The sequence below is a fragment of the Barbatula barbatula genome (assembly GCF_947034865.1).
Source record: "Barbatula barbatula genome assembly, chromosome: 5".
Classification (NCBI taxonomy): Eukaryota; Metazoa; Chordata; class Actinopteri; order Cypriniformes; family Nemacheilidae; genus Barbatula; species Barbatula barbatula.
Genome location: NC_136769.1, coordinates 22,626,341 through 22,770,519, shown reverse-complemented (window position 1 = coordinate 22,770,519; position 144,179 = coordinate 22,626,341). Strand labels below are relative to the sequence as shown.

At 40.0% G+C, this 144,179-nt stretch overlaps 10 protein-coding genes across 10 annotated transcripts in view; 7 read left to right on the top strand and 3 right to left on the bottom strand.

Annotated features, from left to right (window-relative positions):
• Positions 1-3,948, bottom strand: part of LOC306894030 (interferon-induced very large GTPase 1-like) — an 8,630-nt gene extending 4,682 nt beyond the window's left edge. Inside the window, exons 1-2 of the mRNA XM_079456249.1 lie at positions 3,840-3,948; positions 1-1,982 (exon numbers count right to left, since the gene is read on the bottom strand). The exon at positions 1-1,982 is cut by the window's left edge and continues 4,682 nt beyond it. Coding sequence (XP_079312375.1) covers positions 1-1,973 — 1,973 coding nt within the window. The 5' untranslated portion in view covers positions 1,974-1,982; positions 3,840-3,948. The remainder of the gene's footprint in view (positions 1,983-3,839) is intronic.
• A 32,975-nt stretch (positions 3,949-36,923) lies between these two features.
• On the top strand, positions 36,924-69,426 carry baiap2l1b (BAR/IMD domain containing adaptor protein 2 like 1b). Its single transcript, XM_079456711.1, has 14 exons — positions 36,924-37,178; positions 39,364-39,439; positions 39,919-40,005; positions 50,281-50,342; positions 51,554-51,625; positions 54,162-54,296; positions 57,762-57,914; positions 58,025-58,180; positions 58,269-58,365; positions 59,478-59,691; positions 61,729-61,788; positions 63,638-63,806; positions 67,718-67,758; positions 68,188-69,426. The coding sequence occupies exons 1-14, from the start codon at positions 37,128-37,130 to the stop codon at positions 68,258-68,260; spliced, it is 1,446 nt and encodes a 481-aa protein (XP_079312837.1). The 5' UTR covers positions 36,924-37,127; the 3' UTR covers positions 68,261-69,426.
• Positions 69,427-72,033: 2,607 nt separating this feature from the next.
• On the bottom strand, positions 72,034-76,004 carry bri3 (brain protein I3). Its single transcript, XM_079456225.1, has 3 exons — positions 75,345-76,004; positions 74,302-74,437; positions 72,034-73,145 (listed from the first exon to the last, which is right to left on the bottom strand). Exons 1-3 carry the CDS (start codon positions 75,481-75,483, stop codon positions 73,013-73,015), a joined length of 408 nt encoding a protein of 135 aa, XP_079312351.1. The 5' UTR covers positions 75,484-76,004; the 3' UTR covers positions 72,034-73,012.
• Positions 76,005-77,828: 1,824 nt separating this feature from the next.
• tecpr1b (tectonin beta-propeller repeat containing 1b) lies at positions 77,829-93,844 on the top strand. The gene is made up of 25 exons (XM_079456229.1): positions 77,829-77,943; positions 78,291-78,512; positions 79,024-79,209; positions 79,726-79,848; positions 80,318-80,440; positions 80,824-80,998; positions 81,470-81,567; positions 82,456-82,557; positions 84,445-84,575; positions 84,680-85,110; positions 85,998-86,095; positions 86,756-86,911; positions 87,091-87,240; positions 87,361-87,518; positions 88,050-88,183; positions 88,290-88,377; positions 88,451-88,547; positions 88,616-88,695; positions 88,779-88,835; positions 89,158-89,332; positions 89,486-89,621; positions 89,946-90,038; positions 90,318-90,424; positions 91,397-91,516; positions 93,264-93,844. Exons 2-25 carry the CDS (start codon positions 78,300-78,302, stop codon positions 93,366-93,368), a joined length of 3,336 nt encoding a protein of 1,111 aa, XP_079312355.1. The 5' UTR covers positions 77,829-77,943; positions 78,291-78,299; the 3' UTR covers positions 93,369-93,844.
• Positions 93,845-94,031: 187 nt separating this feature from the next.
• lmtk2 (lemur tyrosine kinase 2) lies at positions 94,032-118,653 on the bottom strand. Its single transcript, XM_079457385.1, has 14 exons — positions 118,128-118,653; positions 110,244-110,374; positions 110,011-110,161; positions 108,177-108,253; positions 107,555-107,673; positions 107,029-107,116; positions 102,912-103,042; positions 100,273-100,357; positions 99,926-100,047; positions 99,670-99,819; positions 96,850-99,583; positions 96,604-96,736; positions 96,108-96,362; positions 94,032-96,017 (listed from the first exon to the last, which is right to left on the bottom strand). Exons 1-14 carry the CDS (start codon positions 118,213-118,215, stop codon positions 95,989-95,991), a joined length of 4,293 nt encoding a protein of 1,430 aa, XP_079313511.1. The 5' UTR covers positions 118,216-118,653; the 3' UTR covers positions 94,032-95,988.
• Positions 118,654-120,740: 2,087 nt separating this feature from the next.
• pvalb5 (parvalbumin 5) lies at positions 120,741-122,089 on the top strand (the record flags this gene model as incomplete). The annotated part of the gene is made up of 4 exons (XM_079455708.1): positions 120,741-120,801; positions 121,415-121,547; positions 121,692-121,801; positions 122,067-122,089. The coding sequence occupies 4 exons, from the start codon at positions 120,741-120,743 to the stop codon at positions 122,087-122,089; spliced, it is 327 nt and encodes a 108-aa protein (XP_079311834.1).
• Positions 122,090-123,252: 1,163 nt separating this feature from the next.
• Positions 123,253-125,738, top strand: LOC306893723 (parvalbumin beta 2-like; the record flags this gene model as incomplete). Its single annotated transcript, XM_079455706.1, is given in 7 exon segments — positions 123,253-123,319; positions 123,322-123,349; positions 123,806-123,821; positions 123,823-123,886; positions 124,614-124,746; positions 124,835-124,944; positions 125,713-125,738. Coding segments are annotated over 7 exon segments (444 nt in total).
• Positions 125,739-126,997: 1,259 nt separating this feature from the next.
• On the top strand, positions 126,998-129,388 carry LOC306893722 (parvalbumin beta-like; the record flags this gene model as incomplete). Its single annotated transcript, XM_079455705.1, is given in 6 exon segments — positions 126,998-127,123; positions 127,125-127,154; positions 127,634-127,700; positions 127,795-127,927; positions 128,894-129,003; positions 129,123-129,388. Coding segments are annotated over 6 exon segments (492 nt in total). The 3' UTR covers positions 129,149-129,388.
• Positions 129,389-132,118: 2,730 nt separating this feature from the next.
• On the top strand, positions 132,119-134,156 carry pvalb8 (parvalbumin 8). Its single transcript, XM_079455707.1, has 5 exons — positions 132,119-132,428; positions 132,892-132,956; positions 133,142-133,274; positions 133,473-133,582; positions 133,884-134,156. Exons 2-5 carry the CDS (start codon positions 132,896-132,898, stop codon positions 133,907-133,909), a joined length of 330 nt encoding a protein of 109 aa, XP_079311833.1. The 5' UTR covers positions 132,119-132,428; positions 132,892-132,895; the 3' UTR covers positions 133,910-134,156.
• A 6,599-nt stretch (positions 134,157-140,755) lies between these two features.
• aimp2 (aminoacyl tRNA synthetase complex interacting multifunctional protein 2) lies at positions 140,756-143,866 on the top strand. Its single transcript, XM_079457338.1, has 4 exons — positions 140,756-141,298; positions 141,760-141,966; positions 142,231-142,465; positions 142,552-143,866. Exons 1-4 carry the CDS (start codon positions 141,176-141,178, stop codon positions 142,938-142,940), a joined length of 954 nt encoding a protein of 317 aa, XP_079313464.1. The 5' UTR covers positions 140,756-141,175; the 3' UTR covers positions 142,941-143,866.
• The last annotated feature ends 313 nt before the right edge of the window (positions 143,867-144,179 follow it).

The window sequence follows — 144,179 nt, the reverse complement described above, 5'->3', positions numbered from 1 at the left end:
CCAGCACTGACTGCAAACTCAAGTCCAAACATGGCATTAAGCATGGTTGATTTCCCAGAGCTCTGAATCCCTAAAACTGACAGCACAAAGACTCTTTGGTCTCCCAGTTTGTGGATGAGTCTATTTAGAACAGCGGAAACCCACATCAGAGGAACATGAGCAGCATCCCCATCCATCAGCTCCAGTGGAAATCCAGAGATCATCATGTCTGCTGCAAGACTCGGCAGAGAAGAGAAGTGAAGCTGCAGGCCTTGCTTGTTCTTATTTACACATGAACATGATTCATAGATCTGACCAATCTCTCTCATGATGTGCTCCAAACCAAAGGTTGCTGCTTGAAGTTCTGAAGATATTCCCTCAAGTTCTGTTTGTGCATCTTTGAGTTGTTCAGAGGTGTCATTCTTCTCTCTCAGATTTAAGACTTTTGACCACTTTTGATCATACTTGTAATGTAAAGTAGAAAGATCAGCAGAGGTAAATTCATCCAGAAGGATTCTGAGCCATTTGAGGAAAAACATTCTATCAGAACCATTTGAGTTCATTTGTGTTATAAGGGTCCGTATAAACTCACTCGTGTGGGATTTGTGTTGCCGTTCACGAATGTTCTTCATTTCTGTTTGTTTACTACTTATTATTTGTTCTAACTCGTCTCCTTGAGGTCGATGAAGTTCTTTGTTCTTCTGACACCACTGTTGCCACAGTTTCCCCTGACAGGGAAGAAAAGATTCTTTGATTTCTGTCAAATGTTTATTCTTCAGTAAACTCATCATCTGCTGTGCTGCTTCTCTTCCTCTTCTGCAGTCTTCATCATCTTCCTCATCTACTCTGATATCTGAATATTTGCGTACATCTTCGACTTTGAACATGGAAGCCGATTCTGAAGATGAGAGACATTCATTTATAGCTCTTCTGAGTTCTTCAGAAACATCAGAAATATTTCTGTCTTTCAGACCAATTTTGTACATTCTTTTATTTAGCTTTCCAGCAGATTCTTCCTCAGTAAGAAGACAAATGAGTGGCTTTTTGTCTCTGTACAGGCTTTGAATCTTCGTTGCATGTTTGTCATTCTTGTCAAGCTGTGGTAGAAGAACAACATTGACTGAAGACAATTCAGTCAAAATCTGCAGCTGTTTCTCACTGACTCCTGCATCCCCATGAAGATTACAGAATGCAACACAGTCAGTAAATTTATCTGTGCTTTTTCCAGAGGGACAGTACCAGGCGATCTCCACCACTCCATCCATCAGTAGTCTGGTTCTGCTGCTGCCTGGACAGTTCCTGTGGAAGAATGTGTTGTGTCTCTCATTGATCAGACTGTTCATCAGCTGAGACTTGGATGAAGACACAGAGCCAAACCTGAAGAAAAACACCATTGGAGTTTTTGCTTTGTACCCTAGTTGGTCTCTACTGTAGATGTCATTGTCAGTATTTGTAATCTTCCAGCTCTTGTTGATTTGTCGGAAAGTCCAGAGAGGAAACAGAATCTCTTGTGTGAAAGGATGAGGAACCAGGAGAGGAAGAGCAAACTGACACTGTGAGAGTTTAGTGACCATCAGCTGCTTTAGGAAACTATCAGCACAATGAAACACTGCCATCTGAACATCCATTGGGTGAATGGTGTCGAAAGAAGTAAAAGACAAACCAGACCAACATCTATTGTTAAAGATATCCCCCTCATCTTCAGATGAGTCATTGTCTCTTTGTTGTGTGTAATGCTGCTCATTGGTCTCTTTGGTTTGAATGTTTCTTGCTCTGTAGTTCATGATCAGGAGTTTTTGTAGGAAAGTCTGAACCAGTTCCTCCTCAGCACAAGACTCGTGAGACTGTAATGAATGTGCTGTTATCTGAAGAACATCTGCAGCTCTCATTTTGTGATTCCTGCCTTTAAGTTGAAGTTTTTGAAATAGCTGATTTATTTTTTCAGTCTGTTCCTGATGTTGATCTGATCTTATTCTTGTTCCTCTAAACTCCATATTTTCTCCCTGTTAAATAGACAAAGCAATTTTGAGAAGATGCCTCATAGTTTTTAAATTGACAAAACAAATAAGCTAAAATCATGCAAAGAAACAAAACTTGAAAAAATTGTTTAAGTAAGCTTTATGTTGATGTATGATATCAGGGACGTGCACAGGAATTTTGAGGGGCAGTTGCTCTGACCTGAAAAAAAGGGCAACCCCCCACCCCCCAAAAAACCTCACAGGCTAAAGGACTGAGAATAACAGGGTCTTTATTAAAATATATATATAAAGAAGTAAAACACTGAAATACAGCACTCAATCACCTTAACTAGTACTAATAATAGCACAGAAAAACATAACTCCCTGAAATATCTCTCCTGAATCCGCCTCTTTTCAGTGGGCATCTTGGCTTCAAACATTATCCAAAATAGTGATAGGATTTAGGCATTTAACCATTTAGAATAAAATAATTAATGTGATGCAATGCTTCCATCATTCATTCTTCTTGCTAAAACGAAATGTGAGAAACTAACTATCAGCAGACATGTAGCTTAGTTTTACCTAATGCCTACCTACCAAAAAATAGTGGCAGGCTGCTTGTCTGCAAGCTATCTGTCTTATTATTTAGGCTAAACGTGGCAAACTCAGCCTGGATTTATGAAGATTTGAATTAATTTCACAAAACTTGATGATGATGATCGTTCGTTTGTTATACATCACAAACTCACCTTTTCTGACAACGTAATAGTGGCCATAACACCAAAAAGGAGGACACTTTGCAGCATTAAGTGAGGCAAGAATAACTGCATAGGACTCTGGTGTACTCGCAACTACAATACAATTTTGTGCATCATATCGCCTACTCTGTTTTTTCAAAAATTGTCTGGCAATGAATATTTGACCTAAGCTTAAGGGAAGATGTACCTGCAGCTCGTCGGTTACTTTTGTTTTTCTGTGCTGGCATGTCGCATGTCCCTTGACTGCAAACTTCCACTTCACAGCGACATCCATGAAAAGTGTCTCTACAGCCTTTTTATATAAAGTTGTGCTCTTTTGTCCATTCCAGATTAAATGAGGTTTCAGCAAGTTACCGTTATGATGTGACGAAGCCAGCACGTGGACTCCACTTCCACGTCGTGGAGGCTTGTTTACGTTTTTAACCAATGATATATCAGATATTTATTTGACACCTCTTTCAGCCAATCATTTGTTTGACTGGAGATCTTACTTTTCTTCCATCAGGGAACATATGTTACACTCGAAACTCGGAATAATAATAATAGCAAACTTTATTTTGGACTGAAAAGTTTGAAAACCCTTGATGTAGGGCCCAATATAATACAAGATCTGTGGTGTATTTTGAGCTGAAACTTCAGATACACATTCTGTGGACCCCTAAGATGTATATTACATGTTGAAAAATGGCTACATGTTGTTTTGTCAATGGCAATTTCAAAATATCTCATGTGTTCTGTAGCAGAAAGTCATACAGGTTTTAAATGACTTCAGGGTAAAAAAATGGTTGAAGAATTTCTATTCTTGGGTGAACTATATATTTCAGTCCTTTCCCTCGTGTGTTACAAAGCCCTGCACCCCAAAACCAGACAGATCAACTTTATCACTCTCATAAACGCGTATGCTGCATTAGTCCAAATAATTAAAACCTCTTCGTCTAAGTAAAATATAAACATATATATTTTACATTTACATGCTCACTTTTTTAAATTGTCACTGTATGTTTCACTATACAGATAACACATTTAAATTTGTATTATTGTTTCTGTGTATTTCTTTTCTGTAAATAAAGATTAACATCTTTGATTTGAAATGTATAATCTGTATTGATTGACAGCCCTAAAATATATCAATAAATAGACAAACCTGGAAGTGAGTCTGGATTCCAAACAGCAAATCAAAGTTTTCTGTTCGTGTGTTTTTGAATCATCAGTCAACAAAAGTGAAGTTTCATCTCTCTAACTATGACGACTTTGGTCGGGTGCACTCTGTGGTGATTCTTAAATACTTGTCAGACTACTCAAGTCAACCAATCACAATAATTTTTCCTGTTATTCACGTGACAGTTAGGTAAGAATTGGAATCTTTTTTCTGCTTATTATTTACAGTATATATTTGACAGAAGTGACATGTTAATGTTAAAGTCATCAGTCAAGAGTATTGTTAAAGGCTCAAATTAGTTTTTAACAGATCATGCGTTTCCTGTTGCAATGCAAACAAAAACAGCGAACATTTGCTTGATTCATTGATTATTTTATTTGCATTTATATTATTTCCATTACAAATCCAATATAACACAAAACAACACTCTTAAATGGATGTGTTTATTTTAATGCATTGTTTGTGTTTCCTATTTAACACATTATGTGTTGTTTTTAACGTTGTAATGTGATGTTTTGTGTTGATTTTATTGTGTTAAAAGTAACACAAAACGTATCCTTAACTGAACACATGTCTGTGATATTTTTGGGACAACATATTTTGTGTTACTTTTACCCATATTTTATGAATAATACAATTATTTTTATTTAGTTTTGTTTAATCTTATGCCCACATTTATTAACAAGTTATGCTGGACTATTCTCTTCCAAACTTGAAAATGCACTGACATGAACATCAAAATGTCGTTTAACTGCTCTGTAACTAAGCGTCCCCTACATGCCTGCTTGTCAGTGTACCGCATAACTTTGTTAAATTTTAAGAACCAAAGTCCCAGTTATCTATGTCCAGAATGTGGGTGGTGGTTTCACATTTGCTAAAACACATTTCGCAAAACCAAACCAACTACTTTTACAAAGCCTCAATCTCCTTAAAACCATTTTGTCTGTACTCATAATAAAACAATGCTGTCATACCAACTGATAAAACAAACATGAACAAAAGCGATCTGCCCGGCGGCATTAAACTGAATACATATGTTTCTGAACACCATAGTTGTTTTCCTTTCATTAACCTTCAAATTGCGCGAATTGAAATTGCGAATTAAAAAAAATTCCAGATATCTGGCAGTGGAAAAATGGCCGCCGGCACGCATTCATGCAGTCAGGCAGGTCCTGCGCGGCTGCATCAAACATTTCGAAAACCACCAATAAGATCTCCGTCTCATTCAAAAGTTGTACTATATTTAACCGCTGTAACAAGCGTGTATTTATTGTCATGTGTATTTAGTCTTTGTAGTATTAAAAACGGAAATTACGATCAAGTCTACTACTCAGCTAAATATAGTCAACACCTACTCTTCTCAAGATTCTTGGACAACGGCCGCGCAAGGCCCCCCTCAACAAAACACCAGAAGACCAACACACCCAACCCGTCTATGGGATTTGTATACCTCACAGCTATTTTGCTACTGGCCGGGGATGTTGAAACAAATCCTGGTCCACCGACTACGGTTGGAAACAGCTCGGTTATTACTCAATCAACTCAACCCAGGCAGCCTCCCCAGCAACTCTGGCCACCATCGGCGCAGCCTATTGGATTAACGTCACAGCTAACTTGGATATTACTGCCGCAGCTAGTCTGGATAAAACCGCCGCAGCTTTCCGGCCTACCAGCGCCGCAGCTCTCGGACCCGACATCGCTACCAACCTGTAGACCACCGCTGCAGCTCATCTGGCTACCACCACAGCCAACCTGGATACCATCGCATTCGCCACTAACCTGGATACCATCGCCACTACTCTCCTGGCTACCGGCACAGCTCACCCGGCCATCACGACAGCTATTTCATTTTCCACCGCAGCTAATATGGATAACACCGTCGCAGCTAACCTGGTCACTATCGCCGCAGCTCTCCGTCCTACCATCACCATCAACTTGTAGATTACCGCTGCAGCCTGTCTGGCTAACGGTACCAACACAGCTAACCTGGATACCATCGTCACTAACCTGGACACCATCACCGCAACTCATCTGGATACCAACGCTCACCCGGTTGCTGGCGCGGAGCGATTGGTCTTCGCCGCGGCGCGCCGGGTCCGCAGTTCCTGCTCATGCCGAGCGGAGGCGCCAGGGTAGCGTCGTAACGCTCGCACGGCCGGATCTGGGCCTGGCTCGCGTGAACCGGATACGCCGGGACGACGATGCGGCAGCGGCGTCGCCTGTGTGTCTGCGCCTTCGGCGTGGTGCCCAGCGGTCGGACATATACACCGATCTAAAAATCACGGACACCAACGTAGAACTGGCGAGACCAGCCCAAGGTACCAGCAAAGCAGTACAAACTTGTGACGGTGAACAACAAACAATACCAACTTCATTAGATATAAACTGCAGCAATGATCACAACCAAGTTTTGACTTCCTCAGTCAAACACAAAAACTCAGGTTTTATGAAACATAGAGCATTAAGAATGTTCCAGACTCTAAATCAAGCAAAGATGATTTGGGATCCATGCTGTAAACCCAAAGGGCTACTTGGTGGTCACCTAAATATTAGAAGCATGATTCCCAAACGTGAACAGCTAGAGCATCTATTAATACAATCAAATATTTCCTTTTTAGGATTAACAGAAACGTGGTTAACTTCTTCATCACCCGAGGCAGCAATAACAATACCTGGGTACAATGTTTTTAGAAAGGATAGGGGTCAGGGGAAGGGAGGGGGGGTTATATTATATGTTAAAGACACCCTTAAATGTAATGAAATTGTATGGTCTGCCGACATTAACCTTGAGTGGGTAGGAGTAGAGATTATACTTTCTAAAGAAATGACTTTCACAGTCATATGCATGTACCGTAAACCATCAGCAAAAATTGATTTTTATAGTGATCTTAAAACCCTTATCAATCTTGCTAATCAGAAAAAAGAGTTAATTTTAATAGGTGATTTTAATATTAACTGGGACAATAAGAAAGAAAGGAAAAACCTTAAGCACATAACAGACTATTTCACTTTGGAACAATTAATCAAAACGCCAACCCGAATAACTAATCGTTCTAAAACAACAATAGACCTAATTTTTACAAACAAACCCGAAAGAATAATTAAAACCTACAATCTTTTAACTGGTTTGTCTGATCATAATGGAATCTTCTTCTCTCGAAAATTAACTAAAACACGACCCTGCCACTTCATCGTCTCAAATAAATCCTTGCTTCATAATATAATCCCTAAAAGTCAACATCAAAACCTGGAAGTAGCCCTGAATGGGCAGGATTGGTCTTCTTTAATAGCAAGCGAAGATATTAGAGACAGTAGTCTTATGTTCCATGGCAATGTTAAAACGGTTATGGCATCATTCACAAAAAAGGTAAGGCATAGAAGAACAAATATCAATGCCCTACCATGGCTCCATAATGATTGTAAGTTGCAGATGAAGAGAAGAGATCAATTATTAAAAAGAGCGATTAAAACCGGCCTTACCTCAGACAGACAACTATTCACTTCAGCGAGAAATAACGTTATACAAATATTGCGGAAAGCTAAATCTAACTTCTTTATGAATATTATCGATAGTGCAAAAGGGAATGGGAAAAAAATATGGCAAAGCATTAACAAACTAACTGGCAAACAGATTAAATCAGATAAATTAAGTGAACTTAAAATCAACAACGTAGTGATACAAGATCCACTCACTCTTGCGTCTGAGTTAAACTCATTCTTTAAAGACTCGGTTCAAGAAATATCTAAATTATTTATCACACCTGAATGTGTCTCTTCTTTGGTAAACCGTTCTCAGCCTATATTTATGATAGAAGAAATTACGGAACCAGAGGCGGCATCTATCATTGATGAGTTAAATAATTCCAAAGCCAAGGACCAGTTTGGATTAGACACAAATTTTCTTAAACTGCATAAAGAATCTTTAGTACGCCCTATCACACATATGATTAATTTATCAATCAAACAATCTGCTGTTCCTCCAGACTGGAAGATGGCCACAATAACACCAATTTTTAAATCAGGGAGTAGATTAGATATAAACAATTATAGACCAATTAGCATTTTGCCAGTTATATCAAAAGTTATTGAAAAATGGATAGCAAAACAATTAATAAAACATCTAAACATATGCGGCTCCCCTCTGCATCCAATGCAATTTGGTTTCCGTGCTCATCATTCAACCGAAACAGCTGTTAATGTCTTTATGGAAAAGGTCAAACTTTCATTAGACACTCATGCTGTTGTCGGTGCTGTTTTTTTAGATATGAAAAGGGCATTTGATTCCGTCAATCATCAGATGCTCCTATCTAGATTAACACATTTCAACTTTTCCGATCAAGCCATCAGCTGGATGAACTCGTACTTAGCCACCAGACTCCACTGTGTCTCCATTGACAAAATTAAATCTCCTTATTTAGAATGTCCAGTAGGAGTACCACAAGGCTCCATACTTGCCCCGATTCTTTTTTCTCTGTACATTAACGACCTGCCTACTGTATGCCAAAATACCAATATTTTAATGTATGCAGATGACGCAGTAATTTTTACACATGCAAAAACTACTCAAGAAGCCTCTCAGTCACTTACATCGGCATTGAGCCGTGTACAGGAATGGCTCACTGAATCATGTCTACTACTGAACCCTAAAAAAACCGTCTGTATGATGTTCTCGAAGCGGCACATTGAAGTGACTCGCTCAAATATATTTTTAAACCGAGAAGAACTACAGTTAGTATACGAATTCAAATACCTTGGCATTATACTAGATCCAACACTGTCTTTTAAAAATCATATAAAAAATCTATCAAAAACTGTTAAATTTAATCTTGCTAATTTTAAATTCATTAGACCATCTCTGTCATATAAAGCAGCCAAAATGTTTCTTCACTCTATGATCCTCTCTCATCTGGAATATGGTTTCACAAACTGGTCACTCACAAGCGCCACAATACTCAAAAAAACGGAGTCTCTTTTCAAACAAGCGCTAAAAATTTTTGACCGGAAACCACCCTCTTATCACCATTGTCATATATTACAAAAATATAACCTATTAAGCTTTGCAAATTTCTTAAAATTTAAATATGCCGGTGCTGTATACAAGTCATTGCATGGTCTTGCCCCACCCCCACTAAGTGCCTACATTAAAGCGAAAACAACAGACGGAGGCAGAAGTGTAACTAGGGCTTGTACGAGAGGGGACTGTGCGGCGCCTCGCAGACATACAGCATATGGCCAATGTGTACTATCGATTAAGGGGACAGAGATCTGGAACCAACTACCGGTTGCTGTGAGAGAAAGCCCGACCTTCCCCAGTTTTAAGAACCAACTTAAACATTGGCTTATAACAAACCAAACATGTGCTCATTAATAATACTTGGTGTAATTTAGATAAATGGATACGATGCACTGTACTACTGAGGGTAATTTTATGTATTGTACAACAAACTAAATTCAGCATTTTTCAGCCACTAATTTGCACTTCTAGAAATGGATAACACACTCACTGCACTTTAAGTAGCACTCTACTATGTATGTGTATATGTGTGTATCAGTCATGTATGAGTATGCCATATTGGATGTCCTGTTTACTAATTGTGTCATTTCCTATACGTTGCTGTTAAGTGTGTGTGTTTAAATTTAGTCAATTCATGTTTAAATTATATGTTATAGCTGTGTTTCCTAGATATTGTTTGATGACTTCGCATAGGGACTACAAATGTAAAATAGCCTGGGGGCTAATTTTGGCATATGTACATTGCTGTAAAGCTATGTTCATTCATATGCATTGTCCCTTTTAAATAAATAAATAAATAAATAAATATCGCAAAAATGTTTTACATGCAATTCTTTAAAGGAACATTTCGCAAAACTGCAATGGAAACACGTTTGGCCAAAATTAAAATGATACTTCAGTTGCAAAGTACTGTTTAATGTAAAGTTTTTTAAACAGTTTTGCACTGTTTGCCTGGCCGGGGGGCTGCTAGAATTTTAAAGATTTATTGAATTAACACTGCATATCTGAATTTTTTTTGTATTTGACCGGAGTTTCGCTCTCCTTATCTTGGGTGTGTGGTTCTAGGTGATGTCCCCTGTGTGGTTGTGTGTCTGTCTGTCTGTGTGTTTGTGTGTGTTGTGTGTGGGTGTTTCTGAATCTGTGTGCTTCTGTCTGTCTTCTGTGTTTTCACCTTTTTTGTTTTCACTTCCATAACCTTATATGTTTTGCTTATAGTAAAACATTTCCTTGTACAGCTGCTTTGTAACAATGAAAATTGTAAAAGCGCTATATAAATAAAGTCTGTGATGTGGATGTGGATGTGTTAGGTTGAGTTGTTATGTGACCTTCCCATCCATTCTTGACAGTGTCTGCCCTCTTACCTCTAGGTTCGCATGTGCTTGACCCTCTTGTCCCTGGCTTTCTGGGGCTCTTCGCGGCCATCAGACCAAGCTAAGGGCGGCGGAGGGGAAGTGGTGCTAGTGAGATTCTGCTGATCTCTTCAAGTATCAATGTAACGGGAGGAGAACACTGATTGTTTGATAACTTGTGTGGGTGTGTTAATGTCTATCAGGTGTGCATGTGTACCTACAAGTCTTTGTTGCAGGTGTGCCCAATGTTGCTGACGAGCCAGTGGTACAACGCGATTGGTAGCTCCATTGGATAAAAGAACCAGCATGCAGTCCTTTCGGGGGTTCATCGACTGTGAGAGATACCGTAACGAGATAAGCTTGACCGCCTTCGTGCCGATTTATTGGGTGTACGACAACGATAACGATCGCGATTGACTTCGGGCAGTGAGGGGTCCACGAGAACAATAAAGGCGTGCTACTCATTCACATTGAGGGAAGTGGGACTAGACTTTTACGAAAGCACTGACGTGTATTTATTTAGGACTGATTGCGCTTCCTTCGTCTCACAGCTCGGCTCTAAACTTCCGGTTTTCCCTGCTGGCCACGGTGTCCTGGAAATCGTCGGAGCCGGGACTCCGGTTCCCGCCTCCTTCCTGCCTTGGAACTTCATTACATTGGTGCCGAAACCCGGCAGGAAGGAAGGGAATGCTGTCGAAGAGCCCTCGCTGCCGAGGGGCATCGCGGTGCCGAAGAGTTCGAGTTGTAGCAAGAGGAATCAGCTGGGAGATTTGAGCTGTGAAACTTCTAGCGGCCGCTTCAATAGCAAAATTAGCGGAATATAATATTATAATATAATATGACAAGAAATAATATGGATTGTGCACTAATGTAACGAGCCTGGTTTGAAAATGTTAGAAGTAGAGAGTACAGGTATTTGCGTAAAAATGTAAGAAGTGGAAGTAATAAATAGTGGAGTAAAGTAATGATACCAGAAAAATCGACTTAAGTACAGAAAGAAAGTATGTGTACTTCTTTACTTCCCATTTCCGCCGGTGAAGAGCGGACCGCGGAGGGGGGTGTAACAAGCTCTCTGCTGCAGCCAGCCACGCCGCCCGCATCAGCGACTTCCCCAATTTCTTCTTCTTCTTCTTTTGTTTACTGGCCGTTCACTCCTTAGGAGTATTACCGCCACCTACTGTATATTTAGCCACATGGGTGATGAATCTGTGCAATAAGTGAAATAAAATATTTGGTGTAATGCCCCACCCATCTCAAAGGATCAGAGCCCCGGTTTCAGCTGGCGCTGAGTGTTCAGCTCCTCCAACATCTGCACTAAGCTCTTCTCTCTTCAAGTTGGGCATAAGCATCCTGCTCTTTATCCTCCTTTTCTAAATACTATGGTGCAGCCCTGTAGTCTCTACAAATGTTATCACATCCCTACACCGCTGATTTTCCCTCAAACCCTTTCCCAATATGTCAACAATGTTTACCGGCCCACTTCCTATACTGCTATTATGTAAATCACGATGCTCTCCCCCAATTTCACCCTTTCACAGGATTTTTAAACTAATGGACTGCACTCCATATAAACCTTTGCACCGGTTCAAACCATGATTGCACCCGCACCTGATCTTCATTCCCTGGACACTGTATATCCCTTGTGTTTTGTTGTATTCTTTGTCAGGTCTAGTTGTATAGTTGTTACAGTCTCTGTCACTAGTTCAGACCGTATACTTACCCTGTTGGTTTGAAGTCGCTAGTGGATGTTACCTGTTTGTTTAAAGTCACCTGTGGATGTTACCTGTTGGATTATAAAATGTCGTCTGTTCATAAACAATGGTTTGAGGAAATTTGTTTCCCCTAATGTAAAACCATCACTGACTTTCTGGATATACTGTAGGCCATTAGACATTTGATTCAGAAAACTTGAGTTCAGTGTTTCAGAATTCAGAAAAAAAACAGTATTTCACATTAAGCACAAAAATGCATGCAGTTCACTGACAAGCAGGCATGTAGGAGACACATTACAGACCAGTTAAACTAGTTATACAACATTTAGGTGTTCATGTCAGTGCATTTTCTCTAGTTTGGAGGATGATAGCCTAGCATAACATTTGAATAAAAATGACGTAAGATTAAACAAAATGAAATGTAAATAAAAGATGAGACCTGAAGGTAAATTTATTATTATTATTGTTTTATAGTATTTAAAAATATTTTATGGCAAAGTTGTTTTTTTATGAATGACTCAATCATTGGTGCACTTTGGCTTTTAGGCAGACCTACCTGTATAGTTGTTACGGTCTCAGTCACTAGTTCAGACCGTATACTTACCCGTAGATGTTACCTGTTGTTATTATACCTACCTGTGGATGTTACCTGTTGGTTTGAAGTCGCCTGATAAATTGTTTGGACCCAGAACCAGTGGTATGTGATGTCAGACTTAACAAGCGGATATTCTATTTTGCATTATTGTTAATGCTATTATGCGTACTAACAGCTAAACATACACTCTAAAAATTAGTTATTTCAATCTCTTGGTGGATTCAACTATGGACACAATTATCGATTGGGTTGATTACGTTCTTTTATAAAAATGTATACATTGGTGAATACTTCATTCAACCTATTTTATGTGAAGTACCTCTTCAGGTGCTATTGTTGTATGTTTCAGCCCATCTCTGTAATGTGATCGAGCTCTTTCATGGCTGGGCGCATATGTAAAAAACTTCTCAAAACTCCTCTTAAGTGTAGTCTTAAATTTTCACAAGTGTCAAGAAATTCTTAGTAAGTACTAGGACTTGCTTAAGAGTACGAGACTTTTATAAAGAAGCTAAACGCAACTTTCAGTAAAGTTTAAGACTGCTTAAAGTGTTGTAAGTTAAGGGCTACAATGATTTAAACACAAATGGCCGCCCTTGATCTCTGAATCAGCCAATAGGGAGCCTGCAAGGGTCATACCAGAATGGCACCATTTATGCATGACTGAATTACATTATTGTTGTATTCTTTTTTTATTAATTGATATAAACAGCTGCAATTCTTAACTTATTTGGGTCAAATAAACCAAACCTTAGTTATTGGGCAAGTACATAAAAATCAGTGTTCAAAACATTCTGCATTCTTTCCCCTGATTTACAATGATAAGCTTATAGTAGTGATTGATATATTGAGCTGTGGGATTTTGTGGGAAATTTTAAATCTGTTGACTTCAACCCATTTGAAGATAAATACACAAAGTAACCTGCAATTTCATTTTTCAAACAAAGATGGCAACAGAAATGCAAAAGTTAAAAATTGCAGTTACATTTTTTTATTTTGCATTATGCACAAAGATATTAGAAATATGTATCCATTTTTGGCTTGGTTTCATAACCTTTTAATGGAGTTTTAACAGTTACATTTAAAGAATTAAGCTTCTGAATCACAGCTGTATATAAAGAAAAGACCAAAGCTGCAAATCCTTAAAACATTTATTTAACTTTTTTTAAATAGATATTCATATATTATTTCATCAACTCCCTGTCATCATATCATTCCAACACATTGTTTATTTGTTGTAAAGTCTATGGTATATGCCTCTGTACTGCCATCTTGCTGCTCCTAACTAGGTTAGGAGACCTCTTCAGATCTCTTAAATAATTTAGTAGCTGAGACCTAGTCTACACACTTAGGGACAGTGGCATAAAGTGTGGCAAAATGGCTATATATCGGCACCTACAAAGTTTCAATAAAGCAGCCCTCGTGCTACATTTTGTGTAAATGTATGACATTTGGTAGGCTCATAAAGCATTCCAAAAGCTACAAAAAGTCTCTGACAACGGTGCTATTTTAAACTGTATCGAAAATGTTTGTAGTTGACAATTTTTTAAGAACTTGTTGTGAGGTTAGGGATGTTCAAACTTCACACCAGAATCCCCAATGTGCACCAAGATGTGAGGGCCTGATACATGCTGCTTGCAGCTTTAATTTAAGGGGCTTCTGACGCTTCAATGAGTCTAAATATGCATTATCATAGCTAAGTTTCATGCCTGTTAGGGCTGTGTAGTAGCTCTCTGCCTGTGTAACTATTAGAACTTTCCCTGCTTTAAATGTGAATGCTAGCAACAATAATGTCATGGGTTTGAGTCCAGGGATTGCACATACTGACAAATGTATAATATAATAAAATGGATGTCACTAAGACTGAAACATATAGGTCTCCTATGTAAACTCCTACGTAACACACACTCACACGACAACAGGGCTGTTTTTTCTAACATGCTTACATTGTACAAATTGTATTATACAAAGCTTTATTGCAGACACAGGTCCATAGAACACATTATACAGTACAAAAGGAGATACATAAATAAATATACATAAAAAAAATCCATATTAGCCTAAAGAATATATAGGCTATTGCACCAATGTCGTCTTAACCTAGAAATGTATCTATAACAACTTTGCTGAGGGCTGACTATGGCTTCAATTATATGGTTCACTGACTTGTCCAGGTGACACATAAAACCAAACATCAGTTGTCTTTAGAGTGCCTCACAGGTTGGCACTCTAGTAGACACAAACAATTGACTGGCTCTATGCCACCTAGGGACACGAAGCAGCAGCCTCATTGCATCATTGTATGCTACCTTGAGCCTCTGCATACTCTTTTTCATATAGTTAGACCACAATTGAGCAGTATAAAGCGGTGTGATGTACCCAACAAACAGGTGACGTCTGCTAGACATGCAGATCATGTCTATATTAAGTCGGTCTGTCCAGGACTATTTCTGTACGTCTACACGACGTGCAAATCTGGTCAGTATCTGGACACCGGACAACGACCCGTCTTGGAGTTAGATATTAAGTTCAATATTTACGTAAAGCTAGTCTGTGGACGTGCAAAACTGACACAGAAAATTATGTGACAGAACATCCAATGGCAAATATAACATTAGAAAAACTCACTATTTGTAAATAATAATTAAGTATGTGTTAGATTAATGCTTAGGTTGAAAGAAAGTGTATATATAAGTGTACTTTTTAAAATATATAAATGTACTTTGACAAATGCCCGCGAAACCAGGCAGCTCGTGCATGGACATCCCCAGTACTGCAAGTGTTGTTGTGGTAAAGTTCTTTTAAACTTGACCATTAACCATTTTATTTAGATTTTTTTAAACTCAAGTCCACTAAAATGACATCTAAACATGTACCAAGAGTGTAAATGATAAAGTGAATTGATTTCAGGATATAGGGTCATTGTTCGTTTTTCTCTCTTAGTCTTTGATCGTCACCGATGACACGCACCGAAACTTAACTAGTAAACGGCTATACAATTGATGAACTGTCTTTTCCGGTAAATGCCAAGTTTAGTTAGATTTCTATCAAACTGATTGTCCGTCTAACATTACCGTTTGTCGTTAAAGTCGTTGTTACAGTGTGTTACACCTTTTGTTTAATGATTTTTTTTTATGATTTACGGTTTAATGGCGCCATATTCGAAAGTCAGAGGGTGCTGTCGCGCAAGCACTCCAAATAAGCGCCACGGGCACATAGAAGAAAGATGATTTACACACGTGTCTGAACCCGCTGACTCCTTCACTATTCCCTATACAGCGATTGACATTTGAGTCCACTATGTATGAAATATGTCCAAATATGTATTTGAAATACAAAATATTTTGTATTTTAAAGCCTTTGGAAAAAATCAAATGTAATCTGTATTTAAATACATTTTAGATGGGTATTTTTGTATTTTCAAAATACTGAAAATACTTTGAGCCAGTCAACCTTTTTATCAGGGTGTTTTCGTGCATCAACTAGCCTAGTTCAGGCCAGACACGCCCTTCCCTCAACCACAACATTCATGCATGTCATCTTCAGCTGTAGCTACAACCCAGCATTGGATCTGCGACTTTTCTGGAATAAGGGAAGGATTTCAAGGTCAATTTTATTTGTGTTAAAAATATTAACGTTACAGCATGTTAGGTATGAGTGATGATGTCATGACAACATCAACATGCCGTAGATTCGTAGCGATTATATAAATTGTGAATTGATTTAACTTTTTCTAAATAGTTTATAGAGCTATTGGGGTAAGTAAATATACACTCACTGGCCACTTTATTAGGTACACCTTACTAGTACCGGGTTGGACCCCTTTTGCCTTCAGAACTGCCTTAATCCTTCGTGGCATAGATTCAACAAGGTACTGGAAACATTCCTGTTTCTTTGGTCCATATTGACATGATAGCATCATGTAGTTGCTGCAGATTTGTCGGCTGCACCACAGCCCAAAGTTGCTCTATTGGATTGAGATCTGGTGACTGTGGAGGCCATAAGAGCACGGTGAACTAATTGTCATGTTCAAGAAACCAGTCTGAGATGATTAACGCTTTATAACATGAAGCGTTATCCTGCTGGAAGTAGCCATCAGAAGATGCGTACACTGTGGTCATAAAGGGATGGACATGGTCAGCAACAATACTCAGGTAGGCTGTGGTGTTGACACAATGCTCAATTGGTACTAATGGGCCCAAAGTGTGCCAAGAAAATATCCCCCGTTGACACAAGGCAGGATGGATCCATGTTGTTGACGCCAAATTCTGACCCTGCCCTGAATGTCGCAGCAGAAATCGAGACTCATCAGCCCAGGCAACGTTTTTCCAATCTTTTAGTGTCCAATTTTGGTGAGTCTGTGCGAATTGTAGCTTCCTGTTCTTAGCTGTCTGGAGTGGCATCCGGTGTGGTCTTCTGCTGCTGTAGCCCATCCGTCTCAAGGTGCGACATGTTGTGCGTTCAGAGATGCTCTTCTGCATATCTCGGTTTTAACGAGTTGTTATTTCATTTAATGTTGCCTTTCTTCAGCTCAAACCAGTCTGGCCATTCTACTCTGACCTCTGGCATCAACAAGGCATTTGTGCCCACAGGACTGCCGCTCACTGGATATTTTCTCATTTTCGGACCATTCTCTGTAAACCCTAGAGAGGGTTGTGCTTGAAAATCCCATTAGATCAACAGTTTCTGAAATACTCAGACCAGCCCGTCTGGCACCAACAACCATGCCATCTTCAAAGTCATTTAAATCACCTTTCTTCCCCATTCTGACGCTCGGTTTGAACTACAGCAGATCGTCTTGACCATGTCTACATGCCCAAAAGCATTGAGTTGCTGCCATGTGATTGATTAGAAATTTGTGTTAACGACCAGTTGGACAGGTGTACCTAATAAAGTGGCCAGTGAGTGTATATGTGCATCTTTTAGTGGGCAGGAATAATTGGAACATTAGAGTGGAAAAAGAAACAAGTGTGAATGAGTAATTGTGATTTGTGTTATAACTGCCGCGAAAGTTCAAATTCTCACTTTGCACGTTGGCAGGCAGTTTTTTTTGTGCACGCTCTCCGAGACGTAGTGTCACACATAGTGACGTAGTGTCACAGGGGCAAGCGTTGGAATAAGCGCACAGTTGCAGCTTTCTTTCTCTTGTAGCTTTGTGCAGTTGAAGCCTTGTTTATACTTTCGCAATTTGCATGGATACGCCATGAACCTGTTTACTGCGCGCACTCATTAAACCGACGAGGCTTTTATGCTTGACATTTTCTCCGTTGTATAAATCTGTACACCACCTGGAGAAGTACACCATCAGTTATTTAAAATATAATTGACTGTTTTATTAAGTTTTTGTTACGGAGTTCGAAGTAATGATGGTGATAAAACATAATAAATTAGTTTTTTTGTAGTTGTGTAGGAAGGGGTAAATAAAATGAAAACGAAAGTTTCTAAGCAGTTAAACACATCATGCTTTTTGGCATTCAGAATAGGCCCAGATAGATTTCAGCCTAATAGGGGTACCTGCACTGAATCACCAATTTCACATGTATTTTGTGTATTTTCAAAATACTGTATTTGTATTTAAATTAATTTTTCCACACGGTATTTTGTATTTTTATTTTAAATACATTTACATGCATTTATGCCTAACTCTGTCCGCATTGACCACATTTGAACTAAATTTGAACTTTGTATACCCTATCAACGTCAATATTGGACGTCCAGAAGACATCTGATAACGACGTCAGAAAAACTTTCATTCTGGCTCCTCAAGGGACTTATTTTCAACATCCGACAAAGACTTTGAAATGACGTTGTTTCGACGTACTTTTGCTCAGTGGGTAGATTCTAAACAGAGAGCGCTTCACAGAGTCAGAGCACATAGAAAACCTCCTTATAAACATATTAGCTTGAGAATACAATTTACAGCTCTGCCGGTACAGGTCTTTGTCATCCGTCCAGTCATTGGATATGACATGACCTAAATATATAATTTCCTCACACACAGAAAGAGCACTTTCTGACAAATAAAAGGTCTGAAAAGTTGATTTCCTGTCCTCATTGCTTCTAACATCATTATGTGACTTTTTCTTAGCGTTATACTTTATGTCATAATCAAGGTCATACTGGGAGCAAACTTTCAACATCTGCTGCAGCCCAGCACTATATGGGCAGAGCAGGAACAGGTCGTCTGCATACATAAGATGACTAACAATAGTGTTGCCCACAAGACAGACAGTTTTTAACCTATTTAGCTTGTTTGACAATTCATCCACATAAACATTAAATAAAAAAGGGACATAATTCCTCCTTGTCGCACTCCATTACTAGCATGGAATGGAGCAGATACAACATTGTCCCATTTAACCTGAAACGTTTGATTGGCATACCAAAACACAAAAATTCTCACCAAAAATGTAGGGACACCTCTATCTAGCAATCGTTCATGATTAATTCTGTCAAATGCGTGCATCAATAAAACATAAGAATATTGTATACCTGAACACAATCTCTTTGAGAGCATAGATCCACAGGTCAGTTCCATGCTTTCTTTTATACCCAAACTGGCTGTCAGTAGTAAGGACATACATCTCTAGCTTTGTTAACAGTATTCTCTCCAGTACTTTAGACAAGATACTGGCTAATGCAATAGGTCGATAATTATCAATAGTGTTAAGCTTACCAGCCTTGCCTTTAAGCACAGGCAGTAATATTACGGACATGATATCATTTGGCAGGACACCATGAACCAGACAACCAATAAAGCACATGGAAAGCAGCGGGCAAAGCTCGTGGCTGGCATATTTTAGATGTTCTGCAGTAATGCAGTCCATACCGCAGGCTTTGTTGTTCTCCAACATATTAATGGCACCATGAATATCTGCTGCCCTAACAATCCTATCTGCTGAAAAATCAATATGTTCTTGAATGAATCTAACTGGGTTACTTTTAAACACAATTAAAAAGGTCACAGTAGTGCTCACGCCAAAGCTCAGCTGTTTTTTCAGGGCTATTAATACCTTCCATATCAGCCGGTAAGGATGTTTTATTGTTATTCATAACTTTGACCTCTTGCCAAAAGTCAGTAAGGTTATTGTTCTGTAGCTTTCTGGCTAGCGAGTCTGCTCTCATTGCATTTTCATTTTTCTTAATAAAGCGGAGTGCCTACTTAACTCTAGCGTTTGTACGTTTTTTCATGCCTAGACTTACCTGCCTCTGGCCAGAGTCTAAAGGCCTCTCTTGCCTTCAGCCACAAACTCATTCCACCCAGGTCTGATGTTAAGTACCTTACATTTACTTTTACAAAAGGGATCACTGGAAGCATTAAGACATTTCACAATACCATCATACATGGCACAGAGTTTTTCAACGTGTTGCCCATCCTTACAATTCATATCTGGGCATATTAAGGCCTTATGAGGCAGAGCAATTTTATTTTAAAAACTCTCTGCTCGCAATAAGTATTCAGCCACCACCTCTTTACTCAGTTTTGACCAGTCCAGTTTACTTGAAGAAGCAGCATTATTATTTCTGGACAGTAGAGGGACACTCTCGACATCTAACAGAGCAGCAATAGCTATGTGATCAGAGGTGGCAAGTTCATAGCAAATCTCCACATTAAGCAGTGAGGCATGAGCATCAGGTCTAACCAAGATGTTGTGTTCCACGCTTCGCAAACATAGATAACACTTCTGTCAGGCAACAGAGCTATACTCGATAGAATTAATTTAGACTCATTACAAAACTGCTGCAGGTGTGTTGCAAATAAAGATTTGCTATCTGACATGACCCATAACATAGACACAAGATGAGCTATTATCTTCTATGAATGACTGAATAAAACCTAACCTGTTCAAAAATGCAACCTCATGCTCATATGATTCATACAGTGTATAAACATTTAAAACAGTAACTTTCTTTTCATTAAAATTACACTCTAACCCTATGGCCCAGTCAACATTTAGCCGCAGCACATTCACCATTGAGTCATATTTGATGTTCCACAGTATAGCTACACCACCAGCTATCCTGCCTCGAACCAGCCTTGTACTCAGGTCAGTAGTGGATTCTCCAGCCCCATGGAAATTCCTCTTTATTGTGTTCAACTTGTCCAGATCTTGTTTTGCCAGCCAGGTTTCTTGCAGGCATAGAATGTCACACTCGTCCAGCACATTGTGTCCACAACATGACATTTTGATCTCTCAGTAGCAGTATGTCCTACTCGCAACCTGCGGGCATTGTATGAGACAACACACATTTAATATGTTTTGTCTCTCCCAGCAGAGCAGCTGGCCTTCATCTCATCCTTGCCCACAACTGCAACAGGTACCCCAGCATCATTATCATGCAACAGCCCCTCAACACGATGGGGGCATCCTCTGGACCAGACGAACCACTGTCTGCTCCTCTAGGTCGACGAGGCTCATAGTAGCATTGGACAAAGGTCCCAGCGGGCCAAAGCTGCGGATCGTATAACTCCGCCACATCATTACATTCAGCGGAGATACAGAAGTTAAATCTACTCTGTGTCGCCTCGATTTTTGTACACGTCACTTCCCGGCCCAACTTCGTTTTTAAGTACTCCCTAAGAGTATCGGCATCTACACTGAGATCAAACTTTGTAGCAAATATCTTTACTATCTTTTTTTTGACAGCTAATATATTACTATATACTATATAGATATACCTGTATATACATATATTACACAGCACCTGCACTTTACATGGACACTTCCCAACTCCCCTACACTATTTATATTTATATATTGTTTTTATATAGTTTAACTTCCTTCCTTTCTTATCTCCTCTCTACTCATTTGGACAGTCGAAAAAGCCTTTCACTGCATGTCGTACTATGTATGGTTTTGTATGTGACAAATAAACTTTGAACTTGAACTTAAACTTGAGGTCTTTAAAAATGTAGTTCCCAATAGAAAGGTTGGTCAAGTACAATAATCTAAAAGGACATTAAGTTATCTCTAACGGTTCTGGAGTTAAGACTTTCAAGGAGGAAGACGATCAGGCTCAAGACTTTCAAGGAGGAAGACGATCAGGCTGATCTTCATCCGGGAGTGGGCGTTTCTGTCTGAGCTGGGTATCAGTGGCAGTCTGCTCAGGCTGTGATAAGAGCCGTGTCCTGCCATTGCTTGGTCACCCCCCTTTCGTTTTGGTCACGCTGTCAGAGTTGACCAATGTTAAGGCAGTGTCTGGCAAGTCCAGCTTTCAGATGGAGTGTGGCCCTGGATGCAGCTAGCTTGGGATGATATGTCACGTGGTTCTGTGAGTGGGGCCACATAGTTGACATTAGCTCTGCATCATCGTCGAAGAACAGCTCTAGCACTTGCAGTTGATGGCAGGTGCAAGGCATTGCCCATCTCCTTGGAGTGGTAATCCGCTGCCATGCTCTTTATAAAGACATTGTTCTAAATCTTTGGTAAATGTACTCAAAGAATCCACGCTGCAAAAGATGTTAAAAAGGGGATGTGGCTTCCAGAGTGGGCCATGCTCCACATATTCCATTGAATGTGTATGGTTGAAAGCTTGGTCCCACTGTGTGTTGAGCTTAACAGTTACCCCTTTTGGTGCATGCAGGTGCTACAGTGTCATTTATTTGCCCGGGGTACGATGGGCTGGTCTAGCGTAGTAAAAACTATTCGCGAGAACCAGTAAGTAGTAGGTTCAGCATTGGTAATTCCATTTTCAAGTTCAAAGCATGGGTGTCCTGGCCCGTTGCCGTGGTTGACATGCATGAGTCCAATCGGCTGGTTCGACCTTGAGACGGAGTTCTTGCGACCAGTTGAGATGTTGGCTGGCTGGAAAGTGGAAGTTCCCGAACTTGAATTCCATTAATGCTTAAAGTCTCTTAGAGGCTCAAAACAATTCGGCAGGTATTTGCTGGTGAAGAGAGGGCATGGGTCCATCTGTGATATGTACATGGGATGTACATGCTCATGGAACCGCTGGTCAGGTGTGTGGGAACTTCTTGTTTCTGCCGTGTGTATGTGTCTCGGCCTGTTCTGGGTAGTCAGCCATCTGCTGAGATGCAGTTTGGGTGCCAGGCTCATCTGGTGTCAGGATAACCAGAGATCTGGACCTTTTTCTCGGTAGGAGGGCATTCTGAAGGGTTTGTTCGTTTCTCATATCACTCGTGGACATAAAGACTTTTGATATTTGTTTTACATCCTCCTGGTGAGGATTTTTGGCATCAGCTCCTTTGATGTCCTCAGGTTCTCTGCTGGTTCAGATGTAGTTGCACTGTCTCAGGGCATCCTGTCTGGTGCTTGGCTGTTCCCGGCAGGTGGTAAAATCTGCTAAGTCTCTGCTGAAGATCTGCTGTGGTGCGCCTTTCAGAGTCACTTCTTTGTGATGTGCAGCGATAGGCAGGAGTTAAACAGTCTTTATGGAGGCAGCGCTATGAACTCTGAAGGCCTTATAGGCTGAGCAGATATCAGCTGATCGTAGTGGAAGAAGGCTGTAGCGCTTGACTCACAGTGTGTTGCAGATTTCTGAGGGAGGAAAGTTAAGCTTTCCCTTCGGCCTGTTCTATTGTCTGACGTAGGCTCGGATGCTGGCTGTAGCAGGGGTGTTGTAGCTTCTGTAATCCACTTTGACAGTTTCTGACTGCTGGCACAGGATGCTGTGGTCCTGTGTGGATGGCAGAACGTCTGCTTCGCAAGGGGCAGCACCCTGGGGAGGAGACAGTTCTGCAGGATTTAATCTGCCTGAGTCGAGAGTGCAGAAGGCGCTATGTTACACCAGGTGAGAAGGATGCTCTCTTGAGACAAAAACGGGCCCAGTATGTGATGGGGCAGGAGCCGTCCGGGGCATCTCGACAGCGGTGTTGACTGGAGTTGCGCCTAATTTCCTGGCCCCCCTGGGTTGTCCCCAGTCAATGCCCTCCTCAACGCTCCTAACACAGGGGGCCGCCTAAAGAGGGGGCACCCGGACCGCAGTAGGAACGGAGGGGTGGGTCTGCTGGGAAGCACACATTTCTTCACCGTCAAAAAAAAAATCAAACAGTCCACCCTGCGCGACGGGGTGCATATAGAAAGCGTACTTTCTTAGTGTCACGCGTCTGAGCAAGGCTGAGCCATAGGTGTCTCTCTTGGACCACCAGAGTGGACACCACCCTGGGTTGGGTGGTGTCCACTCGGGTGGTCCAAGAGCCGCACGCAGCTGAATCGTGTCTTTCCTCGAGCAGAGGCCGCTTAAACCTCAGCAGTACAAGCATTTCGGCACGAATGTCAAAAAACTTACACGCTTTGGAAGGGTTGGTCCCTCTAGGGGCGGCTGTTTACTGGGCCTGTTTTGCAGCAGGTTGGCCAGTAACTTACTGTAGATTTAATTACTACTTTCCTATAAGGACTGTTTTCAAATAATTTATTCAAAATTAAAACTCTTTTGACTTTGAGATTTCAAATGAGCAAGAAGAGACATTGCATTAGCATACAACATTCAAAAAATAGAAATGAATGGGGGCCACTGCTGTTCCTGTACCAACTTTCCTCAAAATATTTTATTTTGTGTTCTGCAAAAGAAAGAAAGTTAGAAAGATTTGAACTGACAGGGGTGAGTAAGTGATGACATTTCATTTTTGGATGAACTATTGCTTTAAATCTAAAAACTCCATTGTGTGCGCATGTATGTGGCGCCACCGTGTGGAGTCACCGTTCAAAAGCACTAAGGCTATGTTCGCATTTTACGTCCTGAACGCTTTTTAAACGCCAGCGTCTTTTTCTGCAGTCCAGAGCATCTTTTGAAGTTTAAAAAAGTGAAAGTTTACTGGTAAAAACGGTCTACAAAACACATTTTTCACAGCTAATCATTGGCAGAGACCTGTCTCTGTTTCCATAACAACATGCGAGGAAGGCGAAAAAACACAATGTATCCGAAACACCGGTTAGAGCATAGTTTTGTGTAAATGTGCGTTTCATTTGTAACTTTCAATAACCTTTGATTGCATTTCTAGTGAGAAACTAGTATTTTCGTTTTTAAATATGTGATTATTGCGAAGACGCTCTCTGTTTAGAATTCAAATAGAATGGAATGTTCCCTGCTGTGACCAAAGGAAAATGTTTTGATTAATATTCTTGTTACTTATTAATATTAAAAGAATATTAATTCTTAAGAAACAAATTTCTTTTTAGTGGGACTTGGAGTCTTTGGTAGATACTGGAAACACTTAGAATCGTGAATGACACATGAATGGAATATGAAAAGAAGACATAAGTTATTTATATTTGTAAATTATTCGAAATGTAAAAAATACTATTAGCTGAATCAAGCATGAATGCAAAAGTTCTAAGCACTCAAACTAAAACTGACATATCAGAAAGGCAATGTCTGCTTCTAAATGCAGTTTGAAACTTTAATCAAGCGCTTCAGTAAACCCAAACTTTAAAACACGCCTTTCTCTGCATTTCCGCAGCACGCGCGTAACAATGGCGGCGAAGCGAGCAAGTTTCTCGACAGCCACCCCCTGATAGCACACGTACATCTGGCAGACATTGCATTTTCATCTGCAAGACACCTGCAGATGCTGTTTGCTCATCTGCACTACATCTCTGCGTCCATTTGGAAGCGACATTTACTTTTACTGACTATTTTGACCTAGATGATCGAAGATCATCATTTCACACAAGGTCGTGCGTGTTTAAGAACTCACTCTTTTTCGTCTACAACTATAGTGTGACTGTAATTGCGTTGGTAAAATAGTACAATTAAACTGACTAACTAAAAAACTTAAACGTACGCCTGCCTGGACTAAAATGTGTGACAGCTAGTCACGCTAGGACCCCATCGCAAGATGTCTAAGGATGTTTACAGGTAAGCTAATTAATTTCTGCATACATTTGTTTATGTATTGAAAATATAGGCTATCTTTATACATGGCGTGTGGCTTAACGTTAGTAGGCCTACTATTGTTTTATTGGCAGTTCTTGTTTAAGATGATCTATCAAAATGTTATAATATTCTTGTGTGCAAACATTCATTTATTTAGTTGTTTTGTTGTTGCAGGTTCAATGTGTTTGGAAAAGTATGTGTTAAGATTGTTTAATAGATGACTGTAGGTGTTTTTGTTTGGGGGCACACAGTTTTTAATGCAGTCTTAACCTGTACTGTATATGTTCATTGTTAACAGATACGGTATGTGTCTGTGAGTGAGGAAAACATTTTAACAGAATTAGCCAAACTCCGGTCTAATGGACAGTCTTTCAGTGATACTCCTTACCAAGACACAGGTGTCTGGGGACAGCTATGTTGTTCTCAAGATATTCCTAACAATTTCAAGAACAGAAAGAGACTTCACAAGATCTCTTCAATAAAAGTAAAGGTAAATTAATCTCTCTCCCTTTCCTTTTTTTTTACTTAGGTTTTCAACACACAATCGGGATACATCTATCTGGATGCATTACCTCACATATTTAAAATTTGTTGTAATTTAAATTTTAAGTATGGACATAACCGAGTTGTAGAATACCGATATTCCTTAAAAAGGCTTGAGAGTAATTAATGTAATGTGCAATATAAAGTATTATACATTTTATTTTTTTACCTAATAAGGCTGAACATTCCAGTTCAGTGGAATCTGTTTCTTCTGAACCTCTATATTGTGTCTGCAAGCTACCAAACACCTTAGACAAACCATATGCTCAGTGCAGCAGCGGCTCGCCCATAGAGGGCGCTGGGGCGCCGACCTCCCTGCCAGTTTTTTATTTGTATTTTTTTAATAATCTCTCATTTTGAAAAATAATCTGTGTTAATTACATGATATTAATGGTTTTACTTTAGAATGTGTTCAGAACTCTCCAGAATGATATTTGCATGTTAGTGTAGTAGTAGTAACCAATAGGCTGTCTTCCCTGGGCTCCAGTTCGCTCAGCCCTACAGTGCTGGAATTTAAGCCAATGGTTCCCCGGTTGCTACGCAAAAAAGTTTATATTTCGCCAATCATCGTCGTCTAATTTTAAGGTTTAGGGGCTCTGAAAATATCGCCCGTAGTACCAAGATTAGAGCAGTGCACCACGGGACATTTACCTAAGAGCGGAGTGCGAGTACAGTATGGCGGCGCCGGCGACGTTGAATAGCATTAATGTAGTCGTGGGAGTTAATCTTGCCCCAAATTCAGTTAAATCTCTACACCTGTATCCATTCGAAAGAACATTAGCGGAAAAACTAATTGTAAAAGAACTCGGATCAGACAACCCAGAAGTGAATATAACCCAACAGGCGCGAGAAAAGGAGAAAACCTACAAGAGAACCTTTTCCCGAGGTTGGTTCGATCGAAAGGTTTGGCTTACTAGCTGTGGTTACGCCAATGCAATCTTTTGCTTCCCTTGCTTACTGTTTAAAACAAGTGCTTGTGATAACTCCTGGACACAGACCTGAAACATGTCAGAACGCATTAAGAAACATGAAGGGGCAAGAGTGCATATGGACAAATCTGTGAAGCTAGCCATGCTAGGCCGAATTAGCATAGCCACACAGCTAGATGAGGGACAACGCATTGCCATAAGAAGGCACAACGAGGAGGTGGACAGGAATCTGCATATTTTGTCAAAGATCATGGATGCCGTGAAATTTTGTGGTGCCTTTGAACTTACTTTGCGTGGTCAAGATGAGAGTGGCGCATCAGAAACCCCTGGCATTTTCCTGGGTCTAATTGATCTTATGGCCTCAATCGACCGTGAGTTGGAGGTGCACCTGGAGAACGCCACTGTTTTTAAAGGCACTTCACTCACCCCTTGTAGGATACAAGAGCATTGAAGACATAAAAGTGATTTCACCATGGCTGTATCCTGACTGCTCCACAAAAAAGACAAGTTTACCATTACGGGGGACAAAACTTAACTTAAGGAATCCTGATTCACCACAGTCTGGTGACATTGAAAAGGAAGGGGGAGAGGAGGATGAACAAAATCATACATCTTGTACAGAAGGAGATTTACAGGCTCAGCAGTTTTGGAACTTTTGGAAATTTGCTAACTCCTTTTTAATATTAATAAGTCACTTTCTCCATTTAGGTCAGACACTGTACCAGTTTTGAGCTACACTGAAGTCTTCTCTGTACCCAAACATTTACATAATGGATCTTGTAACCTGCAGTTTAGAAGATTAAATTAGAATATTACCGTTTAGTTGAAAAATTATGAACAGCAAAAAATACGAAGACCGCATCAACACGAAGCATTTTCCATTTCTCCAACTTTTACCTCGGGATGCTCATCCTGAGATGACTAGTGATCACGCCAGCGTCCCACAAAGACTTCAGGTGATCTAACACATGGGGACAGATAATGTCAACCCATGCAACAAAGAAAATTTAAAAGGCATATTACAAAATAAACTTTATTTATCAATGTAATTTATGTCCTGTATTATTTATAAAGCACTTGTTAATAATTCTTATTTATAAGAAACACTTTACAATGAGGTGCAATTTGTTAACAATGCATTAACAGACAAACTAACAATGAAGAATACATCTACAACTTTTATTAACACAAGTGGTTCTCTTGCTACTGGTTTAGTTGAAGACTCCAATTCTCCATTTCTACCGTGAACACTAAATAGTATAAACAACAAGATACTGAAATATAACATTAGCTTGACACAAAGCAAAAGCAAAGCGCGTTTTACTGACACAAAATACAAACAAATAAAACACTATACCTCGTTGGCTGCATGCTGCGAGAAAGGGAAATAGTCTTTGAATCTTCCTTACGAATGTTCACGTCCTTTGTGAGGAAGATTTAAGCCTTTTGCTGAGCATAATGTCCGTGCTTACCACTGGCTTGTGTCACAACAGCACGAAGTATAAGAGAGGTAGAGATCAGCACACCTCTCCTCCCGTATCAGCTGTAACCACTAATTGAATTAACCATGTCCATTCCTCCAAATTAAGGGACGTGTCCATCAATCATACCTCCGGTGACCTATTCATCACACTTGCATGAACTATAAAACTATGAATCTGACGCGAAGTTCGTATTTGCGGCTTAAACCAATCCTTCAAAATATAGGTACTGCAACTTATAATTAAATAAATATATAAATAACAGACAGCTTAAATTCTAAATTATTGTAGTGATTAGTGATTAAAGAAAAATAAACAAATTATATACACATTATATCAACAATATAATGGCAGCATTTACAATATGAATTCATGTAAATTTCAGCATTTACTAATAAATTATTATGATAAAAAATTGTTTGTTAACATTAATAATGCACCACAAGCTAATACGAATAAGGGTTCTGGCATGAGTAACAGAAACATTATAATTAATAAAACAATGATGCAAATTTTTTGTTAATGTTAGCTAATTAATTTAGGTGATGTTAACTAACAGCACCATATTGTAAAGTATTCTTTTTTTTAATAATATTATGTTAAAAATTAAATTATTAAAATTAACTTTCCTGTAGCTCAGCGGTATAAATGCACTATAGGTCACTTTAAAATAGATAAAAGTGTCTGCCAAATGCATAAATGTATATGTAAATATTAGCCAAAGCCCAATAATTATATTCACATTATTGACATGTTGTAGAATTTAAAAAGCATGTTTTTATGTACAGTAGGATAATATAAAATAAAAAATAATGATAACATCATCCAGGGGCGATTTTAGGGTCAGAGCTTTAGGGGTGCTCCCAATGAGCCCCACTGCAAAGCCCCCCCCCCCCTCTTTTCACACAAAAACAAAAAATGTGTCAATTGAAAAATAACTTAATCATTTTAACATTGATTCAACTAACTCCAAAATCCAGATTTTTTTAACACCTTTTTTTGCAGAACAGAACTCCTTGCATGGCAATCCCTTTAAAGTAAGAACGATAGAACAGAGCTGTTTTAACTAACTAAACCTAAAATACTGAATGAGTGGTCGCTAACACATACAAACAAGGTTTGAGACCTTTTCAGGACACCAGCTTAATTGTGAGAGTTCACACAGACAGCCCCCTGTAACAAACACAAAACCTTCTTCACACAGCTTTTCCTGACCCTTAACTCCATATTCCTCCTTCTGTATCAACAGTCATCAGATTGGTTAGATGTATTGTCATTGAACAATGTAACAGGTACTTGGACAACAAAATGTAATTCACCTTCTGTAAATTATTCACAAATGGCCATCTATATCTGGTCGCACGCCAGTCTGAACTCTCATAAACCAATATAAGTCATCAATAAATAAAGAAATTAAGAAAAGAAGGTAAAGTCCAAAATATCCAGATAATTTACAGAGGTCTTGAAAATACTAAGAAAGTAAAGATATAAAAAAAGAAATAGAGGGAAATCTTTAAAGTACTTCCCCTGAATCCCCATTTGGCTCTACTTTGGGAGAGTTAATGTCGCGGCACTTTGAGGCTGGCAAACCTGTCAATGACCCTTTGGGGTTCAATTGTTTCAAGCATCTCCTTCTCAATAGACATCACAGCTATAGGTGCTGGAGTCTACTTTGGCCTGTGATCCTCCTGAGCCATGTATAGAGCCGACGCAACCGCTACCGTCGGGGAACCGGACTAGAATTTTTTCTTTTTTCCTCTCTCCCATCTTCATTAAGAATCGAAGATATAAAACATTTAACGACTTGTAATTTCCTTCTTTTAAATTCTAATAAAACTAATTCTAATATTAATTATCGGACCAAAGACACATAAACAGAATATTTCGGATTATAACCTGCAAATTGAAGGATGTACTGTTACTCCAACAAATACAGTAAAAGATCTAGGCGTTATACAGTATTAGACAGCAACCTGTCATTTTGAAATCACATCTCAATTGTCACAAAAACAGCTTTCTTCCACCTAATATTCTATGTGTTGCTGAAGCGGAGAAGCTTATTCATGCGTTTATGACCTCAAGACTTGACTACTGTAATGCGCTACTAGTGTTTGTCCTGCATCATCAATAAACAAACTACAGTTAGTTCAGAATGCAGCTGCCAGAGTTCTTACCAGGTCCCACCTACATAACAGAACTTCTATCACACTACAAGCCATCAAGCTCTATAAGTTCTCAAAACTCAGGACTTTAGATGACACCTAGAATAACTAAATCCACCAAAGGGGGTCGAGCTTTCTCATACGTAGCACCTAAACTCTGGAATAGCCTTCCTGATACTATTCCAGGGTCAAACACACTCACACAATTTTAATCTAGATTAAAAACGCATCTTTTCAGGCAAGCATTCACTTAATGCAAAATATGCTAAATAAACCACCTGGAGAATGCATTTATTATATATTATTTACTAGAATATTCTTGCTTGTTCTATAAACACCAGGTTCTGTGTTTTACCTTTTTTTGGGTTTTCAGTTTTTCAGATTTTCCCCTGTAAAGCTGCTTTGGAACAATGCACATTGTGAATAGCGCTATCTAAATTGAAATGAAATGAAAAAATAAATGCAAATTAAATGTGCTGTCTGTCATGATTCTGCTGCATCATGTCATGTTTCTCTTAGTGTAGTGGCAGGATCATGACAGAACCTCATGTTTAATGTGGAGAGAGGCAATTATTATGGTCTTACAGACACTCTCTCTGGTCTCGTCTTTGTTCCCATCCTCTCGTTACCCTCGTTATTGATTAATACCCTACACCTGTTTCCCTCTTGATTTGCTTCCTTACTTAATGCCCTTGTGTCTTCTGTCTTGTGCTGGTTCATTGTGATTTGGTTGGTGAGTTCATGTCTTGTCCGTTTAGTTATTTGTAGTTCATGTCAAAAGTTTATTTAAGTCTTGTTTAAGTGTAGTTAGTTTTAGTCCTGTCCTGTTATTGTATCCCTGTTTTGTTCTGTTACCCCCACGTGGGTCTATGTTTTATTATTTATTTTTAAAATATGTTAACCCCTTACCCGCTGTCTGCACCTTGGTCCTCTCTCCGTGTCTCACCACGAGAATCATGACAGAATGAACCAGCCATAATCGGACCCAGCAGACAGAGGGATCAATGCGGCAGCGGTCGAAGCCGCTGGGTTCTCTTCCAGGGTTAGAGGCTGCCGGACTCCCTTCCAGGGTCGAGAACGCCGGACTCCCTACCAGGGTTGAGACTGCCAGATTCCCGCTTGAGACCGCCGGACTGCCTTCCAGGCTTGAGACCACCAGTCTTCCCTCCAGGGTCGAAGCCGCCGGAATCCTGTTGCCGCCAAAGATCCCCAGCCAGGCGTTCCAGGTCTGTGCAGCTGGGCATTCCCGGTCGGTGCAGGTGCATGCGTCCATTCCAGCCCGGTGCACGCGGCCATTCCCGCCCCGGCTATCCCAGTCCGTGTGTCTGCCGGCTATCCCAGTCCGTGTGTCTGCCGGCTATCCCAGTCCGTGTGTCTGCCGGCTATCCCAGTCCGTGTGTCTGCCGGCTATCCCAGTCCGGGTCTGCCGGCTGTTCAGCTGGCAATCCAGTCCGTGTAATGCCGGTTATCGTGTCTTCCTGTCTTTGGACTTTTGTTTGGACTTCCCCCTTGTTTGGACTTGTGTGCCCCTTCCCTTGGACTCTTGTGCGTCCCTGTTTTGTTTTATTTTATTATAATGTTGCTCTGTTTTGTTAGTGTCAAAGTCTGTCTTGTCTTGTTTGTGCCTTGAGGAGCATCAGGTTGCTGCTCCTTGAGGAGAGGCTTCTGTCATGATTCTGCTGCATCATGTCAGGTTTCTCTTAGTGTAGTGGCAGGATCATGACAGAACCTCATGTTTAATGTGGAGAGGCAATTATTATGGTCTTACAGACACTCTCTCTGGTCTCGTCTTTGTTCCCATCCTCTCGTTACCCTCGTTATTGATTAATACCCTACACCTGTTTCCCTCTTGATTTGCTCCCTTACTTAATGCCCTTGTGTCTTCTGTCTTGTGCTGGTTCATTGTGATTTGGTTGGTGAGTTCATGTCTTGTCAGTTTAGTTATTTGTAGTTCATGTCAAAAGTTTATTTAAGTGTAGTTAGTTTTAGTAATTTTATTGTATCCCTGTTTTGTTCTGTTACCCCCACGTGGGTCTATGTTTTATTATTTATTATTAAAATATGTTAAAAACCCCTTACCCGCTGTCTGCACCTGTCCTCTCTCCGTGTCTCACCACGAGAATCATGACACTGTCATTTAATTAATGCTTAAATTGTTTTCTAAGTTATATTTAATTAAATAAGTTCAAGTTACATAAAAACACTTGTTGCCATGATTTGTTGATCATTTAAATTTTTACAGGATATTCATAGAGGTCTTGTCTAGGCTATGGGAGCCATATATTAGATAAACATTTGTTTTCATTGTTGTTGGGTTTTCTTTAACAAATGGCGCAACCTTGAAGCCCAGAGCCCCCTTCGGGCTCGTGGTTGTCAAGGGTCCCCGGTCAGTAATCCATTCCTGGAAAGAATGGAAAAATTGTGGGAGGGGGCCCTTGTCGCTGTGTGGCCCTGGGGCCCTTTAAAGTCATAATCTATCCCTGCCCCTCATAAGAATATCAAAATATGTTAAAGTGTCTTTCATATTCATCTATCAGTAAGATTAACAATCTTAAAGTGTTTCTGTAATTTTTCATGTACAGTATATGATTTAATGTGACTCATCGACTTTGGGTGCGGCCATCACTTTCATAAATTCTAAAATGACATCATTAAAACTCACTTTAAATCCAGTAGTCATGCAGTCTTATGAATCACATTATATCTTGTTTATTAGTACTTCAGCCCGGAATATTTTGAAACGAATACCACGCAAACCCCACAACGGTGTACACACTGGTTATGTGTTGTTCACCTTGGCGTATGCAGGAGATTCCCAGAATCTAAAGACAAGGAGCAGATCAATGACAAGATCTGGTCTAAAGACGGCTTGTCTAAAGGTGACATCTTTATCAGGCCGACTGTATTTCTAAATGATATCAACCGAACGCACGTGTGAGTCATTTATGCGACAGGAAGTGCGATCAGGAAGTTTGGCGGAAGCTGTAGAATACAGCTCATAATTTTATAAATGATGTTCAGTTTATTGCAAATAACGATCCATTTGCTTCACGAAACGTCAATATGTTTACATTGATATACAGTATGTCAATATTTCACTAGAAGTTAAATTGATTGACTGCTGAAAACATCGTTAACTTACAAGACGTATATGGGTATGTTATCACTTCAGACATGACCTCTAAATATTATAATGATCATTTTCAGATAATGCCTCGCCTTAGTTTTAAAGCATCAATTTGTTTGCACACCAGTCTGTTTCTCCCACACACAAAGAGCCTATGCACGCCCTGATAAAAATTATTTTGACAGCTTTTTGCCATGCGTCTTTTTTGTCTCTATACAATGCTTGCCTAGATCAAGCGATTTAGACAAATGGCCTAGGATGTAGATTTTTTTGAAATTCTAATTGCCGAAAAATAGGACCTGAGTTAAAGACTCTTCGTCCTTTTAGTCAATATTTTGTCAATGTTGTTTATTTTTTGTCAATACTTTTTCATTCCAGTTACATATCTGAATACATTTAAATATTGATCTTCGCCTAAAATGTTTCGAACATTAGCTACACTAACTATTCTCCATCTGTTTTTCTGTTTCTGTCTTGTCTTGGCTCTGGATTGTTATCACAAGCTCACTAGAAATGACAGCAGCTATAGTTTGGATCCAAAACTTCACATGACCTCTGTGAGATGATGTCAGCTGGGGATCTTCTAGGATTGCATTAAAGTGCACATTAATTTTGCTACTTGTAAATACTCTAATTTAGACATTGTTACAGAAGGGATGATGTACATCCAACCGGTTGTTATCACAGAATATGCCCGACAGTGTGATGGGGTTTATTTTGAAATATCAACAGTACATGATCCCACTTATTACACAACAACCTACATGAGTAAATTATTTCATTACATATTAAATATTGATTTGAAATCAGAATCAAGAATCAGCACAATCATTATTCCAGAGCATCATGTACTAGTTTCTAATAACACCTCTTATAGGTAGTTTTGTCTAGGCTAAAAGGGCTAAAGGCTAAAACACATTACAAGACTTTTGCTCAGATTTGCCCTGATTTTCTGGACTTGTTGCTTTGACAGTCTGCGGATTTTATCAGTTTCTATCTGAAACTTTCAATACGTCTGCAAGTGTATGATGTCTAGTTTAAAAAAGATCTATTCAGATTATAAAAGTCTTGTAGTGTGTTCCAGCCATAATATGCAGCTGCAGAAAAAAATGAACAGATCACTGCAGTTTTGCCTTTTATCTGCATTTATTTTGTGAATTTTCCAGTTTGTGTTCAGTTTCCATAAAAAGATCATTAATTGAAACTGTTCCTAAAATACATGTATAAACACTAGTATTTAAGATTGTGAATCTCTGGGCACACATAGATCCTTTCAACTCCATTCAAAAAGTTTTCGAATAGAATTTCTACAACCTTAGAATGATTAAACTGGGTTTATTTAACAGTGAAATTCTGTTAGATTTGATTCTTTTGTAAAACTGTATAGGAGAGACATAGCACCACGGCAAGGTCATGGTTTTAACCCCAGGGGATTGCACATACTCTGATGCAAATGTATGATGCAATGTAAGTCACATTGGATAAAAGCGTCTGCCAAATGCGTAAATGTACATAAAACAGAAAATTTGGAATGCTCCCTTTTTTTGTCTGTAGAAACATGAATTTTTGAATAATTGATTCATTATTTACTGAATAGACCTAATGTTATAACTTTTTGTGTACAGTTATAAATGCACAATTATATTTCGTTTAATTAACTGTACAAATGTATTTCTTTATTGTCTTTTACTGAATATGCAACAATTGCTACGCTCATTCATAAAGGCACAGGTGGGATGAAATGTTTGGTGGTGAGGCCTGGCGTAAATATTAGCAGCGCCCACCCGAGTGATCTGCCTTTTTTACATTAAAGGGATAGTTCATCCAGAAATGAAAAACCTGTCATCGGCCTCTTTTTTCAAACCTGTAAAAATGTATTTGTTCCAATGAATACAGAGAAAGCAATTTTCAGTTCTGGAACATCATCCACAACCCTAGTAGAAAAAATATTGTATTTCTTTGTTCTGTTGAACACATAATGAGATATTTAGAAGAATGCCAAGTCCTGCTGGGAAATGAAATCTGCCTCTCCGTAAAGCTGCTCTAAAACTTCCTGGTATATGGCTGCGTTGACTGTGGACCGCAGAAAACACAGTGGACCAACACCAGCAGATGACATGGCAGCCCAAACCATTACTGACTGTGGAAACTTCACACTGGACCTTGATTTCCAATGCAAAATTTACTTTCATCTGAAAAGAGGATTTTGGTCCACTGTTGAAGTCCACATCTACCAGGACATTTTAGAGCACTTCATGCTTCCTTCTGCTGACAAGCTTTATGGAGATGCTGATTTCATTTTTCAGCAGGACTTGACACTTGCCCACAGTGCCAAAGGTGCCAAAAGCTGGTTCAGTGACCGTGGTGTTACTGCGCTTGATTGGCCAGCAAACTCGCTTGACCTGAACCCCAAAGAGAAGAGAGTAAGATGAGAGACACCTGACCCAACAATGCAGATGACCTGAAGGCCGCTATCAAAGCAACCTGCGCTTTCATTAGACCTTATCAGTGCCACGGACGGTTTGCTCCATGCCACGCCGCATTGATGCAGTAATTCATGCAAAAGGAGCCCAACCGAGTATTGACTGCATAGAAATGAACATACTTTTCAGAAGCCTGACATTTCTGTTTAAAATATAATTTTTTATTGATGTAATATTTAAATTTTCTGGGTTTCCATTATCTGTAAGCGATAATCATCAACATTTCAAGAAATAAAGGCTTGAAATATATGTGTAACGAATATATAATAAATTGGTTTCACTTTCTGAAATGAGTGACAAAAAATATCAATGTTTCTCATGATATTAAATTTTTTAGATGTACCTGTACAATGAGAAAATGTTGGTTCAGAGTCAGACACTTCATTATCCTCCAGAGGAAACAATACAAAATACCATGTTATTAATAAAAAAAAAATTTAATAGCTCACCAACTAATATACTATTTATTCCCTTGATAATTTTTTTTTCATTTTTGTACACAATCCAAAATACCATGTTATTAATAAATAAGCACCATTGCTTAATAGCTCACCATATACTATTTATTCCATTGATAAAAATCATTTTCATTCTGTACACAATGTCTAAATACACATTTGCTTAAATCGTTGGAAAACAAGGTCGAAAAACAGTCCTTACTATTTAAATATTGAATTTGTAAATGCATGGCGAGTAAACAGACTTGCATCGAAAGGGATTTTGGCGGATGATTGTATTAACGACATTGAACAGTAGATGGCGTCGTTTATGCTCTTTCTGCCTGAATCCACCTGTCAGCGCTGAGTGTGTGACGTCGCTCACCTCACCTATCTCACGCACGCACGCACGCACGCACACGAGCTGAGCTCAGTTCACCCTCCGGACGGACGGAGACTCTTCCTGACACCGCCAGTCCTGCCATGCGGATTTAATCGAGGCGATAAGCGCGATCGTCCTGCGCGACTGATCCATCGATCGGAGAATTGAGACGAATCTGATTATCGGCTTTTGAGAGCGCGCTCTCGTCACGAAAGGGTCTGAAGAATGTCGCGCGACCCAGAGGAGGTGAATAAACTCACAGAGAGCACTTACAAGGTGAGAGAACCGACACTTCAAGACATCAAAACTAATGTGGGATACCACCTGTTGAGATATGTGGCGGAATCCCAAACACGGGACCGCTGGTTGACAGACGGGAGGTCGACGTGTTGGTCGACGATCTTCCGACCTGGTCGCGAAACTTTTTCTGACGTAAAACGGTTTTGGGTTCGTTTGATGTTTCAGGTCGTTGGAAAGACATGGAGTTCTCTTACTTCACTTTATAGGGATGTTATTGAGTGCTTCACCGCAGTATTTGATTTATTGACACACCCAGGAGATTCAGATCCTTAAATCCTAGACTTTTATTTTGCCTATTGACAATGTGTTTTTAACATCACACAGTCCTAGTGTAACATCACGGTTTATATCTTTAAACCTTGCCTTGTCTTAAAGGGATACTTCACCTAAATGTGTATAAATGTCATTTTTCTGATGGATACAGAGAAAGATGTTTGTAAGAATGCTTATAACCAGACAGATCTTGACCCCCATTGACTCCCATAGCAGGAATACAATGGTAGTCAATGGTAGTTCACTTTTGTGTTCAACAGAACAAACTGATAAAGTAAGTTTTCCTATTATGGGAGTCAACGGGTGTCAAGATCTGTCTGGTTATGACAGAATACAATTTTTGTGTGAATTAACCCCTTTAATATTTCCACAACCAGGTCTGAAAAACTGGTACATTACTTTTTGCCCCAAGATCCTAAATTCATTACTGTAACACGTCTAAAGGTTATTACACAGTCAGTGTTCAATCAATAATAATAAAAGTAGGCCTACTAATGAGGCAAGTTCCTCGTTTTGGTGATCTCAAATGAAATCCTACACTCCTGGTTGTACTGCTAAAGATGTTTTCAATGGGAGAGGGTGTACGGTATTATGAGAGGGACCTGCTCCCACGCCCTTTCTCCCCGTGAGGACGTCTGTGCTTTCATTCCAGTGTAATGTCGGTCGCTTCCGTCTCAGATGGCTCATTACGTGTTGGGGAGTGGAGAGGATGAGTGGGCTATCTGCATGAGTTGAGGATTAGTAAGCATCAAGCAGACAAAGTAAATATAACCAAGCCCAAGTGTTTTCTAGTGACTCATTCAAATCTCTGCTTCTTACGTCAAAGTTCAAAGTGCTGAGAAAAGAAACCAGAAACTAGTGGAGTGCCAACTATTAAACACACGCATCATATGTTTGGTAGACTTTCTGAGTTTTCTTGTTTAAACTTTCGAGTTTTTATAAATACTGACACAGGAGATACGCTTATGAATTTTGACATGAGATATTATTATTCCACACACTTCTTGACGGTGGAGAAACCTCTGAAATGTGTGACCTGTGTGAAACACTACAGGAGGCATAAGCTTGATGCTGGAGACTGACAGATGTCACGTCTGTGTGTTGGAGTACTGTAGATAAATGAAGGTATCTCCGTTTCACCCTATAGAAGAATGTGTCTGTAATATGAATCTTATGATAAAAGTAATTGTATATTTAACACCCTGATTAATAGCTCAGTAGGAGTGTTGTGTTAAAGGGACACCCCTGTTATCATTTACTCACCCTTAGATTCTTTCAAACCTGTAAAAATGTCTTTGTTCTGCTAAATGCAAAGGAAGGTGTTTGGAAGAATGTCGGTAACAAACAGATCTCATCTCCCACTGACTCCCATTGTGTTTATTTTCCCTACTATGGCAGTGAATCGTGGATGAGATCTGTTTGGTTCCTGACATTCTTCCAAATACCTTCTTTTGTGTTTAGCAGAACGAAGAAACGTATATAACAACCTGAGGCATTAAGATGAAGCCAAAACCTTGACCGCAGATTCCTGACCCAAGCGATACTGTTGAATTTTAAGAACAAACCTGAGATGGCTTGCCAACAGCTTTCTGAGGACAGACTCAACGATGTCTCGTCACGATACGATCTAATATTGATTCTCCGATACAAAACACTCACAGCATCTCCGTAGATGCTCAGACTGCCGTCCGCTTGTAGTATGCGTTGAGTGTTGTCCACTGATAGGTCATTTTTGAGTCTTTGTACTCATCAGATGGATGTATTTGGCCATTGTTGCTTCGAGATTATGTGCACATTTGCAGGAAGAAACTGAAAAGTTTTTTTCAAGGATGGAAGTATGTCTTCTTCACAAACCTCCACTAATACTCACATTTGCTCTCTTTTACAGAATGTTATGGAACAGTTTAACCCGGGGTTGCGTAACCTCGTAAACCTGGGGAAGAGCTATGAGAAAGCTGTTTCAGGTGAGCATCACATTTCCATGTTCTGACGTTTGCGCATACGGATTTAATTCATATTTACATGTTTCAAATTTGCATTTCGTTTTATATTGTTGCATCTCTTTCTCTTTGCATTTGTAAGATGTACGTTGCTTAACAGGGATCATTACGGTTACAATAATAATCATTAATAAAGTACATTTACACACATTTCTTACTTTGACATTCAATTTAGGCATCTTATGGCCTTTGATTTGAAGATTTATGCCGCAATCTAGGTAGTAGTGAATGGCCTATAATAGTGTTTTTTGAATGAATATCTTCACAGAATATTTATAATGTGTAAAACGTTCTATGGAAATGCCCAGATAGTGTTTAGTAATCAGTTTGGTTAATATATTTGCACTCCTGTTTATTGTACATCACATTCTTATTTAGATAAGTCCCATTTACAGAATACTGCACCTTGTTAAATCTCCCATGCTCTTATCCCTGTCTTGCAGCCATGGCCCTGGCTGGGAAGCAGTACTTTGATGCTGTATCTAAGATCGGAGAGAACGCAGCCGTATCTCCAGTGTCCAGAGAACTGGGTGAGTCACAGATAATGTACCCGCTGTCCTTTTCATTGAAAACTGCACGCACAATTTTACATTTACTCTTCCCGCAGCATCGAGATATTAAAGTGAGTACTTTATGCTCTCTGCAATCGCAAAGACACAGAGCTTTGAAGAGTTCACTAAGGACATCAGCATTTTGTTTTACTTATCAGGTGAACACTGCAGTTTAGTTGCCATTAGCACTGTATGCTGATAAACAAATACACGTTTATTCTTTCATTATCATAATTTTCTCTATCGTGTTTAAGATATCCTGAGCTATAATCTCTGATGATATGATAAATGTGTCATATAAACACGGTACTGTTTAAGGTTGTTCACAAAGAGCGGGTTCAAAAACGTGTGACGCATTTATGGGATGTGCTTAAAAGGCATGACTGAAATAAGCAAACAGCAATCTTGAGTCATCTGTTTAAAAAAGAAAAGAGAAATATAAATGCTTCAGCTATTCGACCAGTTGCTTTTGTAAACACCCGCCCCTGGCGTCTGATTGGTTCACTGTTGAGATGGACAAAGATGAGCTGCGCTCATGCGTTATAAGTTAACAAGAAACGAGACACAGGATGTGACGTCCAAAACATCCATTTAGTGCTTATGTACATAGAAAACTATTGAAAAGCAGCACTGTGGACACTGTGCAACAGGTGTTATGGCCCTTGTGCAGTCATAGTTGTCCCAAAAAGGGATCTCAGACAGAAGCAAAAAAAAGTTGATTCATTAATTGAGCAAAACAAATTATATAAAAACAGGAGGTCGTGTCAAATGGTGTACGATCGATCAAACTGAATAAATGAAATTTACATTTTAACATGTTTCAAATTTCAGTCAGTTCAAGGTTTTTATGTGTAGGCCTACTCCTATACGTGTATTATACTTTGTCATTTTTGTCCTGTGGAGCTTTGGATGCTTTCACCGTTTCACATCTATTGGAGAAATGCTGCTTTTCTTCTCTTCTTAAAGCCAGATGATTTATTTGTTCAGAATTGATTTAGAGTAAATCAATGACTTGTTCCTTTCCTCTGAATTGTTTTAGTAAAGCCGTATTTTCCCTGAAAGGGTGTGTGCTTGAAGATTAAGTAGCATTCATACTTCAAAGTGATGGATTTGCTTTTCTTCACGTTTTAGTATTGTAGCGTGGATGACCTTTCCTTGACCTTTTCTTTGGAGGGCTGTAACATTTGGACGACATCGCCTCAGAGGTGAACACAATGCCTTTCCTATCCATAGGCGATAAGAGCAGAAACCTGCCTCTGTTCGGGCAGATAACGTCCGAGCACAACCCTTGCGTTCCACATCACTGGCCGTTCCTCCGCGAGTGGAGCCTCTTGAGTTCTGGGTGCTCAGCCGGGCTGAAACCAGAGCCGATCTCAGGCGGATGAGCCGACATCGGATAGTCTTGAGAGTCACGGACAGATTGACACACCTGAACCCCCCTCCCCCTTTATGAGGTCAGGTATCAGTGTGACGGAGATCCTTTCATTTTTAACCTGACCCACCGGAGACAACGCGTTTAGTTAAGCCCACACCACACGGTTGTCCCCTGTGTTTAAATTCCAGCGAGGGTTTCTTGTCTCACGCTGATGTGACGTCGCACATTTCAAGAATGTTGAATGCATTCTTGATTACAGTCAAATAATTCACTGGAATGTCTTTCAAATAGGTGCGACTGCCACAGAGGCGTTCTGGTACCGTGGAAGAGTAGAGAAATGTGCAACAGGAAAATTCCTCCTCTTAAAGGAACTGTGCACTTATTGAATACACACACATCCTCATCTCACAAAGTCAGATAAGACAAGGTCATTTGGTTGTGATTGTGATTGTTATCCCGTCACCATGCCAATTCAGGTGCGAACAAAAAATGTGGGCAAAGGTGGATTATAGACGTGACTTCGACATTGGTTTCAGTGCAACCGATACCTAACAAGTAATTGCATGGGAATAAATACGTCACCTCAAATCGCCAGCTCCTCATTGAAATGTGACTTCAGTGGCTTTGTTGTTAACATGTGTGTTTAGCCCTCGGGTCGCAGTCAGTCCCAGCCAAATACCATTTAAACACAATAATAGCCAGATGTAAATGCACCTAGGTAGTATTGTAAACCAACACTTGAAAACCATGTGCTGTCAAATTGCAAGATAAATCATCACAGATTTTAGGATAGATAAAGAACGCTATCCTAATTAAGGGATAATGTACAGCCGGCTGGCAGAAATAAGCCCAGACCGTGTGATCAGGACACGACTAGAAGCGGAGGGTATTGTATCACACCGAAGGGGCTTATTTCGCGATAACAGCCAGCTGCTTGTACATTATCCCGCTTATTACACGGCTACTTGCATGAATGAATTAAAAGACATATTTATTTCGATTTTGTTTAGTAATATTAAACTGTACCTGTTAAAATGATTTGCAGGCTCCGGGTTACCGTGTGTTATTAGCTTTGAGAAGTTGTTATCTGGGAATAACAAACATGCAAATGTCGCAACTGGCCAATCAGAATCAAGCATTTTAACAAGCTGTGTAATTACTAGAGATAAAGCATATATGAGTGCCAGATGTGAAGAGCGCTATAGTGGAACATCCGTCCAAATTGAGTTCCCTCTGTGCTCCCCATTTGGCTTTGACGTCGGGACCAGGGCTGCAACTAACGATTATTTGATAATCGATTATTAGTACGATCTTTTTTTCGATTAATCAGCCAAAGGGTTTAATTCGATCTTTTGCTTATAATAACTAAATCAGAAATGGGAAAAGTATACACAACTGAACTCATTTGCCTTTTCCCAAAATGTTATGGATTTCTCCCTGATGAACACACCAAGGCTGAGTTGATTCAGGTGTGTCATATTAGAAGGAGCCGACAACCGTGGGAGGGAGGGGACTGTTGACCGAGGAAATTAATGTTTTTGTTGCATGAAAAGTGAGATATTTGTCATTCAAATGTAGTGAAGTACAGTAAAAAGTATTCGGAAAAAATTATTTAAAGTGTACTTAAGTAAATGAACTTCATTACTTCTCATCCCCAATTTTAGCCTGTTATGTACTTTGCAAAGTTCAAACACCACAAATTGGGTTTAACAGATATAATTTTTTATTTTGTCATTTAAAACACCTCTCCCCTTTAAACTTTCAAACAGCGCAGCTTGAAGAGATGCATGCAAAACATGTCTGACTTAAAACTACGCAACTTATGCTGCACGGAGAGACGCATGCAAGGAGAGACAGGTCTGACTTTATAACTGTGCACCTTATGTGAACGGAGAGACGCAATTGCATGGAGAGACACGTTTGACTTTTAAACTGCGCAACTTGTGCAGCACGAAGAGACGCATGCACGGAGAGACACGTCTGCGCAGCTCATGCTGCACGGAGGGACACGTCTTAAACGATTATTTTAAAAGAGAAGAAGATGCGCTTGATTTATATCTGAGAAGCTCGCAAGTGACATCACAAACTAACTAATCGATAAGAAATTTGTTAACTATTTTCAATATCGATTAGTCGTTGCAGCCCTAGTCTGGACGCGTCATCCAAGCATGTTTGTTGGAATCTGATCCCACCCGTCTCTTGTTTAGTGACTTAAAGAGTCTCTCTGAGCGTGAGAGACAGAGATGTGAATTTGTATACTTGTCATTTTTTTCTGAATTGCCTCTGGCAGCTCCCCGAAAACTTCCTCGAGACGTAGTGTGACAAAACCCAGCGCGCTTCTGTTGCACTCTTTAATTATAGATTACTGCATGAAAAAACTCTTTGCATTATATTTCTCATTTTCGTTATTTTACAGGGTATATCTCCCCTCATTCACCTGTGCCAGTGGTGGTATTGTCTGTTTTGAGTGAGAGTCAGACATTCTTCACTTTGTAAGGAGCGTTCGGTTTATCTTATCTCACCTGTTGCCAGGTATCATGTTGTTCTGTGGGAAGAACACATAAACAAAGCAGGAGTGAACCTCAGCCAGAGAAGATGCAAATCAGCCGCTGTGTTTCTGGTGTGACGTGTCCGCCTGCTCTTCCTGGGGCTTCAGGGCACCAAACTTCAAGTCAGATCAGTTTATCATTGCTGATATCAATAACTGTGGTTGGGGGAAAAAGAAGATTTGTGATTCATATGAAGAAGTTTGATTTTATTACGTTTTTTACTCATTCATTGGCATAATAGAGCTTCCCAGGCGTAACAAAATATGTGCATTTCCAGGTTATTGTTTATTGAACAGTAAACAACCCCCAGAAGAAGAAGAGACTCCCGCTGGCTCACAATCAGACAGTCGAAACAAAATCAATACAATCTGAAATCCTCTATATCCTACTAAAGTATAAACAATGCAAGGTATGATAAGTAAGGGATAATGTACATGCAACCGGTTGTTATCGCAGAATAAGCCCTGACAGTGTGATCAGGTCGGGTGATCTTGTATAACACTGAAGGGGTTTATTTCGCGATTACTACTTGCCATATTTTATATTAATAATATTTTATTAGGTCATTTCAGCGAATGCAGATGAGGAAAAGCCTTTTCATTTTGGTTTTAAGCTGCGTTCAAATGTCACGAACAGGCGATTTGGTTTAAGCATTTGTAAATATAATGTCATATATGTTATTAAAAGACATATTTGATGAATAATTTGTATTAAAACAGATGTTTCCCTTTTCTCTAGTGACAGTATCAGATAAAGTCAACAATCAATAAGGCTTATATAAACAGACTTCAGATAATGGCCAAACTCCACATGCAAGCATGCACTGCTGTTAGTATTAGTCAATAAACAGTGAACAAAAGTTATTATAGTTATAGTAGATGTTCACCGATGTTTGGGACACATATGGGCATGTTTTTATATGCTAGAAATATCTCATCAAAGCATCACAAGCAAAATAAGATTATACTGTCAATAACAACAGACTTCAACCCAGCAAGTTTTTACGAAAAGCTTTTATTTTTGTGTTCATACTCCAGAACCCTCTAGCACCACCCACAGGAAGAAGAAATGCATTATTTTAGACAAAACGAAATCTCTAACCTCCCGTCTAAAGGCTTGCATGATTACATTGAATACACACATTTAAGAGAGCTATAAACACAATATGTTCTTATTTAACACGTGCTGTTGTGTCACCTGCTTCCGTGTCTACCCCCTGTTGCTTGATTTGTGTATCTGTGGCTGTTCAACACACACACACATTCCCTCGCCGGTGCCTCAAATGAAGCTTTTTACCAGGGCGTTCTGGTGACCTTTATTCTCATGTGTTGTTTGAACTGTGCTTACCAAGGCTGTCCACAGAACAGCAGTCAAAACACACACACATTGACAGCCAGATCAGCCTTGGGTTAGAGAGTGGATTGTGGAGGAGGTCAGTTGCTGTCAGTGATCTCTAATACGCATATCCATACGTTCATCCTTCACGGACGTCTTTTGTTTATAAAATGGTTCAGACTTAAATTCCGATGAATCGTAATGGCACTGATTGTATAATAGATATGAAGAGGATGCACAACTACCATTACTATGAACCGATAAAGACTTCAGGTTCCAGGTTCGATGTCACGTTTATTTGTTGGTCGAAGATTATTGTGATTTTAGAAATACTTGTCAGGGCTGTACGTTAACTTTTTGTTTCACATGGGTTAAAAGTATAAAACGGCTGATAGAAATAGAAGAAATATACAGATACAAATATGCAGGTAGGTTTCAGTTGGGTAAATTAGGGGCAAATAATTTGTTGTTTTGTGTTTTCCATTCTTTTACTATACAATAATTATATATTTGTCCACATCCTGTAGTATGCGATTATATTATTTACTATTATATTATTATTATTATAACACGTCACTAGGGCTGGGTATCGATTCTGATGTTCCGATTCACAAGCACTTGATTCGATTCGAGTCAATGAATATAGACTTAATACAGATCCTATAGCTATTTCAAAAAAAGATCACATTACAATGGTGAATTAAAAAATGAAATGGAGAGCCACAGACCTGTATATTAAACTTTAAACACACTTGGGTATATTGGAACAGAACAGGTTATTTTACATTTGAGATTCACTATAACAAACAAAATTCCACAAAATTAGCTGCAATCATATGAACCGCTGCCTTTTATGTGAAGGTGATGTTAAATTCGACAACACACCCGCATCCGCCATGTTACTGAAGCAATGAATCAACGATACGCTCCCCATGGCAGAGGACACCGAGGTTAACCGACAACTCCCCGTCATTGACAGTGACGAAAAAATCTGAAGGCCGTCCGTCATTTTGACGGATTGTAATGAGGGCATTACACCACACACAAATAAGCACGGTGAAAAAACACGCATGCTATACTGGCACTGACAGATCTTTCCCAATTCAATGAGACGTGACTGTGGTCTTGCTATGACAAATAAATGCCCAGAGGCCTTGCAAGCACGGCCCAACATCCATAAAACTGACTTTGGTATACCTTGCTTGTATAAACTATGGTATACTGTGCTTGTTTTTTGTCTGAACTTTACTGCATATTGTCCTGGTACTCTGCTGATTCTGTGCTACTAAAATCAATGTAGAAATGGTTTCTGTTTCATGCTCATTGTATAGTTGGAATGTTTGCCGTTGTTGTCTTTGATAATGGCGAAGCGTTGGGTGATCTATTGTATCAACTACTGTAAAGCTTTGCTCATGTCGCTGTAATATCTCTGTAGTCATTGTCCACCGCACCCTGCCTGCAGCTTTTGTTCTTAGCAGTGGAAGTTTCTGTGACTGACTGGGTGGGACCTACAGTATCTCTGTGATCAAACACTGTCCTCCCGTCACATCCCATCACAGCTTCAATTACTGCCACAGATGAATGCAAATACAGCTCAACAAAGTTTAGATGGATCTAGTGTGTATTAGGGATGCCGAGCTCAACGCTAAGGGCAAGTGATCAGAAATATGGACAGTCTTCACCATATAAATGAAACCTTACTAAAGTTATGTGGATAGTGGAGGATAAAGAAAAGAGGATGCTTATATCACGCTTCCAAGTCATCATTTGTCATTTAAAATATTGCACTAAATACTGTACCGTGGACTTTATACCGTGATTTTATCATACAGTGAGATTTTAATATTGTTACATCCCTTATCTATATTATACTTAATAGGGGGTTTGTGGAGTAATTATTTGCTGTTGTGAACATCAGCTGATGTTTGATCAAATAAAAAACATTGGCACATTATATATACAGTTGCATGAAAAAGGCAGATACAATTTTTTACAGTGTATTTATTAAATAAGTGAGGCACCGAATCATATAGTAATGTGTCTTTTTAACTTAAATTAATAAAATACTAATCAAAACATAACCAAATCTGTATCCTATTTTTCCTTTTGACTTGATTGTTTAATGGCTCCAATTCCTGTTCATTGAATATGATTTGATGATGCAGGAATAATCTAATATTATACCTTAAAGCGACAACAAAATTGGAGCTTCAAAAAATAGCCCTCCATTCACTCCCATTCTACCGCTTAGAAGTAAAAGGATACGTCGTATAAGACCTCCGACTTCGTTATTCTTGAAGAAGAAAACCTTCTGCATTATTCAGTTAGGATGCCTTGAGGGTGAGTAAAACATGGGAACATTTTGATTAAAGTATAGGGGTAAAGTATCCCTTAAATACATGTGTTATTGAACTTTAATCAATCCTTTAAAACTTAGCGAAATATTTCAAGTTTATTGGCAAAAATTGCTTTTTATTAAAGAGTTACTATTACAATATCCTTAAAATGAAATTTCATGCAGTGTGTAATGTTTCTGTGTGTGAGTGTGAGCAGTCAGCCAAATTGTAAAGCCGACAGTGAAGGAAAAACAAAGTTATTGGCTTGGAAAAAATGGAGTCGACTCTGTCGTTTCAGTTCCGGGTCGGATTTGCGTCACTCGTGTAATACCTACACGCGGTTAGACAGATGAATCTCCGAACGAATCATTTGAAAGTCAGTCAAGAAGTAAGGTAATAATAACTACTTTATTATTATTAGAAAATGACCGTGCATGTACGTAAACTTGTTAGTGCACACTCCATAAACCAAAGTAGGACCTTAAAATTCACAAAATATTTACTCTTTAAGGCGAACTCTGAAAATCCTTATCCTGTAAGATTGGTTTGCAAAAATAGAATAGAATTAGGATGATGCAAGCAGGTTTATTGAACCTTCCACATCCGCGTTCACTATCAAGCAATAACCCGGCCTAAAATAGCTTGTTTATTAGCAGGATGGACGGGTTGTTGGATGGACAGGGCTCCGTGCTTCATCCTTCACATGCCCTAATCTTTCCTTTATGGCATTGCTATAAACACACATAAACAAAGTCCTTTAGACATGCCTGAACTGAAGCTGTTGATAAGAGTGAATCCGTGTCAGAGAGCAGATCAAGCTCAAGTACTGTAGGTTGAGAACTCACATCTGCTGTTCTCAACTAACCTTGTGACCTGGGATCAGACGTTTACTTTTATTTATTAAAATGCTATATTTGCCCTTTGGAAGGGCATTTATCTTCTTAATAAACATGTTTACATTAAAACTCTTGTAAGCGTGTCAGTAATAGCTTTGCATTTTTTACATTTGCTTTTATTCATTATTCATGTATTTATCAAATGATAGCTAGGGGCTCCCTACCTCTTTCTCCATGCCTCAGAACCAGTTGTAAATTCATGTTTCTGTGAGATTTTGTTTATTTAATACACATACAGTATTTTGTTTGAATATGCAACTTCGCAGCTTTTGCGTGCTATTGGCAGGTCATGGTTCAGTGCCTAAAAATAACCTTCTTCTAAAATCGCACACCTAAATAAATACCATTTACAGCTTCGCTACAGCACAAATAGCACTTTTATAACAAATCCACTGCCATTAACACACTTTGACTTTTACCGTCAGAATTGTTGAGCAATTTTGATAATCTATGAGCCTATCTGATATTCATGTGATAAAAGGTTTTGTTAAAGAGATCCTCCTCTCAAAAATGAAATTTCTGTCATCATTTACTCACCCTCAAGTTGTTCCAAATATATATATATATATATATAACAAATTATTCTACTAAACACAAAGAAAGTTATTTGGAAGAATGCTTGTACCCCATCAGTTCTGGGGCACTATTGACGTCCACGGTATGAAAATACTATGGTAGTCAATGGTGCCCCAGAAAGGTTTGGTTACAAACGGTCTTCCAAATATCTTTCAAACAGATCAAAGAAATGAATGCAGATTTGGAAAAACTAGGAAGGAAATATGAAACATCTGGAACAAAAGTAAATCTGAAACAAGGGTGAGATTTTCACGTTTTGGTGAACAATCCCTACATAAATCAAATAAGTTACGTATCATTTCTTTATATGCGCCCACTTACCCTGCTAACCAATTGGACGGGGCGCTCTGATTAAATTAATAGTTAATCCTCATCATTTGCTTAACCTCATGTCTATAATTTCCCACATACCAGATGCATATGACACATGTGCCCTGTATATGTGAAAAAAAATCAATCTGTGATGGCATTACTTTTCATTTGAACCTACTCGTTTAAGTTACAGATTAATAACCAAAGCTTTCAAAAACATAAAATGTTAAGGGAGCGGTACTGTCTGGACCGATTATAGAGATAAAGGATCATGAGAGAGGGAGAGACTGTACTATTGTTTTTATGGAAAATGTTCTTATTTTCTTCCATATCCACACACAGTTTTTCCCCAGGGAGAGCTTAGACCTTTCCGCAGATGTCAGAGTAATTGGTCTCTTGAACAGGAACTCGCTGTCTGTCTCTAGCTATTTACATCCATGCATTTGACAAACGTATTTATCCAAAGCAACTTACGATGCATTCAAGGTATACCGTACATTTCATGACTTGTATGTTTCTTGGGTAATCGAATCCACAACCTCTGCTCTGCTAACAGTGCATTTCATATTCATTTCATAAAGCATGTCTGAGAATCAGTTCTCCGAAAATCAGTTCTCCGAAAATGGGCAGATTCTTTATATAAGGCCCTGCTGTAATCCCTGTTCGATTGTGATGGGTAGGTGCACGCTGGGAGAAATATCACCGAGCGTGTTTTAATTACCGTAGCTCCGCTTAGGGACGATTGTTCTTGGAAAACAAGTCTGTGGGGGTTTAGTAGTCCGGGGAATTCTGCGCACCAATTTAATAAAAACAACAAAAGTGTTAATGCCCTTCGTGTTGATGAGAGAAGTTGATAAGTGTTTCTCTCTCCTCAGGGGTTGTTCTGATGGAGATCTCAGACGTCCACCGAAAAGTCAATCTGGACCTGGAGGAAAATGTGAGTCCCTGTTAAGAACGAACAGTGTGTGTGTGTGTGTGTTTGTTTGTTTACTCTGTAAACATACCCTCCGGCTGCCTAAAAACACAGACTCACTCACACACACACACCCACCCACACAAGTAATCCCCATCCACATAATCTCATAATCGTATATCAAACGCATCTCATGTGGCGTAGACTCGACGGATGTAGATCTCAATCCTGGCAGTTCTGTTAGAGTACACAGAGAAATGAGCTGGACACACCTACTGTGCGATGGACTGTCTCTTTGACGGGCGCAGGTTTGAACATGCCCGCTCCGGCACCTGATGATGACATGGCCGTTCCTAATGCAACACTCGCATACGCATCCAACGCTGCCGAAAGGGCTTGTACATAATGCCACTTATTACACAGCTACTTGCCACATGAGAAAAAAACTGGACATGTGAATTTGAAATATTTTATTAGCTCATTTTTAACCTTCGGTTTTAAGGTGAGAAACGACGTTCCAATGTCACAGACAGGCAATTTGGTCCAATCATTTGTAAATAGAATGTCATATATGCTATCAAAATACATATTTATATTTCATTTGTCAAAAATGATTTGCTGCATCCTGGTGACCGTGTGTTATTAGTTTCGAGTGGTTGTTATCTGGATATAACAAGGATGTGACAATATAATAAACAACACTTAAAACGCTTTCGGTAGCAGAACTTCAGAGTACCATGTTACACAAAAATATTCTTGAAGGTCAATGCAGCCATTTATCAAAAACCTGTAATGTCTGCGAGTCGCATCTGAACCAGCATCTCCAATACTGCAGATTCATCCAGCTGAATGAGTTTTCTCTTTAGGAGTTTCTGAATGAATAAACACATAACTGAAGATGTCAGGACGTGTAGGTAAACACTGCGAGTGTGGGATCTCAGTCTGAAAACAGATGACTGGCCACATAGAAAGGGGTGTGCACTTGTGTTTTCATGTAGGCACTCTGGTTCATTAGGTGGATGGGTTAGCGTGTGGGGGGCATTCCTGTGTTTCTCTCTGACTCATCTCACTCTACTTTCACGACAACAAGCTGTCGACTCATTGAAGGGCTTTAATTTCTGCCTTGCTTTATGTACAGTATGTGTGTTGTTATGTGGGCCAACAGCTTCACTTATTATTTATTTATATGTTGAGGAGTTACAGATTTCATTTTTGCTCTCTTTCTGTCTGTACAGTTTAAACGCTTTCATCGGGAGGTTATCGGGGAGTTGGAGAAGAAAACGGACATGGATGTGAAATACATGACGGTGAGCTTCATCACTGGTGGAGAATACAGTAGGAATGGAACAATATTATCGACATCGTGAGCGATGTCTTCTGGCACGGTTCTACTGTAACTTATTTCTTTAGCACAGTTTTTTAAAGAAACCTTTATTTGGCACCGTATAGACCCCTTTTGCGCCGATGTTACACTTACGTCACAGCATTAGCTGGAGGCAAAACAAAGGGAAAACTGGAGGCGGCCAATACAAACCAGCACAGATTCGGCCACATAAGGAGTTTAAAATATCATCTTGTTGTGTTGTTTAGTGCCACAATCGACAGAATACAGTCCCCAATTTGATATTTTAAGACATACCGGCTGCCATTGCCAAACAGAACACGGACGACTGCTGTAGTTAAACACAATAAAATGAGCAGAGTTTAAAATACTACTGTCGTGTGGATTTTGATTTGGGTCTAAAAATATCTCACGTACGTTATGCCCAAATCAAAGTTTATTTTAACCTAGCATTAACTTTTGAACGCATTAGGTATGCTAGCTAAATTTGTTAGTGATACAACTAGCATTTAACTACATTATCGGCCAGAAACTAGACATAAAGGAAACCGTTTGTCATCTCTGTGCATTAGTATAAAGTGAGGGGGGAACAGTGCAAGTAAATGCATTTCCTAACGTTTGCCACTGTTAGTACACGCAGGCATCTATAGATGTATACACTCTGTTGATTTTTCTACTCATTGTCAAAAGGCAAGCAAACAAAAGCGTGCTACCTAGCATTAGTGATGCGGTCAGGGGGATCTATCTGCCTCCACCTAAGCTCCGCCCACAAAAACGCATCTCAATGTTTGCTAACAGTCTATAGCATGCACAAAAATGATAAACTAAACTTATTGGTTATTATTGATAATACAAATGGGGCTGTTGAATGTCTCATTGTTTTTGGCTGGTGAACATTCTAAGGGTGTGCGATGAAGCGCACACATATAAAGTAGTTCCAGATCTGTCAACCACATTACAGTTTCATATCACTGCGCCAAGTTACTGAATATCATTATTATGCTGTAGCCTACTGTTCACCACAGAATACAGTGAGATCATACAGTGAGATTTTAATATTGTTACATCTCTAGAGGAGAAGCTACTTTAAAAATGAGATCTGTCTTGAAATCATCATGACATTGAACCTTAAAGCTTTCTTGATGCATGCATGTTGTTGTTGTTGTGGGTGATTTATCAATGCATGTTATTTTAAAGACAACAACTTTAGTTTGTTTTGGTAATGTCTGATTGATTATGAGGGATGAGAAGATGTCTCACAACCTGCCCGTGTTGGCATTTGCTTACTGTAATTCCGCTAGGTTTAACCGAGTGACAGATTAAATTGCCAAAATATCATGGACACTTTCACGTCAACATTAAAAGAAGCTAGGAGCGTTTTCTCCTCTCTTTATATAAAAGCTTACTTGTTTGCAATGCTGTATAGTTTACAAGCAAGCTGTTTTTATTCAGGTTTACTGTGTGTTTAAAAATGCTCGTCTGGGAGAATTACTTTTGTGATTCATTGTTTATTTTAAACAGTTTATTGCGCACCTTTCTGTTCAAATGAGTCAAACTTTGCAGGGAACATTTGCTTATTGTTTGGTTATACGGCGATAGTTCGCGATAGAACATAAAACAAACCTATAAAGAGTTGAATCGCGGTGCTTTGCTGTTTGTTTGCAAACATGTTGCAAATGTAGACAATGCATTTTCATCACAGATGAATTAGAGGTGACCCCGAATAGTTGAAGATGCGATGCATCGATAGGAGGAGCATGATTCCACTACCAATCTCACAGAGGAATCTTCCCAGAGGTGTTATGCGACAGGGATCACGCCATTTTTGTTATGGGCAGTGGCGTAGCGGACGGGCACGCACGCACCGCCAAAAATGTTATTTAAGATAAGTGGGACGTTATTTGGATTGGTTACCGAAACCCCCGGCACATATGAGCTCGACGTCTGGCTATGACCCAGCGCAGGATCCCGTCTATCTGCGTCTTCTGTGCTGTGAGACCGGTAAAGAGACGTTCCGCACTATCCGCTGTTGACTCGCAAATTAATGTTTCCAAGCATTTGTCACTTACTGAATGTTTGGGCATATAAATATGAATTTACACTTTGTCTGTAAATGCACGTGTTTAAAAGTTCACAAACAACAAAAACGCAATCCCTGCGCCTCCAATACTATGTATTATATTAACATCTAATGAAGCGAATCACAAGATTAAGAATGTCTGCATTTAGTAAAAATGAGCTAATCAAATATGTTAAATTCACATTTCATGTCCAGTTTTTTTCTCATGTGGCTAGTAACCGTGTAATTCAACTATCAGTCGGCTATAGGCAAGACGTGACAACTTTGATTCGACTATGTAAATCATAAGTCGAGGACACCCTTAAAATGAATGTCAGACAGGCTCATGTCACACTGTATTGTTTCCTGTCTGCACCGGCACAATAAATCAAACTGGCATAGACATGTCCTGAGATGCTGATCTAGTGTTGTCTGTCCACAGGCCACGTTCAAGAGATACCAGACTGAGCACAGAATGAAGCAGGACTCGCTGGAGAGATCCCAGTCAGACCTGAAGAAACTCAGAAGGAAAAGCCAAGGGAAGAACGCCTCCAAGTACGAGAGCAAAGAGAACGAGGTGTGTGTTTGTACATTTTCAATTCATTACATAGGTCACAGGTGAGTAACAGGGCCGCACCCTGCCCCAATAGTAAAATATTTCCCATAATATAATCAGATAGAATGTTGTTTTCACATGCAACACTTTTGTAAGAAGGAACTGTTGCGTAACAGTGAAGTCACACAGGCATACCTGACAAACATACACACGCGCGGCCGCATTATGTGCACCATACGGTTCAGTGTTGTCTTGCTGTATGATGTCATTACATCCACAACAACTGAAATCCAATCTGGCTTTTATAGTCTGAAAGCAACAAGTCACCTTAAATATCAAGAGTCACCAGTTCATCAGGGTAAAGGCTGAAGTATACACGGTTTCATCTTAAAAACATAAACAAACGTAACTGCGCATGCGCACTTTTGTGACCCCAACTGAACTTCCTGTACACATTCACAACCAATAGAGCGCCTGTAGATTATTTCTGATAACAAGCAAAAGAAAGCCAGATGAAGCGTAACATGGCTAAAATTGTCTCTTCAATATTTTGAATTTAGCCTCCGATACCACTAGATGTCAATGTACCGTACAGTTTCTTTAAATGCGACCAAACTGCAGGACCCTTCAACAAACTGTTTATTTAATGAAATTAACATCTAACAAAATTCTTAAAATAATTTATTTAATATAATTCTTTCACAGTTAAGTAAAAATTAACATTTATTTTTACATAAATTTAATTAAATATAAATAGTTATATTATTAGACACTTGCCAAACAGGAACCGGAAGTTAACTGAGGGTCAGGCACCTGCGCGTCCGGTCTATAAGCACAGCGCACCCGCCAGAAAAGTTTCTTGCAGTAATATGTTTAACCACCAGGTGGATCCCGTGAACTGGGAGCATCGATTCAAGGTAGTAATAGAAAACCTGACCCCTGCAGGCCCGGAGAGGTATTTCAATATGTCGCAATGCGCATGCGTCAATACCCATGTACACGGATGTTCGCGTACACATACAAAAATAAGTATGTCCCGAGCTTTACCTGCAGAGATACATTTCTCCTCTCTGCACGTGTCGATGCTGATGGCTAGGTGTGGAGTTTAGTGAAAGAAGGCTCCCGCTCTGATTCGCCGTTGATGGATGGATGTGTCGGCAACAGTGATGTCTGTGATAAGAAACATAGCTCTTTTCTTTCATCCAGACAGCACACCATTGACAGCTTGACATTTAACTGCTCTCGCACTTTTCCTGATCTCACCCCGTTCATCTCCACGAGCCACCGCTGTGGTCGCACGCTTAAAACTGCCTGTAAAGTGGCAGGTTTATTGGGATCATTTAGGTCAAGTTATAGATGATTGACCGTCTTTCAATGCAAAACTGTGAAACAGACAAGGTCCACAGGATAGAGAAACAAGTACTGGACGTACTAGATAGCAACTCAGTAACTAATCTGCAGTGTTCTTGTCTCATGACCCACAAATCGATATATTGAGGTGTCACGATGATGAAGATGTGGTCTCGAAATGCAGCTGCATGTATAGACGACAGCACGTCCGGGGGCGTCTCGCTGAGTTTTTGACCAGACCTGTGGTGCGCGTCTGTCTTTCTGAGGTTGATCCATTTAGGTGAGAATTGTGTGTTTCTCGTGTCTTCTCCCCTGTTGCGTGACATGACCTCTTTTCTTTTGCTTTTCTCCACGGGGGAGAGTGAAGGTGTCCATAGCAACAGGTTTCAGCACTAGCAGGGGTCTGTCATGAGAAACAGGAGAAACGACTCTCACACCACTGTCCATCTCTCACGCTTCCCTCACAGGACACACAGATGTGGACACTGCATACATGGAAAACGGATCAGACAGTGAGGTGATGACAACACACCCCTGTGTAATTAGAATGGATTAAGGTCAATGTTGGAGTTTATTTCAGCATGAGCGTGTGTTTCACGCTGCGTTGGCACACAAAGGATGAAGTGGATTAAACTGATTCCTCTGGTCTTTTTCTGACTCTTGGTGTACCCCCCAGACCAGCCGTCACCCGGCCCTTCCTGCACCGCCAGCCTTTGTTTTCATTTGCCATTTATAGCCGGTACCTGTTCTTAAAAACAACAGAATAACAGGCTGGACCTTCCTCTGAATTAACAATCCAGATGGAGACGGGAAACATGGTGCCAGGTGTGATGTGTAGATTAAAGTCGGCAGCTGTGGGTGAGGACTGTGTTTTCGGTTAAATGGGGATCACGCATAACACTCAGAGACTTAAGGGAGGAGCTAGAGCTATAAGATTTGTTCGGATTGGACAGTTTGAAAGGGACAGTTCACCCAAAAATTCTGTCATCGTTTACACACCCTCAGATTCTTCCAAAAGATTGTCAGTAATCGATCAGATCTCATCCCCCAATGACTCCCATAGTATTTCGTTGAATGAATGAATGAGGCATTTTTCCCCTATTATGGTAGTAAATGGGGGACGGGATCTGCTTGGTTCTTCCAAATATCTTCCTTTGTGTTTAGCAGAACAAAAAAATGTCAATGATTTTTCTTTTTTGGGTGTACTGTCCCTTTGACTTTCCCCTATATTGGCAAACTAGTTGTAAAAGAAAAAAGTGGAAAATGTGAAGTTATCCTAAACTAGTACATTTTCTTTTAAAAACCCTTGCACATAATACAGCCTGAAGAGGGTCACGACTCCTAAAAGACTATTATATAGTACAGTATCAATTGAAGTATTGTGACTTCACCTATGTAAACATTTAAAATATGCATAGTTCTATTTTGACTTCAGGAAATGCGTCGCTCATTTGCCTGTAATTCATATGTACTGGAACTTCCCCTCAAATCGTCTTTAAACTCCTGGGAGAGGCTTCACGCAAGTTGTCCAAACATGCTAAACAAAATGTTTAGTAGGGACTTGAAGTCGACTGAGTCATACTGGTCTCACCAGTCTTTGGGTGGGAGGAGTTAAATCAGAGAGACACACAGACGGATCGAGACGCAGGAAGCCAAAGCGCTTTAAAGTACCGAACCAGCAAATCTCCTTTTCTCATGACAACCAGTGAGAGGAGGAGGAGGGTAAACAGTGATCAGAGAGATCACAGTCAAGACTATAGACGTGATGAAACCGGCTCGCTTACATCACCTGCATTATGCTGCCGGGCGGGTGTGTCGTGTGAACACACCTGCATGAAACAGCTTCCACGGACCACTGATGTGCACCCCAGTCAAAACTTCCCAAACGTATTGAAGGGATTGTCATTCCAAAACATCCTCTTCTGTCTACGTTTACAGCTATAGATTCTCCCTTTAACACAATATGTGACATTTAATGCCGGACTGTCTTTACTTGGCCACTTTGTTCCCTCACAATGCCCAAATCTTTACGGCAGAGAGCAAGATGATGTCAGCATTCTTCACAATCACATGTTCGTCTGTCGGACTAAGATCGTTGTGACTCTCTCTCTCTCTCTCTCTCTCTCTCTGTTGCAGTGCATAGAGACTCTCACTCACCGCCAGATGGACATGCAGAAGTTCATCGCTGACGGCTGTCACGAGGCTCTGTTGGAGGAGAAGAGACGCTTCTGTTTTCTAGTGGACAAACACTGCAACTTCTCGAATCAGATGGGCGGTTTCCACGACAAGGTTTGTTATGTTATTTCCAAAACACAAACATCTCGGTTTACAACGTTAAGATGTGCGAATGCTGGGTTAATTTTTTCTTTACATATGCTCACTTTCTTGTCTTCTCAAAGGCTCGAGAGATTCTAATGAAAAACATTAACAGCTGGCAGGACAAATGCACGGATGCTACAAATGTTCCAGAGAGCATCATCTCCATGATCGAAGGTCTGCGCACTCCAGTGTCCATCACTCCTCAGGCGTCTCCAGCTCTCCCGCGTCACAGCAGGGTGAAGACACTGCCCTCTTATACCACGCTGACCTCATGGTGCTCATCTGTAGTAGTCAGTTCTTACCTGTGTTTTTGTACCTGTACAGATCTACTCTGAAGCAATGGTCCCGCCTCCAGCGCCCCCTCAGACAAGTCCACTGGCCAACATGTTCAATCAAGACACCATACAGCAGAGAGAGTCCGGTGAATGACATTACTTGACACATTGCACAGACGTGTTCGACCTGTCCCTGTGACTCAGTTGAGCATTGCTTGTAAATCATATCCCAAATGTGTAAATGTAGCGTAGACAAAACCGTTGCAATTTAATGTCAACATCAAAGGTCCAGTGTGGATCTATTGACAGAAATGCAATATAATATCATTTATACCATGGTCTGTTTGAATACTGGATTCTCATTGGCTGGGGGTTGTGCATTAAAACCCTTTAACGCACGAGAAGCTCCAGACAGTTTAACTGAGGAAATGAACTCTCATTTTAACCGGTTTGATCTAAAGCTACACTGTAAACATCAATAACATCTTTAGTTTGGCAAATGACCGTGATATAAGCGGGATGATCCACGGCTAGGTGCGGTTCTTGCATCTACATACAACACGGGTTCCCTTACGTGGAGTTCGTCATGTTGTTTCTAAAGGAGCACTAAACAGACAAACTTCTCAACATTTCGGTGCTCCTTTTCTCACATTTTCATAATTTATTCAAATTGAATGAATTTGCTCTACATCCAAAACGACTGACTTTTCACCCGCTGTTACTGTAAGTGATAGTTCGCACGGCTAGCTTATGTCATGGTCATTTGCCAAGTTAAAGCTGTTATTGATGTTTACAATGTAGCTTTAGATCAAACCGGTGAAAATGACAGTTCATTTTGAATGGAATGAAACTGACTGGAGCTTCCCGTGCGCTAAAGGGTTTTAATGCACGCCCTCCAGCCAATCAGAACCCAGTATTCAAACAGACCATGGTATAATATGTTTTGATACTGAACTGACGCTTTAAGTGGTGTGCATAGACTTGACCTGCAGGAAGGCAAATAATATTATCCAGTAGCTATTCAACTTTTTTTAACAAAACGGAAGTTGCTAAATGAGGATCACAGCTACAGGAAGGATGTAAGTTTAGGTGCTTGACGAATCAGACAGCTTTCTTTATAAACCTTATAGACCTTATCTACAGGGTTAGTCTTCGACTACAAATTGACATCACGACTGCACATTGCGCCAATAATAGCCTTGAAATCAAGTTTTTGAGGATTTTATCGGTTGATGAATGTCCGTCTTGTCTTCTCTAGACTACAGCAATGAAGACAATGGACTGTCCAGGTCTGTGTCAATGGCCACTGGCCTCAATCACATAGACAAGAGACCCAAAGTGCGCACTATATTCCCCCACAAATCTGGAAACAACAACACGCTGCTGAGCTTCGAGGAGAGTGACATCATCACACTGCTGATCCCAGAAGAGAGAGACGGCTGGCTGTATGGAGAACTGCAAAAGAACAAACAGTGAGTTCAACTCTTTGAATGTTTGAAGCTGAACCGCTGTCGATGGCGTTTCATTCAGTTTCAAACATGAACACAAGTGCCTTGAATTTGGTTTCACACTGACACGTTTTACAATTGAAATGTGAATTCTTGGCAAGGACATGTGATCTGTGTAATAAATTGAAAAACCTTCAAACACAGATATAGTTTGGCTAGCCGACATGAAAGCATCAGTCAGTCAGTTCAGCTGTACAGAAGTTGGAGAGTCCTCATGTGTACACAGCTGTTGGTGTGGTTTCTCTATCCCAGCTGTGATCATTGCTTTGTCATCAAATCATCATGAAGGCCGGTTAGAGACTCCAGCTTATCTGCGATATAGAACACAAACTCCCCAAGGGCTCGAGGACTTTCAGCAGGTGGAGAAGCTGACATATAGAGTTATGGTGGTGAAAATGCTCCAGCGCTCCTGCCAAAAACGGTTGATGTTGATTTGAACCAATCCTACCAGATGGCAGAAGCAGACAGAGTGCGTTCTGTGGCTGCATCGCTTTGCCACAAGAGTAAAGGGAGAGCTTGAAGTTAGTTGGAACGGACTACTGATGTGATGCATCTAAGTGCGTCAGATATGAAGCACAGATTAAAGTTAAGGTCAACTAAAAATGACAAAACGTCTTCCATTTCAAAGCCGTATGACTGACTTTATTTTGTCCAACACTTTTCTGATATATAGAAAAAATAACTTTTAGGTTTTGGTTTTAAAATTGTAGGTGTCATTTTTTCGATGAACTACCCGTTTGATCTCTAGTTTCACTGTCTCTCTTCACTGTTCTGCCTTAAAAAACAACATCAGCTGTGTCGAAAACCCATAGGGAACGATTTGCGAAATCACCTAGCAACCCATTAATATGTGCCAAATAACGTGTGAGCACTTTTTGCTACACAAGGTATATCAGAGCATTACAGCGACCTGTTCAGACACACTGAGTGCTTCTAGTTAAAGCAAATCTCAGACTCATTGACTGTAATTATGAATAATACATCGCAAGATGAATTAAAGGGATTTTCCACCCAAAAATGAACGTTCTGTCATCATTCGTTCACCTTCGAGTTGTTCCAAACCTGTATCTAATATATTTGAAAGTATGCTCATCACCAGACAGATCTTGACCCTCATTGACTCCCACAGTACGAAAATGACTTTATCATTTGTTTGTTCTGTTGAACACATAAGACGACATTTTGAAGAATGTAGGACAGCAAACAGTTCTGGGGCACTTTTGACTACCGTTGTATTCCTTCTATGGAAGTCATTGGGGGGGCGAAGGAGAGTAAATTAATTTACATTTTTGGGTGAAGTATCACTTTAAAGCGTGAACGGCAGGTTTTAAATCACAGGTGAAACTTTCCAATGTGTACAGATCCTTGTCGCACGATTATCATGACTCCTTCAATGCCGCTTTACGTCAGTTGATGTAAAGTAAATAGTTAAGCACACACAAGCACAGATAGACAAATATTAACATTACTTTGGATCGCTTATTATTATTAAACATGTTCTGGAACAAAGAACAAAGACTTGAGTCGTTTCTTTAACAGAGAGAGATTGAGTGCTTTTTTGGCCACTGCTGTAGTTAACGGATACAGATGTGATAAAATGACATGTTTTCTGTCTTTCCGTATTTCTCTTGGGTTGTAATTGTATTTTCCATTAATATTCACATTCCCCTAGAGAACAAAATGGCACACCAAGGCACCAATGTCCTGAGGAAAATGCCACACCAAAACCAACACTGGCATTGTGTTTTATGTAATGACAGAGCGTGCTGTGTGGATCTGATTTAATGTCAATAACAGTCGGCTTACGCCGCTCCACATACAGGTGACGGAAACGGCAGGTGGAACAGATCTCCTTTGCAACCCGACTCTCCAAAAAGCCGTCCCACAGTTTTAGACTCAGCAGACTTCGAGTAAACATCAGGGCAGACGTTTCTACGAGGCTTTAGACCTGATAAAAGCTCTTCGTGCCTGTAATTGCCTTGTGTGTCTGTGTTTTCTCAGGCGGGGCTGGTTTCCATCATCTTACTGCCGTGCATACACAGAGCCAGCGGTAAATAACAGGTAATGAGACACCGCACACACACTAACACGGCTCTTTGTTGTCCTGATGAGCTGTGATGCCCATCGCTGCGCCTCTCAAGGAAACACAAGCTCACTCAGGCCTTATTTTACCACTGACACAATCCGTAAGCACATCGACCCCCCCCCGAAACAGCTTTTATTGCACTGTGCAAATCAGCAGATGTTGAATTAATGCTGGTTTAATGAATGATGAAGAAATGATTGAAAGATTCCAGGTGTGGTGTTAATAGTCACAGTTGAGTTCCGAGTGCAGACCGGCGTCTGGCACAGAAACGTCATTTATTTAATGTGATTCTCAGCGCTGACTCACTGTTAGCACGCTGAGCACTGGATACAAGATTTAACTAAAGTGACCCAGACAAAATCCCACTCGCTGAACTCTAAATGCACAGTCTCGTGTTATTCAAAGAATAATCTGCTTCAAATAATGTTTGCTTAAGGAACAGTCAAATGCTTTATGATGCCATTAACAGGATCGTACAGTAGGTAGTCAACCAGAATGCTCTCTACCGCCGTGTGTTGTACCGCCGTGGGGAAGGGCGGCACTTAAAAAACATTTACATGTGAAACTAGCGAAATTTCCACCAGAAGGCGCAAAGGGAGAGTTTGCACATTCAGTACTTAACCACATGAAATTCAATGTGATAGTTTAAGTATTACATGACAGGAGGCAACACATTAAAGATTAAAACAAGAGTTATTCAAGTTTATTATATAAAAAAAAAGAGAATATTGGCGGAGAATTTAGCCAAATGCAGGTATATAGTAAATTATCATTAATCTATCAGAACACAGTGTTTTTCTGCCAGTCTAAAGCAACTGCATATGCCTGATATCCATGCACTGTCTTTCCTGTCCTTATACGAGCAAACTGTTTGATTGTTTTAAAAAAAGTCCCATTAATACTTCCCTAATCGAGGGAGAGGTTTTATAATAAATGTATCTTTATTCATGGATTATATCATTTCCACCACGGTGCAAACGCAATGATGTTCACCAAGTAAAACAAAACAGTAAACATTTTGAATGCTCAACAGTCACAGAGGCAGAACATATAATGTAATATTTGTTTTCAAAGTGTACGATTGTGTTTTTATCACCATGAGCGATCATTGGACACTAAAATATGCTACATTCTGTCTTTTTGTGATTATGGCTAATGCTGGGTTCACACCAAACGCGAACAATCGCACGCACTTGATTACTCGTGGGAAAAGTTTGTTATTTTAGCGTGAGTGACGTGACAAGTATTAGAGTTTGCGTCTGTACGCATTTTGTAGACTAAATGTTGACTGCTTTGTTTTTGGAGAATAACTATTAGCTTGCTAATGCTAAATGACAACAAAATGTTTTTTTTAAATTGGTAGGTTATGTCGTATGCTGTCGTATACCTTTTGGTCAAGGTTACATAGATTGACAAGGGATCTTTCGAATCTGACACCAAATATAAAACCCAGAGATGTTCTTATAGCTCATATTTCCTATTACATCTCACAATTATTTTTACAATAAGCATTTATGTGAATGTATCCATTTTGATCATTTGTAAAAAAATATCTGATTTAAAATCTGAAACACATACTAGCTTAATAGCATTATGAATGTAACAGTCTGATAACAAACCTACAGACTATGATTTTCACAGCATCACCCACGTACATCTAATGGCAACATTTGCAATAACACCATTTTGTTTCATAAAACGCATAATTTGTCTAATTGGTAAAGTCTGCTGCCTCCACGTGTGAAGTCAATATTTTTAATCTAGGTTTGTTGTGCCGAATGGATGGTGTTGATGTTTAAGGGGTGATGTGCTTGTGTGTTGTAGTTTCGCCAGCAATCCTCCCACGCGTAGTAAGAGTGTGGTGAACCTCATGCAGCAGAACACAGATGACGACATGATGGTCCTGCCACCAGCCGACTACAGCGACTCTCACTTCAGAAGAAACTCCACCAAGAGTCTCAACCAAACATACACACAGGCATATGAGAAACCGGTCAGTCTCTATCATCAGAACTCTCCTTCTACCACACTTCAACACTCCTGACTCATGGGGTCTTGATCTTACATTCATGTAAACATCAGGTTATGTCAGCAGCCCTACAGGTTAAAATATACTAAAAGTGTTCAAACTCATTTTAAAAGATGCAGGCCCGCTTTCACAGACAGGGATTAGCTTTAGCCAGTTAAGAATTCATTAAATAAAGAAGAATACATTACTGGTGTTCATCTTGAGACAAAACAGACAGGTCACACATTGATTTAAGCCTTGTCTGTGAAACCGGGCCACAGTATTCGATTAAAAAATAATATTAGTAAATGTTGAAATGAACATGAATGAATGCGAGTATTAAAACTAGTTTGGTATCCTCCTGTATAAGTTCATGTGAGGTCCTTGCACAGGTGTGTGCGTGTGTGTCAGCGTGCTGTACAGTGACGTGTATACAGTTGCAGTCCATGTGTGTGAGTGAATCAGGGTCATTTTAAAGAGGATTGTTGGTGGAGCGATGCTAAATCCAGACAGGCATGCAAGTGTCAGCTATCACATCTGTTTATTTCAGTTTTTTGCCTAGAAGTTATGCACATGTACGTTTTTGAGGCATAGTCATTGTTTGTCAAGTAGTAACTTTCTTTGTTAGAAACCAACATAAATCAGTCCAGGACATGTCAGTTTGATGTTTTTTTACTTCAAGCCATGTTAATGTAAGTACAGTATATGAGAAACCTGTAAAACAGGGATGGTGATAAAGAGGCAAAAGCTTACAGCCTGAATATTATAGTTGTTTATAAGTGTTGTTCCAAGAGTGCTTACATTTCTTATAACGTCAGCGTATCGATCAATGCCAATTGTGGTTTAAAAGCAGATTTATGCTGTTTAATGCTGAATATCAGTGTGGGCTTGTGCCTCACAGCTATTCAGATTTCTAGACGGATCTATTGTAGATGGTATGGTGATAGCGACATCACAGCTCAAGCTGTATATTGTAAAGCATCCCAGTCTTGGCGCCCCTTTCCTCTTTATTTACATGCATGCAAAAACACAAACCAAAACCTATCAATGCATGTAAATGACGGGATTTTGTTTATTCCCAGATGGACATGCGTTCAGTTGCACATACAGAGATTTTCAACACCGAGCAGGGCGTCCCGTAAAGCCTCTCAGCAGGCAAAGCAATAACAAAACTATGTAGTGCTGTCACGGCCCACGTCTGCTGTATTGAGGCCATTCTAATGTTTGTGGTAGGGCTAGTCTGATGGGAGACGTATCTCGATCCGAGCCTTCCTTTTACCATAATGAGCTCTAATTCTGTTTGAAGGAACCAACTGGCTATCTAGCAAAAGCACACGTGTTGTTTGCAGGAGCCCTGATTTGTGATATTTGTGGGGTAGCAGAGCTGAATGGCCGGCCTGTGAAAGAGGATACTTCTCTCTAGACACGGTAAAATATTCATGGCACACCAAATACTCGGACGAGCCCCCGCCTCCCGTCACACGTACACATCCGGGCCACGGCTCAACCTTTCCGATGGAATTCCACACGGACTTCAACCTGAAACCAAACCGATCGTAGCACAAGCACGCGCCCATTTGTTTACGCTGTCGTGCACCAGCGACCATCCCTTTTGCACACAGTAGAGGCACTCGAGCCACATTTAGGTGTAAAGCCTGTTGTTTGGCACCTGTCTTTCCCACCGAGAGTTGGCTTATGGCTGTGGCGAGCGAGGGACCCGTGCCATGCAATGACTCCAGCTAAGTTTGAAAAAGCCCTGGAAAGCGGGGGTAAACATGGAGGCTCTTCATAAAACCTGCCTGTCCGTCATTCTGGAAGGGCGAGAGATGCATTTTTCCCCAAACAGTGAAGGTCAGGGGTGGGGGAGGACGGATTTTGAGCGCTCGCCGTTGAAAGCTTTGGGTGAAAAATGCTCCCTGCCAGGTTTTCTGTTTGCACGATAGCAAAAGGAAGGAAAGAGAAAGCGAGACGGGTAACAGATGAGCATTTGCATTCTTTTGAGATTATCATCTGTCAATTTGAATCGCAGTGTGTACTCTAAAAGCAAGAATGATTACTCTGTGAAGATAACTATATACGAAACATCATATATCATATATCAGTTAGTGTTATCATTAGTTACCGTTCTTGGTGTGAACGGACCTCAAGACCAGTTTATAAAACAACTCATATCTGACATGAAATTACTGTTAAGTTATGGTTATATGGACTTGGTGAAAAGTTTTTGGAGTGATGTGCACTGTCAGCTGACCACTACATGAATGAAAAGTAGTATTGAGATTGCAGTACACTACTGCTCTCTAGTGGACAGACAGAGTCAGTACTCATGATCTCAATCTGACGGTACTCAGTGGCATCACTGTTAATATTGAGTTGAGTAACTTACATTTGTCTTATATATATATATATATATATATATATATATATATATATACTTATTATTTCAGTAGTATAATATAATGCCAGTAGGAAAAGGATTGAGTTTACGACCACACATGAGTCACATGTTGATATGGGGTGTAATACTTTTTATGCGATCAGACTTTTTAAAGTGGTTGAAAAAGGTCAATGATTTGCATTAAAAGAGGGATTGTTAGGGTACATAGTCAGCTGTTGAGGCATCGAGTCAGAATATAAACTCTTTTAATGCTCCTTAATCCCAAAGTAAAATGTGTACCTTACCACGTCTGTGGAAATTGTTTTATAAAAACATACAGTACTTACAGTTCACACCATGGCCAACTACAAACTTTAGTTACGTGGTGGTCCTCCCACCATGCAGATGTGATCTGTTTGTATCTGTTTACTTCAAATCTGATCACTCAAGATACGAAAGACCCATTTAGACACACACATCCCATGTTATTTTGCTTGCTATAACCACGTGCTATGTGCTATGTGTTTGCATGTACATATACTGTACGTCTTTATCATGAATCTGAAAAAAACACATTTTGGAGTTAACTTTTTAGACAACTTTGACACATTAACAGATTAACTGCTTCCTGCTGAAGAAATCAGATGATGTGGGCTGTCATACATCTCAGTGTTCAACGTCTTGAAGACGAGTTTACACTAACAAGTATTTCCTGCAGGACTACATTCCACACCTTGACTGTCATCAGACCTGTGTCTTCTACTTCAATTTGACTTCACATCTGACTGATGTTTCATGATTCAATTCGCACTGTTTTTACTCACTGTGTAGTATGAACTGTACAGCGGGCACCCGGCGAACAATGTCTCTTTCCCAATTATAGCTCTTAAAGGGGAAGTTGACCCAAAAATCTACTTTGTGTGATTTGTTGCTCACCCACATGACGTTAAACATGTTTAGAGAACTTCCGCCGTCTTCGGAGCACAAATGAAGATATTTAGGTGACATCCGAGAGATTTACAGGCCTCCTCATAAACATCGTGGTGTCAGTTTTTGTCAAGGTCCAGAAAAGTACTAAAGACAACGTTAAATTGGTCCGTCCGCTCATAGTGGCTCAGATGGATTGTTTTGGAAACAACGAGAATGCTTTATGTGCGAGAGCACTTTGACGAATGCGTATTAGGTGTGTGCGCATGGGGCTTGACCCTATTGGACGCCGGCGCACTGACTCACAACGCGGAAAAGTGCCACCATGATGTCTATGAGGAGGCCTGGAAATCTCGCGGATGTCAACAAAATATCTTCATTTGTGCTCCAAAGACGGCGAAAGTTCTCTTAACATGTTTAACGCCATGTGTGTCAGTAAATATCCACGCAAAGTAGATTTTTGGGTGAACTTCCCCTTTAAATGTTTTACTGTGTATTCACCTGGTGAACTGTGATTCCAGACAGTCTGATGAAAGCAGCAATGTCGTCTGCTCTGTAGATTTGTAACATTTCAGTTTTTTGTTTCTTGTAGGTGTCTCAGTCAAACGGGCTGCCAAAGCATCCTGTTTTAGGGTGAGTATGAATCGATCAGTTGCTGTAATCGGCGAGTTCAAAAATCAAAGTTTGCTGAACCTGCGAGTACATCAATCTGATCAAAAAAGCTAGCCTATCCTGTGTCAGTTTGAATCTCAACTCCTCTATATTATTTGAGATATTTTCATTAAATTTAGTGTTCACACCAATACGCAAATATTCTGGAAATGTTTGGAAAAATTAATTATGGAAAAAAGTGATTTTAACAGTGAATTTAGGTAGAAAACCCCCTGCTGTAGATGATATCGTTTTCAAATGTAGAAGCGGTGCTTGTGCCAAGTCAACCATCACTAACACTGTTGGAACAAAATAAGAATTCAAAGTTGGCACATAACGTGTCCGGTACCGTTTGTGCTACAAATCATGCGGCTTGTTGAGGTGTGTGATTTACATTTCTTATGTCTTTAGGGGAGGAAATCCATTTGCTACAGTGAAACTCCGACCCACAGTGACCAATGACAGATCAGCTCCCATTGTCTGATCATCACCACAGACGGCCTTCATGCATTCACAGTGCACATTTGTCAACTGGACACCCTCATACATGCATCTCTGCAGGGCTGGGACTGGACCACGTCTCCGCTGAGGATGATGTGTTTATAATGCACACATGCACCATATACTGTTGAACCACTTTATTTATGTTTATTGCTTTTAGAGCTTGGCCTTTCTCTCTATATATGTGTGTGTGAGAAGAAGTGTGTACACAGAGAGAGAGAGCGAGAGAGATGAAATCAATTGCGAGGATCGCTAGATGTTTCACTTTCAGTTGTTGGCGGAATCATTGTGTAAATGATAGGAGAGCGAATGTGGTCTTAAATGGATAGTTCATCCAAAAAACATCTCATCATTTACTCACTCTTGTGTTCCAATATCAAATCCCGACAGTTTTTATCTCATACAGTGAAAGTGAATGGTGACTTTGGATGTCCCTGGTCCCCATCCACTTTCATTGTATCGGGGAAAAATCTGAACGCTTTTCCATCAAAGGGTTTGGAATGATGTGAGGACGAATAGAGTTTTGGGTGAGCTATTCTTTTTTTTTTTTTTATCATTGTCAAGAGCTTTGTGTTCTCAACACGTACACGACTAGATGGGAATCTACAGAAAATTCCTGATGATAGTGATGTGAACTGAAATCCCGACATGAGTTCTGATGGAAAATGATGCTTATGGTGGATGCTGTCCGAATTTGAATCCAGTCACTACTCTTTAACCTCTTCGTGAACTTGTGCTTGATCCGATGTATACGTGAGAATGTTGGAAGTATTTAGAAGTGACAAAGCGCTGTGATCTAGATATAATGTAAAGATTGGGAACAGTATGTTTTGCGTTATGCTGTTTACTAGAGTTAGCTGGCTAACTCGGTCAGCTGGCCCTCACCAATACAAGCTTTGCTTCCAAAAAGAGATTTTAGCTGAAATTGTCTTTTAAAAAGTGATCACATTCTTTTAGATAAAAAACATTGCTTTATCAGGTGTGTCTCAAAACTCTCGATTGTTGGTTAATGGACAGCGCTTTATTTATTCTTAATGCTTCGGGGAAACTCTTATTTTGGCTTTGATTGTAGCAACGCACTTTTCTGTTGATATTGACCTAATCTTCTACGTCACTGCTGTATAAAAATAAAAAATATTTTATGTCTAATTGTGTTTTGCTTAGAATCAATGATTTACATCGAGTCATTTAAAGTTGTATTGGAATAATAGCTGCAAGTATCACTGTGTGGTTCAGTGGTATCTACAAGGCTTTTTATCCTCAAGGTCAATATTTAAAAAGTTTTTTCCCTGTACTTATGCTGAAATTATAAAGCACAAACTAGGTTTTTACATAGTTAACGTGTAATGAAAACAAATACACCAAAGGCTGCAGTCTCAAGTGGGCACACGGTGGTGCAATTCCTGTTCTTAATGAACTTTGCATGTTGCACCCTACATTTTATTTGACATTGTTTATTTAACGCTACCAATATTAATATATTATATAGTAATACCTACTAGGGAACCATCAGTTCCCTAAAAATCGTGCTTTTTCAGTTTTTGAGTTTGAGAAGAGCTATGTTTATGCATAGTGTTGTGGTTGTGTGGGTACAATTTCATCCATTTGAATGATGTATACAGCAACACATGCTTTGAAAATACTTCACAAGGTGTACATTTTCAAACTCTCAGTACAAAAATCCAAACTGATCACACTTGTAACGCAGCTAGTCATTCTTTCAAAACCTGATGGAATGCTTTCAGTCAGTTGCACGTGTTTTCAGTCCACATAATCATGCTTTCAAACACAAGATTATTGTAATGGGAACATTTGGTTTAATCACAGAAACACAACAGTATGATCTTCTTTCAGTTTACTACTCTTAACAATCGGTTCATACAACAGCAAACAATGCAAGATACAGGTTTCAAATCGGCCTTAGAAGAGCTGAAATGAATATGCTACAGTACTATAAAAGACAGATTACACAGTTTCACATTAGCCAATACACTTACAATACTTGCATTTACATAATCTATAATTTCCAAAATATCCATCCTATGTGTAATCAAGTGAAGGATCAATGAACACATCCTCTACAATCATTTGGACAAATTATTTTTTATTTTTCAGATAGAGTTGTAACATAGGTATACTTTCTATTATGTAACGAAATGAGAACAAAACATAACATTTAGTGCACAATTTACATGAATTTGGATCAAGCCTGTCTTGAGCATTTGGCCATAGAGTCTCATCCACATCACAATGAATGTTATCATTGTTCAAGCACCTTGGAAAAAACTTTTGGCGTGACGAATCCATGCTTGAAATTGGTCAGCTTGATGTCATCACATGCATCATCCATGGCCTGAAGGAGGGTGGCACGCTCAAGGGGTTGGCGATCATAGACCTTCCACCTCCATGCTGAAAAAATTCCTCAATAGGGTTGAGGAAAGGAGAGTATGGAGGCAGGTAGAGAGTCAGGAATCGAGGATGGGCCTGAAACCATGCTTGAACTACTTCTGCGTGGTGAAAGCTGACATTGTCCCACACAATTACATAGGTGTTCAATTTCATTGAGAAACTCAATAAGATGTGCAGCATTATAGGAGCCAAATAATGGCCTACGTCTGACAGCCGTATGTCATTCCTGGCCCTCACCATTTCCACCACTGCCAACTCTTGCTGGTCGGTCAGCACACGGCCACCACTATGGGGTTTTCTGTCAATTCTAAGCATAGAACAGAGTATACTGTCGATAGATCATTCTGTATAAATACTGTAACATGTTTGATGAATTTACATGCATTACAATTTACTGTGAATGTAATAGTATACATCCTCCACACTTACCATTTTTTTGGCGAAAGGTTCGGATGATAGAATTGACAGTTGATCTTTTTAGATTTGGATCAACTAATGTGGCACTTCTGCCATAGTAAGGCCTCGGTTCACCACATGATCAATGATGGCGGCCCGGACTTCATTAGAGACACCAGTTCTGCCTCCCCCTCTCTCATGACCAACCCTTTGATGGGCCCCATGCCCACCTCTCTGACCTCTCTGACGGATCCCTTGTCCACGAGCTCTTCCTATTCCTTGCTGTCTATCCTGCTCCATGTTGAAAGAAATTGCCAGTGTTTACACCCCCACTTTTATATAAACAGACTTTTTGATGCTTTTTGTACTAACAGTTGTGAGGTGTTACCACATACTTGTGAAAATCGTACCAAAGCGAATAAGAAAAAACTGTAACAGTAAGCTCAGCTTTCCCAAACAAACTTCAATCGCTTACACATTAGACAACATGACCCATTACAAAGAATTTGAAAAGGTTCAGTTGAAGCAAAATGGAAATTCTTTCATCATGTGCGCATCCTCTGCAGAATGTAAAAGATGTGATAAAAACACCACCGACTTCAATCGTATACACAAAACCACTCAAACATTTGTCAAAATATCCTCTTTTGTGTTCCACTGAAGAAAGAGTTGCACAGGTTTGGAACCACGTGAGGGTGAATAAATGATGTTGACTGAACTTTAATTTTGGGGGTGTGCTATCCCTTTGAGCCTACTGGTGCATTCCAGCAACATTCAGTAGAATTGAACACAATTCATATTTGGCAATTGTTTTATTTTTGGAAATGAAAAAAAATTCTGTTTGCCAAAATGGTATTAAAAAACTAAAGCAGTGTAAACTGCTGTGGTATTGGCCCTTAAACATAATTGATGCACATGGAAATTCAACACAATGATTTAGACACAAAGGGCAACACTTGTAGGATTTATTTACAATCTCTTAATGTAAAAAAAGTTAGAAGCGATTATAACAGCATGCCTACATCATGAAGAAAATCACGCTGATCTGAACACGGCCGAGACTGATTGTCGGTCACTGGAAGAAAAACAATTCCATTGTCAAAGAGTAACTCGACGTGTCCTCATGTGACACTCTATATATTTAGGTGCCACCTTGACTTGTTTATTGCAGGTTTCATTTTTAACTTGACGGAGGACCTCGAGTAAAACTACACAACTTTCTTTCAATGGACCTCAACTGGACTGACATTGAAAATCAGTGCAGTACAAGAAAAACATGGCCCCCAAAACAACAGACCGCATGAAGAAAGAAATCCAAGATATACATATACAACAGTGTGTACTGAAAGCACAAAGAAAGAATAAAAGAGAAGTTAAACGTGACGTTTTGATCTTATGAAGACATGTGATGTGATGTGACACATGGCTGGAACAATCAACAGAAATTTCAGGAAGAAAACCGGTGATGTGGAGTTTGAACATATTCTCATGAGCCTGAAACACTCGGTGATGAAACTGAAAATCAAACAAGGAAATAAATCATCCGGCCCCGTTTCATTTATGTGGAAAGCGAGTCTGTGTCCATCCAGGAATTACTCCCAGCGAGTCCAAGCTCATTCGCTTCATGTTTACTCTGCCATCACCAAGGCACTAGTGAGTCGATGACTGGCTTTAATATGATTCAACGTTTTACATAAAGAAAAACAAAATTCAGCAAATAGTGCTTGCAAGGCATATGAAAGTTAAAAATAAGGATGAGCAGCGTGTCACATCTTCTTGACAGGTTGCTTACTCTTGTGATGGTTCGATTATCATTGTACGAAAGTGACATTTGACATTATAGACGTACTGTGATTACATATACAGTTAATGATGCTGATGCTTAAAACTGAACGCTAAAAAAAGACGAGGACTGGGGTTCTTGGTCCCTTTAGCCGAATGTGGCTCCACAGTTTGGACATCTCCTCTGACGCAGGGCCAGACAGAAGAGAATTCCCAGAGGAAAGAAGAATATGGCACACATGATTCCCAGACAGGTGAAATCATCCTCCAGCACGCCGACCCTGCACAGACCACACATCACATCAGTCATTTATCAACACCACACCGATTAACAAATCCTGCTTTGTTGCGTTTTGATTGGGAAGATGTTACGTTCATGGTTGTCTGCAGAACACTTCTAAAACTTGCTCGATGTTAGAGGCCTGACAACTCTATACGTTAAAACAGCGAGATGTATTGCCAGGCACGGTCAGACGTCATTCTCTCGATTACTCAGAAATGACTGTCAGCCTGTGGAGTCCTGTTTATCCAAGCAAAAAGGTAAATATAACTGATCTACTTGATGTACTCGCAGGTTTAGCAAACACTTTGTAAAACCCTAAATTGAGATCCTCCAATAGCACAATGTGTTATTTTTGAGCAGACGTTTGCTGTAACCGGTCATTGCATTGATCTTGTGAATGAGGCTAAGTTCAGGGTGAAATCACTGCTGTCATGAGCCTGACCGTGACTCTTGTGATGTGACCGGACTCTCTCTCTCTCTCGGTCACATGCCCAAGCAGGAACTGATTATACATTAAAACTGTGTCAACATCTTTAAACTGGTCAAAGTCCAGTTTAAGGCCAGAAACATGAACTAACAGCTTCAGTACTTTCAAATACATATTAAAAACAAGATACATATATTCACAAACAGTATATATTTTGGTTTACATATGCCATACAGTATATAAACCAAATTGTCATTATTTTTATTTAAGTCCTCTAGGCATCAATAAAGCCTGTCTTTATTTAGGTGATATGCCTACATCTTACTGAAACTAATGCAAAACAGAGCAAGTGTTATTTATGGTTTGGCAGGAAAGGTCAAAGAAGCTTGTGAAACTTCCAGGAGTGAGTTAGCAACGGTTATGTCTCAGCCAGTGATCTGTCATGTGCTTACAGAAGAACATAGATGATCAAGCGGAAACAGAAACCACTGCGGTCACTGTGAATTCTCTAGAAACCGAATCTGCTCCATTTATGGATTTCCCTTCACACAAAACCGACATGATGTAAAGTTTCACTGTCTAATACTGTTGACGTGTCTCTTATGGAATAAATACACATTTTAAGGGATGCCTTGGTGGCATATTACACGACACTGGGACAAAGTAAAACTGACTTTGTTTTCATGATGACGCATTGTTAGAAAGTGACGCGTGTACTGAAGCTCACCTGCAGGCCGGACATCCACCCACCACCACCACAGAGGGCTGGACGATGGTATAAGTGCTGGTGTAGGCCGTCTGACCTGCTACTGCCGCAGGCTGACCCTGAGCTGCTGGATAACCTGCCGCTGCAGCTGGAAAACCTGCCAGTGACAATAATAAACACGTTTAACATGCCTCTCCTCTCACTTCAGGTGTCAGTCACACACACGCCAATGTTTTTGAATAGTAAATGGATGAAAAACGATGTACGACGTGATGCTGCCATCAAATGTTGAATGTTGAAATGGATTCGATCCATGTTCATCTCAAATAATCGGATTATTCACCGTGAAAATCGATTATAATACGTGATGACTGAAATCCCTTGAGACGTTAAAAGAATCGCAGTTCACTGCAAACATGGTAAATGTTGATATGCTGATATTTCTTTAAAAAAGTAAAAGTTAGGAAATAACCAACAAAGTCTTAAGTTTGTTTATATTAAAGAGACTCTTGTATTATTCTTTTTTTTAAACTGCAAGTTAGTTAGTTAAACCGATTATGCGGCAATAAACTAACCACTATAGATGAATGTTTTCTCCTACATTTACATTTACCATAATAATCATCCGACAAGAAAAACTTTACTATAGTAAACAGTGCAAAACTATACAAAACAGTGTTTCTGAATCTTACTAAAGTATTTCAACTTTAAAGTCAATACTACAAGTACAAAATACTAAAGTATGCTTTGGTGTGATTAGTGATTAGCATAATAGTATACTACAATTTACAACAGATTACTATAGTAAATATTCGCATTATAGTAAAATCATCGTTACGTTACCAAATCTCTTCAGTGCAGTGTAACACTATGTACACACACACACACAAGTTGTGCGTTGGTTTTAAAATACAGTGTGTGCGTGCTCGGCTTCATGCAGCGCTGCGCAGGCCGATCGGCGTATGACATCGAAGTGCCGCGAGAGCGGTTCAAAATAAGCGCTTCCGAATCTCTCTCGCGATACTTTATTGGTCTTGCGCAGCGTATATGTGCGCTTCTCTTGCCTTGATAGGGCGGCGGGGCTGCCGGAGGCTGGAAGCCCGCCGCGGGCGGAGCGGCCGCGGGGATCGCGCCGTACCCGTACGCAACCGGGACCGCGTTATACGCCGGGGGTCTGTCCTGAAGAAGAGGTTTATTATCCATGTCCGCTCTCACGTCACCAAACTGACATCAAATCCTCTTCTGCGTTGTTCGGTAAAGTTCACGCACAAAGGAAAACAAATGCGAGATAGAAAAGTTCTCTCTCTCCATGCGACTTCAGCCGGAGGGTTGTTCAAGCGACCTAAAGATGCGCCATCGCTGTATCCTCCCGATCGCTCGCTGCTCTTATGAGAGAAACGTGATTTATTACGCAAGTTCAACTCCTCGAACTCAAAGCGACGACGATCCTGCTGCCACTGCACTGTCACGAGACTCGGGTCATGTGATCGAGCGGCTGCGGGGGCGGGGTGACGTCTTAAAGAGACAAGCGCTCGTTTTAAAGATCCCTGCGGACAAATATCTCACATATAGACTAAACAGGGGGACACCTGTGAAGAAAGCACACGTTTCGTCTGATAGACATCTGGCAGATGCTGTTTGCTCATCTGCCCTACATCTCTGACACGTCTGCTGTCAGGTGTCCTATAGACCTCTGGAAGATGTCTGTGAGATGAATGATGTACAACAGATGTTTTTACTCAGCAGATGTTTATCAGAGATCTGACAGATGTACCTGTGCTATCTGGGATGTGACGTGGACATAGGCATCCTAAAGTAATTGGAATGATCAGATCACCCAAGATAGCAGTCGTCACAAAGGTCACGGTGTAGATGAAAATAGAGAGATGTCTGCCTTTCCTTTAGTAAGAGATGCATAGACTCACAATGATCACAATGTTCCCTTTAACCTAATCATTCAGCTGATGCTATCATGTTCATTCAATGCTCGCATAGCCTACATTTCATCTTCCAGGTTGAATATGAATAGACAATCCAGCGAATGGCAACATTGTGTCATGTGCTTTGTCAGTCACAGTGATGCCCTGGGGGTTAAACTCACCGTGAAATCAAAACTGAAAGGTGTTTTTTGCTGTGTCGGTCAACACATTTTCCTCTACGACGAGGGAGGGATGTGAAGAACAGCAGACAGGAGATAAAGTGCTAAAACACTGGGTGAAGTGATGACTTTGACTAGAACCAGATTATTATAACTCATTTATGACCACCTATGTAAAAAAAATATTATTAAGAAATTATTTGAGCGACTGGGTTGGATTGAAATCCTCAATGAGCTGTAACGCAGCTGATGATGAGTTATATGTGTTATCAGAGATATACATCATGTAGGCCTCGTTTTCTTGATGCCCCGGATGAATGAAAACATTTACAGAAACAGAGCTATTCAACGCGTAGGACTATAGTGTGATAAAACTGCAAATCCTTGGTAAAATGGATGATGGTTTTATTCAAATAACGCTGTGTTTTAGACATTTGTTTTACCAAAGTTTTATGACAAACGCTTTAGATAATGGCACGCAATGTACCGCATAATTTACCAGATTTGACATCGTAACTAATTGTAACAGTAATGTACCTCTACAGTACATATCTGTAGCTGAAGGGGAACAATATGCTAAGTTTGGGGAATAAAGAAGCCAGGAAATGAAAGTATTTTTTGACATTAGGCTTCATTTTTATTTGATTGATTTTAGGATTGTTGGTCACAAATAATTTATTTTTATTATTAATTATGAGTTATTTTGCTGAATTTTAACGTGTAAAATGTTGATCTCTCGAGACTTATCAAGTATTTCAAGAGTGCTTTGATTTGGATGTTTATATGGCATCAGTTCCCTCATACGTATTTATTCCCCAAACTTTGCATAATATTGTTCCCCTTTAGCTACAGATATTTACTGTAGAGGTGCATTACTGTAACAACTAGTTTAATCCTGTTTAGTTATTAAGCGTTACCAAAGTAAGTGATTATCACAAAACAAAACAAAAAACTAGCTTAAACCGTGTCACTTCCATAAGAGATGCTCAATAAACATTTATATACCTTCCAACTTTTTAATAAACGAGAAGCTATTCATATAACGTCATAGAAAACACAGATAAATGCGTGAATGCAACAATCACCGAAGAAGTGTATCATATCACATATTTTCAAATTCATAACAGGGTTTATAATGAAGCGTTTAATCGTTTAAACAAGCGCGAGACTGATCGTAAACATTGTTGTATAGATACAAAATAAATGTGATCTAATATGGCATTTTAAGACATCGTCAGTCTGAAGTAACAGGTTGTTAATAAAGTTAGTACTCGAGTATCACCTTAGAGTTTTAATAATTGAAACCTCATTGAATAATTGATCGCGTAAAGTGCACGAGAGCGCCGTCCGACGGAAAAACATACGTGCGCTCGCTTTCTGTCCAATCAGACGCCTGCATTGCCACACTTCCGCGAGCATTGACCAATCAGCGCGCAAATACCCTCAACTTCCGGCTCTGGGTCTCTGAGCCCTCGGGCTGTGATAGAATAATGAAGGGAATAAAAACAAACGTCTGGCTCGTGTTTATAATGCGCGGAATATATCAAGACACGAGAACATAAACGGTAGGTTTTTATGACGCATCATTTTCTCACAAAGTGTATTCGCATTTCTATTCGTCTCACGTATTTGTCCAATTAACATGACATTAAAAAATCAAATGTTTACATTTAGTTCACATTGATAAGAGAAGAAGACATCTGCAGTCAGAAGTCTTTTTTCCAGTTGCACGCAGTACCCGTGGGAAAATGACTAGCCTTAGTCATTTAATAGGCATGTTTTAGTAAATGAGAGGTTATTGTTGTGTTACTACATTTATAGATGTATACGCGTATATAGGTTGCATTTTGTACGTGTAAATTGTCGCTAGTGTTATGTAAAGATGTGTAGTTGTGCTGTGTGTAATCTACAGGGATTGAAGATGCTGTGTGCAGTGGATGTGTACGGGCGGGTGTTCAGTCTGTCTGCCGCCAGAGGGCGCTGGACACGCGCATCTGATCTGCTGCTCGAGCTGAAGCGCGTGTCGGCCTCTCAGCGCTGCTGCTGGGGAGTTGGATGTGACCATCAGCTTTATCTTAATGTCCACCCGTCCGATGTGCCTATCCGACACCTGGAAGAGACCTATGAAAACCAGGCATGTTCGAAATATGTGAAAATATATTGCAAAGTATAATAGTCTAACGTGCACTGAAGATGAAAATGAATATTAGTAGTTTTAGGAAAATAATAGAGGTACAAAGACAGACAGGAACATTTGACATACGTTCAAATACCCTGGAGTATATATCAAAATATTGACTAGATCAAGCTGTAGTGAAATTCCCATGTAGACTAACTATAGTGAATATTCAGCACATGCTACAATAATGCAATATTCAATACTTACTTTCAATACACCAAATATAGGACAGTGTTATTGGTAACGCAATAAGGTTTATTTGTGAGCATTCTAACAATGAAAAAGACTCTTTACTGATAGTCTGAGTTCATATTCATTGCAGAATTGACTGATATTATTATAAAGGGTTATCATAGTAATGAACATAAATGCGGTGATAAACACAGGGTCATGTCAGATCATATGTTGAGCTTCTACGACACACCAGTATCCACTGTCCTGTTCAGCATCAATTCATGTTTTACAGAGATGGAACCCAGTTGAAGGTTACACCGACACACTTCTGCCGACGGATCGCTGGCAGTGGACGGATGAGTTGGGCTTGAATCAACAGCCTCTTCACAGCTTTGTGTTGCCCTCTGCTAACTGGGAGTGGGAGGGTGACTGGTACGTGGATGATGAAAGCTGTGGAAGAGAATCCACTGAGACTGGGGTGAGTGACACAATCCACAAACTCAACTCATCCCAAACTTAGAGGGATACTTCAACCAGAAATGAAAAATCTGTCATCATTTACTCGCCTTCGAGTTGTTCCAAATGTGTATAAATGTCTTTGTTCTGATGAACACAGAGAAGATATTTGGAAGAATGAAGATAACCAGACGGATCTCGACCCCCGTTGACTCCCATAGTAGGAAAACATCTATTTGTTCCGTTGAACACAAAATAAGACATTGTGAAGGATGTAGAATAGCCAGCCCTTCTGGAGGACCTTGGACAACTATTGTAATATTCCTAATATGGGAGTCAATGGCGTTCAAGATCTGTCTGGTTACAAGCATTCTTTTAAATATCTTCTCTTTGTTCATCAGAACAAATACATTTATACACATTTGGAACAACTGGAAGGCGAGCAAACGATGACAGGATTTTCATTTTTGAGGGCTGTATCATACTACTCCTGTGCTGTCAGAATAAATTTGAGTTTGCTTGATCTTATGTACTATAGGGATGGCAGTATGCAGTGGACTTTCCTGCCACCTTCACCAAAGAGAAGAAGTGGAACTCATGTGTCCGTCGCAGGCGATGGCTTCGGTATAGGAGATATAAAGCGCTGGGATCATGGGCCAAGGTATAACAGCTTAACACCAGCTAACTTGTTGAATTTCTAAACAATATGGGTAATAGTACTTTGTTAAAGTGATACCTCACCCAAAAATGATTTTACTCGCCTTCGAGTTGTTCCAAATGTGTATGAATGTCATTGTTCTGATGAACACAGAGAAAGATTGTTGGAAGAATGCTTGTAACCAGACAGATCTTGACCCCCATTGACTCCCATATTAGGAATATTACAATAGTTGTCCAAGGTGCTCCAGAAGGGTTGGCTATTCTACATTCTTCACAATGTCTTCTTTTGTGTTCAACGGAACAAATAGATGTTTTCCTACTATGGGAGTCAACGGGGGTCAAGATCTGCATTCTTGTAGGACAGAAAACAGTTCTGAGGCATCCCTTTAATCATATACTATAATGTATTTGACACCTGATGTCATTGTCACATATGTTGGGTCGTTTCGAAGGTGTGTTTTTTGGTGCAGGTGCCTTTGGACAGAGGCAGACCCCCTCCAGAACCCTTCATTGACATCACCTGTGGAGGATGGGACATGAGTGACAGTCCTGAAAAACACATTTGTCTCTGGGCCGTTTCCCAACAAGGGAAGGTGAGAGGAAGCTTTTCATCTGTTGATCCGCTTGTCCGGCCAAAGCCAAACAACAATGTTAATGTAAATTGTATATATTTTAATGAACCGTTTTAAATGAATCATTAAAATACTTAGTGTCCTTCTTTTATGTGTTTTGCTTTTGTTAGTTTAAAAGCTAATGATCACAATCAACTTTAAATTTAAAATTACAGTTGCAGTACAGATTTCTGACCACTAGAGTTCAGTGTTGTTCTCTGAAGCGCTCCAGTCCCGCTGTCTTATATTTAGGTTCGACAGCCACCACCACCTCCTGATGGATCAACCACTAGCTCACAAGAATGTGAGCGCCCATCCGAAAGGTCACTGAATGTATGTTACACAGATTGAAAGTGTTTTCGCAGGTATGGTTCTGCACGGGCATCAGGCACCAGAACCCTGAGGGTTCCAGCTGGGAGTCTGTCCAGGTGCCCAGAGAGGTTGCTCAGGTCAGCGCAGGGCCAAAAGACCTGGTGTGGGTCGTCCTCTGGGATGGACAACTGCTGGTCAGAACGGGCGTCAGCAAAGACTGCCCTAAAGGTCTGACACCCACAGATTTATTCCTGGACTTGAAATTCCTGCTTTGAATTCACACATACAGTACATGTTTGAAATGTCTTGAAGCTCGATGTTATTTGCGGTGAAACCTTCATGTCACGGTCATGTCAATATCATGACAGAGGCATGAACATACAACCTGATTTGGACACCTAAGTCGCAATTGTGAATGCCATTGATTTCACCATGAGTAACTTGAAAACTCTAAAAGTGTCCATTGATTTATATCCTTTCTAAGCACAGTAAACTCTTTTTTTGTTGGTTGAAATGTTGTACTTGAGAGTGCGCTTGTACTGGCTTTACATAGAAATGCCTCTTGGTTTGATGTTTCATTATATAAAGCAGTGGTGACATGTGCACATTCATCTGTGTGGTTTGGGTGTAATAAGGTGTGTCTTATCTTGTATCTTGTCAAGATTTTCTTTAAGCTTTAAAAGGTTTTGATGTTCTCAGGTTCATCGTGGGAGGTGGTAGAGTCCCCGAATCAGAAAATAGTTGTTCATGTCGCAGTGGGCGTCAGTGTGGTTTGGGCTGTTACCAAGGACAACAAAGTAAGATGATACATGACAGTTCTGTTTAGTAAGACTTTGCAGCAAGGTTGTTTTTAATGCATTAACTAACATGATCTAACATTAAAACAGTTTTTGAGCTTTTATTAATCTTTGTAGATTTTGTTAATGTCAATAAAATGATTCTTGTAAATTCATGATGCATTAATAAATGTTAACAGATACAAGTTTGATTTAAAAATGTATTAGTAAATGTTGAAATTTACACGAACTATATACTAAGTAGTGCTGTTCACGACTCGTTGGAATGCTTACTTCTGATTGGCCGGTCGCACATTTGCAAGTTCGTTATTCCCAGATAACAACCTCCCAAAACTAATAACACACGGTAACCCAGATGCAGCAAATAATTTTGACAGGTTTTGTTTGACAAATTAAATATAAATATGTCTTTTAATAACATATATGACATTATCTTTGCAAATGATTAAACCAAATTGCCTGTTCGTGAGACTTTAACGCCATTTTCCTCACGGAAGCTCTGCATTCGGCAAAAACTAGCTAATAAAACATTCACATTTCTTGTCCAGTTTTTTCTCATGTGGCAACTATGCGTGTAATAAGCAGGATAATGTACAAGCAGCCCCAAAATAAGCCCCTTCAGTGTGATACAAGACCCTCCGCTTCTCGTCGTGTGCCGATCACACTGACTGGGCTTATTTCTGCGATAACAACCAGCTGCCTGTACCTTATCCCTTACATAACTCATGTTAACAAATACAACCTTATTGTGTTATAAGTGTTACCAAAATGTTTTATTAAAATGGTGGTTCTGCATACTAAATTGAGCTTACTACTAGTTACAGTAACCACTACATGAGTATTCCATTCTGAAAATATCAATTTCATGTGTGTATTTGTGTGTGATAGGTGTGGTTCAGGAGGGGAGTGAATTCCCACAATCCCACTGGTTCAGGCTGGATCAGTATTGGTGGAGAGATGGTGATGCTAAGTGTGGGGCCGAATGACCAAGTGAGATTAAATACTTCCCTATGGCATATACTCTATAAATGTACCGTATTGTCCATTCAATTCAAGCAATACAACAATCGGCTTGGTTTTAGGAATCATTGATTCATTCCCAAATGGAAGTTAAACACAAAAGTTTATTTCAAATCCATCAGCCTAAATATTAGCAATAGGGTAGTGCTGCTTGCCTTATAAATCACCACTAACCAGTGATGAACAAATGTTTGTCTTCTATTCGGTCTCGCTAACAAAGTATTTCATCTGGAATAATAATTTTCTCCTGCATGGACATTTCCAGTGGCCATGGTACATGCCCTTGGGGAACACCCATCCACAATAAGGTGGGGACAGACAGTTCTGATTACAATTGCGTTCTTATATGCAATTTTGGGGATTAACCATCATTAGATCCTCAAACCCACAGACCAATACATGTATATTAATCCAGCACCACAGGCTGTGTATCCACTGTCCATGTTTATATGCACAAACACCCGCCATCCAATTGGCATCTCCAGCTCACACTGGCCCCTCCCCTCACACCATGAGGACCGGCATGTACTGTAAGGTCTGTAGGAGTCGGATTGCAGTGGGTGTTGATTTTTAGAGTCACTGAGTCTCTGTGTGGAGTTTGCAAGCGGTGCAAACTTCTCTCTCTCTCTCTCTCTCTCTGCAATTTGACCCCCTGGCTCTTCCTGTTGCCCACCTCCTGCCCAACCATATATATACACCTTCAATTCTCACTGTCCCGCGCACAGCCATTTGGGAGCACATCTAATTTGAGTTTGGCTGCATTCCATCATTCCATACTTAACATTTTAGTTCTGACCGCCTGGGCTGTGTGTTGAACTCAGCTGTCCTGCTAATATTTGATCTTCTCTAATTTGGGCTAATCAGAAAGAATATTCTCTACACGACAACTATACCACCAGTCATTCACCACATTTTATATTTATTGTCAATCCCTCAACTTTAGGATAACATACATTCATCTCAAGAATAATGCCGTTACTAAGGAAATTCCAAATCATATTTATATTTGTCTCTTTGTTTTCTAGTTTTCTAATAAAAGAAACTAATGTTTGCACAGTGATAGTTTTGTCTGCAAACAAAGTTTCTACATTGAAGCAGATGCCTTCAGATAAATAAATATTTACCCTGAACATCTGACAGGTGGTGTTACATGATCATTCACAGATGACAACGTTCATTTCCAAAAGTGTTACAGGCCATTGACATCATCTACTTAAAACATATTTCCCAAGTTACCCAAAAATAAAAATTCATATATATATATATATGTTTAGAATATTTATTGAATGACTCTTTCTTCTTTGAAACAGTAAAGCTGTTTTGAGTACTGTCTCATGATTTTGGTTTTATTATCTTCAGAACATCTTCGGAGACATGAGAGTAACATTTTGAAGATTTTCATTGATCATTCTTTTGATCATGTTTATGCAATTAGTATTCAGAAGAATTATGTTATTGGTTTAAAGAGTGTCTATTTCTAGCATTCTGACCAATGATATGTGTGTTTTGAGCAAGAATACTTGGAATAAATCCACATTTTACAACGTTTAAAACAAATCCTCCCAAACACTTCCGTGTAATAATGAAGTTGACGTACATGAGTACTTTACAGCCCTGGACAGCTGAAGGAGGCTATTTAAAAGCCTAAATCTAAATACTCATGTGACGCTAGTCTGACCTACAGTAAATGTCTGTTGTTGTTTATGCTCATAAATCAGTTCACATTAATAAATCTAAAACCAATGACCCAACTATTCTCCAACACTTTATTTTAAATTATATTTAACATTTTGTCAGTAGAAGTCTTTATGAAAAAAGAAATCTATATTAGATATGTTAAGGTTTGTTGTAACACAGGTATGGGGGGTTGGCAGCGATGACCGGATGGTGTATTTTCGCCATGGTGTGACGGCCACTGAGGTGACGGGCAGGTCATGGGTCGCTGTGTCTGCTCAGCTCGACTGCGGAGGAATCACACGCCAATCCAGGTGTGAAGTTTTCTCAAGTGTCTTGCGATATCATATGGGATTTTCATTTCCAACCAATAGATGGCGTCTTAATTCTGAAAGCCTCTATTTCACATTATGTTCAGTGCCTGCACGCTCAATGATGCTAGTGAGGTCACGACTCCTTCCCAGGGTTCAGTTCTGGACACGTACGTTCCAAATCCACAAGTCCCCAAGATCACAAGTGACAGCTTCATCTCTGCCCTGGTGTCTGAGCGCTCTGACTCTACTGTACCTGAGGGAAACCAGGAGACGAGTCAAGAGCCCGATTCCTCTATCATGACCCCGACACTTCCGTGCAGCCAGTCGGATGGCGCTGATACACCGTGGAGTAATGTTGACTTGGAGGAGATGAAGGGATCTGTACCCAGCACTGCCAGGAGCTCTGTGGCCACGTACCCCTTTGAGCTAGCGCAGAAGACGGTGGAGCAGGAGGACGTGCCGCCCTGGGCCTGGGTCACCGGAGGAGGATGTGACATTGACTCCAGCTCACCAATCAGCTGGCTGAACACCACAGGTGTTAATATTCTATAGCATCACAGATGTCACAGTAAAACACATCACATTTAGTCATTTAGCAGATGCTTTTATCCAAAGACTTACAGGGAGCTCAGGGAGCAATAAAGCGATATGTCATACAGGAGCAATAATCTACTCTGCATGCGTACAGGCTGGCAAGCGCCTCACAAGAGCCCCGCTCCAGAGAATAGTCAATCAATATTGATCACAATATAGTCAAGATTTTGACACATTTCCGAGTGAAATTAAAATTTTTACCATAAAAAGAGTCTTTCATCTTTGATTTTATTGGATGTATAAAAACAGCCTTTGCATTTTTGAATGGAACTGGCTGCAGACTGACAGTTGAAGGGGAGGAGTTGATGGATGCTCCACCCAAGCCGTCTAACAATCGTCATTTAAGATGGCAGTCACTACAGGACAGAAGTGCATTTTCAGATCTAAAGATTATGAGAAAGAGAATAACTCGCTTTGATAAACTATTACAATTAATCACTGCAATATTTCATGAAAAAATAGGAATTATAATTTTTCATTTCACTGGGACTTTAACATTAACATCTTTGGTTAGACCAGGCGCGTGTGCGTTTTAACTTTTTAGCGGAAAGCAATAAGCAAAAGAAGTGATATAAAACAGGACATTTAGAAATGCAATATGTTAAGATGGTTTACTTGCACATTTTGCGTAAAATGTAGGATTACTAAATGTAAAAATAGCCTATGGGATTGTAATATTCAGTCATTATAATTGTATTTATAAAAAAGTATTTTTATTAAATAAATAACTTTCAAACAATGTGACAAAGTAACACATGAGCGTGATCGCTTAAGTTCAAGTTTCAGATGTTTGTTTCCTCATCATTTGTATTTGTGCGTATGTTTCAGATGCAGGGCTCATTTCTCCATCCATCACACCTGCTCTCGGTGTTACACACACACCCACAGAAAAATCCCCACACGACAGACACTCGTCAGGAGACACGGTACTGTTTAACACATCTAATGCATTTACCACGCTACAGGTAAACAAAAAATAAAGACATTTATAAATGTTTAATACTCCCTTCTTCACAAGTTGTTTGAATGAGACTGTTTGCTGAGTGAAGATATGAAGACAAAATGAGATTAGTCCGCTCAACAATCATGCTTTTTGTAACGTTATCATGTTTTTATGGTGTTATTTAGCTGTATTCAATAAAAATGATTGATATTAATTGGAATGCACAATTAAAAACATTTTGAACATTTTTAAACACAGACTTTGGAAATAAACTCTTCAAATGTAGAAAAGCACTTTCTGTTACGCATAAACTCTGACACCACACTGAAAACCTGATATTTGGTTTCATGTAACCCTGAAAGCTAATGTAAAAGACTTTGTGATTCCCGAAATCACATTGCTCATGTTTCTCAAGGAAAATGGGGGATTTCCCGTCAAATTACGTTATTCTCAACATCGGTCCACACCAGCTCCATAACAACATTCAAACAAATTCCTTTAGCAAGTTCCAAAACCGTCACATTTATATTATTATATATTAAGACAGTTTGATGGAATTTACTATCAAATAAGGTCTCAGACCTTTTCTTCAATATTTGCTAGATGTTTGTTGCTTGACTCAGAAGGCGCATGTGTGTGTCAGTGTGTGCGTGTGATCCGAGGCTGTATGTGTTGGTGGAGAGACTGGTCTCCTCATCAGTGGGAGGATGTGAGTTTGATGCTGGAGCGGGTGAGAGGTGCTGGAGATCAGGCCGAGCACATCCTCTACTTCTACTACACCCACAACCACCAGAAGAAGGTAAACATGTGCTATCACACGTTAGCTTCTGGTGTATAAGCAGACCAACGCTTTGTGCGTTCCTTAAATGGGACGTTTAAAGAAAGACTGGTTTCTACGTCACACCACAAAGCCACTCGGACCATTAACTCACACCAACACGAGCGGAAACAGGCTTTTTTCTGTATCGTGTGTTTCAGTATGTGCACGCGTTGATAAAGGAGGTGACAGCGCTGGTGCCTGTGTTCAGAGACTCTCTCTACGCGATGGCTGTGTACACGGCCGAACGCACCCGACAGAGACGTCCCATTTTACTGGCAACTCACTCTCAACAAGACTTCAATACTTGGGTAAAATACATTACACAGTCTTTCAATAATCATTGGTTTTAAAGACGGAACGTGTCCGTGATGAATGTCAAGATCCACGCACTCGGCTGCTACATGTTGTTTTGTTTGTAATGTGTGCAGCTTTCTCTGTTGAATGAGTCGTGCTGTGAATCCAGAGGTCTGGGACATCATCTGTCTCAACAGGCCCTGTGGGCTGTGACCTCTAAAGGTGACATCATGGTCCATGAGCCGTCACCCAGCCTGGAGGCTTCAGCTCAGTATTTACCCTGCGATCAGATGTAGGAACATCATCATCTCACTTTTCTTGGTGGTCATATCTTGTTGGGCTCTGTTTCAAACCTAATCGAGCTGTTTTAATGTAGTCTTCACAGACATTTTGTTGAAATTCAACACACACTGGACTGGACGCATGAATAAATGAAACTTTGGAATGCTCTCTTATTTTATCGGCGGCTGTGTATTTAGCCGCTATTGCATTTGATTAGATCCACGTGCTGCGTCGCATTCTGGGATTCGAGGACACGTGCAATCGAATTTTCTCGATTTTTCTACAAAGCATAATAAAGCCATTATTCTTTCACACTGCACCGATGTTGCAATTAAAATGCACTGTAGTCAGACATCTTTCTAGTTGTTGGATCAGAGCCGATCTCTGATCTGATCTTTTGGTTCTTTTACCCATGTGTTGGCTCGCGTGTCCATGGAACCGCTGATGATTTGGTTTTCTTCAGAGCTGTGTGCACTGGGTCAGTTATTGTGATGTTGTCTCATGACTGTGTGTTTGTTATGCGTCGTGTGATGGCTGTCAGGTTCTGGCGTCAGGTTCCGGGTCACCTGCTCTGTGTGGAGTCTAACAGTCTGGGTGTGGTGTGGGGTATCGGTCACGATCACACTGCCTGGGTCTACACAGAGGGCTTCAGGGGAGACTCGCCTCAGCCTCAGGGTAAACTTGATGTTTGTGCATTACTCCGACCCATGCATTACTCTCACCTGCGTCTATTCCTGCTGTACGATCACTCGTCACGAAACAATCATTTCTCTCATTTCAGGAAATATTAACCAGACAATAACTGACGTAAGGGGCGTGTACGTCTATGAGAACCAGAGGTGGAACCCGATGACGGGATATACAGATAAGTGAGTGTCCATTAACTCACGTGTGACCTTCAGACAATGTTTTACAAACGTCCCCTCTTTCTCTCTCTCTCAGGGGTCTTCCAACAGATCGCTACATGTGGAGCGATGCGTCAGGTCTAAGAGAGTGTACCAAAGAGAACGCCAACCCTCCCTCGCCGCAGTGGATATGGGTACGCTGTTTGTTTTTGTATTTTTTTTTGTGCCGTCTCTAAATGACGGCAGAACGTGTTTTTCGCAGGTATCTGATTGGGCCGTAGACTACGGTGTCCCCGGAGGGTCAGATAAAGAAGGATGGCAGTATGCTGCAGATTTCCCTGTGTATGTTTTGTCAGTATGATCATATAAACCGATGTACTTCTGATCCAAACTGAGAGCTAGATTTCTTTCTCTTGATCGTACAGGACCTTCCACGGTTATAAGACGATGAAGGACTTTGTGCGACGCAGGCGGTGGGTGAGGTCAGTTCTGAGTTAATGCCCGACATTACAGGGAAAACAAACCAACGAGGGCCAAGAACTAAATATGAAGAGTTTACCCATTTAGCTGTATTTTTTGTAGTTATTATGACTCAAATAAAAACAAACCAACTCCAGTTTGATTGGAATGCACAATAAAAATACTCTCTTTGAAATGAAACTCTTCAAATAAAAAAATAGCAACATCCGATATATGTGAACTTTGATAATAACAAGAATGATATCGTCGTGATCACTTTGACAGTGCTTTTATGCTACAGCATCTCTACAGGAAATGATGTAGAACACATGTGGTGTCTTACAGGAAGTGTCAGATCGCTCTCACTGGACCTTGGCACAAAGTTCCTCCCATCCCTCTGAGTGACATCACCATCCTGCCGTGTCTGACTCAGTGCAGCTTGGAGCAGGTTCCTCTGTGGGCCATCAGTGAGAAGGGAGATGTGTTGTGTCGTCTGGGGGTCACAGCTGATAACCCTGCCGTGAGCATCGAGCTCACACATTCTGTGTTTTAGGAGTGCATTGTAAAATTGTTTATAAGTGACAAACTGTTTGAGGACCATCAGTTTTTCAAGAATGAGTTTTCATGGCCGTACGGCACCGTCCTCTAACCAGAAGTCTCTGTGAAACCACAGGGTAACTCCTGGCTTCATGTAGGGACAGATCAGCCGTGTAAGTCCATCTCCATAGGTGGAGGTCATCAGGTGTGGGCCATTGCCAGGGATGGTGCCGTCTTCTACAGGGGCTCTGTGTCTGCCCACAACCCAGCTGGTGAGAGCACAGAATCCTGCTCACACCTAGAGGCCTGTTCACAGCTAGAATGATAACTGTATTAGCTTTCACACCACAGGATGACCTTGTATGTTACTGCTAAGCTCACGCCATTTGAGTTTGAGTGCATTTTGATTGGCTGTCAATGTTTCGTTGTTGAAAAAATGAAAAGCTCTCTCTGAAAGTGATCTTTGTTTTGTTCCGCCTCTCTACCCTGGCTCTGCCATGGCTTCCGTCCCCCGTTCGAACCCTTTTCAAATGAGACATTTCTTGACTCTTAATGCCATACATTAGATGTCACATTACCCATCATTCTTTTCATAGGTGAATGCTGGTACCACATTCCCTCTCCACCGAGACAAACCCTCAAACAGGTGTGTGTGGGCCGGACCTCTGTTTATGCTGTGGATGAAAACAGTGAGTCCGGTTTTTACTCGAATTACATTTTAAAAGAAGAAATGTGACCGTAGTGTTTGTATTTATTCTGCACTGTATTGTTTCTATGAAACGCCCTACTACATTTAAAAAGCAGTGCTATGTTTGCATACTGCACGGAACATTGTATCCCACAATGCAATGCGTTCAACTTGACCTCCATTTCCAGTGACAAAAGAACGAGGCAATATCACCTGTGATTTTGATCACGTGTTTCACTGCCAAGACATCTCGACAGGAGCTGTGGTTGTGTTTGTGCAGGTAATCTGTGGTACAGACAGGGTTTGACACCCAGCTATCCTCAGGGCTCCGCATGGGAACTCATCTCCAGCAATGTGTGTAAGGTGTCCGTTGGACCACTGGACCAGGTCTGAAAGCTTTTACACTAATATGGCAATAAATGTGATTCGACATTAAATCAATAATCTTTGCTTTCTAGGGGTGGCATAGAGCAGATATTCAAATGCTTGTCATTAGCACCTCAAATATGTTTTTTCTTCTTCTGTATATTCAGCGGTTTGTATTGTAAACAGACCCTTTAGACTGTAAAGTGCATGTAAAAATAAACAGCTTAATAGAGCTCCGGAGGTCTGAACAATCTGAACTCACTGAGGAGAGAATGAGGCATTGCCATTGGTATTGACAAAGGCTGTTTACTTTACAAATCGTACTAGACACATGACATCATCACTCGCCTTGTCCAGCTGTGCAATGGCAGTAGGCTCCTAACACAACCCCATCGTGTCTGACCATCTGACCACCACCCATGGCTTCAATGGAAGGTTGTTTTGTTTTTTGGGAATGTTTAACCTAAGCTATGCTGGGCACCTACAAACAAAGACAGCTAGGGTGGATTACGTTAGCTTACAACACAGTTGACTTACCCTTCCAATGAGGACAAAGCAGGTTAAAGCCGGCAGACTCCAAAGCTACATATCCATTACAAAATCACGTCAGTTTTTACCACTCGGGCTTTTAAAGAGTAAGACGATGAAAAGTTGATGAGGTAGTTGTAGATATTAGGATCTGGTGAGGAGATTTATCTATTTATTTATTGATAGGCATTAGAACAGATCCCTATAATGCCCCCGGGGTGCTTTTGTTTAATCGATTAAGTTTTGCTATGAACAGATCTCTGTCTTTTGCATTAAAGTGCGCAGTGAATTCTGTTCCCTTGAAACTCGTGATGGTGCCGTTCATTTCATATTCGCTCCCGACTGTCACCGCCTGTCAGTATGGCGGTGTAAAATGAATAGGTCACGTGACTGCCGGAGCTCTATTCTGTGCCACCATAAAGATTTGCTAAATGAGTTGCTGGACATTGGGTTTTATTTGTCCAGGTGTGGATAATCGCTGACAAAATGGCAGGTTTTCCATCAGAGAGTTCAGGAACTGTGTGCCACAGGCTGGGAGTGAAACCCATGCACCCAAAAGGCCTGAGCTGGGACTTTGGCATAGGAGTAAGTCCTATCATTTCACCATAGAGATAAAGTCGATTCACATAGAAACTATTTGTGAAGACAAAAATAACTGGTGAATCTACTATGAAGGTAGATTCATGGCAAAACTTGAGAGCGTGTAGATGTTAATTTGTGAACTTGTAAAGTAAATATTTGTACCTGTACACTAAAATGTACACTCTGAGCCTCAATGTGAAATCTCGTACAAATGCATTGCACATATTTACACGTTTTCATAGATTCAGATTTGAATTGCTACCACAAATACGCATCTACAACCTCTCAAAACTGCAGTTTCAAATCTTCCCGCCTTGACTTTTGCTGCTACTGTTGATAAACCCTCAAAACTAAGTCAGAGGCGAGAGAAGGAGCGGGATGTGATGACGTCACGCGGCTGAGCCACACCGCCCCCAAATGGCAGAAAAATCACAATGAAAGGATAATAGTTAATTTTTTTTTAAATAATACTGTTTTCAACTTAAGTGAAACCATCACACTTATTACATAACGTATACTATCTTGTATAGATAACATTCCTTAATGTATTTTAATGACATCATTCGATACACTATCGATATTCCGTTGTGTACTATAGTTTGACTACAATGCCACCATGAACAGTATTGGGGTTGTGGGTTTACCTGGAAGTTCTCATGGAAGGTTTGGATTTTTTTACAGGTGAGCTTAAAAATATTTGATCAATATTTAGTGTACAATTATTTACTCATGTGGTAAAGACTAGCCGCAGGATAATGCATCCAGTTGGTTGTTATTCCAGAATAAAAATTAATAAAACACTAACTTTCTCTCCACAGGTATTGGTCTGGTAACTTGGTATTAGCACCTATTGTATTATTGCTCTATGAACTCTCTGGCGGTCACTTTGGATAAACGCGTCTGCTAAATGACTAAATGTAAATGTTCTTTTATTTAATATTGATCATTATCATCAGCAAACTTGCTTCAGCTAAATTCGATTGTTAATTTGCTAATTTATACATCACCCTCATCAGATTCAAGATCTTTATTGTCATATATACCTGAAGTTATATTTTCCCGCCTTAACAAACTAAGAACAAAGATACACTACAGTAAATGTTAATAGAAAAGTTCATATTTAATTTTAAAAAACTGACACTAAGTAGTATTTTAGTAATGGAAAATGTATTTATTGGTTTATAGATTCACCTTAAATTAAATACTGTATTAGTCTTTTTGTGATTTTCCTGCCATTAGGGGCGGTGTGGCTCAGCCGTATGACGTCATCAAATGCCGCTCCTTCAAATGTGAATCTAGGAAACGTGTAAATATGTGCAATGCATTTGTATCTGCCAATGTCGGTTTACACGCTTGTGGCTATTTTTCTGCTATTTCAAATTCAGCAGACAGATTTGTGAGTTTTGTCCACGAGTGCAAATCTCAACATTCAACTTTTTATTTGACAAGTTTTCACATGGGGCTGCGAGTGTAAATTTAGTGTACAGGTAAAAATACTTTACATCTACACGCTCTCAAGTTTTGCTACTGATTTACCTTCATAATCTACTATCTGCCCGTATGCATATCTCTGAATTGATATATATTAAAAATAAATACACAGTAGGCCTACTGCAGGATGATCACGGTTTTCAGAACCAATAATGATGTAGTTTTGACATCTACCAGCAGGGTTGAGCCAGTGAAACATGGACTAAAACTTGTTTGGCAACTCTTTTTGACTTAACTACCGTCACGTGTTATTAAACAGGGTGGATGGGAGCATCTGTCCGTGAGGGGAAACTCCACAGAAGCCCAGCGCGTGCTTCCCTGCCGGACACAGAGCCAGGTGAACGGCAACGCCATGAGCCGCTAGACTTCATCATCATCATCATCATCATCACGCATAGACCCCGTGTCCTTTAACCACGTGATCTGTTTCTTTTCTCGGTCCACTTGCCTGCACAACAAACCTTGTTTTCATGACGTTTATGAATTAAGTAGCCTTGTTCAGTTCTGGTTCCGTCATTTTGTGCTATGAGCAGGTTACATTTTTCCAGCACTTAAACAACATATTTCTGTTACTGTCATCTGTGTTTGTGATTTTGGTTTGACATTCTTATATCAGTCAACGTGAAACAATATTTGCAATTAACCTTCATACTGTGATGTCACTGTGGTAACGCTGCATTTACCTACAACCGCTGAAATGGTGTCAAGAGATGCAGAGCCACTTATTACAATGGCAATAAGACTATGAATGAAAATATTATGAATGGGTCAGGGGCTCAAGTTGAATCAAACTTAACAAACAGGATTTTGTTCTTGTTTTTCAATAAAGCTCTGTTGATGAACACCTGCTAGTTTCTGACTTAAACAAAGCGTCCGAAAAAAATCTGTAAAGCAGGGCACAGTATACCGTATTCATTTTACAGTTGTTTTACATCTTGCACTGCATGAAATAGCATTTTAGCATTAACGGAAATGTCCGTAAAATAATGGAAAATGTCATTTTTAACAGTGTAGAAATGAATGAATACAAGGAAACATAGAAGTTGATTTTCATTTAATTCCATAATAAACAGGGTAATTCATTATAAACCATTCCTTCAATGGCACAAAGCATGATCATCATCAATATGAAGTAAAAATATCACCATTTTTAAAATGTACAAATTATAAGGACATGATGACCTGCATTTCCCCATTTATTTCAATCATCTCACACCCATGATATGTCTCGTTTTAGCTTTAAATTACAAAATGAACCCTCGCACCTGTACGTCTTACGTCGTTCTTAATTTACAGACGATAATTAAACATTTATATACATCGGTACAATTCAACATTGAGTTACACTTTAAAGATGTGCAAGATTAAGCAAAATATACTGTCAAATAAAACCAACAAATTTACTTCCATAAAATGTCAGACTGAAGTGAAATTGCGTGCTGGTAATACATATCGTCAACTCCTCTAAAACATACAGCTTAATGTATCCCATCATTCCAGAAATAAACACCAGTCTCGCACGTTACACAATACAATCTGCTGTTGCACCAAAATCAGTGTTCTTCATAATCCAATCCAGAAAACATCCAGTGGTATCAAAAGTTATTCTTGCAGAATCTGCTGTTTTCTCGTGATTTGATCGTGTCTATGTACATTGGTTTTTATCTTTTCATCTTTGCTATTATCAAACCAAAAAAGCATCCGAGCAGATTGGCAAATACGAATCACATGACATAGAAAATATTACCTTTGAGGTTGACTGAAAAAAGATTTCCCATCTCATTTTGAAATCGGGAATTTAAAGAGTTTTCTTTTTCTTTTAGTGGTTTTTCGAAGTAACGCTACAAGCAGCCGTCCCCTTTGGATCCTTTACATTTCTGCTAGCTTTTCTTATTATGAAAGATTTGGGTCGTATTTAAATATACGACTAAATAAAAATATATTTCACATAAACATGATTTCTGTATTTCAGTCCCATAATGTACAAACACTTTTCTGTATCATTATTTGTTTTTATATTACAGTAATGATAAAGTCATGAAAATTAAATCACATAGCAAAAATTCTAATTCGTTGTTTTCATGCGAAGTTCAATTTCTTTTACTACACTGAAATTCGTGAGATTTACCCTTGTACTAAATCTTTCAGACACACACCTGAAGTTCAGAGAGGATTCGGAGGAGAGGTCTGAATCTTTGCTAATGGGAGGATTGGGTGTCCTAATGTGATCTTGATCAGCGGCTCTTACAGGCACTGTGATGATGATCCATTCACCACACAAGCAGACCATGCATCACATGAACGCTCCGATGTGCTGTTCTTCACATAAAACGAATCTTTATAAATAAACTGCCATGAGGAAAAAAGCTGCTCGCTTTAAGACTTCTTAGCGTGTAATCTCCCAAATCCTCAGCTGCCCACATGCTGACTTCTACATTTTATAGAAAACATTGAAACATTGAAACTATGCATGTTGTTGTTTGGGTAAATGTGATGCAAACACTGTACAAACATATCCATGGAGAGCCATACTGACATGACTGTTGCTTCTATTTGATCTCTTAACCATCACGTGATCATATAAATAAGCGTCACACCAGATCTCACTTAAAAAATTTAAAATCCAGTGTGTTAAAGTAAAAGGAAAGTATCTTGGGCTCTGTTGCATTTAAGAGAGGGTCCTCCGGTTGAACCCTGAACTTCAGCTCCATTGCTTACAACTAAAATGAACAGCGAGGAGATCAGCGCACAATTACAAACAACAAAAGTGAGGCAGGACCCTTAGGTAGCGTGTTAAGCAATGTTCCTCCCAACAGCTCAGATGAAAACCATTGCAAATTACTTCGCTGGAACTCATCTGCTGATTAAAGGAAGCGGCCGTGGACACCGGACAGCTCAGTCTGTGCCATCCCTTCGTTTTCTCAAATAAATACTCCTCAAAAGCCTTCAAACCACTTGTCTTTTTCTTCAACATGTAAATGTATCTAATCTTTTTCTCCATCTTCACCGCTTCCTAGAAAAGATAAGAGCAGACATGCAGTTCTAGAGGTCTGGTTTTATTTCGTGTGAAGCGTTTGCTTATGTCTTGCTATGTTTGACTCACCTCCTTGTTCAATGTCTGAGTCTGTGAGGTGGGTAAGGGAGAAGCTAGCCATGCTGGCTGGGGAGATGGAGAAGCGGGAGTAGTTGGACGGGCTGTTCCAGCTCTGTTCCAGGGTCCGGTTCACAGGTGGTGGAGAAAAATACTTAGAAGCAGCAGAGGACGCGCTTGTCTGACTGACGGAATGATCACTGGTTGACTTTGAGAGGAAATTGGGCTCTGGAGATGGGAAGTCATCATCCCACTCAAATGCACCACCTGTCACACAGGTTTAAAGTCAGTTTAGTTTAAACACAGTTATTTGGGGGCGATTTTGAAGACGTGTTATAGAGAGGACAGGTGTTAGAAGTTTAATAGTACCTTAAACCAAATTCCATTAACACAATAATCATGGGTTTTAGACTAAACAGCATCCCAAATTTGGTACAACCCATTGGACTAAAATGAACAAAATGAAATACCTTGACTGATTGCATAATACAATTTCAGAACGTCTCACCTTCTTCATCTGTAGAGCTCTCAGAGTTTGTAAATCTATTAAGGTAGCTGGAAGAAGCCATTGGACTGCTGAAATCAGATACTTGGCAACTGGGCTCAAGGGCATGTTCGCCAAGTTCCTTCGTTGGGGTTTCCTGTTTGAATAAATGCAAGGATTCTTAAAAAACAGACTCTCCCAATACACATCGAGGTGTTTAAAAAAATATGAAATTCTTAGTTTAGAAAATATCAGAGGAAAATTTCAGACCTGGTCGAAGAGGTAGACCGTAACATCATCGAAGAAAGAAACTTCACGTCTGTCACCGCCCTCTTCTGTTGATGCTTTATTATTCTGGGAAGATTTGGGCTTCAGCAAGCTTTTGAGGTTGAGGGAACTATTGTCGTCCGAAATAATAACAGGTACTGGGTGCACGACATCGTCCTCGCTACACTCCGAGCTGGAACTGTTCAACCGGTAGGCACGCACGTCGTCATCAGATTCATCACTGTTCTCATCTTCTTCATCTGCGTCCATCCCATCCTCTGGCCCATATTCCAGCGAGGATCCATCGAGTTTGCCTAGATACCTCCCCTCCATATCCGGCTCCTTCTTCTTCGTTCCCTCTCCAGCATAGGTTCTTGTTAGTTTTGCATGGACCCGGAGATCTGTGGAGGGCTGCGTTGAGGTAGAGGACGTCGCTGCATGTTCTGGGTCTTGAAGGAAACGAGTTTGGTCTGACAGAAGATCAGGGAACTCAGAGCCACACACTTGTTTATCCTGGCTCGAGTCCTCCTCGGTGCTGAGAACCAACTCGGGAAGAGGAGTCCTGTGTGCATCACCGTTTGCTGATTCTGGAGTAGGGCCTGCAGATTCAACTGAAGTCTCGGACACAGAATGCTCCTCGATAACAAGAGCTTCATCTGCTGGAGCACTTCCATTGACGTCATCGCTTTTCCTATCGAGTTCTTCGTTGTCTGAAAAGTAAGCAGAGTCCCTGTAGTTTCCACTCAAGGGCACGTCACCAGGCTGTTGCTGGTCATCACCATTAACCTGAACATCAGGTACACTATCCACCTCAGACACGACAATTTCTGGAGGTACCAGTGCTGTAGGTTCCACAGCAACCCCTATTGAACTCTCTTCAGACAAATCCCTCACACCAGTCTGAGAGTTCCACTCGGGTGATTCCAAATTTTCCGTTTCATACCCACTGTCGGCGGCTTTGTACGGGGGTTGAAGCTTATTAACAGGAGTTGCCAAGGATTGCTCAACGTCTCTATGAATGTCCAAACAATCCAACGAATCAGGTGTTTCGGCCGAGTTTTCAATGGTTGGAAGAGTGGATAAGGTGCTATCCTCCAGCAGGCTGTCCTGACTTAATTGGTCGAGAGACAATTCGGACACAAACACTGAGGACATGTCCTGAGTTTCACGGTTGGTCAGTAAAGTTTCATCTTGATAGATGGATTCTGATGGTGGAATATCCTTGCTCATCGTCCTGTCCAGTTCCATTATGATATCACTCATTGAGTCATTACTTTGACCAGTGAGGCTACTTTCCGTAGCAGCAAAGCTAAGCTGAGTCAACTCGCTGATTCCGAAATCCTGTCCATTCTCCTTAGAGGTTTCAAAAAATTCTTCAAGGCTGGGAGGTTTGGCATCTATGCACAAAGTAACTGTAGTGGCACTTTCAAGGGATTGATGACTGTCGGATGGACTGTCAACTATGACCTCGACACTCTCAGAGGTAGACTCGGAAGAAGTAAAAGTCCCAGCATTTGGAGTAAGCAAAGAGCCATTTGTATGTGGCAGCTGGTTGCTACAGGTTTCTCCTGTTGTGAATATGTCTAAAGGCACCGTTGATTCGTTTTCTTTCAAAGGCGACAGAAAATCCTCTAGAATTGGGTTGACTAAGTCCAAGAATTCATCTTTAAGCTGCATACAATTCTCCGCAGATTTCAAAGACTCACCTGTAAGGTTTACGCTATCTGAGACATGGGTCTCTATCATGGGCCCGGGCAGAGACGAAGCGGATTTGTCCTTTAACAAACTGTTATCTTTGAGGAACAAAAAGTTTTCTGTTAGTTTGTCAGTGTCAAGAAGCTTCATCACATCTGCACTCTCTTGATCAGACACCTCGAGATGAATGGCCTCTGGTCCAAACCCTAAAAAAGAATTGTGAAATGTATCGCTCGCCTCTGTACCGTTTGTTTCACCCTCAGGATCCGTCTTCATCTCCATAAAACCTCCCCTGAATGAATGAGAATCTTCCAATTTCGAATCACCCTCACCGAAAATGTTTGTATGGTAAGGGCTTTCATGTTCGCTTGAGGACCAAATGTGGCTATCCTGAAGGTAAGAGTCTTTTGAGTCAATGCTTTGATGGAAGAAATCTGCATCTGTGCTGGACTCATCCAGCCTGAAATCCCGTAAGACCATGTACTGTTGCTGCTCTAATGGGTTTGTACCCTCAGCACCTTGACTTTCATCCATCCCAACGTCGCTCTCGTCCACTTCCTCTAACTTTATAAAGTACTCATTTCCAGAGGACGCTTTATGTGGATCAAACACTGGCAACGTCCCTGGGACTTTAGCTTCAGTGTCAGGGAAGTGAGCCTGAATATCCTGCTGTGGCACTGGAAAGAACATGCTGTGATAATTCATAGTGGAGTCCATGGAGGACCGACTGTGACTTTCGTAATGGTCGAGCTTGGCCGCCTCCCACACGTATTCGAAACTCAGCCCTCGGCTTGTTTCGGTGACCGTGAGCACCTCATCTGGTTCTCGGCCGTCATCAAACTGCTCCAGGATGGGGAAGGAGGAGTGACTGATGGTGGCTTGTCGAGTGGTGGGATTGGGTTTGAGAGAGCTCCAGCGCTGCTCGAAGTCATCCTCCACGTCTTTTTGGCCCTGCATACGGAGGTAAGTGAGCAGACGGTGGACCTCTTCAGCAGTGGCTCTCTTATCTAGAGGCAGCCAGCAAAACCGCAGGACCTCATACCTGTAGATCAGAGTGCACAGTTAAACTGTTTGACAAGCAAAACAGATCTTGTATTAAAACATGGATGTCCCCTATGAAGGACTAACCATCTTTCTGAGTAGGGTAAATCCAGCTGTGGCTTGAGAAGTCTGACTTGTTGATCTTTGAGCACATGGTGGAGCACTTCTCTATCTGACAGGTGAGGATAAGGCTGCTTCCCACTCTCAAACAGCTCCCATAATGTTACTCCCAATGCCCTGAAAACACAAATCTAAAGGTTACGGATATGTAGATGTGCACACTTCCTAATCTTCGAGTTTGACTGATTATTTGACCCATTTTAAAAGCTCTTCAGATACCTACCAAACATTGCTGGGTTTAGTCTGTTCTGATGTAATCAGGCCTCCATGAAGCTCACCAATCAGCTCAGGGGCAAGCCATCGCAGAGCCACGCATTGGTCATCTTCTGTGGTGATGTAATCCTCCTGCGGAAAACAAAATCCATCCAAGGGTTTGTTAAATCTATCTTTAATGCAATGTGATTCAGTTTAAAAAAAATGATTTCCCAGACCAGGGGCTATAAATATTCTCTATGTGAAACAATTGCCATGTCCTGAACAGCTGAATCTTACTTATTTACCTCATTAATGCTACACATCAATACTTAAACTAAATGATGCTTTTGTCTAGTAGTATGTTGTAGAATGTACCTTAAAACTTGAAGGGCCGATCCCATAGTCTCCCACTTTGACAGTCATGTCTGTCGTGAGATAGCAGTTTCTCAAAGCCAAATCACTGAAAGAAAAATGGAACCAAAATATGAAAATATGGATGGGTTGCACCAACACGGATTAAGAGAGAAGAGCATGGTACGGGAATCACAAATTTAATATAATGGAGCAACAGGATTAAAGTTAATCTAGGTTTATTGTAAAATTAAATGATAGTTTAAATATAAACCTGATTACTTTTAAACAAGGTTTACTGTTTGGTGAAACAGAATTATTCAAATAAACATTGATTTGATCGAATTTAAGCTTAATCCTTATTGGTTGAAACCACCCATAATGTATTTAAATGTGAAGTATCAACTACACCTCTGAAACTTTCATGTTTTAATGATATTGTTCCTCTCCAGTGTTTCACAATCATTACGTGAACTTTGGTGGCCCGGACTTTTTTTTCTGGAAACCGCGCATAGCAACAATTCCACCAACTTTTAGGATGAACCTTCGGTTTCGTTCAGTGAAAAAAACGTCACCAGTACTGTCTCGCAAAGTGTGAGAAACGCTTTGTTGAGTAAGCGACAGATAGAAGCAGCACGTTAGATTCTGACTAAACCAGTGACCGCTGACTAATATGTAGTGTTAGTAGCGCTTTAGAGCGCTCTTATGTATTTAGAAATACATAAGAAGCTTAATTTACACACAGCTCATCTGAAGAGAGAGAGAGTGAGTGAGTGAGTGAGTGAGTGAGTGAGTGAGGGATTCATAAACGTCTGTCTGCTCCCGTTGTCTTTGAACTGCCCGTCACGCGCCCGAGTTACATCCACTGTAAATAAATGATCATTCATACAACTATAAGCCTATTAAATTGCACATAGGCTCTATGAGATATTTTCTGTTTTTATCTATCATGTACTAAAGATTTAAAATTGTATTTGAAAGAGAATTTCTTTTCCTGTCGTGGTCACGAACCACCGCGGGTCTCTTGAAGTACCACTAGTGGTACTTTTACCGCAGTTTAAGAACCACTCTTATAGTTCAAACATAAATGCTTGATGCGACCGATTATCTACAGACTCATAATAAAGATGTCATCACTTACATTAGCATCCAAGCAGCATAAATGCCCGCTGACACATTATTTATTGGTGATTGAGCGAGTGTGTTTTGTGTTGCGGTTACTGTGTGAACAGATGAGCAGATGTGTGCGTGTGGCTTCAGCTCACCCCAACAACAAAATCTTTGATGCCAAACGTTTCCCAGACACACTCCCACAGCATCAGGATATTGTTCCCAGAGAGGAACTAAATGCCCACTGGGGCAGGATGTGAGACGACAGGACATCTGGTGTGTCATTCAGACCGAGCTCTGGTTTCAGCTTTGCCACTCTTTTCAGAGCTTGTCTCTCTTACACCCTCTCCCGGGACATCGCTGACACCAGAGCTGTTTGCACACAAGAGGTCTACGGTCATGCTCAATAAAACCACCTCAAGATAAATGGACAGACATCTGAGACCCTGCGCCCAGCCCCTGGCAAAAGGGGGCAAATACAGTACTGTTGGTGGGTCACGGAGGAGGGGAGCTCAAGTTTTGGCCATAAATGGAAAATCTGCAAGCGAGGAGGAGAAACATGGGGACGCTGCATGTGGGAATACTCTAAGAGGAACAACCCAAGCTCTGCAAAGATAAACCACCTGGAGAAAATGTATAAGCCTGTTGACTTTTATTACAACTTAATAATATAAAGATTGACATTCTGTGGTATTTTCCATATCATTGAGCATATTTTGTTTTTAAATCAACAGACACTTGATCTATTGAAGGCACTTCTTGGTGACACCCAAGAAAATTAGGGATATATGGGTGAGGGGCAAGAGAATTTAATAAAGATGTTAAAAAAATTCTGCTACATGTTTGTAGATTATTTATACTATGTTTACGTTATTGTCACTTTCTGTCAGACCTAAAATGAACCAAATAAAAGCAAAAAACTGTCTGCACTACTAAAAGGGCATATTTCCTTTCCTCAATGACACTCATGTAAACAGATTGTTATTGTGGGAGTGGCAAACAAGGTTTCGCAATAAATCAACTTTAAAGGCAATAATCCAAGAGCCAAACGATTTTCACGACGGCACGGAATCTCCATGCATTCTTTGGAGTTGTAGCTCGGATGAACCCCCCCCCCCCCCCCCCCTCCGCGCGAGGATCGTCTTACGCTCAAACCGCAGAATCATCATATCCCAGCGGCGGAGGACAGCCAACCCCTCATAATCCAGGGTTGCTGTGCAATCGGACACCTTTCGGCATATTCGGAGTGCGCGGGAGGGTAAGGGCGAGCTCGGCATGGCAAGACACTCGACATAAACCAGCCTAGCTCCATAAGACTGGAAGGGTGAGAAGGAAAGTGCAACGTTGCCGTTCTCACACTCGTGGCCTTTTTTGGAAAAAAGAAAGAGGCAAGCGAGCCAGTGGCAGAGAGGAAAGCTGAACAAAGGTGCTCACACGTGCAGGCTGCAGTGGGCACAGGCGGGCGGCACTTCGGCTTTAACCGTGTTTATTTGCATGAAGTGTCAAAGCCACACGGTGAACAGAATGGAAAATGAAAAGTTTGGAGGGCTCACCTGTGCAGGAAGTTGTGTTTGTGCATGTGGGTGACCCCAGCGGCGATCTCGCAGGCCATTTTCTGCAGCTGCAGGAGTTCTCCGTTCCTGTACAGCCAATCATGTTGAGACACGCAACTCTTCAGATCACCCTGCACAACAGCAAAACACAGACGTGTATTCAAGCCACAGTGAATCACAGAATAAAGACTACACAATTTGGCGAAACATGTTTATCATTGAAAACACACTGCGTTTAGATTAAAACAACGATGGAGTTTTTGAGGCTGTATGCACACAGAGGTGGCCACAGGGGGGCGGTACTCTCTCTGTATACAGAACCTTTACTGTCACCCAGGGACTCGACCAAATAAGGGAAAGGCTGTTTAATAGAGACTACTATATGCTGCGTCACATCAATTTAAAAATAAAAAAGCAGAGGTCAGACACGCAGACCAGGGCTGGCTGTGTTGGGTTTCTAGACCCACAGACTGCAGCAAAGTTGCCCTGTTTGAGACCAGCTTGAACAGGAGGGCTGGGTAAATTCAACCGCTCGAAACAGAAAACCGTACAGCTCTGCCTAAAGAAAATAATGGGAAAAGGCATTCGGAGACATAATGTGGTGTATTTTCCATTATGTTAGCGGTGCATTAAACAAATTTACATTCATGCATTTGGAAGACGTATTTGTCCAAAGCGACTATATTATACTATACATTTGTTTCCGAGTATCCTTGGGATCGAACACATGACCTTGGCGTTGCTAACTTCATGTTCTAACAACTAAGCTACAGGAAAGCTTTAAAACATTTTAATAACAAAATGGAAAGAAAAATGTATGCATAAAATGTTCAAAATCAGTAGGTTGATTGTTCGACCTTTTCAAGGGTTTCAAGAGCACTCGCTCAACGGCTGAGGTTTATTACACAAGTCTCAGAGGGAGCGTTCACGCCGGGTCTCAGAGGATCTGGATATCTGTGACTCCTAGCGACACACGGCAAAGCATTCCCTCTGGACAAACCACTAGAGTTAACCACTGCCAGACACATTATTCACTTCTAGTAAAATGACATGTAAGGGGAAATGATTCTGCGTTTCATAAACACGTTAGAACTGACACGATTAACTATCCTCCATTATTACAGACCCTTGCAATGTCTCCTATACAAATGTGTACTAAACGAAAGTGTGCCTGATGCTGCAACCTATCAGAGCTTCAGTACTTAAAAATAAAGACACAATTAGTCAATTGAATCATCATTTCATTAAACAATAATCTCCCGGTGTGGATAAACTGCCACGTTTGAATAATCTTCTTGCTTTATAAAAGCTATTGGTAGCATATGAAGAAAGTCTCATGAAACACACACAGGTCATATTTTACCCACCAAATCAAAAGAAAAACTCTATTTTGTCTAAATAAAATGAAAAGAATAACCGTAAACATTTTCGTAGTCACATTATTTCAACGAAGCTTAATCACATACACATACAATACACATTAATAGTCACTTTCATCACAAAGGTTTTTGCTTAAACATTTGACATATACGTTTGTGTAGTTCGTCTTTCCAGCATTTAAATGTAACTTTATATTACAGATATGTTTTGCCTTCACACACACACACACACACACTGGTGGTCTCTCCCTGAAGACAGCCCTTACAGAAGAGACTGTCATTCACTCCAGGAGCAACTGGCATTCTGTAAACCAGCTCCAGTTGCTCCCCGCAGCTATATTTCTGTCTAATATGCACTGTGTCAGGGTTACCACTGGTTACCCGTCATACACAAGCAGCCTACTACACTCAAGCATGACACGCGATGCCTTTTTATATAAAATAAATGATACAAAAACCAAAATCTAGATGGCCATGCCATTTCTTCCTGCACAGAAGCTTTTATTAGTGCTGACCACTAGACTACTGCATACTAGCGTATGTCTTGTTATTGTCATTATTTCTTATTTTGTGTCAGCAAAATTCTGAAAAATTCTGATTAACATCCAGCACATTATCACTCCCGACTAGTCACATATTGACACTCGGTCAGCATTACTTTTTAACGGACATGAAAAAACTTTGCATGTAATATAACAGTTTATTTATCGTAATATAAAAGACAAGATACAAACAGTCACAATGTTGTTCAAAAATACAGATTTTCAAATGATACCAACGCGAAACGATCGATTTGTTGGAGGAACAGATGCACCATAAATCTCAGATCCGGCGAACAAAAGAAGTTCAAATATTGCTGCGAGAAGAAGAAATACGCCACGTCAATGCCATTGGCTGTACCGTGTCTCATCACTTCGTTGTCTTTGAACGTGAAGCAGCTCCCGCAGTCAACTGCATCTAGCTAATGTACCGGTGCATTCACTGTCCCGGCTTCTACATAGTTATCGTACTGCTTCGTTGCAAAATTGGTTGCGACAAAGTTATTTGTAATACTTTTACACTGCTTTTGGTCAGTTTGTGCAATAAATACCTGAGACTGTACTTTTATTCGCGTGTTGTGTTTTATATGGCTGAGAAATGGTTTGGTGTCTCGTTCTGGAGCATTTAGCGACAACAACGCAGTTCCCCACTCGTTGAAAAACGACAGCAAAGGGATACCCTGTGCGATCAAAAGTGACGCTGAGGGGGCGCTGACCGAGCGTCAATATGCGAGTCGTGTTGTAGCGTCAGATGTGGACGGTGTACTTTGTATTAAGGTCTGTTATATACTTTGTATTTTGTCCCCTAAACATACTTTTTTCTAGAGTGCCCTATGCATAGTACACAGAAAGAGCACTTGTCTTGCAGTATCACAGACTAAGGAAAGGCCCAGACTGCATTATGCAACAGCGGGCTACGGTGAGCTCACGCTCTCTGGAGACGGGCGGTATGGCTCGAAGCCATCCACCTGCTCGGGCCCAGAGGACTCCACAGACCACAGGCATTGTTATTAACAACTGGTCAGGTGTGCAGTGTGTTCGTACTCACTAGCGCTGTGGGATTAACATACAACAAACTCATTACTGAGCACGAGCAGGGTCTACATCAGCACAAACTCCAACCTCTGTTTACTATCATGCTTCATCATCCTTTTCTTTTATGTATATTTACAGTTTGGAAAGAAATAACACACCGGCCGTTTTTGTTTCACTTTGCACTTTGAGACTTGTTACAACACACATGTACACAAACATATGAATTATAGAGATGTCAAGAAATATTATTAGAATGACTTATAGCTCTCGATATGTGAATTTAAAGGGAAATCAAAAGAAAGCTTCAAACGTGTTCATCCTGAAAATGTTATATTTGACCCAGCAATAGTTTAAACAAAATCATCATTTTGGGTTGAAACAAACCATCACAGGTTAAATCTCAACCCAACGGCTGGCTTCGCCCTTTTTGACCCAAGGCTGGGTTGAAAATAACCCAGCATTTTTAGAGTGCCCTCTTCCTCGCAGTAACGTTTGCAGCATGCTGATAAAATGCACCAACGCAGCGAGATGTGAGAGTGACGGTGTTAGTAAAAGAATCCTGTTGCTTTATTGGGATATGAGGGAACTGGAGAGCAACCTACTGCAGACTGTTATGCCGCTCGTATCCTTGTCAGGCACAAGCAGCGCTCCAGAAATAGATCAAGAAAAACAGAAAGAAAATCAAAGGGCAGACAGCGACTCGATCCCTTATGACGAACGCCTGACTAATTGAAGCTCTGGGAACAAATGCAGCAGTGAGGTGTGGTGGGCTATCTGTGCTTTCATCAGACTTGTATCATACCGATTTGACATGCCGGACATGGCCGTGAAACAAAAACAACAAGATCCCAGGATCCGATTCAGCCGCTTAGAAGGGTGGCATTTGATGCCTTGCGAGTGTTCGTTGCAGGCGAGTGTTTAATGATAGGAAAATCTTTCAATACTATTCATTTGAGTACTTCTCTCTAAATATGCATATACATGTTAGTGATTCGATACTTTTCAAATGAAAATGTATTTTCATTTGATGGCAACACACACTAAGCTTTCAGGGAAAGACAAGGTTTTTAGCATCCACTCTGAGGGTCTATTTTCTTGTTTGTGATTAAAAGACTGCGATTTTTTTTGTGCTTTTAGAAGCCTAATGGCACAAATTGAACTTACCAGTTCACAGTTCTCAAACACGAGTAGGAAAGGGATGGCCTCTACACACTGACCAAGACACTGCAATATATTAGGATGCTGAAGAACCCTGTGAACACACAAACGATGTCAATGACCACATAATAAAGTCCACAAACTAAGCACCCGTCCAAATACCGACACTTTCAACTTGACCTTTTGTCCAATTGCACAATGTATTTCCTGTATGTTTCAATGGGTGTTGCATGGGCATTTACATTTAGCAGATGCTTTTATCCAAAGCAACTTACATTGCATTATCCTATACATTTGTTTCTAAGTATGTGCAATCCCCTGGGATTGAACCCACAACCTTGGCGTTGTTAGCACCACATTCCTACCACTGAGCTACAGGAAAGCATGCTTTCAAGTTGCCAAGATCAGAGGTGACGGTATTTGGACAGGCCCTAAATCTCTAAAATGTTACTCCAAGAACAAGTATAAGCTTATAAGTCTTAAATCTACCATGATAAAACCTTAAAACCAATCACGTTATTTAAGTATTTACCTGAATGGGTCTCCCTGCTGAAGGAACTCATTCTGCTCTTTGGAGCTGGCGCTGGCCTTCAGCTCTTTGACAATCACTCGGGCGAATCCAGGTTCAGCATAGATCTCGCTGAGCAGAACCTGTCAGACAGACAAACAGATCGGGTAAACAAAGAACACAACACTTGACCAATGCTGAAAAGCGATTCAGATGGATACAAAGTCCTGAAAAACAAGGCCTAAACACAACGCGACAGGTGGCTCCGATGAGGATGTTCCCATGGCTCAGCCGGGCAGGAAAAAGAACCAGGAAACAAGTTTTCCCTTAAGTCCTAATCTTCGTAAACACATCCACACACCGGCAGCATAAGGGCAGCTGGAGTGCCACATTACGCTCCCTTGTACACGTCAAAACCCGACCCCTGAGGACCACGGCCGTCGGCAAGGACACGAGAGCAAGTACCAACAAGAACAATAGCTACGATTTTCAGATGAATCCTCGGGAGTAACTGTATATTTGTCCCTAACAAACACTTCACAGAGAGGTCAGAGCTCTGCTTTCACATGATGCAATTGAGCGACTGCCATATTAGTCTATCAGTACGCTTTCACACTTTTGGTGTGAAACAGAAACACAGGCTTACCTTTCCGAACCAGCCGCTCCCGATCTCCTGAATGTAGCTGAGAGAGTGTCGCGCCACGGGTGGACCCGATGAGACGTCTGCAAGAGCAAACATCAGACTGGATTAATGCATACAAAAGCCAAGGCAAATAAACACCAAATACAAAATGAAACACACTGTAAAGCTTTAGTTAGTATGAATATAGTGCTTGCTATAAAAATGCAGAGGAACAACAATGCCCATAGAAAATGTATGACTCCTTAAAAGGTTATGTAAGTCAAACCTTTGTTTCAGTACAATACTTCACTACCTTTAGAAATATCCCTGCATTTTCAAAGCACTCAAAACTAATTTGTCCAGTGGCTATTCAACGCTGTGTGCTTATGGCCAGTCAATTCGAGCTGGTTTAATACGACGCAGTGTTTACTGCCTGTAAAACGTGCCAGACCACACAGTCATTGGTCGCTTCAAACAGCATAATACAGTCTTTTACTTTAAAACATTGACTTTTCTACACGACTTTTCCATTTAAGACAAATTCTGACGTCTGAAACCATATCAATTCTTTATGTGAGAAGCCACTGATCTATAATAAAGAACTGGATTGCTAATGACATCATAACAGGGACGTCCATCATGTTGCCATATAGAGTACCTCAGAGATGATACATTTTTGTATGCAAACCCCAGAAGCGAGTTAGCATTTTAGCACCAAGTCTAAGTTATTTTTTATGGGTTTTTGGTAAATTGACTAAGCTCTGTGGTTAAGAAAATCTATGACATAAAACACACCAGTTATAATCGCATTTTATTGGATGCTAAAAGCAACTACATCCTTTGGTGGGTACGTTAGACGAAATTTGGCATATAAATCGCACAAATAATGCAACGTGGGCAAAAATGTCTTAAATCACTGTTGGGGATTCATTCACGGAGGAATTACTTACCAGGGAACACATTTTAAATAAAGTCTGAAAAAGTTGTCGGCTGCTTGGTGGTGGTGAAGTTGATATCAAGCGACCTTGGTGTGGTCTGTTTATAGCCTCTGGTTTACTTTTTACTTCTGCTGATTGTATTTCAGCTTTAAAATTTGGTGTGTTAATGTTTAAAGATGATCTTGATAGAAAAAATGTTTAAAAAACAACATAAACCTTAGTTAATCACAGATCTTATTGTTGTGATCTTCCAAAGGTCTATGGGAAAGATGCACAGGCTTTCGGTGGAGGGAACCAATCCGACGCTTACTTCCGGTGTCATGAAAAATTGGGCCCCCGTGTAAATTGTGACGGATTAGGACCAAATCTAGTAGGTAGTTGTAATGCCTGATAAGTTGTTATCTCGATATGTTGTTGTATGGCTAACCGAAGCTGCGTTAGCTTCTAGCGAGCTTAATACACCGGGTAATATAAAATAATTAAAATGACATGTTTACAAATAACATATGCGCATATAAGCTTCACGTTATATAAAAGGCTCGAGAAGAGACTTGCTTTGTCATGACACCGGGTTAGACTACAAAAATACAGCATCTCTGAGGTACTCTATTGGTAGTAAGATGACGGCAATTCACCTGCTCATGTTGTGAGAAAATAAATGGATATTTAGGTTCATTTAAAGTTGAATTTAACACAACACAAGATATAGAGTAAAACCTTTGGATCATTAATAATTATATCTACTTGTGTTATCGTTATTATGCACCATTATGTGTTTTTATTGCATTTCATGACACGTATTTATCATGTTTCCCAGGTGCTTGTGACCCAGTCAGTTTTTGGCGTAGTTAGAGCAACAAGAGACGAGCAGATTTATATTTATACGGTGAGCGACAGGAAGCAGCTGTGATGTTTCTGACCTGCAACACGGGGCAGCTGGAGGTGAGGGGGTCCAGGGAGGGGAACAGGTGGAACAGCCAGAGTGTAAACCTCCGCAGGTGACTGCATAGAGGGCGTGTCCTCTGCTGGGGGCGTGAAATCAACCTCATCCTCAAAGTGGTCTTCAAACTCCTATACAACATAAACAATTGAGATTTCGGATACTACTTGCAATGAAGAAACGCTCTTAAATTATAAACCGTATAGACTTCACCTTAAAGTTGATCTCTTGCTCTTTGCAGCAGGAAACACAGTTGAGCAGCAACAGACAGAGGGCCAGCAGCACAGCCAGAGACAAGAGCAGCGGGACACTCAGAGAGAGATCCACGTCTCCAGCAGACGTTCCTGGACACACAAACACTTGATTATAACCTAATGTGTTATATACCGGTTGGATGACGATATATTAGTAATCCCTTGTGTAGCAGCAGTGTTCTCACACATCAACTTAATCATGTGTGTGTTTAGGACACTGAGCTGCTTAGTCTTACAGACAAAACAAAACAAAAGCCTTGTTCAAGGCCGTGTGCACTATGTCCAAGCATTTTTTTCCTAGAGCAAGTTGTTTTTCATTCTAAAACCACCAGCAGCGTAACCTCAGATGAGACACTGACCGTTTTTCCACGCTGAATGAAAAAAAAGAGTTTTTGCAGCGCTCATTAATGTCATAAGCATCATACCACAAGGGTGGAGCAATACCAAGCCAGTCAACCATCACATCATGCTTGCACAACAATGAAGTAACAATGCTATCTCAGAGCATATGTGTATCCTGTAGTCTCCGAAAAACCTTTTGCAATGATACAGTGTATAGTATTCTTGACTGTGTATTCTACATTAATAACTTTATTACATCCTTTTACTCTTTTGTTCTGTTCATGTAAAGCTACTCTCGAGCGACATTTCTCTATAAATAAACCTGAATTAAAACAAAAATCTTTTGTACGAAAAAGTTTTTTAGCACACACTAACAAGGATTTCAAAGTGATGCTTTTTCCCAATGTTAATCGATTTTCTAAAAACTTTAATATTTGATTGTTAACTCCTCCTGGTGTTTATGTCCCTGTTATGTTATTGTTACTGTCAATAAAAAAGTTAAAAAAAACATAATACTTGTTTTCCTTTAAAGGAAAACAGGATTCTCATCTCTCAGCAGCCTTCAGCCAAAGCGCTTGTTGAACATTCGGCTTTGGACGGTTCAGACAACAGTTTAGGTCTCAGTGTTGAAAGACGGGGATGTGTATCAGCACCTGTTCTGTCACCACACTACCATTAACACTGCTCTCCATTCCACTCATCAAAACAAAGCTCTCCGGGGTTCACAACAGCAGCCGGTATAATTGGCGGAGGGGAACAAAAACTGGAGGCGGAAGGGGTCGGTAACACAGATCTGAGAACAGATGAGATGTGATATACGTGCTGGGTGTGTGCGAGTGTTTGGGGTGTTGCGAACACAGTAGTTTGTCTTGCACAATTAGCTGTCATGGATGCATGTTATAATCTCCAGCCATAGTAAATGTTACAGCACCAACCTAACACTAGCAATGATAGGACAAGTGCTGGCATCGATTCTGATGTTCCGATTGGATTCTGATTGCGCTTATCGAAAGAGAAAACAGTTACATACCTCTAAGACATTTAAGATACGAGTCATCAAACTAAATACCACTGCCTTTTGTGAAGGTGATGTTAAATTCGACTACTTGCAAAGTATTTGTCAGTAATACAGCTATTTTGGGGATAAATGTCAATTGCATTGCAGATTGGTTTAAGGTGTGCCCCTACATTTTCTGCTTGCGCTCATAAAATTTCATTTAGGGGCTACAGTGCTGGTACAGTGCTACAATAAGGTTTGTTTATGTTGTAAAGATTAAACTGTCTATAGATGGTTTTTCATTCCGTTAACCCCACGTCTAACACAAGAAAAATGTATTTGTCAATAATGGTGGCATCTAAAGTAGGGATGCACCTATACCACTTTTTAAGGAGTACGAGTACCGATATTTTTTTCCTGGTAATTGCCGATACCGATACCAATGCCTGTTGTACAGTTTATTTTAGTTTGTGGCAATTTTCTAAGAACAACACAATGAGACTAATGAACATATCAGCATCTTTATTTTTAACAAACCTACTCATATTAAATATTGACAGATTTTTCGTCATTCGCGTAATTGCCGTCATTCGTGCAATTCGCACCGCAAGTAGGTCTATCGCGTCTTTGCATTGACTTAACATGTAAATCACTCTATCTTAACGCTTCATTCGTGCTTTGTGTGTACACACTATTGTGTCTGCTGCGGCTGGTGTCACTGTGTCAGTTACGTCACCTGAGGTATCGGTCTTTGTTATCGGGAATTTTTACGAGTACATGAGCTTGGCATCGGGCCCGATACCGATACTGGTATCGGTGCATCCCCAATCTAAAGTATTATTAAATATAACAAGAATAATCCACCTTCGTGTCAATCCGCAATCCTACCACTCCGATATAAAATGTAAATGTAAATAAAAACAAGGGAGCGTGTGTACAAGGTCTGCTTTTTAAATACGGAGGTAACAAAAACAGCAAGACAACTAACCGTGCTTTCACACCAGACTCGAATGAAGCGTTAAGCGAGTGATTTACATGTTAAGTCAATGCAAAGACGTGATAGACATTCTGTGGTGTGAATTACACAGCGCGAATCGAGCGTTTCGGGCGTTTGACGGACGAGTTGAAAGATTTGAACTGATCTGTTGGACCCAGACACGGCGCCGAAAGAGTCTACGCCATTTTTCATCCTACATAGCACATAAAGCACAAAATCCATGTCAGCCATTTCGCAACGAGACTTGAGCTGCCTGGCAGAAGCCCCTCCCATGCCACGAATTCGCATCTGTTGTGAAGTGAATTTCATGCACGAATGAAGCGAGTAAACTCAGTTGGAGCTCGAGAGAGGTCTTACAGAAAGGAAAGTTCACTTGTATGAATACACGAATTCCAAACAGCGTTTTTGTTCCTTTGGAGGGAACTTCTCGAACAGGACACAACCCATAAAGATAACGGTACATTGTATTCCATTGCTGTTTTGGGCAAGTGTATTTATATACAGTTTTCATCTGTTTGTGAGGTGCTGGAAAACAACTGTGAAAGAAGTCTTTGGTTCCACAGATTTGACACGGGGCTAACGTTAGCCACTCTTACAAGCCCTTCGCTAAAGTGACAGTGTTGCCAGATCTTCATAGAAAAAACAGACAAGCCCAAAATAAACTAGAAATAATTTATATTTTATAAGACCCCAAAATCTCTTATATCCGCAATAGTCGAGCTTTGTAACAACGAACATAAAAGTGCTTTAAAATACACTGCAACATTGCAAAAGGGCCAACAAAACACAGCACGTCTGTCAGAGGTACTTTAGTTTAATTGATGGACAAAAAGCCATATTTTACCAGGATCACCACGGGAACTGACTGTTTGTATCACTCCACCAACTAAACTAACTTGGACTATACTGTCCTTGCAACTGCGTTACTCTGAAGTTAGACAGCTATCCTTTCCAGAATGTTTTTATGTAAAACTGGCATACAATAAACAAGATATGAAATTACAAACTACGCATTCATTTGTTTGGTATACATACAGATGCGTGCACTGCCATCTGCACATTGATGTACATGTGAAGCGATAGGACTTTCTTTCATTATCATATAATATCCATCACAGTTTAACTTCCAAGAATCAATATTATGTTTACACATAATATGAATGCTTACAGATAATAAGTAATAAACTTACAGGCATATCTTTCTCCGAGGAAAAGATTGTTTGCGTGGCAAACTGAAACTAATGCTGTGCGATGTACAAACTTATCGGCCAACAAAAAGCTGCTATCGCGACAGGCCAACATCCAGGGTCTTCAACGCTCCAATTATTTATGCAGAAATAAAGCTAAAGACTGATGGAAGTTTTATAATGGCTTCATTAATGAAACCAGACAAAAAAGTTAAACTGTATAAGCGGGCCTAAGATTACTGCCATTGTCAACTATATGAGCGAGCATTACATTACGTATTACTTGACTTGGAGTAAATCAATAACATCAGGTCATGTGAGATGAAAATTAAACAAGTAAGAACCAACACACCAACGAATCACCTGAGACCAAGTGAGAACAAAAGAGGGCTTCAGCTCAGTAACTAAAAACATTACTTTTAGGCTAGAAGCCAAGAGCGTTTGATAGCAATTTTACTGAAATGCAATTGGAACTAATCCATTGTGTTGTATGTATATAAATATATGGTATAATAGTTATATTATTAATTACAGTAAATGTTAGAGTTTCTGTTCCTTGTCTCCTTTAAACAAAACCAGAAAAGGCTTCCTTCACCTCAAACTATTCAGTAGCCAAAATTGTAGTGCATCCCTAATACCGTAATAAGTCTTCAACTTCTGAATTATCAGTTTCAATCATTACTTTTGTCATTTTGCATTATTTTGAAGTGTATATTTTCTATAAATACACAAATAACTGTACAAGGGATTGTTAAATTAGTGTAGATTAAATGCATGAGGGATCTGTTGATCATCACTGATGGTCACTGTTGATGCATCAGACAGCACACCTCCCCGTTTGTTCTTCTTATCTGACTCAAACCTTTATATCAAGACTTGGCAAGCGGCAGAAATGATTCCAACTCCTTCTCGGGCCAATAAACACCAAGCTGCCAGCTCTTATTTCGGTTCTCTTGCATAATGAAGTGAACTTCACTCACACACAGATGATGGGGATGACCCAATTGGAGAGAGTGTTGTATTCTCAATTGGCACTTTTCCACTGCATGGTACCACCAGGTTTAGTACGACTCGACACAACTCATTTCACTTCGGGTCGCTTTGCTTTTCCACAGCATGTTTAGAAGGGGATTATAAATGTTACATCATGGTTGCGCCACCACTACTGCTGTAGCATCATTGAACGCGACAAACATATGCACAACACAGGAATAATGGAGCATATCGATGGCGGATGGCTGCAAAACAAAATACTGCTAAAATACCAGAGAGTTTGGGAAATCTAACAACAAAGAGCAGACAACGATCATTTGGTTTGCACGAGGGTAAGCTAATGTAGCATTTAGCATTGTGTTAAGGGTCTCAATCTCTTTTTTACTGTCACAAAGCATATATAGAAATGCCAATATTACATATTAAAATGCATATTCATGAGTTGCAAATCCAAAGCGCCGGTAATGATTCTCTTCGCCCAATCAGTGATTGTGTATAAACGCATCACATTTTGGTATCGGTACAGTGCACTTGGACCCTCAAACGAGGTGGTACTAAAAATATATTATCAGGTATCAGGTAGTACTGTACCCAGTGCCGTACTGTGCAGTACTATGCAGTGGAAAAGTGCCAAATGTGGCGTGTGTGTTCAAAGTTGACAAAACAAACAGAAGGAAAATTGACTAAAAATAGAAATATACCTGCCATCAAAGATGATAGAAAAGCGATATGTGGGTACATATTTAACAAAGTGAAAATGAACAAGATAAGAAAAACTAGGCCGTCTGTAAATATATCCTCTTTAAAGAACCAAAGCACAAATTCACCACTTACAAGTGTGTGACTTTAAATCTCCTGCTGTAACCAATGTCCCTGCAATTCGGAATAATCTGTTTTGTTGCAAGAACTATAATCGCTTTGTGCAGTTAAAGGTTACACTAATTCAGACTATTTGTTGTACATCCGTTAGTTACCATATAGGAGGGCTGTGCTGTAGTATACATATACTGCTCAGAAATACACCAGATTGACATCTGAAAGACATGACTCCACTTCCAAATCACCTTCAATTTCAAACATTTCTATGGCAGGATTTGGGCTTGTTTCCTCTAAAGCAGTGGTTCTCAAACATTTCAGATCAAGTTCCACCTTTAATAAAATATGTTGTTCCAAGTAACACTGATTAGTAATAGTAGAGCTGTGAATCTTTATCTTTACACCTCGTCCTCCAATTCTAATGTATTATTAATAATACACTATTACCAGCTGTTTTCAAACTATGTTTTTTTCATGTTTTTCAAGTTAGTTAGCAGTAATAGTGAACAACAAACACTTTTCCACACGCACTTCATTGATTTAACCTCGTGTAGATAGAAGTAGCACTTTAAATCAATAACAACAGCTTTAAACAGCGGCTCAAGTGCAGAAATACATAAAAAACTTAATTTGCACGCAGCTAGTCAGAAGAGACGCAAGCATCTCTCTGCTCCCGCTCTGTGTTTGCATTCCAGTTATATCCACCAATGATAAATAAACAATAACTCATACAACTATTTTAAAATTGCACATAGGCTCATCAATCATGTAGTAAACATTTAAAATTGTATTTAAAATACGAAATGTAAATTAGTATATAGGGTTTCCGTCGTGTCGTGAGCCACCGGTGTCTCTTCAAGTACCACTAGTGGTACGCTACCACAGTTTGAGAACCACTGCTATAAAGTGACTGTTCGTCAGGTTAAAGGCAGAGTAGATCACTAGAAAAATGCTAACGTTTGCTGCTAGCAGTGCAATCATATGATCCCTCCCACTAGCGAATCGCCAGCCAAAGCCACGCCTACTCCCAAACATTAGCACGTGCACAGACCAGAAGCGGTAGGATCGGTTCCAGTGAAGCCACATTCACCGGTGAGAAAACATTACAGTACAAAGTGAATTACATTACTACAATAACGATTGCCCAAGGACAGTAATTGGCCCAACGTGTTTGGACCCTATATCAGTTGTTAAGAGCTTGACAAAAAACTTTTCTGGACAGGATTGCCTACCCTGCCTTTAAGCACTAGTGCTAGATTGCCAGTATGACAGCAGCAGCCCAACTGAAAATAAACAATGATGATGATTATATCGACGTTTTGTGTGTATGCCCTCTTTATATACCACCTTTCAAACTAAAGGCCGTTTGAAAAGAAGGCTTGGTCACCTTGATTTCTGAGTCTGTTATTGAGGATTAATATCAAAGGAGTAAGTTAAAAACGTAGTCAAGTCAGCTATAATTCAACATTTAGGTCATCGCCGTGGAACAACGCAGCCACAAACACAGAAAATATCCAGAAATAAAAAAATGATGTACTCGCACTTTACACAACTGACCACTGAAAATGTGCTAGCAATAACAGAATGCAAGCATCAGTCTGCTGATAGATATTAAACAAATTAAAAATCATATTAACTATTGTAATCCTTAATAACAACATCAACAATATAACACTTATTAATAATAATTCAAAAATAATGCAATAAATGAAATCGGACCTGAGATGTAATGATGCGTCACATCTATTTATAAAGAATCATATTTACACCCCTATATGACTGTCCACATCAAGGCAAATCACAGCCCCCGTCTGTATTGATAGCTGCAGGTCAAGCCAAAACACATTGTTATTCTTGCTAACGGTTACTGTGAATTCTTTAGACAAGATCAGGAAACCAAAGCCAAGACGTGACTCCCTCCCTTTGGCATAAAGCTAACTATTAGTCAGGACTGCTTCCCTGAAAGCTGCCCTAAATGATCAAGACCCTCAGTAAAGCTCATCACATGACGATTATCCCTTTATCATCCACTATGAGTATAAAGAGCCTGTCACCCGGAATAGCACCCGGAAGAAAGACCTTTTTACAGAGTAAATCATTTACCACTGATGATAAGAAATGAAATGCTTGGGTTTATGATTTGCATTCCTGTAACTTTTCGCATCTCGCATGGTGAAACCAATGATTCAAGAGTCACTCATAAACACAATGGGGTGACGCATTTCACGCCATTTCTTCCCATCCAGAGCTGTAATATAAGAAGTCATTTGATGACAGTTTCACAGATGTGGACACAAGGTGGTTGCTTACATTATTAGCAAATAAAAGCACCATGATTGATTTTCTATATTCATGTATTTACAACTGTACTTGTGAATGTTTTTTGTAAATACATGTCAAGGTAGGCAGGCAGTGCACCTGTCAACACAAACACAGGTCTAGGTAGGCAGCTCACTAGCTCACTAGCGAGACGACATGAGTGAAAGCAGCAGACACACGTTGTCATCTTACCTGAGTGTTCATATGAGACTGGAGCTGTTTGTGCGAGTGTGGCAAATCCCAGTAAACACACACACACCCCTCCACGGAGAGCCGCCATCCTCAACACTGCGGCTAATCCGCTACCCTCAGCCACCTACGAAGAGCTTTTACACCTTGATAAATACCGCAAACGACGCATGAACTCGTTCGTCTATATCTTTACACATCTATATTTCTACATGGGTTTTGTCAAAGACGCATTTTGCCTCGTGGCTCTCGTATGTTGTGTCATCAGCTTTAGCTAACACGGCAGTCCTGTGGTGTTCGTGAAACTAAGCTAATGCTAACCGCTTCCGGGCGTCTTATTTGCGGCGATTTGTCATCGTTTAAACTCTCTCGTGTGTTCGCAACCTCTCTACGACGATTAAATGTAACGATGTTTCGTTCACCGGCATTGTAAAGCTCGTAGGTTGATAGAGAAATCAAAAGCGCAGTAAATACGGTGCTCCGGCATCACCTTTCCGTACGAGCGCCATATTTCCTGACGTCAAACTTCGCGTCGCGTCATGCGGGCGAAGCTGACGGAAGCCGACACATCGCCTGCTCGAGTTATCATTTTAGTTTATTTCGGTATGAGAGAAAATCTGCTTTAAACTGTTATAATGTGCAGTCATACAGAGATGAACAGTCTCGTTAACATTTACAGGCTTGTTTTTTCTCAACTCGATATTAATAATTATCTTTATAATATTGATCATTCTTATTAAATTTCCCAAATAATGTTCATGGTAGATTTGTCATTTAGGCTATTTTGGGGTGGCAGTTCTTTTGTGTTTAGTCCAATCCATTAAAATTATTTCTGAAAACAATTTTGAAATATGTATTTATTTAGAATAATTATATAATTTATAATATTTTTTAAATAAATAAAAAATGTTAGCTTTCTAATGAAAGAAGTCAATTTGTTGGCTAAAAAGCTATTTTTATCTGCAGAAATAATCTCAAACATTTAAGCATACAATTTGTGAATAAAATATTTGTAGATGATAAAAAGCATGCCTCCCAAGGTGTTTATAGGCCCGGTTTCACACACAAGGTTAAGGCTAGTCCCAGACTAAAATGAACATCTTATCTGAATATAACTTGCCCAGAAACATCTTAAAGTATATCAACGGCATTATTTTATCTCATGCTGCACACCAGTAATGTTTTCTTCCAAGGCATATTTATAAAAGCTACATAAACATCTTAATTCAACTAAGGCATAGTCCTGGCTGCTTAAACTAAGACGTGTCTGTGAAGCTGGGCCATAATAATCATCACTATGCAATTGATCGTATGTGTCCATTCTCCAGACACATCCATTCCTCTTTGTGTGTACTGTATCGGTTTTATGGCTGCTATACCACAAGCACATTTTATAAATTGTATTATTTCGTATGTTACAGTTTGTTTAATAATGGCATTCACTCATGCATGAACTCCCGGCAAATCTGACCTTTTGGACAAATGATTTTAAAAGAGATTTGTTCATTTGAATGGTTCAGCAGTAACTTCACTGAGCATTTCTCCAACTACTTTCAACTTGTGTTAATGTGATTTTTATGTATGAAGTTAGTATCTTTCACACAGGTGCCCTTGCAAAGTGCAGTGCATCACAAAAACAATGGACAAATGCCATTCTTCAAGTTCACTTGATTACACATTTGTTCTTCACATATGTGGATGAAGTAATTAAATATTTATGTCTGCTTATTTTTGTGCCATTTATATATAAGTATTTAACATTTAGACCCATTATAAGGAAAATCCTTTGAAAGCCTAGTTTTGTGGAAATGTTCTGAGAAAATATATGAATGGCTATCATTATAGCCAAATTTATCTTAAAGGCAAGATCACTTTCAGTTTGTATAAAACAAAGTTTTATTTGATGTGCTATTATCTCTCCTCCACAATGCACAACAAATGCAGTCTGTCTGCATCTTGCCAGCATCACTCTATGTCCCAGTAGTAGGCTACCTGAGAGCCAATGACCTTAGAGCTCACATGAGTCCTTCAAGGGTATATGCAAAAAACTCGTCCGTTCAGACCAATAGCTATCAGAAATGATCCCCTCGGATTAGCTAATGAGGAGGGAGGTGTTTTGTCGTAAGGGAGACCTCCGTGGGTTTAAGGGCACGAACCTTGTGATACCTGCGCACTTTCGATCACAGAAATAAAGGAGAGGGTCTCTGAGTTTACCTTGTTCCAGAGGATACAGAAGAGGAGATTGCATTCACACATCACTTCCACAACCGGTCGGGAGAAGGTCAGTACCGTTTTCTAACATGTGAACCCGCTTGCTGGTGTTGTCAGATAGACTAGTGGATTTCATGTGTGCGGATATGATGTTTCTCATTGCTTAATGTTCTCTGTGAGGTTCTCGATTGAGGAGGTTTCTATTCTAATCATTTCTTCGTGTAATATTTAACCGGTTTGACTTACAAGGTTCGTCTAAAAACGGGATTTCATTCATTTTTGTAGACTTTTGCTGATGTTATTAAAAAGTGCCTAAGAACAGTAGGCAGATCTTAAACATGTGGTCCTGATGTGGTGAGTTTTTATTTGACTTTTAGTGTGAAGATTTTCGTTTGGAGTAGAAAGATGGCACTTTCAGGAATGCTGAAGCAAGAGAATATCTCCGCAGCTATCCAGGCTTGTCAATGTGAGTTAAAGCTGCCACACACACAGCACTTTCAAGATACAAAATGTATATCCATCTACAAACTCATACGTGCTTACACATGCAATACAGTTGTGCTATGGCAGTAACAGCAGAGACACATTTGTAGCCTCAGAAGTTACAGCTGCACACACATGGAGATCCCACAGGCCCGTTCATTGGGGATGGGTGGATCCAGGTCTCCAGGCAGCCAGGGGGCTGGGGAACAGTTGCCACCAGGATACCAATGTGTTTGCGCCGAGCATCCAAGACCACACACACTCATGCAAATTTCCCATTGCAATCGTGCTTAATTGTCTTTTCCAAAACATGATGTCCAATGCTGCATGAACACACAAGCACACCGTCTAGACAAATGCAAATATCTGTGTTTTTATTCAAACACTTCATCACCTGTAAAATGTCCAAAATGAACATTTGCTTCATTTCTACATAAGGACAGAAAGACCTCACTTTTAAATATTTCACTTATATTTGGGATTGCAACTATTAAAACGAGACAAGATGGGAATATTTTTCTAGTTCATTACTCTGATAGTTTGTTTTTGTCGAAGTCTCTCTCTTTCTCTCAATCTCTGTATTTTGTTGCCTTCAGCTCCTGGAAGTTTCAACTACAAGTCATTCTTTGATCAAGTTGGACTGAAGGGTAAAGGCGGTTCAGATGGGGAGAAGGTTTTCAAGGCTCTGGACCAAGACAAGAGTGGATATATTGAAAAAGAGGAGCTGAAGTAAACTTTTACAACTTGTACATTGCAGTTTGGTGCTTTTCATTTTGGTGTTGTGTTTAAGCGTAATACTGCATCTCTATTAGAGGAGACTGAAAGCACAAAGCGAACCTCCATGTGATTATTTGTATTTGTCTGTGTCTCCAGACGCTTCCTCCAGAACTTCAGCTCTGGGGCCCGAGAGCTCAACGAGGTGGAGACCAACTCTCTCCTGGCAGCTGGAGACTGTGATGGAGATGGCAAAATTGGGATGGAAGGTAAGCCGAGTCAGCACAAGGCCTTTCACAATAGATCTGGCTCCTGTTGATCCTTTGGGATTAATCAGCACAGTACACATGAGATTCAAATCGATTCAAGACACTTAAACGCACGATTGCCTTGAAAGACTGGGAATTCTCCGATGGGAATCTCTTCCTCCCAAGTCAAATAAACACATGTGTCATTATGGCTCTTTGATATTTATGACTCCCAGATCTGCTCTGGCAGTATGAATGAAGTCTACATTTTCTCTCTCTTTCACAGAATTCTGCGCCTTGCTGAAATGAAAACGGGGCCTGAGCTTCCAGCCGGATTCATTTCACGCTTCTCTCCTATTTATTTCGCATATATCATCGTTGTGTTGCTTTTCGATGTGCGGTCTGCATAGAAAGTCATTGCTGCGACTGTTCAAATCTTGTTTGGGATTAAAAATAAATCAATCTAAATTTGCTTCTGTAACTGATGATTAGAAACGGCTCAATAAACCTTTACCAACTATTGCTTTGTGTGGTCTTTTGTATATAAAAACAACATTACACAAAAACACAAAGGGGCAAAGAAAGTTTTAATTCCTTATAATAGGAATAAGAATCAATTAAAAATGAATTTAAAGTGATTTACTCACCCTCAAACATGCTTGACTTCTTTCTTCCATTGAACACAAAAGAAGATATTTTGGAGAATGTTGGTAACTGGACCCCGTTCCCTTGCAATGGTTTTGTGTCCATACAATAGAAGTGAACGGGTGCGGGTGCTGTTCGGTTACCAACTTTCTTCAAGATATCTTCTTTTGTGGTCTGTGAAAGAAATAAAGTCACACAGGTTTGAAATGACAAGAGGGCGAGTTATTGGTGACAGAATTTTCATTTTCAAACTATCACTTATAATAAGTCTAACAATGTAAAGAGTGTTATAAAGGTTTCACTAACATCATGATATCATCAACATAACATAATCCAACGTACTATACATATGGTAAAGTTGAAATGTGTTCACAATAAATCACAAATCTTTTCATGTGGGAATTATTCTTATCTCTCCACGACATGATTTATGGCTTTGAGGCACACGTTGCACCACGGCTCTCAGTGCAATGTTTCTAACCAGGAAAAGGAACACGATCCACGCGATCAGACGTACATCAGCAATACATCTGTAATACTGCACAACCGTGGTTATCCCGAATTGAGGTTTTAAAGTAAGAGGAAACGGACGCGAACACGTGGATATCTTACAAAATGTCGAGTGGTGTGAAAAGGTGTGAATGGACGCCGGGTTCATCCGAGCTGGCTCAGGGAGGGGGGCCTTATGAGATGTCTATAGGGTCCCACACATGGTTCTGAACATGTTTGTGCCACTAAAAATAGCCCAACTTGACTACTGGACACATTTTTTCAAGCTAACCTAGTCCTACATGCGGTATCCGTTACTGAGCATCAAATTCCTGTAAATGGTGAGGCTGAGGGTATATAAGCAGGGTCCCACACAAGCGTTGGTCACACCTCGACTAACTCCTTCGATTTTCACTCGCCTTTGACAAGCACAAGGTGAGTCTGGATCAAGTCATGCTTATTCTTTATGATGGGTCTTCTCAGAGAAACAGCATCACAGCACTCTTTGGAATATGTTATATTTGTGATGGAGAGGCATGGATGCTTTGGGTCGGCACTAAAGACCGGAGACTTTGGAAACTACTTGTTGATGCCCGAGCACGGAGGATAACTAGCTGTTTGAGTAAAACATAAGGGCTGATTTGAGTTTTACTGTAAGAATGCATCAGCGGGATCTCTCACCTGTCTGATGAGACTCAATCACGGTAGATGTATCCGATGTATCAGAGCTACGGTTTAGAGGGCTATAGACAGCACCGTCCATGATGTGTGAAACAAATTGTATTTGTTTATTAAGAGGAAATGTAGATTTTGATGTGTGCTTCTCTATGTGTATGTCATTGTATGAATCGAGATAATTGAAGTTTGAAGGGTCATCTTGATATTTTCCAGCTTCCTCAGAACCAGTTAAGATGGCCGTTGCTGCTTCGCTCGCTGCCGCTGATGTGGACGCAGCTCTTGCTGCCTGCCAGGGTAAGAGACCAAGTGATCATTAAATACAACCTTATAAGAACTTTCATTAAAACTTTATTAGCAAACAAAGAATTGTTTTAAATACTCAGAACAGATCAGTAGTCAGTATATTGCAATATTTATATTTATCAAATAAAACAAAGTAACGTTTTAATATATGCAAAACGAAAGATATATAAGATTTTAAATGTTTTAAAGTTAACACAAGACCAAACGTGAATACAGAGAATAGTAAAATAATAGAGATTTTTTTAAGTGAGATGCTTAGAAACTCTATTTAAAATAGCTTTTAGGAAATCATTGAATTTTATAGATAAAATGCACAAAACTGACTTCACAATAATGAAAGTATCACAATATCTTAAACAAAATAAAAAAAACTTTACATAGAATTGACAGGTTTTATTGAGTTTTCTGCATTTACACAAACTTAAATCGACTAGGTATGTCACTGGAAAATGTAACAAAAAACTAAGAAACAAACACGAAAGCTAAGCCTCAATGTGGCAGTTCAACCGATAGGATCGAGCAGAAGTCAATTTTGTAAAAGTAATCTCTATAATACATAGTAATCTGTTGTACCACAATATTATGCCACAACATATCTTTACCAATCATTTAAAAAAATTAAAACTGAAGAATGTACATTGCAAAGTTGTAAATGTATGTAATGTAATGTGTCATCTGTAAATAACATCTATTGTGTCACATAACTCTCCCCACGCAGCTGCTGACTCCTTCAACTACAAGGCCTTCTTTGCCAAGGTCGGCCTTTCCGCCAAGTCCGCTGATGATGTCAAGAAGGCTTTCGCCATCATTGACCAGGACAACAGCGGCTTCATTGAGGAGGAGGAGCTGAAGTGAGACCCAAGTCAATCGTGTGCTTTTCAGAAATCATGTTGGTTAAACAAGGCTAATCTAAGTCACATGGCTCTGCTCTTCCTATAGGCTGTTCCTGCAGAACTTCAAGGCCAATGCCAGGGTTCTGACAGACAAAGAGACCAAGGCCTTCCTCTCTGCTGGTGACAGTGATGGTGATGGCAAAATTGGAGCTGAAGGTACGAGAAATCAGATCACGATGCACCTTTAGGTTTTCTTACTTACATGAGGTCCAGCAAGTGACTGAGATGTTGTCTTGGCTTAACTATGGACAAATCTGCCAGTATTAAAATAACAGTTCACCTAAATATCACCATTTATCCAGCCTCATGTCATTCAAATCAGAACGTGACTCTTTCTTCAGTGGAACACAAAAGAAGATATTTTGTTTTTTTGTTCATACAATGGAAGCCAATGTTGTTTGGATACCGACATTTTCCGAAATATCTTGTGTTCTGCCGAAGAAAGAAAGTCATGCAGGTTTAAAACAACATGAGAGTGAATGAAAGATTATTTTCAGCCCAGCATTGGCTCAAAGGGTAAAACCTAATCGGGTTGTTTCAATCCAAAATACTGGGTGATTTTGACCCATTGTTGGGTCAAAAGTAAATATATTTGCTTGCATTTGTCCGTTTTTGACCTAATGCGATAGGTTGAAAATAAGTTAACAAGCATGTGTGATAAAAAGTGAAATGCAAAAATGTCAGAAAGGTGATTGTAAAGAGAACCTGGCCTCACCTAACATTTCGGAACAATGCTGCGATGTCCTTACGAAACAATCTTTCAGTTTACTGTACACCTCGCTCGTGTTGTTTTTTACCTTTATCAAAATATGATGACATTGACATTTTTTGTTTTACATTTGTCATTTAACCCTGCTGAACAACTACTGCTGGACCTTAAAAAGCATTCATTAATGTTCGTCTCATCTTTATCTCACCTCACAGAGTTTGCTGCTCTTGTAAAGGCTTAAATGTTCATCTGACCAAGACCCTTCCATATGCAAGGAACCAGAACTCACGACAGCTCACACCTTTCTCAGCTTGACTTTTTTATACATATGTCTTATTTATGAATGACGTTTAGGCGGTTTACTCGATTTCGAGTAGGCTGTCTAGATAGGCTGTTGCTTGTGTTAGTTGGATGTTTTTCAAGCCCATTGACTTGTGCAAATGTACAATCTTGAATGCACCTATGGGGAAGAGTGAAAACAAGGAATAAATCTAGTTTTGGTGTAATATTTTGTTGTAGTGAACTTCTTTATCTTTCTGGCTTAAATGTTGGAGTCAACGGAGGGTTCTCCGGGGAAACTGTTATGATAATGCATGGATAGTCAGGGATGCCCTGCAGGAAGTGGCCACTCTTGGCACATGGCGGAGCGAGGGAAGGCCCGGAGATTTGCTGAGATACATTGGAAGGGATTTGCAGGGAATAGTTTTGGCATGCCCAATTAGAGTCCACGGCAGCTTCCTCAGAATAGTTCCCGAGCAGAGGAACAAAGCCCAGGCCAAGTTTAGCCCTCCAACACCTGTTAAACGTTTGCCACCGGGTGGGATTTTATTAAAGGAACTGGCAAGCTCCACTAACTATAATTATAAAACCGCTTAAATATACTTATGCTGATAGTCTGCTGCATCTCTCCTGTTTCTTAAAAAAAAGGTTAAATCCAGAGAACATTCTCGAATGCTGGAGTAGAAGAGTATTTGTTTAACCCTTTGCTTCCACCTGCTGTTTGAAACCAGCATCTCTCAGGTCAACGGCAGATTCTGTTTATTGTAATTTTTGAAAATCATTGTATCATGCAGCCCTAAAAACCAAGAGGACATTCAATCCAAAAGTGAAGAAATATAAGCTGGGACTAATTCTGATAACATTTTTAATAGCAACATCTAGATTTATAAACTTTAGCTTTCCAAAGGAGCTTACTCAAAATATCATGTGCAATCTTTTCAGCAACAAAACAGTTGCCCTCAATATTTCTAAACATGTCCAAAAGATTTAAAAACAGACAGAAGATATCAACAACAAAAGTCCCTACCGAGAACAATACAAAGCTTTTCTTTAGAGCAGACTGGAAAAAGATGTTTCTTCGTGAAGTCCTTTCAACCGAGTGACCATACCCATGCAGCGGGTATTATTAGCATTCAAGTATATGATGGACTTTTTTCAAACGCACCTTTTAGGCATCATCACTTTTGAAGATAAATATAGTACAGGGTGTCTGCTGGGCGCATGTCAACTGGCCCCTTGTCTGGCGGGTGTCCGTTACATTATGATTCATATTTAGAGTCACTGAAAGTATATAAGGAAGAGATCGGGGGCCCGGAGACCACTGCAGTTCACAGCTCGAGTCTTCTGAAACTACCTTCAGCACCAAAAGACAACAGAGGTGAGTGTACACTGGGATACAGTCTATCCACGGACACAAAGGACCACAGACACGTCCTGCATTTCATACTGGAGGGATGAGAACTATAGCAGAATTGGAACCTGTTAATCACTTTTGCATGTGCATCTGCTCCGGACTGTCTTTTGCCGGTGACGTATTTGTAAGAGGACCTCATGGTCACACGCTGGACCCTTTGGGATTTAACATCCTCATAACTCACATCCACATTCTGTCCTATTTGCAGGGTTGATATGGGTCATCCTATTGCATGACAATAAAGCGCTCAGATGATGGCTGAATCAAATGCATGCTTATGCATAGCCAAGCAAATATGTAAATTAGGCAAACATCAACACGAGACAAGTTGGATAAATGTATTGGAGAAAAGTAATGATGGAGTAAATCATGATAGCTACACAAGTTTTGATGTGTGGCGTCACGTGTGGTTTTCTGTTTTAATGCGATGTTTTATCGTTTAGCTAAAGATGGCATTCGCCGCAGTCCTGAACGCCGCTGACATCACTGCAGCACTGGAGGCATGCAAGGGTGAGTCATTTAACACCTGCACTTAGATGTTTAACAATCCGTCTTCCTTTTAAGTGGGGTGTCTATTTACCTCTTTTCTATATTTCACGCACAGCCGCTGACTCCTTCAACCACAAGGCCTTCTTCGCCAAGGTCGGCCTGAAAAGCAAGTCCTCTGATGAGGTCAAGAAGGCTTTCGAAATCATTGATCAGGACAAGAGTGGTTTCATTGAGGAGGAGGAGCTAAAGTAACAATTCACATTATTCATAAATAATAATAATAGCTTTTTTAATTATAGTCTTTATAGTTATTTATAGGAAACGTTGTATGATGCCAAATAAAAAACTATTATATCATGCAATGCAATTCCAGCAGTTGTGCGTCGCGATGCTCAGCGTTTGTTTAGCTAACAATTAGCTAACGTTAGATGTAAGTTACATTATCTCGTATAACATGGCTTATTTGCCACATGAGGCAGTTATTGGAAAGGAAATATGTGTAACAAATTCAGACCTGGCACGAGAAAAGAAACAGCAGAGTGATACATTGATATAGTACCAGAAAATATACTTAATAGCGTTATCAGTCTGAGCGGTTAGCATGGCGGAACTGACCAATGAGAATCAAGTATTCAAGAACGCTGTGTTTTTGTTTTGTTTTTGCTTATTTTTTTGTTTGATTTTTGTTTTTGTTTTAGTTTTTTTTTTGTTATTGTTTTTGTTTTGTTTGATATATAAAATATACTTAATGTAAAAATGTTACAGCAGCACTGTACCAATTCTCAGTTTAGCTTAGTTTTTATAGTTTTGATTTTAGTTTTTAGGGTTTTATTTAAAAAAAATAGTTTTTATGTTAATTTTAGTTAAAGTTTTAGCAATTTTGGTGTATTCTTTTGTCATTTTATAATTTATTTGTTTTAATTTTGTCGGTTGCAATATAACATGAATTAATTTTTTTAGGCCACATTAACATTTTTCATTAATAATATTTTTAGGTCAATATTTTACGTTTCAAAGTTTTCAACATTTTTATTTAGTAAACTAAAATAACCTTGTTGAGAACTGTAACTTGTAGTGGAAGGATGGCACTTAATAAGATTAAGTACACAAATATGACACATTTAACGAAGCTAGCAAAACTGTTTTAGACAGTGCATGGAATGATTCAAAAGTTATTCGGCAGTCTGGATATGAATAAACTGTGTGTTTGACAGACTGTTCCTGCAGAACTTCAAAGCTGGTGCCAGGGCACTGACTGACGCTGAGACCAAGATCTTCCTCAAGGCTGGAGATTCTGATGGTGATGGCAAGATCGGAATTGATGGTCAGTATTTCAACTATTGTCTCGAAGCTTTCCACATACTATAAAATAACCAAAAGAAAGTTAAGCCAAGATTTTTAGGTTCAGAAGTTTAATGTCGTCTTGTTTTTCCCTCCTTACAGAGTTTGCTGTCATGGTTAAGTCATAAATGGCTTCTGACCAACAACACCTCTTGCTCTGAAGGAACAACTTTGCTTACTATAAATAATTTTTATATTCATGATGCTTATGAGAAGTCTCCTCCCATGCAGCACACCGTCAGAAACGATGACTGTGAATGTAGTGGTTGTGTCTCCTGTCTTAAATATGAATTTTGCTTACAGTAAAATCTGATGCACTTTTACAGGAAAGAACGATCAGAAAATAATAAATATTCTTTTGCAATATCGACTTCTTTTCCTTGCTTCTTAAACCTCCACATGAAACAGATATATATTGTGGGTTCTCACATAAAATTCAGCAGATACATACTACCAACAGATACATCACATTCAACGTTTTTGTTGGTTTAGTGTTCAATGTGTTTTTGTTTAGTTCATTAAGAATTGATTCATAAAGTTTCCAAATTAAATTCATTAAATAATGTCTTTGTTCTAAAACACTAATACATGGATGAATATACAGAACGTATAGATAGATTCTACATATGAAGAGTTTGGTACCAAAATGGGACATTTTAAACATTTTCGGTTGAGAGAGAGAGAGAGAGAGAGAGAGAGAGAGAGAGAGAGAGAGAGAGAGAGAGGAGAGAGAGAGAGAGAGAGAGAGAGAGAGAGAGAGAGAGAGAGAGAGAGAGAGAGAGATGACAGATAGATAGATAGATAGATAGATAGATAGATAGATAGATAGATAGATAGATAGATAGATAGATAGATAGATAGATAGATAGATAGATAGATAGATAGATAGATAGATAGATAGATAGATAGATAGATAGATAGATAGATAGATAGATAGATAGATAGATAGATAGATAGATAGATAGATAGATAGATAGATAGATAGATAGATAGATAGATAGATAGATAGATAGATAGATAGATAGATAGATAAGACAGCGACTGTCTCTTGTCCACTAGATGGCGTTATTCTACAATATGAGAGATGGTAGTGCACTGCAAGCGTTCTTATCACAAACCTTTTTAAACATGCAGATGGTCTTTGAAATAAATGAACACACTAAACATGAACAATTAAACAACTGATTACCTCTTAAAAGTTACATTATATGATATTTTCCATACATTCAATTTTTTTGTGCTTTGTCAATTTAAACCGTCTCTTATCTCACCATACTTAGGCAATTGACCACGACTACCCTAAAGGTGCCCATCTGACCAGAAACAGAACGACACCTTAGAGATCAGTGTAGTGTGACTGTGTGCTTGCAAACAATATAAGCAAACGTGAATGAATAAATGATTGCTCAGTAACCGTATAGGATTTGATGTATCATTATAGCCAATGACATCAGTGCTGATGGGTAAGTAGCACCTCTGTATCCGGTGTCCTCAAACCCCTGGTTCTTGGGTTTCTGTGCGCATCACGTTGGGTTATCCCACACATGGAGTGTCCCAGAGCATGTCACAGCGGATGTTAAGATCCTAATCAACTTACATGACCCACATGGTGATTCCATGATGTTAAATGTCTATGTAAAATGTTGACAGTCACTAGCAGATGTGGAGACCTTGCTGCATAAAACTTATATATTATTGCAGTTTTGGAAGAAATCATACAAACGCACTTGGAGTGTCCTAATATACTTGTACCGGCAATAACCGTGATATATGTTCCTGATTATTGTGTATAATTTTATACATAATCCAGCTCCAGTTATTAATTTTATTTATTGCATTTATTTATACCCTGGTCTGTTTGAATACTGGATTCTGATTGGCTGGAGGGTGTGCATTAAAACCCTCTAACGCACGGGTAGCTTCAATCCATTGGATTAAATTTGAAATGAATTTACAAATGAACTGTCATTTTCACCGGTTTGATCTAGAATTACACTGTTAACATCAATAACAGCTTTAGCTTGGCAATGACCGTGATAATCCACAGCTAGCCGTACGTTAAAGGATTTCAATGCACTTCGCGGAGACAACCTCTTGGCCTTTTTAACGCACGGCTAGCTGTGGATTATCCCTTACTAATTTTATTTAAATGTATTGTTGTTACACCCGGACATAGGCTTTATGTATGCACAACTCAAAAGGAAAGGTTTACTTTTTAAATTCTGTTCAATTGCACCTTAAAGTTTTTTTACTCAAAGTGCACAGACATGGTGTGCATCAGCGAAATAAATGCAAATTTTGAAGATTGTAAAAATATGCAGTCTCGCCTATTCTTCCTTCTTCAGTTTATTCGTGCCTTTAAAAAGATGAAAACACAGAAATATCAATATAAATGATGCGCAGTCCTTTTGAGTTGCAGCTATATCTGTTACTCCACAGTGGATCACTTGAAAAAAAGACGTTGGTAACAAAGTGAAGCATCAGTTTTTATCCTGCATTTGACACCATAAAGAAAAGACCTATTAGACCCATAATACATGCATCTAGCAAATGCGCTTTAAACATTGATCACAGGTGCTAAATCGCCGCTATTGGTCACTGATCAAAAGTTGACCTTGCATCCATGAAACAGCACCGTTGGAAGAAAAAACGATATCCCGGTGTTCGGCCTATGGAGGGTGAAATGAGAAAGGATGAGCTATCCTGACATTCTCAACGTCCGCTTTGTGTGTGCCGGGTGTCCATGACCATACCTATGAATTTGTTTTGGATCTGGTGAGCAGTGGATTATGGTGCCCATCTGTTCAAAGACCGAAGAGAGACGATATAAAAAAGAGATTAGAGGATTTGTAAAGTCTCTGTAAATGTCAAAAGGCAGACAGCAAAGTTAACATAAAGGTGGGTCTCCAAATATGCATTACCTTTTAGTAATTACGTAATATTGTAATGAGACATTTAGAGTGACCTCATGTAAAGCAGGTGGAAAAAAGGAGTGGAGAGGCTTTTCTGAAAAGAGGGATGGGATGTGAATGAGCGTGTGGGTTGCTTTGTGATGTCTGTATTATGAACTGTAGGATGGGAGGGCCGTGATGCGGCAGGACAGGAGGTAGACAGCCAAGCATTTATTACTTAATTTGCCTTTTACAAGGGCGTCACAGATGTCTGAGGCATCACACCCCCCCCCCCCCCCCACACACACAAGTCAAACAGATATAAATAGTACAGGTTAATTAGTTAGATAAGTAATTTGAGCTCGGCCTGGCAGCTGGAATTTGATCCACAGTCGCGTAACTCAAGAATTGCCCATTGTCACTGCATTCACATCTATATAAATCGCACCTGGACGGACTCACACTCACCACTCAGCCTTACTTCTGTTGATTCACCTGCCAGAAGAACATCACCGAGGTAAGTGCACGCACTCTAAGAGCAGATCAGATGTGGACGTGGATGTTTTCCCTCTCTCTATCTTTGGTCTTTGATGCTTTATTGGTGAATACTTTGTTGAAACGGCGTGTTTAACATTGCATGCATCTTTATTAAAAACGCAATGCACATTTTTGTACGAAATAACACTTAAACAGCATGTACTGGCACATTTCTTTTTAAATACAAGTTGCATTTGCACTACATCTACAGCGTGCACTTCAAGAATGATACATTTGTGTCGTCCTGTAACTTTAGTTTGGTAGTGATCATAGCGAAGTTCACAATCTCCGGATTATCTTTTGTTTAGTCCAACTTTATTTATTTGAATGTAGCACGATCTGATTTGTGTACGCAAATGAATGTTGCATTAGTGGATAATGGAAGAGATATCATACAGCTGCTGGCTAAAATGAGTTAATTATTTAAAACCGTGTCTCCTCAGCATCATGTCTCTCACATCTATCCTTTCCGCTGATGCCATCGACAGCGCGCTCAAGGACTGCCAAGGTAAGTGACACTGCCTCTGCTGTATCAGCGCCATTCTGCCTCATCAGCAGCGAATGTCTAAATGCATTTCAGAAATAATTCCCCGGTTACGGTGTTGGTGATAGTGTGGCTCAGCCATCTGTGCAGAGGTGTTTTCAACACACAAGGCTGACGTTGAACCTTTCATTGTCTTTTTGCCCAAACAGCGCCAGACTCCTTCAGTCCCAAGAAGTTCTTCCAGCTGTGTGGCATGACAAAGAAAAGCCCTCAGGAGGTGAAGAACATCTTTAACATCCTGGACAACGACGCCAGCGGATTCATTGAGGAGGAGGAACTCAAGTAAGAGTTGTTTTCTCATTCAGCGGGAAGTCAACAGAATCAATAGCAGAACAATGCACTTCCTTTTCTGTCACATGAGTTGTTGTTATTATGTATGTATTATGAAGTATGAATTATAAAGCATTTAGAAATGGTGACGGTCCTGTGTGCAAATGCAAAAGATGTGAACAACCAGGTATCACGTTTTTTTTTCCGCAGGTTTTTCTTGCAGAGGTTCTCTGCTGGTGCTCGCGTGCTGACCGATAAAGAGACTAAGGCTTTCCTGGCAGTGGCCGATGATGATAGTGATGGCAAGATTGGTGTAGAGGGTAAGGATCGCAGGCGGATTCTGCTTGAAACTCTTTTATTGTAGTTTATAGAGTTGTATAGTGTTGTTGTAGCAAATATATATAGAAGGAAAAACATCCAACAAGTGTCTGGTCAACGTTCAAAAGCATGCAAGCATGTGTGCGGAGCTGTGGTCTTAGTGAGGATGAAGCTGAAATATAAAATAAGTGGTTTGTTTCATGGCGTTAAAAAAGTCGGTCAGTCGTGTACATTGTTTGATGGAATATTATTTCTAGTAGTTTTTCATTCATACATATGCATTTTTCTTCTGATCTCTTGCAGAATTCCAGGCAATGGTTCTGCCTTGAGCGACCAGGCCATTTGCATTTCTCCCCTCTCTTGTACTTGACATCAGTTCAGTGGCCCCGCTTCATACAACACCGGTTTATTTGTTCTCGGGGATCCCCTGCTCAATAAAAATCAACACTCATATATACACACTCTAAAGTTTTCCTGTCATTTTTAAATATATGTATAGAGGGGCGCAAAATGAGATTGACCAAATGTAAAACTTACAGATATTTATTGAAGTGAATAAAAATGGCTGAAATATTGAAACCGTTGTCTGTGGTTCATGATTACTGGAATGCAATGAAATATGGAAACAGTGAGATTTATTGTCTGCAAATAATCAGAACATCTTGAAAACTGGGTTAAAAAACCGGGGGTCATAGCACCTGCCAAAATGAATATAAATCAATATTGACAAGAAACAATATTGATCTTTATCTTGGTCTTCAGTATGCATGCAATGTAAACTATCCATGTAATTGTTCAGGTCCATTAACCACTATTACATTAGCTAAATGTGCACTTGGTGATGTCACATGAATAGACAATGCAGAAGGACATTGTGTGTCTGAACAAATATTAACACGAGAAATCTGATCACTGTCAATCATCATAGCTTTCAGATTTCCACCCCTGGCTTAAGGTTACTCTCGAGTAAAGTGTTGTCCTCTAACCATGTTGTTATATGAAAAGTTGCTATTCTTCTGGCACCACATGTACTGTAATAAACGCAACGTATAAACACATTTTCAACTCAAATGCATGTTTGCCAAACAACCACATCATCGTCGACTTTAATACCTGAGAATTACAAAACAGTGCCTAGAATTAGACAAAACAAGTTGGCCACTAGACACCCCACCCTGATATTACACGAGGACGACAATCAGGGCAAACTCAAACACCAGAAGAAGTCGAGAGAAAATAATGGTTGGTAAAAAGAATTGTGTGTAAAAATATGGTGAATAAAAGAAGTGCATGTAAATGTGTGAAGAATCTCGGCGTGAGGACACTTATGAGTTATGATGACAGGATGCTGAAGGGATATGATTTGCATTGGAAATGTAAGCAACATGCACCTCATACCACCAAAATGTGGGATCTCTGCGAGGATTTCTTCAGAATTTACATCAACGTTCAGCTGGTCTGGTGTGGTTAAACCGACACTGCAGAACTTCCCATGCATTTTATACACTGTATATATAATCGTAATAGTCTCTTTTAAGTTTAAAACTTACTACACAACAATGTAAAAATAATGTAAAAATGTCACATTAACATTATATAGTAAGATCTACAATACCCCCCAAAACACAGTACAGTTTTTACTACAGTTTACCCATTTACTATAGTAAATACTTTAAAGTACTAAAATGTATTTGTGAACTTAAACATTAAGTTACACGGCTGCCTGAAAATGTTTTTTTTAGCCGAGTTTTTTAGACATTTTAACACAGCCGAGTAACTTCATTTTTAAGTTGAAACAACAAATAATTTTTTCACTGTAAGGTATACTATGATAATTGTATGATACTTTAATACTGTATCTTTACTGTAATATACCACATTATAATAACATATTTTTTCATATGTTCATGTTTTTTGTAATACATATTTATAATAAAAATGCATTTCAAAGGTAAAATGTATTCAAAAGGTATAAATCACCCTATAACTTATATATACATATGCTGTATGTCTACTGTAAGAAATCAATAACTAATCATTTTAAAAAGGATTGTTTTAGGTGAAAAGGTCCCTTATTACAGAAAAAGAAGACCTGATATCCATGATATATTTGAGTACATTTCGATCATTTAGTTTTTTGCTATCCCCAAATCAAAAGGCATTTTTTTATTTGTATAATTTGTACTTTATTGTAGTATCATGATTACAGTTCATAAAAGGATCAATTCCGGACAATAAAGACGCGAATAGCAATCTAAAGACAGTGTAAAACTGAATGGGCTTTTGGGATATATCGAGTTGGGAAAGCCAATGACATCACTGAATGGGGACACAATACAGAGGATCCATGACCCCTAAGGGGTCAGAAACAGTCAGTTGTAAACAGGAAAGAAATCGGAGATGTCAGATCTAAGCTGACTCTTTGGACGGTAGAATGAGATCATGTGACAAGGGCAGGAGAGCAGCACACCTGACTGTGAAGGTGCAATATTATCAACTCCCCAGACCGTCCGAATGAAATATACAGCATACATGAGACTGCAAGAACAAACAAGTTTGGTGCACTCTGATATGATTATTATTATTAATAATTTACATAATAGATATTAATAATTCAACAGTGGACTTAAGAAAACAATTGATGGATTTCTGAAAAGGCGCTGACACATCGACAGAATGGTTACTCACTGACAGTATGGTGCATTTAGTTCAAAGATCCCATCATTTATTCATCCTCATTTCATTCAGACCTGACTTTTTCTTCCGTGGAACACAAAAGAAGATATTTTGAGAAATGTCTCAGCGTTTTCGTGTCCACACAATGGAAGTCAATGGGATGCAGTGTTGCTGGGTTCTTTGAAATATCTTCTTTTGTGTTCTGCAGAAGAATGAAGGGTTGGAAATGATGTGGAATGAGGGTGAATAAAGGGTGAATATGCCTTTATGATCAAATAACGTGCAGCGTAATACATAAGTAGCACCTGTGTCACCACGGGTCAGTTGGACTATACACGTTGAATGTGTTATCCCATGTAATTGACATTTTGATCAATTGATGTTGCCCGAACACTTGACATGTCAGTCAAGCATGGACACAAGAAGAAACCTTGAGATCGGATCCGAGTCGACGTACGCTGGGTGGGATCATGAGCATGTAACTCTACCAGGTCTCCCAAACATGATTTAATGAGCATCTCTAATCAAAGCATCAAAAGAATGACCTGAATAAACAATGTCTGCCAAATTTCTTTTGTCCTCCCGCGGCGATTACCGGGTCTGGTGGGATGATGGAGCTGGTGATACCCCGTCGATACACGCACCGGGTCCAGCGTCTTGTGCCGGCTGTCTCTCTGCCTGTCAATAATTGATGCACCTCGCTTCATTGTCACCAAAAACTCATAGCGAGGAAGAAGTGTCAGGGTCGTCTTACTTATTAACGGTCTCTGAATCTTTAATGTGCACCTCATCCTCCATGATAACACACCGCTACAGGCTGGTTCACAGCTTCAGGGTGTGGGTTTCAGCAGGATGGTGTATGAAGAGAGATGATGATGATTACAGGTTTGGAGAAAGGGGATTACCTGCTGCACAATAATATGAGGTCAACTGAGTTTTGAAAAATCCTGAAAGTTTTAATGGTCGTGCATGGAAGATGAGGTTGGCTGAATGGCCCAGGTTTATGTATAATGCAGGACGGGCCTCTGTCAAGCGAGTCAGCTGCTATTGTTTAATCTCTGCGTAGGGTTTCATACTGGCACTCGTGCTTTATGGGAAATCTCAGCCAAGGTTGAGAATGACATCAGCTCTGATATAGTTTACGTTTTTTTGCCAATTACAGTAGAGCTTGATCCTTGTGTCAAAGAACGGCAGACACCATCTACTCCAGAGCTAGTAAGCAAATACCCTAGAAAGCATTTGGACACTGAATCTACATTCAGAAACGATTGACTCTTACTATATTACACGAACAAAAATACTTCAAATACTTTCAAATCCATTTAACAAAAAGAGGTTTGTTGTTTTTTTAGTAAGAAGAGTAAATGTATTGTTTTGTTGTTTACTGAGTAAGATGACTGTACTCAAGATTATTTTGTTCAGTGTTTGTATAAACAATTATGCATTGGAAAGTTCCCAGCATGCACTGCAGCATATAATAATAAGTATTAATAAAAAGAGGGTTTGTTGGCATTACATATGCTGCTGTTGTGTCAGTACTATGGCTCTTTGTGGTATTTAATAGGGATATAACAATCTCACTATACGATAATACCTCTGTATAATGTACAGTATGTGTTGCAATTTTTAAAATGACAAATGATGACTTGGAAGCTTGCCATAAGCATCCTCTTTTCTTTATCCTCCATTCGTACTGTTGCTTATGGTAAGAGTTCTAGTATGAGCCGGGACAAATGACCTTACAATCCCTTTTAGAAAATCAAATAATTGCACCAGATGGACCTTGACAAAGGTAACAACTATTCTTTTTTTCTAACATTCTCTATGTCAGGCCCGGAAGACCTATCGTTTCATAAAGTCATGTGACCACGATAATATTGAGACAATTCTGCTATTGCGATAACACGATATCGAATCTGTTTGATGATTTGTGTGTTCAGTCAGTGTTGAGATCAAACGGCATGATACAGTGTCTCCTATAGTGAAAAGCCCTCAACCGTTTACTTTACCAAAGTTTTGGTCGTAAAAACAGAAAAATTAATTCAAAGCTTAAGTTTTATGTGCTTACTTAAGTTAACTTAAAAGACATGTGACATAACTTAACACAGTAAACTACTTACCTATTTACTACAGTAAATAGTTAAAGGGATAGTTCACCAAAAAATGTAAATTATGTCATCATTCATTCAGCTTAAGTTTGTTCCAAACCTATATATATATATATTGATTTTGTTCTGTTGAACACAAAGGAAGATATTTGGAAAAATGTCAGAAACCAAATAGATCTCTTCCCCCATTTACTGCCACCGTAGGGAAAATTGTACTGTAAATATAAATCCTAATTTCATTCCTGTTCTTTGTCTGGCCTTTCGAGCGAGTTCACGTTCATGTCACTTCCTCTGTACCTCATTCATTTTCTTGAGGCATTCAAATATTGGGCAATGCTTCATTTGACAATAAAAGATCATTCAAATGTTCGGGAAGGCGTCATTTGAAAATGCAAGGCATTCAAACTCACGCAGAGTGACGTCGGCTCGCCCAGAGACTTTGCAAACCCTGAATGCTCTACCCAAGCAACCATGACTAAAGTGGCCATTCAGTACCGGTCAATATTAAACAGTATATGAACAGCCGGACACGCGTTAACCTGATACGCGCGATCGCTCGCTACCCGTGAGGCTGCTCATCCGAGGTTCCCGGCGAGCGAGCAAAGTTCAGGCCCTGTCAAATCCAGACACGACACGCAAGCCTGCGGTTCTCCCGGCCCTGCCGATCATCATTTCCCATCTGTGCTCGTGTTTCTGCATCATTAGAAGAGCCGCTGTTGGGTTTCAGCGTGGCTCGGGTTCACCGTCGGACTTGATCTTCGCGTTACCCAACAGGCTTCTGCGCGACGCGCTCGTCACATCTTCACCAAAGGGTGAATTATTAAAGCGTAACAAGCTGTCGGGACACCAAACTCAATTGTGCGTTGTAATTAAATGTATCTCTGTCGTTCCCTCTCCCTCCTTTCTGCTGACAGAGAGACTGTGCTGTTTGTGAACAGACTTCAAATGGACCGGCCTTATCTGCTTACACGACATGTTGTAGCTGTAAGCAATGGTTTTGTGATTCGGCCGTGTAATTATTCGTGTATTGGTGGTGTTTGCTAAGGCAGGAGTCACGACTATTGCTAATACTTATTTTTGATCCCCAACCCTTCAGCAAGAAACGTCCACGCCGTGCTATTACCTATCTTAGCAATCACACTTGTAATTTTCTGAATAAAAGAAAAAAGACTTAGTGGAACTGATGTTTTGAGAAGTGTCTCAGTGGTTTTGTGTCCATGCAACGGAAGTGGATGAGGTCCAGTGTAGTTTGGTTATCTCTTCAGAATATCTTCTTTTGTGTTCTGCAGAAGAAAGAAAGTCATACAGGTTTGGAGTCGTAAAAGATGACATACTTTTTTTTATTTCTGAGCGAACGATCCCTTTAAATCTGCTTTGAATGTCTAACCATCTGAGCACTTAAGGTTTGCTATGTTGTGACCCCTTTGAGGTTAACCTCAGCAACTCAAAAACAAAAACACAGATCCTCATATAACGCACAAACAAACACATACTGTACACACACGCTGCGGCAGATCACTGGGCTCAGCAGTAAATGAGCAAACGCAAGGCTTGTGTGGCAGAACAGATCACAGGTGTGCTGACAGAACACAGACACTGTCCCTGAGCAGACGAATGCTGAAACCACACGCACACACGCACACACACACACACACACGCACACGCACACACACACACTTGAACACCACGTTCTGTATTAAGACTCTGAGACTCAATCATTTACATGAATGAACACATCGCAGACACACCCAGGCAAACTCAAGTGCTTGTCGGTTCTAATGTAGAATTCAAAAATGAACTTGTTATAAAGTTAATAGAGATCATACTGATGCAAGAAAGTCGTGAATGTTATTATTGAGGATTGTACTAATGTCACCCGTTTATGGTTATTGATCTAATTCAAAGAAAACACAAAACTAGAATCATTTCCCCACACTGTTTTTATGTATACAAGCGAATCTGCTCAATATACAATTTGCATTTAAAATGTTTGAATCTATCAACTGAATGTAATGTGAGCTGAACTTGCCTTCTGCACTGATAGCATCATGCTGCCCTCTGACGGACGCGACGTTAATACGCACGTGAGGAAAACGGTGCAGAATAGGATCTAATGCACATATAAAAATGAACTTTGTATTTCACACGTGCTTTACGTTATTTTACTCTTTTAATCGTCACGATCAGTCGATCGTCGACTCTACGCCACGCGAGAGCAATAATGTTAGTACAAGAGTGTCGAGTACAAAATGTTTTACTATTCACAATTTGCTAAAAACTCTCCAACGAAACAATTTATATGAAAAGATTACTGAGAATATTAAAAACACGTCTTAGGGGCTTTCACTTTCACCGGAAGTAATAAATGTTATCCAACAAAAGCCCCACATTTCATTTAACAAATTAACACATATATGTAGTTCGTTTTTATGGAATAGAAAAAGCACGAGAAAGTATAAATATTGTGCTTTATATTTTATTTTATGAGAGAGAAATTGTTTTTGCAATTGACGTTTTTTTAAATAGTGCGTCATTTGATTTAAACGTTTTAATTATTTGTGAAAAAATAACTTTTTATGTGTATGCATTTTAAGCATCCCTTTTAATCAAGTTGCTGCTTTCATTGTTTCAATATCATCGTGTTCTTTAACAAATCGCGTTCTTTAAAACAAAAGTCACAGGAAGTGACGCAACACGGCCTCTTCCTGCTCAGCTCCGGTTAGCTGCTTGACGGGCTGTCGAGAAATCGACGAACGCGTCCGGATTGCGTGCTTTTATTTTGGCACCGGAGTGTATTTGTCGTCCGTCGTCATGCCCATGTATCAGGTAAAACCCGCGAGTCCCGGAGAAATAAAGATTGATTTACCGACGTGCATGTACAAGTTACCGAATATCCACGCGCAGGGAACGAGCTGCGGCGAGCACGCGTTCCAGGTAATCACGTCACTGATCTGATCTAAAGAGTAAAATAACATATTCAAACGCCACATATAACTAAACACACCAAAGATACACACTCAGTAGTGCACACAGCTAGTGTCAAGCTGTCTGATGCAATACAGCCATGCATGTGTGAAATGATTGACAGCTGCATCTCTGCACTTGGCATTGCTTTGAGCTATGGAGTGAGAGGTTGGCCCATATGAGCCATGTTCGGGTTTCCGGTATAGAGCACGCAGTCCTTCACTGCAGTTGATCTCCAGGTGTGATCTTATTAAGTCATAACTCATACTGCAGTTTGTCAGGCATGCAAGAAAGCGCATGGCTCATTCTAGAATGGATGATGGTCTTCTTGTGCACTTTACTGTAGTCTGTTTACGCTTCCCTGTGTTTAACTGCATATTCACGAGTGATGCCATGCAGATACATACAAGCTTTTAATTGGGTTTCACCAGAACGGGGAAGTGGATCCTGCTGTGAAGGCGCTGGAGGCTCGACAGGATGATATCTTGAAAAGACTTTATGAACTGAAGGCGACGGTTGACGGGCTCACAAAGACCGTGACCACACCTGATGCAGACCTGGACGCCACAACACTCTCACAGGCCGTTTCGGCCACAGTGTTTAAAGGCACAGCAGACCTGGACTCCTTACTGGGCAAGGTGAGCTGAGAATCACACAGTTTATAGTATATTTACGTGACTCTCATGATCACTTACGAAAAAAAAACATACGTTCACTTATACAATAAGCAGAACGTTTTAGTGTAATCCTTAAATCTTATGGTTCTTTGAACTGGATGGGTAAACTGAAAACAATTGTTCATCCTCTACCTTTCACCCCTGGAGCGCACTGTTCGTGTTAATCTGGTTGATCAAGTTTGACTTAAGTTGTGGTTCTTTTTTATTTCATGTTTTGTTCTGCAGGATCTGGGTGCGCTGAGGGACATCGTAATAAACGCGAACCCCTCCGATCCTCCCCTGTCTCTGCTGGTTCTTCACGGTCTGCTGTGCCAGCGGTATCGGGTGCTGTCCGCCGTGCACGTGCACTCCTCCGTGACCTCCGTGCCCCCTCCGCTGCTGTCCTGCTTGGGCCCACTGCACGCAGACAGCTTCACTCGCCATCGGTTTGAGCTCGGCTTCACTCTCATATGGAAAGACGGTGAGAACGGGCCGCTTTTAATAAAGAGCGTTCATTACAGCAAACACACAAATGCTAAATCACTGTGCCCATGTGTCTCTGTTCAGTGTCAAAACTGCAGATGAAGTTTAACACACAGAACATGTGCCCCATCGAGGGAGAGGCCAACGTCGCACGCTTTTTCTACCGGCTCTTGGGTGCCGAACCCCGCGACCCCGTCCTCGCCACGCAGATGGACAGCTGGATCGACACGGCGGTTTTCCAGCTGGCCGAAGGGAGCAGTAAAGAACGGGCGGCCGTGCTGCGGTCGCTAAACGGGGCTCTAGGCCATTCACCCTGGCTTCTGGGTCAGGAGTTCTCGCTCGCCGACATCGTGACTGCCTGCTGCGTCCTGCAAGCTAACAACAGCACCAGCACACCTGCAAACGTACAGCGCTGGCTTAAGTCCTGCCAGAACCTGGGCCACTTCAACTGCGTAACTGAGTTACTACAGTGACCGGAATTGTGAGATCAGTACGGGTCGTGCTCCAGTTAAAGAGGGCCGATAGAGACACAGATATATCATAAAAGGGAAATATGGTGGTAGACAAAGTGTAAATGGACACCTGAGATCGGTTCTGTAATTCAATTAGAGCGTGGTCATAATTGGTGTTCCAGTGAGAATGATAATGCCGTTGATGATGGTTTAACTGGAGTCGATTTGAAACTGATCCCAGGTCAGGGTCATAACTGCAAACACTCAGAGAGAGAGAGAGAGGGGCGCATTCGGAACAGATTTTAGATAAATGATACTGTAAACAAACCTCCCTCCCGCCTTGTGCCTAATACAATGCTGTACTAGAAAATGTGTGTTGTTCTTATATATATTACGTTCGGTTGAAGCGTTTGAAATGTGAACCAAAGGACCTACTGGTATGTATGAGGGGTGATACTTTGTAGTGTCTTTTTCTTAAAATCTATTAAATGTTTTCACTCGGGATTAAATGTGTGTGTTATTTTTTTTAAATACAATAAGATTTAATGTAGTGTGAAGCAATTGAAAAACATTTAATGAGAAACTAGGATTTCCCGTTTAGGTTTGTAAATTTTGGATGCAGACTTGTATCATAACAAAGGTGTCTTGTCGTTGCCTAATGGTTTTGATACAAGCCACAAATGTAGATAAAGTTACCTGCCATAGATATTTGCTGTCTCTCCTTCAACGTATATGAAATGTAAAAAAAATTCCATCAGGCGAAAGCATGCACAGTATCCAATAGGCAACATCAAGTTTGAAATCAAAAACTGTAATATTGTGGCAGTTCATATTTTCAGGAGCACCAGAAAATTACACTTAACGTAATTTTTTTGCTGTAAATGTATGTAATTTGACATTTCAAAAGGATGTAAAAACTCGAAATAAATAAAACCGTAAAATCCTGTAAAAATACAGTGTTTACAGTCGTGACCGCACACCTATCCTATTTTACATTTACAGGAACAAGAATTTATTACTCCAGAAGTGACACCGTAGGCTGTAATAGTTCATATGTCCTGCAGATGGAAGCATCTTCCTCCTTAAAAAAACTCCAGATGGCAGAAATCATTGTAATTTCACAGCTCTCAGATCTGTTGTGGACTCACAGAGGGAATTCACATTTTTGTATAACATGACATTTGGCAGATTCTTTTATCCAAAACAACATACAATGCATTCAAGGTGTGACATTTTTTCAGTATGTGTTGTGCACTGGTA

Excerpts from the sequence above, each read along its gene's own strand:
- bri3 (XM_079456225.1), bottom strand. The coding sequence starts at position 75,483 with ATGGATAATAAACCTCTTCTTCAGGACAGACCCCCGGCGTATAACGCG. Across the intron at positions 74,438-75,344 it reads AGCCCCGCCGCCCTATCAAG|GTTTTCCAGCTGCAGCGGCA; the intron begins GCAAGAGAAGCG and ends TGTCACTGGCAG. Across the intron at positions 73,146-74,301 it reads GGTGGATGTCCGGCCTGCAG|GGTCGGCGTGCTGGAGGATG; the intron begins GTGAGCTTCAGT and ends TGGTCTGTGCAG.
- baiap2l1b (XM_079456711.1), top strand. The coding sequence starts at position 37,128 with ATGTCGCGCGACCCAGAGGAGGTGAATAAACTCACAGAGAGCACTTAC. Across the intron at positions 39,440-39,918 it reads CTATGAGAAAGCTGTTTCAG|CCATGGCCCTGGCTGGGAAG; the intron begins GTGAGCATCACA and ends CCTGTCTTGCAG. Across the intron at positions 67,759-68,187 it reads CCAAAGCATCCTGTTTTAGG|GGGAGGAAATCCATTTGCTA; the intron begins GTGAGTATGAAT and ends TTATGTCTTTAG.
- lmtk2 (XM_079457385.1), bottom strand. The coding sequence starts at position 118,215 with ATGGCGGCTCTCCGTGGAGGGGTGTGTGTGTGTTTACTGGGATTTGCC. Across the intron at positions 100,048-100,272 it reads TCGGCCCTTCAAGTTTTAAG|GAGGATTACATCACCACAGA; the intron begins GTACATTCTACA and ends TGTTTTCCGCAG. Across the intron at positions 99,820-99,925 it reads ACTAAACCCAGCAATGTTTG|GGCATTGGGAGTAACATTAT; the intron begins GTAGGTATCTGA and ends TTGTGTTTTCAG.
- aimp2 (XM_079457338.1), top strand. The coding sequence starts at position 141,176 with ATGCCCATGTATCAGGTAAAACCCGCGAGTCCCGGAGAAATAAAGATT. Across the intron at positions 141,299-141,759 it reads GCGGCGAGCACGCGTTCCAG|AACGGGGAAGTGGATCCTGC; the intron begins GTAATCACGTCA and ends GGGTTTCACCAG. Across the intron at positions 141,967-142,230 it reads TGGACTCCTTACTGGGCAAG|GATCTGGGTGCGCTGAGGGA; the intron begins GTGAGCTGAGAA and ends TTTGTTCTGCAG.
- tecpr1b (XM_079456229.1), top strand. The coding sequence starts at position 78,300 with ATGCTGTGTGCAGTGGATGTGTACGGGCGGGTGTTCAGTCTGTCTGCC. Across the intron at positions 82,558-84,444 it reads GTGTGGGGCCGAATGACCAA|GTATGGGGGGTTGGCAGCGA; the intron begins GTGAGATTAAAT and ends GTTGTAACACAG. Across the intron at positions 90,039-90,317 it reads TTATGCTGTGGATGAAAACA|GTAATCTGTGGTACAGACAG; the intron begins GTGAGTCCGGTT and ends GTGTTTGTGCAG.
- pvalb8 (XM_079455707.1), top strand. The coding sequence starts at position 132,896 with ATGTCTCTCACATCTATCCTTTCCGCTGATGCCATCGACAGCGCGCTC. Across the intron at positions 133,275-133,472 it reads ATTGAGGAGGAGGAACTCAA|GTTTTTCTTGCAGAGGTTCT; the intron begins GTAAGAGTTGTT and ends TTTTTTCCGCAG. Across the intron at positions 133,583-133,883 it reads TGGCAAGATTGGTGTAGAGG|AATTCCAGGCAATGGTTCTG; the intron begins GTAAGGATCGCA and ends GATCTCTTGCAG.